We start from the raw sequence: 142,295 nt of genomic DNA on the forward strand, positions 1-142,295 counted from the left end.
GAACCAAGCAAACATGTATTACACTCATAGTACGGGGCCCCTTTTTTGGCCCCCAGACACAGTATAATGTTCCCACAGTACCACCGTCCTCAATATTATTTTTGTATTCAAGATAACAGAATGGAGAAAGTCAGCACTCACACCTTTTAGAAGATACTTCAGTTCTTCTACTGGTCCTTGTTCATAGACCAGTGAAACATGGACTAGTAGAAGCGCAAATTAAGTCTGAAACGTTCATTGTCCGTCAGGTCTTTTTTGGGGGGGGGAAACACTGAACCTGCCGCCATGCTGCTAGCAGTGTTGCACCTTTTTGTCATTGTCCTGAATCAAATGAAAATTAAAAAGGACTGAAGTATTTTCTAAAATGGGTGAGTGCTAATTTTCTTCATTCCGTTGTCTTAATTATATATAGTCTCACGTCTATGCACTACCCTGAAGATTTAGTATACTGGAGATTGTAACATAGGTTCAATGTGTCCATATAATTGGTTAAAACTTTCTATTTGGTGCCTCAACACTTCACTATAGTTATTTTTGGAATATTTTCACACTTTTTTTGGTGTTGTTCATGTAATATATGGAAGCTTACATGGAGATATTGGCATCAAATAACTCCTGTCTTGTTGTTCTTATAAAAAAGCTTTTTTAAAAGCCTCAAACTTCTGTGTGTGAATCAGAGCTGAGATCTAATGTGATAGAAGATTACAGTGCGGGGAAGACGGGAAACCTCCATATAGAGGCCGGTGGGGATGGAGTCAGTGACCGACTCTGGACAAATCTGTTTCTAGAGCAGCAGTAGAAGATGAAGATGTCGTCCTCATCATGAAGTAGTTATTTCTCCTGTCCCGTGTAATGAATATCTCCTGCAGTATTACTAATGCCGATTCCAGGGTCGGTAAATGAGGCGAGAATTAGCGTTATGGAAGATGAGTCTATGAGGAACGTATTCAGCTGCCGACTCCGAGGAAGAAACTGCTTGTTGTCTGTGGCCTAAATATATAGGTTTTATTAGTAGATGTAAAGAAGGAAACTAAATACTGTAAAATAATAAATCTCCTCATGTGTTTCCCTTATTACCTCCAGTAATTGTATTATTACACAGGATTCTTATGATGTTACATCGGCTCATCTTCTTCTTATTCAGGTCTCTACAATATCGGATCCTCAAATACCCAAAAATTGTAGACCAAAATACATCAGGTGGTATATTTCCAAAATTAATAGATACAAAGGAGAAGGGAAATACAAGACCAAAAAGTTAAATTATAAAATATTTTATTCACACATTAGTATATGTAAGTATATATGTAAGGGACTCAAAAACAGGGCAGAGTGAACTCCATATATTCCATAACATAATCCAAGTAGAAAATACAATATTCAAATGGCCACCATGCCAATAATATGTATAACAATTAAATGAAACAGCAGTTCTGGATTGTCAATGAACTACCTATAGGATCAAAGCTAATCAACTATTAAAGTGCAAGTGCGTGATCCAAGAACTATATCAGTATAAGAGGTCAAAAGGAAAAATCCTAAATAAGGGTTTTCAATAAGGGGCTAGTGCCTCATAATCAAATAGCAAGATAAAATGGTTTGCTAGTGAAATGCAAGTGCAAAATTACAAGGTAGAGGTAGGTATAAAAAAGCCATTGATAAATGCCAGGTACAGATCAAGGAGGTAGTGATACCATATTATTACCTGCGTTGATATGGACTAAGTAGCTTCTTCCTGGGGGTCGTGGTGATGGACAGAACGCGGTGCCAGCTATTTAAATGTAGCGGTGATATGGCGCTGGTGTCCATTAAGCACACAACCGGAAGCGGCGGGTCCGGCGTCCAACGTCATCAGCTGCCGCCCAACACCGACGCGTCAGGAGAAGGGCGGGAGAGGATGACGCACAAGGACACGTTACTACGGCAACCCAGTCAGGCCGACAGATGCAAGCGCACTCCGCTGCAGAAGAAAAAAGACCGGAAAAGATGTTGATATAAGGTGCGCAATGTGAACCCGATGAATAGTTATATAATGGGGAAAACAGGAGTGTGTACAGATAAAGGGGAGGCTGTTTAAACAAAGAGGAAGAAATACTTATGCAGAATAAAGTTATTATTATTATGTTGATGCAACAGTGCCAATAAGGAATACCAATTAGTGTACCCAAATATGCAAAAACATGCGGTGAACATAAAAAGTGCTCTATGCATGGAAAGCAATAAAAATACAAACAACATGAAATAAAAAAAATATATAAATATATACTACTAGATGGCAGCCCGATTCTAAAGAATCGGGAGTCTAGAATCCATATATACTTTATTTATTCAAATGTAAGAATAATACAATTAATAAATAATAGTAAGAAAGAACAAAAAATGGCTGCACTCACCAGCTCTTGACAATTCTTGACAGTACGGCACATTTCTGATTGGTCGCTCGCGGCAGGCGGCAACCAATCAGAAAAGTGCCGCGCACCACGAAGGCATATATCTTTGTCCACCCTGAGCGGGTGTAGGACGCTGGTGACGTCACTTATCTCCGGACATTATCTCCGGACAAAGCCACGGAAGTTGGCACAAATTGCCGGAAGTAGTATTCTAGGCAATTATATATTAGATTTTAATGTTATCAGTGTTTACCTTTGAACGTTTATATTGTATTGTCCTGTCACCAGCCATGTGTACGATTATCGGCCGAAAGCCTCTCTGGAACCAATAATCACCCCATGTAAAGGTATCTTTATAAGTTAAAGATTCAGAATACTATGACTTTTATCATATCCTGAACAGTCAAGTTTTTTATGAACCGTTAAGGTTTTCTGGTTGAAGTAAAAAAAACTCTGAGTGTTTACAGTTTGAAACCATAAAATGTTGAAAAATTATGTCATTCTTGAGTATATCACTCAATGGTGCTCATAAACGTGTCAAATTTGATCTATAATATACTTTAATATACGTTACTTTAATCTTTAATATACTTAAGAACAGGGCCCCAGACATCACACAGGGGGTCTGAAACACCGCACAGTGGTCCAAAATATCGCTGTGCTCTGCCTGGTGCCCCATATGATGCCTGGGGCCCCTGTGCTCTGCCTGGGGCCCCTGTGCTATGCCTGTGGCCCCATGTTCTGCCTGGGGCCCCTGTGCTCTGCCTGGGGCCACTGTGCTCTGCCTGGGGCCCCATATGCTGCCTGGGGCCCCTGTGCTCTGCCTGGGGCCCCATATGCTGCCTGGGGCCCCTGTGCTCTGCCTGGGGCCCCATAGGCTGCCTGGGGCCCCTGTGCTCTACCTGGGACCACTGTGCTCTGCCTGGGGCCCTATATGCTGCCTGGGGCCCCTGTGCTCTGCCTGGGGCCCCTGTGCTCTGCCTGGGGCCACTGTGCTCTGCCTGGGGCCCCATAGGCTGCCTGGGGCCCCTGTGCTCTGCCTGGGACCACTGTGCTCTGCCTGGGGCCCCATATGCTGCCTGGGGCCACTGTGCTTTGCCTGGGGCCCCATATGCTGCCTGGGGCCCCTGTGCTCTGCCTGGGGCCCCATATGCTGCCTGGGGCCCCTGTGCTCTGCCTGGGGCCCCTGTGCTCTGCCTGGGGCCCCATGTTCTGCCTGGGGCCCCTGTGCTCTGCCTGGGGCCACTGTGCTCTGCCTGGGGCCCCATGTTCTGCCTGGGGCCACTGTGCTCTGCCTGGGGCCCCATAAGCTGCCTGGGGCCCCTGTGCTCTGCCTGGGACCACTGTGCTCTGCCTGGGGCCCCATATGCTGCCTGGGGCCCCTGTGCTCTGCCTGGGGCCCCATATACTGCCTGGGGCCACTGTGCTCTGCCTGGGGCCCCATATGCTGCCTGGGGCCCCTGTGCTCTGCCTAGGGCCCCATATGCTGCCTGGGGCCCCTGTGCTCTGCCTGGGGCCCCTGTGCTCTGCCTGGGGCCCCATGTTCTGCCTGGGGCCCCTGTGCTCTGCCTGGGGCAACTGTGCTCTGCCTGGGGCCCCATATGCTGCCTGGGGCCCCTGTGCTCTGCCTGGGGCCCCATATGCTGCCTGGGGCAACTGTGCTCTGCCTGGGGCCCCTGTGCTCTGCCTGGGGCCCCATATGCTGCCTGGGGCCCCTGTGCTCTGCCTGGGGCCCCTGTGCTCTGCCTGGGGCCCCTGTGCTCTGCCTGGGGCCCCATATGCTGCCTGGGGCCCCTGTGCTCTGCCTGGGGCCCCATATGCTGCCTGGGGCCCCTGTGCTCTGCCTGGGGCCACTGTGCTCTGCCTGGGGCCCCATGTTCTGCCTGGGGCCCCTGTGCTCTGCCTGGGACCACTGTGCTCTGCCTGGGGCCCCATATGCTGCCTGGGGCCCCTGTGCTCTGCCTGGGGCCACTGTGCTCTGCCTGGGGCCCCATATGCTGCCTGGGGCCCCTGTGCTCTGCCTGGGTGTAGGACACTGGTGACGTCACTTATCTCCGGACATTATCTCCGGACATTAGCTCCGGACAAAGCCACGGAAGTTGGCACAAATTGCAGGAAGTAGTATTCTAGGCAATTATATATTAGATGGGCATTTCCTGAAGGAAATACATGGTGCTTGAACAGCGCTACCAGCTTTACAGCAGCACTTTTCACACACGGGACTGGGGGGCGCGCTTACTTTTGCACCCGGGGCCGGGGGCGCGCTTACTTTTGCACCCGGAGGCGCACTTACTTTTGCACCCGGGGGCGCACTTACTTTTGCACCCGGGGGCGCACTTACTTTTGCACCCGGGGGCGCACTTACTTTTGCACCCGGGGGCGCACTTACTTTTGCACACGGGGGCGCACTTACTTTTGCACCCGGGGGCGCACTTACTTTTGGTGGGCGGGGCTCCTCGGCCTCCGATTTGGTTGGTGGGTGGGGACCCTCGGCCTCCGATTTGGTGGGCGGGGACCCTCGGCCTTCGATTTGGTGGGCGGGGACCCTCGGCCTCCGATTTGGTGGGCGGGACCCCTCGGCCTCCGATGTGGTGGTCGGGACCCCTCGGCCTCCGATGTGGTGGTCGGGGCCCCTCGGCCTCCGCTTTGGTGGGCGGGGCCGGGCCCCTCGGCCTCCGCTTTGGTGGGCGGGGCCCCTCGGCCTCCGCTTTGGTGGGCGGGGCTCCTCGGCCTCCGATTTGGTTGGCGGGGCCCCTCGGCCTCCGATTTGGTGTGTGCTCTGCCTGGGGCCACTGTGCTCTGCCTGGGGCCCCATATGCTGTCTGGGGCCCCTGTGCTCTGCCTGGGGCCCCATATGCTGCCTGGGGCCCCTGTGCTCTGCCTGGGGCCCCTGTGTTCTGCCTGGGGCCCCTGTGCTCTGCCTGTGGCCACTGTGCTCTGCCTGGGTGTAGGACACTGGTGACGTCACTTATCTCCGGACATTAGCTCCGGACAAAGCCACGGAAGTTGGCACAAATTGCAGGAAGTAGTATTCTAGGCAATTATATATTAGATGTGTTATAATATAATCATAAATATAATCATAAATGTTATTCTTTTACTTGGTCTAGGATGAAGAGATAAGGTAGCAATGTGCAACAACATGAGTGAAAAAAATATTATTATGCTGTTGAAACAACAGTGCCAAAAGAAATACCAATTACGGTAATATACCCAAGTATACAATAGCATACAATGGACATAAAAGGTGCTAAGTGCATACAAAACAAAAATTACAACCAACATGATATTCAATAAAAAAGTATTATGCCAATATAATCATGAATCATAAATATAATTCTTTTGCTTGATCAAGGGTGAAGATGGGGTGGCAAAGTGCAGCAACTTGAGTGAAGTATACAGCAACCGGTCAATATTCATCAAAGCTGTAAAACTAAAGTAAGACTAAAAAGAAAAAACATACAATTAATACAAAGAATATAAAAATAATGCAAAAAAATAAATCCAATGAGGAAATTTTTTTTATCAAAAGAAAAATTAAAAAAATATACCGTATTTTTCGGACTATAAGACGCACCGGACCATAAGACGCACCCCAAATTTGGGGTGAAAATTGCAAAAAAAAAGATTTTTTATAAGATGGGGTCCGTCTTATTGTCCGAATTTAAGATCTCTTACCTGAGGGCAGGCAGTGGCAGAGCAGGGTCACAGGAGGCATGGTGGTGGCAGAGGTGAGGTGATGCTGAGGTGCGGTGGGCGGAACGGCGTGCACCTGAGCAGGGTCCCATCCTGCTTAGGTGGGCGACGCCATGGCCTGGTGTCCATGGGGAGGTTGCTGTGGCGGCGGCAGATGTGCGGTCACTTCCTCAGGTGGTTGAATATGTAGTATGCATTTTTCTTGTTAAATTCATTATTGATAACACAGGCATCTTTCACTCTGCCATCTTGGGCGACTGTACATCCTATTGGAAAGCCCGGGCTGCAGTATTTCTGGTTATCCTCAACATCGTAACACCAGGTCACCGGCATGTTATCAATGATCCAGTGATGCTGATAATTCAGCTGTATTCCTTTTCTAATAAAATCCAGATAAGTGGTATTAATATTCTTGTCATATTCCTTTCGGCACACTTCTTTGCAGGTTTCATTCTTGTTAAATGTGAACTTGTATGGGGATGATGCAATCCTTTCTCCAAAAAGCACTTGGCCAAGATTCTCAGAAGGATGTCTCTCATGCGCCTCCTGGCAGAAGTCAAAGGCGTCATACTCATATGGTAGAACAGATTCCACGGAGTCAAGGCGGTTTACAAAAAGCTCAATTTGAGACTTGCAGGTCTCCGTCTCTTTATCTTTCTCACAAACTCACAGGCGCCAGACCCGGAAGATAGAAAGCGGAGCCCCATCCCGTGCACAGGAGAAGCACCAGCACCGCCGGGACCTGGAGCCTCCTCCCTGACTGCGCCGCCATCCTGCTGCACCGGCCGGCCCGAGAACACGAACAGAACACTGGGAAAATGATGATGATGGCGTTACCCCGTATTTTCCGGTGGCGGCGTCCATCTTGCTGAGGCCGCGCGTGCACAGATTCACTACTCTGCGTCCCAGGGCTTCAGGAAAATGGCCGCCGCGATCTCCATCTGCGCACGCGTGGCCTCCCGCGGCCATTTTCCTGAAGCCCTGGGAAGCAGAGTAGTGAATCTGCGCATGCGCGGCCTCAGCAAGATGGACGCCGCCACCGGAAAATACCGTAACTCACCAGCGCTGCTGCTCTCCATCAATACCGGGCCGCGGATTCACCTCAAATGTGGACAAGACCCTGCTCACGCCATGCAGCTCAGCGCGCCACATCATCCCCGCACCTCTGTCGCCGCCACAATGCTGGTAAGCCTGCGTTCCGAATATAAGACGCACCCCCCATTTTCCTCACAATTTTTTTTGGGAAAAAGTGCGTCTTATATTCCGAAAAATACGGTACTTAAAAAAATATATTTTTATTATTAGGGACAGTAATTCAAAAAGCACCATCTAATCCCAAAATATATTTAAAGGAAAGGAGCAAAGCTCATAACCTCATTCAATCCAGTAGGTTGAAGTGAGCCTATCCTAGAGATCTATTTGGTCTCTAATTGGGCCAATTTGGTTTTAACATTACCACGCCTTGAATCTTTGATGATCCGATCAATACCAATTACCTTTAATAAGCTAGGTTCACAGTTATGGACAGACTTAAAGTGGCGGAGTATTGGTTTAAGTGATGTCAAGTCTTTAATATCACGAGCATTAGATATGTCACGGACATGTTCTCTGGTACGTATTCTAAGTTGTCTCGTAGTCATGCCAATGTATACCAACGGGCAAGGACAGCTGGCATAATATATCACATGATCTGTCCCACATGTGATATTGTGAGTGATCTGAAAGACCTTATTGCCATGCGCATTTGGGAATTCCTTAGCCCTATCCATATTCGCACATGCTAGGCACTTTCCGCAGGGAAAAAAATCCCCATTTTGATCCTTTGGAATCAAAATTATTGTCCATAGTAACACCCTTATACTGACTATGAACTAGTATGTCTTTCAAGCTCTGAGAACTCCTGTACGTAATGGTTGGTATTGTAGGGATACTCTTGGCCAAGATTGGATCATTCATGATAATGGGCCAGAACTTTGAAAGAGCTTGTCTCATGGGTTTCCACTTTTCATTATAGGTTGATATGAATCTTACTGTGGTCGAATTTGGTGGACGCGTTTTTGAGTTCAATAGTCCAGTCCTCTGTTTGTTACATGCTTTAGACCGCCCCTGGTGGATAACCCGATTGGAATATCCTCTTTGTGCAAATCGTTGAGCCAATTCAGAAGATTGTGTCTGAAGAGATGATTCAGTTGAGCAAATTCTCTTTGTTCTCAGAAACTGCCCATAAGGAATACTATCCTTTAGAGGTCTGGGATGTGATGAGGCAGCGTGTAATATTGAGTTCACTGCTGTTTCTTTCCTAAACACATCGGTGTGTACGAATCCATCCTCACCCTTGTAGATCGGTAAATGAGACGAGAATTAGCGTTATGGAAGATGAGTCTATGAGGAACGTATTCAGCTGCCGACTCCGAGGGAGAAACTGCTTGTTGTCTGTGGCCTAAATATATAGGTTTTATTAGTAGATGTAAAGAAGGAAACTAAATACTGTAGAATAATAAATCTCATATGTTTCCCTTATTATCTCCAGTAATTGTATTATTACACAGGATTCTTATGATGTTACATCGGCTCATCTTCTCATTCAGGTCTCTACAATATCGGATCCTCTCAGTGAAGATCTTCTATAGAAGAGAATTTTCCTGATTTACCCATCAAGGATGGATATGGACAGAGACAAGATGGCGGAGAGGATATTACACCTCACCCTAGAGATCCTCTTCCGGCTTACTGGAGAGGTGAGAGATTCTGAGGACGTCACATTACATCATTCTTATCTATGGGAATAACAGACAGAACAGGAGAGGTGAGGACTCTGGAAATGTCTGTAGTGAGATTTATTAATGTGTCTCTCCATAACCAGGATTACACAGCAGTGAAGAAGACCTTTAGTGAACACTGTCAGGACCCTGTGTCTGAAGGATGCAGAAGACCCCTGAGCCCAATCACGGGGCCTCAACCTCACCCCCTGATACATGAGGACATCAATGACCAGAAGATCCTAGAACTCACCTACAAGATGATTGAGCTGCTGACTGGAGAGGTGACACTGCTGGGAATGCTGGGACATTATACAGTAACACTATGAAGGGATCGGGGGGATGACGGTATCATTGTATGTGTCAGGTTCCTATAAGGTGTCAGGATGTCGCCGTCTATTTCTCCATGGAGGAGTGGGAGTATTTAGAAGGACACAAAGATCTGTACAAGGACGTCATGATGGAGGTTCCCCAGCCCCTCACATCACCAGGTAATAGACAGGACTAAATACACATGGCCTATAATTATCTGTATGTACAGAATGAATTTAGTCCCTGTATGTGTTTCCTCCAGATCTATCCAGTAAGAGGACAACACCAGAGAGATGTCCCCATCCTCTTCTTCCACAGGACTGTAAACAAGAAGATCCCAATGTGCCTCAGGATCATCAGGTAGATGGAGAGAAGGTGTCAGGAGAACTCCCCTATGATGTGTAGACGGCTGTGAAGGTCTTGTGCTCAGTCTTGTTTTATCCCCCAATATTATATGTTTTTTACTTGTGTAATGAGAACGGTGGAGATGGCAGGATTAGAGCTGATCATAGATGTGACTTCTCCATCTGTCTGTGACTTTTACAATATTTGTTTCAGGGTGAAGATCTGACCCATATTAATACTACAGAGACATATGTGAGAGATGATGAGCGGTGTAAAGAGGAGATTCCTACATATGACTACCCAGGTGAGTAGTAACCACTAAATGTACAAAACTTTATTAAATACCATTAAAATACAGAAACAAACATAACAAAAGAGTAATCACAGGAAAATGACAGTGGTCAACCAAGAGCAAGGAAGGCACCACAATAAAACAGGCAATAAAACCCAAGGCAAAAACATAATGATAGTTATGTAGGTATTCTCAAAAAGTGCATCGTGCTAACAACATGTGCGCTTGAAGATCTAATAAGTATGGAGTATGTATAAGAATGCAAATGAATAACGGCACAAGAGAGGTGCAAAAAGTCAATAACTACAGTGGTAAAAAAAGCAAGAACCATAAAGCCAAAATAAAAAGGTTATGCCTAGGGGTTTACCTGAAGAGCCGTGGTGCCTACCACCCTATTGCACGTTTCGGCGCAGTGCCTTCTTCCGGGGGTCTGGCGTCATGAAGAAATGGTGCCCTTATATATGTCAAAAGCATTAATCATGATTGGTATGGAAAGAGGATGTGACGCTTGCTCAAAAGGCGACGCATGCGCAGTCGACCGCTCGGAGGTAAGAATCACTAAGGGCATCATCGGATGAGAGAGAACACGTCACCAGGCCACACCCATGGGTGAACACGTGAGCGGGGTCGTGGATGCAACCTGCCGAGAGCCGAAATGAATACGCCGTCGGCAATGCCAATCAACGGAGCTCCGGCGCGCACAGAGCGATTTAACATGAAGAAAGGTGTCAGGATACCACAGGAGGTAAATTGTGAGTAAAATCACATCCTATGTTTTTGCCTTGGGTTTTAATGCCTGTTTTTACTGTGGTGCCTTCCTTGCTGTTGGTTGACCACTGTCATTTTCCTGTGATTACCCTTTTGTTATGTTTGTTTCTGTATTTTAATGGTACTTAATAAAGTTTCTCCTACGCCTCATTGGGGGACACAGGACCATGGGTGTTATGCTGCTGCCACTAGGAGGACACTAAGTTTACACAGAAAGATTAGCTCCTCTTCTGCAGTATACACCCCTTCACTGGCCAGGATTCAACGAGTTCTTGCTTAGTGTCTGTAGGAGGCACTTGGGTCTGTTTTCAGACGCCAAATTTCTTATTTTTCTGTAAATTTTTATTTAACGGAGTGAAGGGGGCGACGGATTCCTTTTATAGGGTCCGCTCTCCCCCGAACCACCAACAGGCGAGTATACCTCTCCGTCCCTCTCCTGCGACGTCTGGGGCACGCCAAGTTTTACTGGGGCGACGGTTCCTCCTTGGTCCCTATCTCCCCCCCCTGCAAGATGGCGAGCACATAGAGCCCGGCTCTAATGTCCCTCTCCGGGGCCCGAAGAGGAGAATGTATCACCTGAGACAAGGCCCACATCTGATGGCGTCACACAGCCCCAAGACAAAGCCCCCTTGGGGAACAGAGGAAGATGTTTCAGGGGCCTCTGCCTCCCCCATCCAGGGTGCATGGATTGAGCGCGCACCCTCACAGTGACAGGAGGACCTGCGACACTGTGAGTACATACCCTCCTCGCGCTCCCATCTGTGGCAGAGGTGCAGTCCGGGTCCCTGGAGAGAGGCGCCGTCGGCCGGGGTCAGCGGTGGTCAGCAGCGCTCCGTCGCGGCTGCTGCGCATCGCCGGCAGGGCCCAGAAATTTAGTCCCCAGCTTTTCAGCCGGACTAGGCCGCAGTGTGCAGATCCGCCCACGGCTGTAACCCCGCCCTCTATATTGGCGCTTCTCCTCTGGGACGAGAGGCGCCCTGCAGAACAGGAGGGCCATATTGGCAATCATCTCCTGCGGGGACAACAAGACCCCGAAGGTGGCTCACGCTGACTGGCACTACCAGGACCGCCGCAGCTACATTCCTTCCCGGGGACACAGGCACAGGACCGTGGGTAAGCTGCTTCAAGAAAGCTTAACCCCTTCCCTGCACCACAGTGCATATCCTGCCCCTGTCTCTAAAGACACTATGTCTCAAACTAAGGAGACCAAAAAGGGTAACAAGAAGCACACAGTGTTTTTCACTTCATGTGCCACTTGCAATACGGCCCTGCCCCGAGCTCACAATACCCCGTTATGTGCGGATTGTGACCCGGCCTCTGTGCAGTCGCCGCCGCCAATGTCGCAGCCGACCTTGCAGAGCCTAGTCCCCCTGAGTGGGCCACTTCCCTGTCACAATCTATGGCTTCCCTAGCCAAGGCAATTGACTCCCTCTGGGGTCCCTCTTTAAGTCAGACTGCGGAGGACACGGGCGACGGTACGGGTCCGTCCACCAGCAGGGGGTGCACTCTGTCACTAAGGGCTCGGAGTTCCAGAAAACGTACCCATGTCCCATCCCCTGACCACGGGCGCATTTGCTTTTCAGCATCTGCAACTTCAGTCTCCCATTCCCCTTCTCCTAAATGACTCTGAATATGAGTCCGACGATTCTTACGTCCAGGATTCCTCGACTTCCCAAGAGACACTCGATTCTCTCATTGAAGCAGTCAACAAGACCCTGAAGGTGGACGACGAATCCGTATCCACTCCGGAACATGCGGTGTCTTTTAAAAAGACTAAACGGGTCCAAAAAGTATTTGTCACTCATCCTGAGTTTAAGGAAATCGTACAAAAACACAGGGACCGTCCTGACAAACGCTTCATGGGTCAAAAGCCCATCGAGGCCAAATACCCTTTTGCTCAGGAACTAATCAAGGACTGGCTGCAGTCCCCCTCAGTGGACCCTGCTGTATCACATCTCGCTTCCAAAAGTATCCTATCTCTGTCAGATGGTTCCTCAGTCAAGAACCCCTCTGACTGTCAAATCGACTACCTGGCTCGCTCCATCTTTGAGGCCACAGGAGCCTCTCTCTTCCCATCCTTAGCCGCTTCTTTGGTGGCTAAGGCTATGGTCGCTTGGGCTGTGGTGCTTACCACGACCATCCAAGACACTAATCTCCTTCCAGAGGCGATCAACTTGACTAACCAGATAGCTCAAGCTGGGGACTTCGTGGTTAACGCCTCAATAGACACGGCCAATTGCGCTGCACAGGCAGCCGCAAATGCAATCTCCATCAGAAGAGCCTGTGGCTCAGAGATTGGCGAGCAGATTCTGCTTCCAAGCATTCTTTGATATCTCTACCCTACCAACCTGGTCGCTTATTTGGAGAAAAATTAGACCAAATAATCTCGGATGCTACCGCGGGGGAAAGTAAATTTCTCCCCCAACAAAAGCCTACCCGGCCGTTTCGTTATCAACAATCTCAATTCCGGCCTTTTCGCAGCAATCCCAACTGGTCATCTATATCCTTCTCCCTGGCATCAGGACGAGGTTCGCATGCTGACAGAGGCCCCCAGGTCTCATACAGACCTAACCACAACTGGAAACCCAGACCGAGATCTTCTGGGTCTAAAGGATCCAGATCCCTTAGATCCTCCAGTCAATGACTCGTTGCAACATCCGCAGGACATCAACAAAGTAGGAGGTCGCCTATTTTGTTCCGTCAAGCATGGCTTTCGGTCGTCCACGATGAGTTAGTCAGGGAACTGGTGTCCTCCGGATACAAAATAGAATTTTCCTCTCCCCTGACACGTTTCTTCCAGTCGTGTGCTCCCAAACCAAAGGCAACAGCTTTTCTTCAGGCCATACGGGCGCTACAAAGGGATGGAGTCATCATTCCGGTCCCTCAAGTCCAAAGGATCAAAGGGTTCTACTCGAACATATTCGTGGTCCCAAAAAAGGACGGACCGCTGCGTCCGATTCTAGACCTAAAACTTCTGAACAAATTTGTCAAAATTCGGCGCTTCAGAATGGAATCCCTCCGCTCTGTCGTCGCTTCCATGGAAAAAGGAGAGTTCCTGGCATCTACAGACATCAAAGATGCTTACCTCCACATCCCAATTTTTCCTCTTCATCAACCGTTCCTTCGCTTCGCTTTTCGCGAGGAACACTTCCAGTTTGTGGCCTTGCCTTTCGGCCTCGCCACAGCTCCCAGAGTTTTCACAAAGGTCATGGCGGCTGTCATGGCCATTCTTCATTCCAGGGGAGTGGTGGTACTTCCGTACCTGGACGACCTACTGATAAAAGGCCCATCATACCCAGCCTGCGAAGAGTCCGTCAATCTCACGGTGGATACTCTTTCTCACCTGGGTTGGAAGATAAACTTCGAAAAATCCTCTCCGATCTTGACTCAACGGATCTCCTTTCTTGTAATGATACTTTACACTTCCCGCGGTCTGGTCATTCTCCCTCCAGACAAGACCTTGGCCCTGCAGCGGGGAGCACGGAGACTTTCCCGTCCAGTCTCCCACTCTATTCATTTCAGCATGCGCATTCTCGGGCAGATGGTAGCAGCCATGGAAGCTGTTCCGTTCGGGCAATTTCACCTCTGTCCCCTACAACATGCGCTACTGTCGGCGTGGAACGGGAACCCATCCTCTTTCGACCACCGTTTCATTCTGTCCCCACAGGTCAGAAAGACCCTTAGGTGGTGGACGCTGAAGTCCTCCCTGAACCAGGGAATGTCCTTCCTCCCAGTGCGGTGGCTGGTGGTGACCACCGATGCCAGCCTCATGGGCTGGGGGGCGATTTTCAACCACCACACAGCACAAGGGCGGTGGTCCACTCGAGAGTCTCATCTCCCCATCAATATCCTGGAAATACGAGCTATCATGCTAGCATTGTTCAGGTTTCACCATCTTCTGGTGGGTCACCCTGTCAGAATCCAGTCCAACCACGCCACAGCTGTGGCGTACATGAACCGTCAAGGGGGAACCCGCAGCAAGACGGCCATGCTCGAGGTGTCCCACATTCTCCGTTGGGCCGAGTCCAACCATTCGCCCATCTCGGCGATCCACATACCACGTGTGGAGAATTGGGCGGCGGACTTCCTCAGCCGCCAGGGTCTCGCCTCAGGCAAGTGGTCCCTCCACCCGGAAGTTTTCCAGCAGATTTGTCATCGATGGGGGACCCCGGACGTGGACCTCATGGCCTCCCGGTTAAACAACAAGGTCCCACAGTTCATTGCACGATCTCTCGACCCACGTGCCGTCGGAGCAGATGCCCTGGTCCTGCCGTGGCGTCAATTCCGCCTCCCGTACATTTTTCCCTCTCTTCCTCAGCTACCGAAGGTCATCAAGAAGATCAGGGCGGAAGGGGTACCAGTTATCCTCGTGGCGCCGGACTGGCCATGCTGAGCATGGTACGCGGAACTGGTTCAGCTTGTCACCGACGTTCCTTGGCGTCTTCCAGATTGCATGGATCTTCTCTCACAAGGCCCGATTTACCATAAGAACTCAAGGGCCCTGTCTTTGACGGCCTGGCCATTGAATCCTGGATTCTAGGCCAAGTGAGTTTCATTCCCAAGGGGTCCTCCACCATACCATGATCAGGGCTAGGAAACCCGTGTCCAGGCGCAGTTACCACCGTAAGTGGCGAATCTTCTTCGCTTGGTGCGACGCACAAGGACGATCTCCTCTGGTATTTTCCATTCCTGCCATACTGGAATTTTGCCAATCAGGACTAGTCGGGTCTCGCACTTAGCTCTCTCAAAGGACAGGTGTCAGCATTGTCAGTCCTGTTCCAATGAAAAATTGCCAATAGATTACCAGTGAAGACGTTCTTTCAGGGAGTTTACCGCTTGGCACCTCCCTACAAAATGCCTTTGGAGCCGTTGGATCTTAATCTGGTCCTTGGAGCTCTTCAGGAGAACCCCTTCCGAACTGCTGCAGGACGTCTCTCTGACCTTACTTTCCTGGAAGGTAGTTTTTCTTGTGGTTATTACGTCCATTAGGCGTGTCTCGGACTTGGCGGCACTTTCCTGCCGACCCCCGTTTCTGATTTTTCACCCGGATAAGGCAGTCTTGAGGACCTCTCCTTCTTTTCTGCCCAAGGTTGTTTCCTCTTTTCACCTCAATGAAGAGATTATTCTGCCTTCATTCTGTCCAGCACCAGTCCATCGCATTGCGAAAGCTCTGCACACTCTCGATGTGGTGAGGGCCCTTCGACGATACATCTCACGGACGGCTCCCTTCCGCAAGTCGGATGTCCTATTCGTACTTCCAGAGGGACAAAGGAAGGGCTCTCCCGCTTCCAAGGCTACTCTAGCCAAATGGATCCGATCGGCTATTCAGGAATCCTATCGTGTCAAGGATGTTCCTATCCCCGCAGGGATTAAGGCCCATTCTACTCGGTCGGTGGGCGCCTCTTGGGCCATCCGGCAGCAGGCATCGGCACAACAGGTCTGCAAAGCTGCGACATGGTCCAGTTTGCATACTTTTACAAAACATTACCACATTCATTCTCTATCTTCTGCAGACGCCGCTCTTGGCAGGCGCATTCTGCAATTGGCGGTACCTTAGCTGTAAGCCAGTGGTACATGGGGTATTAGCAGCTATGTTGTTTCCCGCCCAGGGACTGCTTTAGGACGTCCCATGGTTCTGTGTCCCCCAATGAGGTGTAGGAGAAAAGGAGATTTTTGTGTACTCACCGTAAAATCTTTTTCTCCGAGCCAATCATTGGGGGACACAGCACCCACCCTGTTAGCCTTTTGGCTCGTTGTTGTTTCTTCTTGGGTTTTGACATAGTTTTTATTGTCTTTCATTTAATACTCCTACTCCTTTACTACTGAACTGGTTGAATCCTAGCCAGTGAAGGGGTGTATACTGCAGAGGAGGAGTTAATCTTTCTGTGTTAACTTAGGCTTCTGCCACTAGGAGGACACTAACACCCATGGTCCTGTGTCCCCCAATGATTGGCTCGGAGAAAAAGATTTTACGGTGAGTACACAAAAATCTCCTTTTTGTACATTTGTCTATTGGTTCGGTTTGGTGCTTTTTTTCCTTTATATGATTTTCATTAATTGAGCAGTGAGGGCCAAGTGTGAATATCTGTACAATAACAGGATGTACAATAACAAATTGTATTGTGGTAAAGTGTTAGCCAGAAAAATCAATGTGAATACTTTTCTGCCCAATGATGACAAAAGTATTCTAGGAATGATACCTTAATTGGCTAACCAGAAAATATGTTTGCAAGCTTTCAGAGTACATGTGTGAATTGTATTCATGTAGTGACTCATAAATCCAAGTGTTACCGTAAATTGAGTCCTAGTGTCAAAGAATTGAATATCTTCATTAGTTTGAATTCTCAAATTTTTCTTTCTGTGTCATCTTTAAAATGACCTTTTAGTATGAAGACTTTTAAGTCTGTCATACAACGTCCAGTTCGAGAGAAATGTTTTCCCACAGGTGTGTCCACAATATGAGCCAAGCACAGGAGAAATGCATGTTCTTTTGAAGGGGCTAACATTCTGTCCTACAAAACAGCTTGATAGGGCTCAGTTCTGTAGCGATATCAAGGAATTCTTCCACAGATTTCTACTCAAAGAATTCTTTCATAACAGATATCACATCACAAGACAATGTGAACGACACGTCAAAAAAGAAAGAGAGGACAAACTGGACCCCGGAACCTGGCCACAACCAAACTCTGGATCACTACATTGACTGTTTCCGTAAAAAAGTTAAATCTGACATTTTGGACAGACACCATAAAGTGACACAAAATATCACTATGGAGGCAAGAAAAGCCATACAATCCTTAAAAGCCAATAACAATATCATTATCAAACCAGCAGACAAAGGAGGAGCTGTAGTCATAATGAACACGACAGATTACATCCAGGAAGCAAACAGACAACTCTTGGATATAAAATGCTACTCCACTTCAGGGAGATCCAACCAAAAAATACACAGAGGAACTAACACATATCATCAATGGATTTGATTCTACTTCATCCTCAATGCTGGAACTAAGGCTGGGTTCACATTGTATTAGTGCAGTCCGTTCAACGCATGCGTTATCGCAAGTGCTTTTCAAGATCGCGTGACATATATGATTGCGCTAGCACAGATACTCCATCTGCGCTAGCGGTGACGGACCCCGAAACGCTGCACACCACGTGCGAGGGTCCATCACAGAATGCGTTATTATGATACGTGTTAGCGATGCGCTACATAATTGCAGTCAATGGGTGCGCTAACGCATCCATTACATAGCGTTAGTGGCATTATATAACAGATGCCGTCAGCGCATTGCCATTAACGCAATGTGAACCCAGCCTAAAATACATAAAGAAGGTAATCCTGGGAGGCCTATCACCTCTGGTATTGGGACTTTAACTGAGAATATCTCCGGCTGAGTGGAGAACATTTTGAAACACTTGGTGAGGCACACACCCAGCTATATCCAGGACATCACGGATACTCTTTGCAAATTGTCAGCGCTGGGCCCACTTCCAGAGGACACAATACTAGCCACCATGGATGTAGAGTCTCTCTATTCCAACATTCCTCATGAGGATGGAATTGCAGCATGGAAATTGTTCTTTTGAAGGAAATTTCAAGCTACAGAACCGGCACTTTCTTCAAAGGCACACAAAAAAAAAATCCATCATCTACAGTCAAGCTCTGAGGTATATTCGGATCTGTTCAGACAGTAAAGACAGGGAACTACAACTGCTATCACTGAGGAATACATTCCAACAACAAGGATAATATCCACTGGTAATAGATTAACAGATCCACAGGGCTACAAGGGTCCCAAGAAACAGCCTCCTGGATTACACACTGAGGGAAGACAACAGGGTGCCTCGTGGTCACATACAACCCCCACATGAGCATCCTAAGGGAAATTGGTGCTGATCTCCAACCCATATTCCAGAGACCACAAACTGAAAGACATATTCCCAGAACTACCACTTCTCTCCTACAAACAGCCCCCTAACTTAAGGAATCTGCTTGTCAGAAGTGTTCTCTCATCACCATCAGTGACGGGCACATTCCCATGTAACAATAAAAAATGCAAAACTTGTACTCACATATTACCAACAAATATAGTCCGTGTACCAAACACAAATCAGGACTATAAGGTCATGGGTTCCTTTCCTTGTACATCCTCCAACGTGGTGTACATGATACAATGTACGAGGTGCCCTGGAAGTATCTACCGTATATACTCGAGTATAAGCCGACCCGAGTATAAGCCGACCCCCCTAATTTTGCCACAAAAAACTGGGAAAACTTATTGACTCGAGTATAAGCCTAGGGTGGAAAATGCAGCAGCTACCGGTGAATTTCAAAATTAAAAATAGATGCTCCATACCCTTCATTATGGCCCCATAGATGCTCCATATAAAGCTGTGCCATATAGAATGCTCTGCACCATTCATTATGGCCCCATAGATGCTCCACATAAAGCTGTGCCCCACATAGAATGCTCTGCACCGTTTAGTATGGCCCCATAGATGCTCCACATAAATCTGTGCCCCATATAGAATGCTCTGCACCGTTCATTATTGCCCCATAGATGCTCCATATAAAGCTGTGCCATATAGAATGCTCTGCACCGTTCAGTATGGCCCCATAGACGCTCCACATAAAGCTATGCCATATATAATGCTCTGCACCGTTCAGTATGGCCCCATAGATGCTCCACATAAAGCTGCCCCATATATAATGCTCTGCACAAGTCATTATGGCCCCATAGATGCTCCATAGAATGCTGTGCCATATACAATGCTCTGCACCGTTGATTATTGCCCCATAGAAAGCTGTGCCATATACAATACTCTGCACCATTGATTATTGCCCCATAGATGCTCCATAGAAAGCTGTGCCATATACAATGCTCTGCACCGTTGATTATTGCCCCATAGAAAGCTGTGCCATATACAATGCTCTGCACCGTTGATTATTGCCCCATAGAAAGCTGTGCCATATAGAATGCTCTGCACCGTTGATTATTGCCCCATAGATGCTCCACATAAATCTGTGCAATATATAAAGCTGCTGCTGCAATAAAAAAAATGACATTCTCACCTCTCTTGCTTGCAGCTCCTCAGCGTCCCGTCTCGGCGTCTCTCCGCACTGACTGTTCAGGCAGAGGGCGGCACGCAGATTAGTACGTCATCGTGCCCTCTGACCTGAACAGTCAGAGCAAGAAGACGGAACTCGGACAGGTGACTATAAGATACTTACCAGCTCCCGGCGTCCCTGGCTCCTTATCCCGGACAGCTGGTCTCCAGGTGCCGCAGCCTCTTCCTCTGTCAGCAGTCACCGATACCGTCATTAGAGGAATGAATATGCGGCTCCACCCCTATGGGAGTGGAGTCCATATTCATAACTTTAATGAGCGGTACCATGTGACCGCTGAACAGGGGAAGAGCTGTGGCACCGAAGACCGTGGGACGGGCAGGGGGAGCGCCGGGACTAGGTGAGTATGCGACACGCTCTCTCCCCCTCACCCGCCGACCCCACCGCCGACCGTGACTCGAGTATAAGCCGAGAGGGGCAATTTCAGCCCAAAAATTTGGGCTGAAAATCTCGGCTTATACTCGAGTATATACAGTATATTGGGGAAACTATGCAAAGACTACAAACTAGGATGAATCTACACAGACACACAATCAGGAATGAAATGGACACACCTGTGGGAAAACATTTCTCTGGACCTGGACACAGTATGACAGACTTAAAAGTCTTAATACTAAAAGGTCATATTAAGGATGACAGGGAAAGATAAATTTGAGAATTTAAACTAATGAAGATGTTCAATTCTTTGACACTAGGACTCAATTTAACACCTGGATTTATGAGTCACTACATGGACACAATTCACACCTCCACCAGACGGACTCCAGATAACTAAAGGTACCTTCACACTAAACGATATCGCTAGCGATCCGTGACGTTGCTGCGTCCTGGCTAGCGATATCGTTGAGTTTGACAGGCAGCAGCGATCAGGATCCTGCTGTGATATCGCTGGTCGTTGCTGAAAGTTCAGAACTTTATTTGGTCGTCAGATCGCCGTGTATCGTTGTGTTTGACAGCAAAAGCAACGATGCCAGCGATGTTTTACAATGGTAACCAGGGTAAATATTGGGTTACTAAGCGCAGGGCCGCGCTTAGTAACCTGATGTTTACCCTGGTTACCATCGTAAAAGTAAAAAAAACAAACACTACATACTCACCTTCTGATGTCTGTCACACGTCCCTCGCCGTCCGCTTCCTGCACTGACTGAGTGCCGGCCGTAAAGTAAAAGCAGAGCACAGCGGTGACGTCACCGCTCTGCTGTTAGGGCCGGCACTCACACAGTGCAGGGAAGCGGACGCCGGGGGACGCGAATGTAAGTATATACTGTTTGTTTTTTTACATTTTACACTGGTAACCAGGGTAAACATCGGGTTACTAAGCGCGGCCCTGCGCTTAGCAACCCGATGTTTACCCTGGTTACCCGGGGACTTCGGCATCGTTGGTCGCTGGAGAGCGGTCTGTGCGACAGCTCTCCAGCGACCACACAGCGACGCTGCAGCGATCGGCATCGTTGTCTGTATCGCTGCAGCGTCGCTTAAGGCCCCGTCTCACATAGCGAGATCGCTAGCGAGATCGCTGCTGAGTCACAAGTTTTGTGACGCAACAGCGACCTCAGTAGCGATCTCGCTATGTTTGACACATACCAGCGACCCGGCCCCTGCTGTGAGATCGCTGGTCGTGTCGGAATGGCCTGGACCTTTTTTTGGTCGTTGAGGTCCCGCTGACATCGCTGAATCGGTGTGTGTGACACGGATTCAGCGATGTCTTCACTGGTAACCAGGGTAAACATCGGGTTACTAAGCGCAGGGCCGCGCTTAGTAACCCGATGTTTACCCTGCTTACCATCGTAAATGTAAAAAAAAAAAAAACAGTACATACTCACATTCCGGTGTCCGTCAGGTCCCTTGCCGTCTGCTTCCCGCTCTGACTGACTGCCGGCCGGAAAGTGAAAGCACAGCACAGCGGTGACGTCACCGCTCTGCTGTTAGGGCCGGCGCTCAGTCAGTGCAGGAAGCGGACGCCGGGGGATGCGAAGGTGAGTATGTACTGTTTGTTTTTTTTACATTTTACACTGGTAACCAGGGTAAACATCGGGTTACTAAGCGCGGCCCTGCGCTTAGCAACCCGATGTTTACCCTGGTTACCCGGGGACCTCGGCATCGTTGGTCGCTGGAGAGCGGTCTGTGTGACAGCTCTCCAGCGACCACACAGCGACTAAACAGCGACGCTGCAGCGATCAGCATCGTTGTCTGTATCGCTGCAGCGTCGCTGTGTGTGACGGGGCCTTTAGTGTGAAGGTACCTTAAGAACATCATTCCCACTGCGTCTCCATTTGAAAGAAAATACCTAATTAGATTTCCTTGGTTTATCTTTAGGAGGCATCACACCTCCCTCCCCTGAACAGATGTCCTACTGTAGTATTCCTTAAATGTTGTACTTTTTTCTTATTAACCTATTTGTAATCTTGCCTGAAGGAGCCACTGTGCTCTGAAAGCTGCAAACATATTATTTTCTGGTTAGCCAATAATGGTATCACTCCTAGAATACTTTTGTCATCATTGGGCAGATAGTATTCACATCGATTGTACAATAACAGCAGAGTTTCCTTTTATCCTGTAATTTCAATTTCTTTTAGAACCAACTAACATCAAGGAAGATTGTGATAAACTGCATAAAATCCATTACACCTGTGCCATGATATATCTCTAAGCTGTGGGTGGCTGATGGCTGTAATCTACATTTATTCTTGTCTGCAGGAGATGTGTTGGCATGGCTCGAGCCCTCGTTTCATGGCTTCACTCCATGTTATAAATGACATTATGTTTTGGATCCTAAGGAATTCAGATTACTGTACAATCTCTCCTGAAATCGGGAGCAATATTATTTTCTCTACTCTTCTGGTCAGGACTCATAGTAGCCTCAATGGTCCGCCATAAATGAGTGCAACTCCGGTTTAATGTTGAAGTTCTTCCCTCGTACATACGTTGTTGTTGAGAATGTAACATATAGTAAAAAAAAGTGGTGGGAATGATGTGCCTCTCTATGTGAGTCTGTAACTCCCTGATAGTCTTAAGGAAAAAAAGAAAAAGCTCTCCATCAGTGACCTGTCATAAGCCAATACAGCTGCATATGTAATCAGGGCACCGCATAAAGCCCCGCCCACAGTCATGCCCACAGCTCCACCCCAGAGCACGAGAATCTCATTAACTGAAAGCTACAAATACAGATTAACCCCTTCCCGACCTGTGACACAGCGTATGCGTCATGAAAGTCGGTGCCAATCCGACCTGTGACGCATATGCTGTGTCACAGAATGATCGCGTCCCTGCAGATCGGGTGAAAGGGTTAACTCCCATTTTACCCGATCTGCAGAGACAGGGGGAGTGGTACTTCACTCCCCCGTGGCTACGATCGCTCTGATTGGCAGTTTCACTTTCAACAGCCAATCAGAGCGATTTTGTAATATTTCACCTATGAAAATGGTGAAATATTACAATCCAGCCATGGCCGATGCTGCAAAAGCATCTGCCATGGCTGGAGACCCCGATCTATCACAGACCCGATAAGTTCTATCACAGCGATCAAAATTAAAAAAATAGTAAATAACTCCCCCCCCCCCCCTTTATCACCCCCATAGGTAGGGACAATAATAAAATACAGAAAATATAATTATTTTTGTTTTTCCATTAGGGGTAGGGTTAGGGGTAGGGTTAGGGGTAGGGTTGCACTTAGGGTTGCACTTAGGGTTGCACTTAGGGATGCACTTAGGGTTGCACTTAGGGATGCACTTAGGGTTGCACTTAGGGTTGCACTTAGGGATAGGGTTGCACTTAGGGATAGGGTTGCACTTAGGGATAGGGTTGCACTTAGGGATGCACTTAGGGATGCACTTAGGGTTGCACTTAGGGATGCACTTAGGGTTGCACTTAGGGATGCACTTAGGGATAGGGTTGCACTTAGGGTTGCACTTAGGGTTGCACTTAGGGATAGGGTTGCACTTAGGGATGCACTTAGGGTTGCACTTAGGGATAGGGTTGCACTTACGGTTGCACTTAGGGTTGCACTTAGGGATAGGGTTGCACTTAGGGTTGCACTTAGGGATAGGGCTGCACTTAGGGATAGGGCTGCACTTAGGGATAGGGCTGCACTTAGGGATAGGGCTGCACTTAGGGATAGGGCTGCACTTAGGGATAGGGCTGCACTTAGGGTTGCACTTAGGGATAGGGTTGCACTTAGGGCTAGGGTTGGAATTAGGGTTAGAATTAGGCTATGTGCACATGGTGCAAATTTGGCTGCGGATCCGCAGCGGATTGGTCACTGCAGATTCGTAGCAGTTTTCCATCACGTTTACAGTACCACGTAAACCTATGGAAAACCAAATCCGCTGTGCCCATGGTGCGGAAAATACAGCGCGGAAACACTGCGTTGTATTTTCCGCAGCATGTCAATTCTTTGTGCGGATTTCGCAGCGTTTTACACCTGCTCCATATTAGGAATCCGCAGGTGAAATCCACACAAAAAAACAATGGGAATCTGCGGTAAATCAGCAGGTAAAGCGCAGTGCGTTTTACCTGCAGATTTTTCAAAAACAGTGCGGAAAAATCCGCACACAAATCCGCAACGTGGGCACACAGCCTTAGGGTTAGGGTTGGAATTAGAGTTAGGGTTGGAATTAGGGTTAAGACTAGGGTTAGGGGTGTGTTGGGGTTAGGGTTGGGATTAGGGTTAGGAGTGTGTTGGGGTTAGTGTTGGAGTTAGAATTGAGGGGTTTCCACTGTTTAGGCACATCAGGGGGTCTCCAAACGCGACATGGCGCCACCATTGATTCCAGCCAATCTTGCGTTGAAAAAGTCAAATGGTGCTCTCTCCCTTCCGAACCGCGACGTGTGCCCAAACAGTGGTTTACCCCCACATACGGGGTACCAGCGTACTCAGGAGAAACTGGACAACAACTTTTGGGGTCCAATTTCTCCTGTAACCCTTGGGAAAATAAAAAATTGCAGGCTAAAAAATTATTTTTGAGGAAAGAAAAAAGATTTTTTATTTTCACGGCTCTGCGTTATAAACTTCTGTGAAGCACTTGGGGGTTCAAAGTGCTCACCACACATCTAGATTAGTTCCTTTGGGGGTCTAGTTTCCAAAATGGGGTCACTTGTGGGGAATTTCTACTGTTTAGGCACATCAGGGGCTCTGCAAACGCAACGTGACGCCCGCAGAGCTTCCATCAAAGTCTGCATTTCAAAATGTCCCTACTTCCCTTCCGAGCCCTGACGTGCGCCCAAACAGTGGTTTACCCCCACATATGGGGTATCAGCATACTCAGGAGAAACTGGACCACAACTTTTGGGGTCAAATTTCTCCTGTTACCCTTGGGAAAATAAAAAATTGGGGGCTAAAAATCATTTTTTGAGAAAAGAAAAATTATTTTTTATTTTCATTGCTCTGCGTTATAAACTTCTGTGAAGCAGCTGGGGGTTTAAAGTGCTCACTATGCATCTAGATAAGTTCATTGGGGGGTCTAGTTTCCAAAATGGGGTCACTTGTAGGGGAGCTCCAATGTTTAGGCACACAGGTGCTCTCCAAACGCGACATGGTGTCCGCTAATGATTGGAGCTAATTTTCCATTCAAAAAGCCAAATGGCGTGCCTTCCCTTCCGAGCCCTGCCGTGCGCCCAAACAGTGGTTTACCCCCACATATGAGGTATCGGCGTTACGAGTAGAAATTACCCAACAAATTTTAGGATCCATTTTATCCTGTTGCCCATGTGAAAATGAAAAAATTGAGGCTAAAAGAATTTTTTTGTGAAAAAAAAAGTACTTTTTCATTTTTTACGGATCAATTTGTGAAGCACCTGAGAGTTTAAAGTGCTCACTATGCATCTAGATAAGTTCCTTGGGGGGTCTAGTTTCCAAAATGGGGTCACTTGTGGGGGAGCTCCAATGTTTAGGCACACGGGGGCTCTCCAAACGCGACATGGTGTCCGCTAAAGATTGGAGCCAATTTTTCATTCAAAAAGTCAAATGGCGCTCCTTCGCTTCCGAGCCCTGCCGTGCCCCCAAACAGTGGTTTACCCCCGCATATGAGGTATCAGCGTACTCAGGACAAATTGGACAACAACTTTTGTGGTCCAGTTTCTCCTTTTACCCTTGGGAAAATAAAACAATTGTTGCTAAAAGATAATTTTTGTGACTAAAAAGTTAAATGTTCACTTTTTCCTTCCATGTTGCTTCTGCTGCTGTGAAACACCTGAAGGGTTAATAAACTTCTTGAATGTGGTTTTGAGCACATTGAGGGGTGCAGTTTTTAGAATGGTGTCACTTTTGGGTATTTTCAGCCATATAGAACCCTCAAACTGACTTCAAATGTGAGGTGGTCCCTAAAAAAAATGGTTTTGTAAATTTTGTTGTAAAAATGAGAAATCACTGGTCAAATTTTAACCCTTATAACTTCCTAGCAAAAAAAAATTTTGTTTCCAAAATTGTGCTGATGTAAAGTAGACATGTAGGAAATGTTATTTATTAACTATTTTGTGTTACATAACTCTCTCTGGTTTAACAGAATAAAAATTCAAAATGTGAAAATTGTAAAATTTTCAAAATTTTCGCCAAATTTGTTTTTTTCACAAATAAACGCAGAAATTATCGACCTAAATTTACCACTAACATAAAGCCCAATATGTCACGAAAAAACAATCTCAGAACCGCTAGGATCCGTTGAAGCGTTCTGGAGCAACAACCACAAGACAGATTTCATAACCTTGTATCAATGTAATCAGTATAACTGCATCAACCTGAGTGTTTTTAGGTTACTGTGCCCAATCTTGCTGATAGGTTCCCTTTAAGACACCTCAGCTCTGCACTATTATACACAGTTCTTTTTAAATGTGTAATATTTCACAAGCTGAGCACAGAGGACTGAACCAGAGGAGAACAACGTTGTTTCTGGCAGATTCCGGCCATATGCTTTGAGCTTTAGTAGGGTGTGGTACTTTCCAAATGGCTGAAGTAGGGAGCAGATTACTCCAGCTGGACAGCAGGAACAGATCCCAGAGGAGATTTGACACACCATATGCAGAAGCCCTAACTAGGGTTTATCGAATAGCTTCAGATAAGTGCTTATCCGAATAGCTATAGCGCTTCCTGAATAGCTACCTTGGTAACCTGGATACCTGTAGCGCTCCTGATAATGAACTGTTCGGTGTCGCTGCTGCATGTGTCGTGGCTGTGTGACAGTCACAACACATGCATGGATAGCCCCAAAACAGGTACAGGCTTTGTGTGTACTGTATGTGTTGTGACTGTCACACAGCCACAACACAGGCAGCTGAAGCCCTGAACAGATGATTATCGGGAGCGCTCCATGTAACAAGGTTCCCAAGGCAACTATTCTGTAAGCGCTATAGCTATTAGGATAAGGAGTTATGCAAAAGCTATTCGATCAACCCTAGCCCTAATATATCTAAATGACAGAAAACCAGAACAAATAAACAAAGGCAGTGCGCCAACTAAATAAATACTACGTAGGTGTACAAAGTGAGCGTCTACCTGGACGCAATGTGACGCACAATTTAAGTATAAGTAGTATCAATAGCAAAGTAGATGCCTGTTATGTCCAAAAGTTCCACATGAAATGCGTGGCTGCTATTAAAAAGGAGAGCACACTTACTGGCTAATGATGTAGCTGCTTGTGAGGGTGATAACACGTTCTCAGGAGGGCTGCAATAGTAGAGACAGGTTCACCAGCGGCCCATGGAAGTGCAGAGTCCAGTATCCAGAGTGGCGATGTCCAGGACAGCGGCGTGGGGCGGCACAAACACCCGAAAGTGAAGGGAGCGTCCTCCCTGGTGGGTGTGTGCCCGCCGCACGCGTCAGGAACACCGCTTGCCGGCACCCGTGAACCAGGGGAAGCTGGTGCACAGAGCGGTGAAAAAAAGGGGGCGTGGTAAAGGTGACGTCACCAAAACAAAAAACAAAGGACGGATGCCGCACAGGACCACACTTGCCTACGCGTTTCGAAGGTCTACGGACCTTCTTCGTCAGGGCTGAGGACACTGGCGGTCTCTTAGTCCTTTTAAAGCGCCATATACCCCCATAATGCACCGGCCCCTGGAACACTGCAAACCTATTGGGCCACTGACAGCGTGAAGAGGAGGAATAAATAAGAATTTAACTATACATAATACAAGCCGGGATTATCCGGAACAGAATAACCTATATTGAATATATAAAACACCTTTTATTATCTATGAAAAAATGTAAAAAACACCATATAAAAATCAAATAAATAACACCATATAAATGCACATTAAATAGTATAAAATATGCCGCTGTAAATTATAACAGGCATATAAATATTTAAAAGAGTCTAAAAGAACTACGAAAAAGGAAAACTGTAAGAGGAAGGGGGGGGGGGAGAGGGGAAGGGGGAGGGAAGAGGAGGGGGAGGGGAAGAGAATCATGAGAAAGGAGCTACTAAATGTGAGAAGTTAGCTAAAAGCGTATAGCTCAATCTCACAGTTCAGGCCTTTAGGGACTAAACTGTCTAGCGTAAAGATCCACTTGGATTCAGTACGTGACATGGACTTGATATAATCACCTCCCCTCCAATTCTTGTGTACCCTCTGAATGCCACAAAAACTTAACCCTTTACTTGACCTCCCATGGTGCTCCATAAAATGTCTAGATAGGGGGTGGCCTACAAAGCCTTTCTCTATATTATTACAATGTTCCTTGAGCCGGTCCATAAGTCTACGTTTGGTCCGGCCTATATAAATTTAGTCACATGGACATTTAATCAAGTAAATTACCCCCGTAGACCAGCAGGATATGCTATCTTTGATTAAAAATTCCCGAGAGCCATCTGAATTAAAAATTTTTAGTTGTTTACTCTTTTTAAAATTTGTACATACACAACAAGAACAGGTACCACAGGGAATAAAACCTGGATTATTTTGGTGAAATTTCTTAATAGGGCCCCTCCTAGTAGTTGGAGCTATGATATTCCCAATTGTCTGCGTTTTCCTAAAAATGAACCTTGGGTTATGGGGTAATAGACCACCTATCACCTTATCCAATTGGAGGGTTGCCCAGTGTTTACGTATTATTTTAGTAAACAATTTATGCCCCTGATGATACCGTGTAATAATGGGCAGGCGGTGGATTTGATCTACAATACCCTCTCCAATAGGTGAATTCCTAGTGGTTCTATGTATGAAGGTATCTCTCGAGGTTTCATGGACAGCCTTGTTGGCTGCCATGATAAGATCTAAAGGGTACCCTTTTTCCAGACATTTGGTCAATACCTTATCTTCCTCAATAAAAAATATTCAGGTCCAGAAAATTGACTGTTGTTTTACTGGACAAATTAAACATTTACAGAGATATACAGATTAAATTTATTATTGAGAGTATTCTTTTTATCTTGGAGCATAATTATTTTATTTATGATGGCCAGTTCTATCTTCAAACATGGGGAACAGCCATGGGTACCCGCTTCGCTCCCAGCTATGCGAACCTCTACGTAGCTAGATGGGAGGAGCTACACATAAAACTTACTAACAGCCGCAACATTGGGTTGGTCATGTGGAAACGGTTTATAGATGACGTATTGTTTATTTGGAATGGCCCCCAAGATGAGTTGGATATATTCGTTGCCAGCCTCAATTGTAATGACTTTGGGTTGGAATTTACAGCAACTACTAGTAAAACAGACAATTTCCGGGACCTGAATATTTTTATTGAGGAAGATAAGGTATTGACCAAATGTCACCGCAAGGCGGTGGACTCTAATGGTTTTATTGATATGAGTAGTTGCCACCTCCCCGTCTGGTTGACTAATATCCCTAAAAGTCAATTTACCCGACTAAGACGGAATTGCACTAAAATTCGGGACTATGAAATTGAGGCTGAGCACCTGACGGGAAAATTTCTGGAAAAAGGGTACCCTTTAGATCTTATCATGGCAGCCAACAAGGCTGTCCATGAAACCTCGAGAGATACCTTCATACATAGAACCACTAGGAATTCACCTATTGGAGAGGGTATTGTAGATCAAATCCACCGCCTGCCCATTATTACACGGTATCATCAGGGGCATAAATTGTTTACTAAAATAATACGTAAACATTGGGCAACCCTCCAATTGGATAAGGTGATAGGTGGTCTATTACCCCATAACCCAAGGTTCATTTTTAGGAAAACGCAGACAATTGGGAATATCATAGCTCCAACTACTAGGAGGGGCCCTATTAAGAAATTTCACCAAAATAATCCAGGTTTTATTCCCTGTGGTACCTGTTCTTGTTGTGTACGTACAAATTTTAAAAAGAGTAAACAACTAAAATTTTTTAATTCAGATGGCTCTCGGGAATTTTTAATCAAAGATAGCATATCCTGCTGGTCTACGGGGGTAATTTACTTGATTAAATGTCCATGTGACAAAATTTATATAGGCCGGACCAAACGTAGACTTATGGACCGGCTCAAGGAACATTGTAATAATATAGAGAAAGGCTTTGTAGGCCACCCCCTATCTAGACATTTTATGGAGCACCATGGGAGGTCAAGTAAAGGGTTAAGTTTTTGTGGCATTCAGAGGGTACACAAGAATTGGAGGGGAGGTGATTATATCAAGTCCATGTCACGTACTGAATCCAAGTGGATCTTTACGCTAGACAGTTTAGTCCCTAAAGGCCTGAACTGTGAGATTGAGCTATACGCTTTTAGCTAACTTCTCATATTTAGTAGCTCCTTTCTCATGATTCTCTTCCCCTCCCCCTCCTCTTCCCTCCCCCTTCCCCTCTCCCCCCCCCCCCCTTCCTCTTACAGTTTTCCTTTTTCGTAGTTCTTTTAGACTCTTTTAAATATTTATATGCCTGTTATAATTTACAGCGGCATATTTTATACTATTTAATGTGCATTTATATGGTGTTATTTATTTGATTTTTATATGGTGTTTTTTAAATTTTTTCATAGATAATAAAAGGTGTTTTATATATTCAATATAGGTTATTCTGTTCCGGATAATCCCGGCTTGTATTATGTATAGTTAAATTCTTATTTATTCCTCCTCTTCACGCTGTCAGTGGCCCAATAGGTTTGCAGTGTTCCAGGGGCCGGTGCATTATGGGGGTATATGGCGCTTTAAAAGGACTAAGAGACCGCCAGTGTCCTCAGCCCTGACGAAGAAGGTCCGTAGACCTTCGAAACGCGTAGGCAAGTGTGGTCCTGTGCGGCATCCGTCCTTTGTTTTTTGTTTTGGTGATGTCACCTTTACCACGCCCCCTTTTTTTCACCGCTCTGTGCACCAGCTTCCCCTGGTTCACGGGTGCCGGCAAGCGGTGTTCCTGACGCGTGCGGCGGGCACACACCCACCAGGGAGGACGCTCCCTTCACTTTCGGGTGTTTGTGCCGCCCCACGCCGCTGCCCTGGACATCGCCACTCTGGATACTGGACTCTGCACTTCCATGGGCCGCTGGTGAACCTGTCTCTACTATTGCAGCCCTCCTGAGAACGTGTTATCACCCTCACAAGCAGCTACATCATTAGCCAGTAAGTGTGCTCTCCTTTTTAATAGCAGCCACGCATTTCATGTGGAACTTTTGGACATAACAGGCATCTACTTTGCTATTGATACTACTTATACTTTCATTGTGCGTCACATTGCGTCCAGGTAGACGCTCACTTTGTACACCTACGTAGTATTTATTTAGTTGGCGCGGTGCCTTTGTTTATTTATTTAGTAATTCCCTTTGTTATTTGACAGAATTAGCACAGTCGCTGTCTAGGCACCTGCAGCCTCCTCTTTCACTCCCCTGGGAGCGCCGGTGTGTGGTTATTTCTTTGTAGAAAACCAGAACAGTCGAAATCCCAATAAAGTGATTCAATTTTATAAATTAATTCACTGAGGGTTATCATCTATACACACGTGGTCAAAATTGTTGGTACCCCTCGTTTAATGACAGAAAAACACACAATGGTCATAGAAATAACTTGACTCTAACAAAAGTAATAATAAATAAAAAAGATTGTAGACGCCTGTGATACTTAGTGGACACACATTGATTTAAAATGTCCCTTTTTTCACATTTTCAGGGGTACCATAATTTCTGGTCCAGGCTTATTTCATGAGTTTTATTCTTTCTTAATTCTGTGGATGCATGGTTGAAAAGCAATGTCTGACGCTCATTTGTTCATTTTCATAGATAATTTATCATTACTTTTGTCAGATTCAAGTTATTTTGGTGACTGTTGTGGGATTTTCTGTCATTAAACGAGGGGTAACAACAATTTTTACCACGTGTGTAGGAGGACTGAATATTTTGATTCCACAGCCACTTTCCAGAAATTAACATGCAGTGGAATTTGGAGAGTGAAAAATTACACATTTGCCATTTTATTACCCAGCACTTAGTGCCCAAATTGTGCTCACTATAATATTGCTAAATACAGGGATCCTAAATGTTGCTTGAGCACACTGCAAGACTCAGAAGTGAGAGCAGATTTTCCTGGATTGGTTTATGGAAACCCTCTTGCATTTCAACAGCCATTGAGCCACTAATAGTGTGGGAACCTCTGTTTTTCCATTGACAGATGATGGACCTGAGTGGGGACTTGTTTTTTGTGAGATGAGAATTGATATTATTTTCGCCTACATAGATATTATTTTCGCCTACATAGCATTGGTTGGTTTCTTTTTATTCAATATTTGGGAGACAGAATAAACACAGTTGAACGCACTACTGATTAATCTAATACGGTTTTCTATTAGACTGTGAACTGTCATTGTCTTGGTAAATAATTCCAGTTTTTTACATAAACTGTACATAAAAATGGCAAGCTAAGTAAAAAATGTTCAAAAATATAAAATTCAAGGATATTTTATTCAAAAATAATTGTTTTTTTCTTAGCAGATGACTGTACCCGGAGATCAGAGGGACAGCTGACATCTTCAGTTTTTAAATCAGATGATCTCAAAATCCCACAGGATGCAACTGTATTGAATGCCATGACTTCAGATATACCATCATCCCTTCACAGCAAAGATCTGTCATCTGATACTTTGAAACAGGTCCTGTCTTCTGATTTATTACTGACTACAAAGGAAAATGAAAGTCACAAAATAAGCATTAAAACACAAACTGCTCCTAAAGAAAATAAGTCATTTTCACATTCAGTATATGGAAATACCATACACCAAAGAACCCACACAAGGGAGAAGCCTTTTTCTGTTCAGAATGTAGGAAATGTTTTAACCGAAAATCAGATTTGGTTGTGCACCATAGAACTCACACAGGGGAGAAGCCTTTTTGCTGTTCAGAATGTTGGAAATGTTTTAACCTAAAATCATATTTGGTTAAGCACTAGAGAATCCACACAGGGCAGAAGCCGTATTCATGTTCAGAATGTGGGAAATGTTTTATCGAGAAATCAGATTTGGTTCAGCACCATAGAACTCACACAGGGGAGAAGCCTTTTTCCTGTTCACAATGTGGGAAATGTTTTAATCACAAATGTAGTCTTCTTGTTACACACCAGAGAACTCACACAGGGGAGAAGCCATTTTCCTGTTCAGAATGTGGGAAGTGTTTTTACCATAAAACAAATTTGTTTAAGCACCAGAGAAGTCACACAGGAGTGAAGCATTTTTTCTGTTCAGAATGTGGGAAATATTTTAACCATAAATTTATTCTTGTTACGCACCAGAGAACTCACACAGGGAAGAAGCCTTTTTCCTGTTCAGCATGTGGGAAATGTTTTAACCACAAATGTAATCTTGTTACACACCAGAGAACTCACACAGTGGAGGAGAATATAGGCCCCACAGCCTAAAAACAGCAGCCTGCAGCTGCCTAGAAAAGGTGCCTCTATTAGAGGCACCTTTTCAAGCGCTTTGCCTGGCTCTTCCCACTTGCCCTGTAGTGGTGGCAAGTGGGGTTAATATTTGTGGGGTTGATTTCACCTTTGTATTTGTCATGATCTCTTAGACGCGGCCAGCAGTTTGTCACGAAATCCACAGGGATTCCTGACCACTGCCACCAATATGTCACGGATTGGGGTGACTTTAGACCAACAGACGGCTACCACATGTGCAGGGGGATTATCTTAGTTATCCCTCCACTGGCACAATGTGATTAAAAAAAAAACACACACAAAGTTATTGACCTCTTAGTTTACAGCAGGGGATTATTTTAGGTATCCCACTGCTCTTCATTATACCATGTACTGCAGGGATTTGTGTATCCCGCTTACAGTTCCACTTAAACCTTGCAGCTCTCTGGCGCCCCCCTTACTGTCAGGTCAGATTAGGTACTGCACCTAGGGTAAATAGTCGCCAGAAAGGCTGCCTGCTTTGTACTGGCTATTGGGCACGCTGCAGCGATAAACTACTCCCGCTCAGGCAGGAACAATAATTATCAAGCCGCAGTCGCTACAGTGACACCCAAAGGCATGCACAGTACACGGTATTACTGCCACCAGCTTCGATTAAACGGGTCCGAAGCTAACCCAAAACAGTAGCGTAATTTATTCAGTCATCATGACAGCACTAACGAGAGAGGGGATCCGCCCTTCAGGGACAGGAAACCTACAGAGATAAAAGGGCGGCACCTCTCTCCCGCATCAGTTGGTTTCCTGTCCCTGACAGGGGACCCTGCAGTATGCCTTTAGGAAGAAAGGTGAAGAATGAAGATTTTGACCCAGGTCCGACTCACCGATCCTGGAGGCGGGAGGTCCCCTTCCTCGGTGTTGATCGCGATGCTGGAAGTGCCGCACCACAGAAGGCTGTGGGGGTAGGCAGCAGCAGAGCAGGAGCAGCCTTCAGGGGGAGTGCTGTCTCTTTCGGTGTCCCATCGCCGCAGGTACGGGTAAGTATTATGTGGGAGGCCCTCCTTCTGATAGCGGGTGTTGGGGGCTCCCTTTAGCTGGGGTAGTGCCCCTAGAGCTGAGTAGATTTCTTTTTTTTTTTTTTTTTTTCTTCCCCTGTGCTGCGTGACCGCACAGTGTTACAGGGGTCACCTGTGCCCTATCAGCCAGCGCTTATGGTCCGCGCTCGGGTGGGCGGCTGCGGCGCGTTGTCAGCGGTGTTGGTGTCCCCTCTGGCTTGTGCGCTGCGTGCGGCGTTTGGGAAGCTGCAGGGCGCACCGGAAGTGACGCGCGGAAAGGGGCGGGGCCTGGAGCGGCAGCAAATGATGACGTGCGGCGCATGCGCAATAGGCCGCGCCGGGGGGGAAAAAACATGGCGGCGCCCTGTCGGAGTTACCGAAAACCGCGTTCGTGGCGGTTTTTTATCAAAGGAGGGGCTGGATACGGCAGCGCTCTCCTGGGGGACAGTGTGAGTATCATTGGTAGTGGTTCTCGTGGAGGAGGGGCCTCCCACATGCTGTAATGTACCGGGCAGTTCATCAGGATTGGCCTGCTGACCCCCATCTGGGGAGGTACCTTTGGGGCCGGCTATTTAATGATTCAGCTGCGGCTTCCTCTTGCTTCGCTTCCATTTTCACAATGGAGTCTCAGGAGCAGGATCCGTTGCCTTCAGAGCAACAGTGTCAACCCCTGGAGAAGCCCCATGCAGCGAAGACCCAGCGACGTTCTAGTGGCAGTAGTCGTCCTGGAGGTAGAGCTGATCAATCTTCTAAAGCCGGAAAGTCCTCAAGCCGTATGGATGTTGCTTCGGTGGAGAGGGTCCCCCCGCAATCTTCGGTACCACTCAGACACTATAGGGGTAAGTGATCATCGTGAAAGTTCACTTAGTGATTTGTGTCTCCCCTTATTTTCCCTTTTTTTTGAATCAGGGAAAAAAACGGTCCTCTAAGTCTAAGCACAAGGAGTGTACAGAATGTGGCATTCCTCTCCCGGATGATTACTTTAAAAAACTATGTGGTCCGTGTATCCAGCGTTTAATAGCGGAGGAGACACCAGATTTCGCTGCTAGCCTAAGACAGATTGTCAGACAGGAAATTAGAAGCTCATCAAGATCTCAGTCTCATAGTAAGGGGTCTAAAAGAATAGAGCTGGGATCCCCAAGTTCACGTGAGGACAGTGACTTAGGAGATCTGAAGTCAGAAGCTTCTCAAACATCAGTATCATCCTCAGACACTGAGTACGGGCATTCTTGTTTTTCATTTGACCGGATAGACCGCCTTGTAAAGGCGGTAAATAACACAATTGGAATTGAACAAACGCCGACAGAAAAATCCATGCAAGACGTGATGTTCAAAGGGTTGGACCGTAAATCCCGCCGATGCTTTCCGGTGGTAGAGAAAGTTAGCTCCCTAATTTCCAGAGAATGGAAAAAACCGGAAAGGAAAGGTTCTCTTCCTCCATCCTTTAAACGGAAGTATCCATTCGAAGAATCCGCATCAGCGACGTGGGATAAAGCCCCGAAACTTGATGCAGCCGTAGCTAAGGCTTCCAAGAAATCCTCTCTGCCATTTGAGGATCTGGGAACTTTAAAGGATCCACTTGACAGGAGGGCTGATGTGTTTCTCAAGGGAGCTTGGGAGACTTCAGCAGGGGCTCTCAGACCGTCAATCGCAGCCACCTGTACAGCACGCTCTTTGATGGTATGGTTGGATAGCCTGGAAGATCAGCTGAAAAACAAAACCCCGAGAAACGAAATGTTATCCTCCCTCTCTATGATTCAGGGGGCTGCGGCTTATCTGGCCGATGCTTCAGCGGACTCGGTCAAGTTGGCAGCCAGGTCGGCCGCACTTTCTAATTCAGCCCGTAGAGCAATCTGGCTAAAATGTTGGCAAGGGGACATGCAGGCCAGATCCAAATTATGCAGCATTCCGTGCGAAGGGGCGCACTTATTCGGTCCGATTCTAGATGAACTGTTAGAAAAAGCGGGGGATAGTAAGAAATGCTTTCCCTACCTCGGTAGACCCACTTACAGACGAGGTACTAACAGAAGGTGGTTTGACCGAACAAGACCGAATAGAGAAAAGCCCAGATATGACGCCAATAAAAAGAGAGGTAGAGGCTACATGTTTAATTCTTTCGAGACAACAGGAAGCCACAATGACTGGCGGACCGGGTAGGAGGCAGGCTTCTAGCCTTCTATCCGGCCTTGCGTAATATTTCTAATAGCCCGTGGATCCTGAACATTGTTGAAGTTGGGCTAAAGTTTGACTTTCAGATCACTCCTGTCGATAGATTTCTAGTAACTCCGGTGCGTTCTTCTCCTGCAGAACAGCTGGCGTTAGAAACTGAGGTCCAGGAACTCCAACAGAAAGGCGTTTTGGTGGAGGTTCCTGAAGTACAAAGGGGTAAAGGATTCTATTCTCCCCTCTTTTTGATTAAAAAGCCAGATAATACTTTTCGCACCATTATAAACCTTAAGGGCCTAAACAGGTTTTTGTGGATCCCATCATTTAAAATGGAGTCGGTCAAATCCGCAATAAAGTTATTGTTTGACAGGTGTTTTATGGTCGTCTTAGATCTTAAAGACGCATATTATCATGTCCCCATACACGTAGAACACCAGCGCTATTTAAGAGTTGCAGTCCTCTTAGGGGAATCGGTTAAACACTTCCAATATAGAGCGCTCCCCTTTGGCGTTGCAGTGGCCCCTAGTGTGTTCACGAAGATAATGGTAGAGGTCATGGCACATCTCCATGAGCAGAATATTCTCATAGTTCCATATCTGGATGACCTATTAATAATAGGAAACTCTCAATCACACTGCACGTCCCAACTTCACAAAGTAATTACAGCCTTGCAGGGGTTGGGTTGGATAATTAATTTTAAAAAATCACGGTTACAGCCTTTAGAGGTTCAAGAATTCCTGGGTCTCATATTAGACTCAAAGTTACAAGAATGCCGTCTACCTGATGCTAAGCTAGAAAAAATCCAACGACAGATACTCAAAGTGACTAACAATCCATTAGTAACATTGAGGGGAGCAATGTCATTGCTAGGCTCACTCACGTCGTGTATCCCGGCGGTACTTTGGGCCCAGTACCACACCAGGGTCCTACAGTGGGAGGTTTTGTACAACACTCGTCTGTTAGAGGGTCACTTAGATAGTTCTTTTTTCTTGTCTGATTCCACTATTCAGTCCTTGCGTTGGTGGTTACACACTCCAAACCTACGTAAGGGGGTTCCCTGGGTAAACCATATATCACGTGTAGTGACCACAGATGCTAGTCCCAAAGGATGGGGGGCGCATATGGGTGATATGTGGGTCCAGGGGGTTTGGTCACGTTCCGAACAGGATTTGTCATCTAACCTTAAAGAGCTATTGGCCGTTGAACGAGCTCTGAGCCATTTCCTTATGTCCTTACAGGGCCATCACGTCAGGCTATTCTCAGACAATCAGGTAACTGTAGCTTACATTAACCACCAAGGGGGAACCCGATCCAGATCCTTAATGGAAGTGGCGGGTCGTATCTTACAGATAGCCGAAAATCATCTTCTGTCGCTCACATCACTGCATATAAAAGGGAAACACAACGTCATGGCCGACTTTCTAAGTCGCAGGAAGCTCGGGCAAGGAGATTGGGTTCTCAATCAGGCCATCTTCGATCAAATCACCCGTCGTTGGGGGTGCCCACAGATAGACCTCTTCGCCAACAAAGAAAACAAAAAATGTCGCCGGTTTTGTTCCCGAAACCCCACAGACAATCCGGATGCAGTATATGCCCTCCTAATTCCATGGCACTTCGATATAGCTTACGCCTTTCCCCCATTGAACTTGATTCCGGTTGTTCTCAGGAAGATTCGGGAGGACAGAGCTCATGTAATCCTGATAGCGCCGTTCTGGCCCAGGAGGCCGTGGTTTCCTTGGCTGAGGAAAATGTCCATTTCTCAACCGTGGATTCTCCCAGAACTCCCAGACCTCCTCTCACAGGGTCCAATCTTCCATCCACGAGTGGCCAGTTTACATCTGACGGCGTGGGATTTGAAGGGTCATTGCTAAAGAAAAAGGGGTTTTCAGATGGACTTATTAATACCCTATTAAAAAGTAGAAAAGATTCCACGACAAATATTTGTTAGAATCTGGAGAAAATTCCTGTCAGTTTCAGGATCAGTTTTGAGTCAGAAAGCTAATATTCCAAAAATCTTGGAGTTCCTGCAGAGAGGCTTAGAGATGGGGCTAGCTACAAGCACCCTTAGAGTCCAAGTTTCAGCCTTAGGCACATTGTATAATTGTGGATTAGCTAAAAATTATTGGATTGCTCGTTTTATTAAAGCGGCGGCTAGATCAAGACCCATCGTTAAGAAAAGACTAGCCCCGTGGGACTTAAACCTGGTCCTCTCAGCGTTAACGGAACCCCCCATTGAGCCTTTAGAATCTGCTTCTATAAAGATCCTGTCCTTAAAAACAGCTCTCTTGGTTGCTCTTACGTCGGCTAGGAGAGTTAGTGATTTACAGGCCCTCTCTAAACTGACTCCATATATGCAGATTAGAGAAGATAGGGTAGTATTAAGAACTGATCCCCTCTATCTTCCGAAGGTAGCGTCAAAGTTCCACAGACTTCAGGAGATAAATCTCCCCACTTTTTGTCCTAATCCTAAAAACCCAAAGGAACTCAAACTCCATACATTGGATGTCAAAAGATGCCTTCTTAAATATATTTCTTTAACAGATCCCTGGAAAAAAGATAATTCCTTGTTTATATCCTATCAGGGAGTCAGGAAAGGGTTTAGAGTATCCAAGAACACCTTAGGTAGATGGATTAGGGAGGCAATTTCTTTGGCTTATTCAGCAGGTGGCCTAGAAGTCCCGGAAGGCGTAAGAGCTCATTCCACCCGTGCCATGGCGACTTCCTGGGCGGAGAGGTCGGAGGTGTCGATTGAGGATATATGTAAGGCGGCCACATGGTCATCTCCGTCTACTTTCTTTAATCATTATAGATTAGATCTTGGTGGCTCCAGCGATCTCACATTTGGTAGAAGGGTGCTGGAAGCAGTAGTCCCGCCCTAATACTCTTTTCTCTGTAATTCTCTCGTTAGTGCTGTCATGACGACTGAATAAATACTCAAGCTACTTACCAGGTAGCGGTGTTTTTCAGGAGTCCATGACAGCACTCCTATATTCCCTCCCTTTCTACTGGTATGGCTTTCATCACGATAAATATATTCTCATATATATTAATTTTCTAAAAATTAGTCACAAGGTGAAATGTGTTAGATATTTATGTGTTATTAATCAATGGAGGTCCTCTCATGCTCTGTAATCCAACTGATGCGGGAGAGAGGTGCCGCCCTTTTATCTCTGTAGGTTTCCTGTCCCTGAAGGGCGGATCCCCTCTCTCGTTAGTGCTGTCATGGACTCCTGAAAAACACCGCTACCTGGTAAGTAGCTTGAGTATTTCCCTTCAGAAGACTTAGGGTACGTTTTTAGAGCATGGAGAAAGAACTGGCATGAAATAATATACCCCATAAAATGTAGGCAGTGCTTTATCAAAATATTTTACAAAGATGTTACAAATGAGACAATTGCAAATATGTACAAGGTAATTATAAAAAAAGGGAATAACATGAGAAATAACACTTACAGTTGTTCAAAGCATTGCAGGCAACAGGCTAGGGGAACTTTCCATCTATCCTAGTGCATCAGGGCGTGCACTCCGGGCTCTTCAGGTAAAAACTCAAATCTCACTCTCTTGGACGCCGGCCAGCACTTAAAACCTACAGCCTGTGACCTCACAGAAAGGGCTGGCTTTTCCAAACCCTCCTCTCTCTACATTCTGAGTACTTCAACCTTAAATTTATCTACTTTCTATAACTTCACTACACAACATGTCATAGTCGTAACAAACCCAGCATTCATCTCGGATTAACGTGGGCATTCTAATGAGATCAAATATGTCCTGTCTGGGATACATATTTACCGAGAAATCCCTACTTCTTTACCAGATGGAGTTAGAAACTCGTCTTTAGAGTGCTGGATAGATGCTTCGATGGAGATTAAAAATATATGTTTTTGTGGTCTTAACTTAAACGGTTTGCGTAATATCTTAGAAAAACAGAACAAAGAACTTTCATAGATTCTAGAAGTTTCTAGTCCAGTTATAGCTGGATAAGAGCTTACACGGCAGGAAATGCCGGTCGTAAATACCTTGGCTCTCATAACCCCCACACTCCCTGAGAAGGAAAGTCAGGAATTTGCAGCTACGAGCTGTTGCTCAATCACTCCAAGGAGGGGGGCTTAGCCCACAGCATGCTAGCAAGAGAACTAAACTTATGATATTTCATACCATCGTGACTGTATTGTTAGGTGACATCAATCCCAAGGCTTAGTAATGGAGAGGTGTCTATAAGACACCCATCCATTACTAATCCTATAATTGTATGGTACATAAAGACACAGCCAGACTAAAAGTCCTGTATTTGAAAAAATGACACAGACTCCTTTATTATTCTCAATTAAACCATACTTACTGCATACCCTAATCCCAGCAAAACCCTTGATCTCTTGTAGTAAAAATAAAATAAAAAACCAACAATATACCATACCTGTCTATTGTTCTGTCCGACGCTGTAATCCATGTCTGGGGGCTAAATAGTTTTAAACTTTGACGGTGCCAAGATGCAACCTTCCCGGCTGATAGCGCAACATCATTCACCAGCGGTGACATCAAGTCCGGGCTGAACTTCGGTGACCTCATGACCATGGGAAAATGCCAGTGATGATGTCACTCTGGTCAATGATGCAGCGCTCTCAGCATCTCATTTACCAGTGGCTTTCAGCCGGGGCGGTCACATCTTGGCACCTTCCAGGTTGCAAACTAGCCCCCAGCCATGGATTACGGCGTGGGAGAAGCTGACGGACAGGTATGGTATATATGTATTTTTTATTTGTATTACAGGAGATCGAGGGCTTCACTGGGATTAGGCGTATTAATAAAAATGTAAAACTGTGTTTAGTGTTATTTCATATAAAAGACTTTATTCTGATTGTACCTTTATTTAACATGTAACTATAGGATTAGTAATGGATAGGTGTCTTATAGACACTTATCCATTGCTAAGTTGTGAGCTTGATGTAACCAGACAATAGAAAGGTGACAAACCCCACAAATATGAACCCACTTGCCACCGCTACATCTAATATGTGCTTCTTTGTTGGGCACCTGCATGCTGCTGTTTTTAGGCTGGGGGGCTATATAAATGGCCCGTTACCAGCGTGAGAATATTAGCCCTCGATCCCAGTAATCCCAGTGAAGCCCTTAATCTCCTGTAATAAAAATAACATGAAAAAAAAAACAATGTACCATACCTGTCCTTCGTTTTGTCCCACGCTTTAATCTATGTCTGGGGGATAATTCGTTTTCAACCAGGACAGCGCCAATATGTAACCGTTCCGGCAGAAAACCACTGGTGAATGAGCTGCTGCCAGCACACCATCATTCACCAGCGGTGACTTCATCTTTGGCATTTTCCCACGGTTCGGAGGTCACCGCAGTTCAGCCTGGCCTCGAAGATGTCACCGTTGGTGAATGATGTGTAAGGAGAAGCACTGGACTGCAGGATCCTGCACTGCACCGGGCCCGGAACTGCTGAGGCTGCTTCCCTTGTTGTCCGGGGAAAGGCTTAAAGGGCCACTGTCACCCCCCCCCCAGGCGTTATAAACTAAAAGAGCCACCTTGTGCAGCAGTAATGCTGCAGTCTAACAAGGTGGCTCTTTTAGTTTTTGATTAAGTTATTACCGCAATAAAACGTTTTAAAAATTGGCCAAACGTACCAGCGATTGTACCGGGAGGCGGTCCGAAGCGTCCTCTATGAATCTTCAAACTGCCGTCACTCTTCTCTTCAGGGCCGATGGTACCCGCCCCCTTCGCGTTGTTGCTTCAAATCCGGCGCCTGCGCTGTGCGTGCCTGCCTGGGGCCTGCGCAGTCTTCTTTGGCCGTCATCACTCACACGCAGGGTGCCTGACTGCGTCTGTGCGGGCAGTGCGGCCGCCCTGTTACTGAATCCCCGCCCCGCACTGTGTTATTCATTATGCACACTGCGGGGCTGGCATTCCTGGGCATGCGCACTGCACTGCGCTGTTCAGGCCCTCCCCCAGCTCGGACGTTCTCCTTTGTCTGACGCTCCCCCGCCTTCCGGCATTATTTTCGGCTGCCAGATTCCAAAATCTGGTGAGGATTAGTGTATATGGCGGCAAGCTGCTGTGTGCTTTGTCTCTCTCTATGTGTTTGTATGTTTTAATGCAAATGCATATTTACACCAGCAGCAATGAAAATTTGGTACTTGTGTGGGTGGCCATAAATTACAAAGCACTGATGATCAATACTGTTTTTTGGGGAGCATTATAGGTTTACATTGCGTTCGGGCAATACGTTTTGCGAATATAGCTAGCGTATTGCACCAGCGCAATGTCTTTAGCGGGATTGCTTTTGCCGATCCCGCTATCGCAGATCCACAATCTGCGCTAGCGAGGAACGGAGCTGGGACGCTGAAAGCAGCATCTGAGGTCCGACTGAAAATAACGGCACATCGCAAGGGCGTGCCTAAAAAATGGCATGCGCTAGCGATGCGATCCAGATCCTAAACACATTGCCGTCAATGGGTGCGCTAACGGACCCGTTGCATGGCGTAACTTGCGACAATCACGCCATGCAGCGTACTCCTTTAGCGTTAACCCATTAACGCTTAGTGAACCTATTCGTAACGCATTGAACATCAGTAAAGGAGGAGGGGTCTGCATTATACCACATCAAAGAACAATAAACGTTGAGGGGTGACCATTATTACACCGTACTGCAGATCAATGCACGGTCAGGGGTCTGCATTATTATACCGCACTGATCATCAATAAACGGTGAGGGGGATCATTATTATTCCGCACTATAGATCTATAAACGGTCATGGTGGAGCATTGAGTGGAGCACTTAAATACGTGGCACTGAAATACGTGGCACTGAAATACGTGACACGTGGCACTGAAATACGTGGCACGTGGCACTGAAATACGTGGCACGTGGCACTGAAATACGTGGCACTGAAATACGTGGCACTGAAATACGTGGCACGTGGCACTGAAATACGTGGCATTGAAATACGTGACACGTGGCACTGAAATACGTGGCACGTGGCACTGAAATACGTGGCACGTGGCACTGAAATACGTGGCACGTGGCACTGAAATACGTGGCATTGAAATACGTGACACGTGGCACTGAAATACGTGGCACGTGGCACTGAAATACGTGGCACGTGGCATTGAAATACGTGACACGTGGCACTGAAATACGTGGCACGTGGCACTGAAATACGTGGCACGTGGCACTGAAATACGTGACACATGGCACTGAAATATGTGGCAATGAAATACGTGACACGTGGCACTGAAATACGTGGCACGTGGCACTGAAATACGTGGCACGTGGCACTGAAATACGTGACACTGAAATACGTGGCACTGAAATACGTGACACATGGCACTGAAATATGTGGCAATGAAATACGTGACACGTGGCACTGAAATACGTGGCACGTGGCACTGAAATACGTGGCACGTGGCACTGAAATACGTGGCACTGAAATACGTGGCACTGAAATACGTGACACGTGGCACTGAAATACGTGGCACTGACGTGGCACGTGGCACTCAGTGCCACGTATTTCAGTGCCACGTGTCACGTATTTCAGTGCCACGTATTTCAGTGCCACGTGCCACGTATTTCAGTGCCACGTGCCACGTATTTCAGTGCCACGTGTCACGTATTTCAGTGCCACGTATTTCAGTGCCACGTATTTCAGTGCCACGTGTCACGTATTTCAGTGCCACGTGCCACGTATTTCAGTGCCACGTGCCACGTATTTCAGTGCCACGTATTTCAGTGCCACGTACCACGTATTTCAGTGCCATGTGCCACGTGTTTCAGTGCCACGTGCCACGTGTTTCAGTGCCACGTATTTCAGTGCCACGTATTTCAGTGCCACGTGTCACGTATTTCAGTGCCACGTGTCACGTATTTCAGTGCCACGTGTCACGTATTTCAGTGCCACGTGTCACGTATTTCAGTGCCACGTATTTCAGTGCCACGTGTCACGTATTTCAGTGCCACGTATTTCAGTGCCACGTATTTCAGTGCCACGTGTCACGTATTTCAGTGCCACGTGTCACGTATTTCAGTGCCACGTACCACGTATTTCAGTGCCACGTGCCACGTATTTCAGTGCCACGTGTCACGTATTTCAGTGCCACGTATTTCAGTGCCACGTGTCACGTATTTCAGTGCCACGTGTCACGTATTTCAGTGCCACGTGTCACGTATTTCAGTGCCACGTGTCACGTATTTCAGTGCCACGTGTCACGTATTTCAGTGCCACGTGCCACGTATTTCAGTGCCACGTGTCACGTATTTCAGTGCCACGTATTTCAGTGCCACGTATTTCAGTGCCACGTGTCACGTATTTCAGTGCCACGTGTCACGTATTTCAGTGCCACGTGTCACGTATTTCAGTGCCACGTGCCACGTATTTCAGTGCCACGTGTCACGTATTTCAGTGCCACGTATTTCAGTGCCACGTATTTCAGTGCCACGTGTCACGTATTTCAGTGCCACGTGTCACGTATTTCAGTGCCACGTGTCACGTATTTCAGTGCCACGTGCCACGTATTTCAGTGCCACGTGTCACGTATTTCAGTGCCACGTATTTCAGTGCCACGTATTTCAGTGCCACGTGCCACGTATTTCAGTGCCACGTGTCACGTATTTCAGTGCCACGTGTCACGTATTTCAGTGCCACGTGCCACGTATTTCAGTGCCACGTGTCACGTATTTCAGTGCCACGTATTTCAGTGCCACGTATTTCAGTGCCACGTGCCACGTATTTCAGTGCCACGTGCCACGTATTTCAGTGCCACGTGTCACGTATTTCAGTGCCACGTATTTAAGTGCTCCACTCAATGCTCCACCATGACCGTTTATAGATATATAGTGCGGAATAATAATGATCCCCCCTCACCGTTTATTGATGATCAGTGCGGTATAATAATGCAGACCCCTGACCGTGCATTGATCTGCAGTACGGTGTAATAATGGTCACCCCTCAACGTTTATTGTTCTTTGATGTGGTATAATGCAGACCCCTCCTCCTTTAGTGATGTTCAGTGCGTTACGAATAGGTTCACTAAGCGTTAATGGGTTAACGCAAAAGGAGTACGCTGCATGGCGTGATTGTCGCAAGTTACGCCATGCAACGGGTCCGTTAGCGCACCCATTGACGGCAATGTGTTTAGGATCTGGATCGCATCGCTAGCGCATGCCATTTTTTAGGCACGCCCTTGCGATGTGCCGTTATTTTCAGTCGGACCTCAGATGCTGCTTTCAGCGTCCCAGCTCCGTTCCTCGCTAGCGCAGATTGTGGATCTGCGATAGCGGGATCGGCAAAAGCAATCCCGCTAAAGACATTGCGCTGGTGCAATACGCTAGCTATATTCGCAAAACGTATTGCCCGAACGCAATGTAAACCTATAATGCTCCCCAAAAAAACAGTATTGATCATCAGTGCTTTGTAATTTATGGCCACCCACACAAGTACCTAATTTTCATTGCTGCTGGTGTAAATATGCATTTGCATTAAAACATACAAACACATAGAGAGAGACAAAGCACACAGCAGCTTGCCGCCATATACACTAATCCTCACCAGATTTTGGAATCTGGCAGCCGAAAATAATGCCGGAAGGCGGGGGAGCGTCAGACAAAGGAGAACGTCCGAGCTGGGGGAGGGCCTGAACAGCGCAGTGCAGTGCGCATGCCCAGGAATGCCAGCCCCGCAGTGTGCATAATGAATAACACAGTGCGGGGCGGGGATTCAGTAACAGGGCGGCCGCACTGCCCGCACAGACGCAGTCAGGCACCCTGCGTGTGAGTGATGACGGCCAAAGAAGACTGCGCAGGCCCCAGGCAGGCACGCACAGCGCAGGCGCCGGATTTGAAGCAACAACGCGAAGGGGGCGGGTACCATCGGCCCTGAAGAGAAGAGTGACGGCAGTTTGAAGATTCATAGAGGACGCTTCGGACCGCCTCCCGGTACAATCGCTGGTACGTTTGGCCAATTTTTAAAACGTTTTATTGCGGTAATAACTTAATCAAAAACTAAAAGAGCCACCTTGTTAGACTGCAGCATTACTGCTGCACAAGGTGGCTCTTTTAGTTTATAACGCCTGGGGGGGGTGACAGTGGCCCTTTAAAAACCCTGACTGAACCCCTGACCCAGTAGCAGGGCACGTGCCCAAAGAAATGCACACTCTGAAGCAGTCAGTTTTGGCACGGGCAGAGAGCGAGCATCAGGCTGAAGAGTGTGCTCCTTCCCTTGAGCACCCACGCTGCGTTGCTCTGCGCCCACCAGTCCCTGCCATCACCCAAGTGTCCAGGAAGGACCGAGCAGTTGGGTGTCCTGCCTTCACCAGACTGGGAGCTGCCGTGTGTTCCTCATCTGTGAGCACAATGCCCGGGCTGCTGAGAGAGAGCCGTGCACCAGATAGACTTTTGTGGCCTGACCAATTAATCCTCGTGAACCACCCTACGCCGGATTCTGGAATTGCTGCGGCCCTGCTGTGGCCCGCACCAACCTATGGACTAGGGGCTCAGCGGAAGGTACCGGAGACCGACTGGTGCTGCCAGAAGAAGGACCGTTGCATGATAGATCCCAATGAAACCACACCACCTGCTGCTGGCACCATTGTCTCCAAAGCTACAGCTAAAGACTGAGAGGCCTTTGATACGATAAGTGATTTTCAGGAACTGCCATTATTATGTTTACTGCTCACTTTTGTTGCTTATCCGCCACTGTACTGTTCAACCTCCCTTTGTATCTCCCTACGAGGAGTTTAACCCCTGTTATATTAAATCTGTTCAAATTGTTAACCCTTGCTCTCCCTCTCTTGCATCACTGCATCCCACAACCTGCTCACAGATGCTGCGCTCTCAGGAGCTCATTCACCAGTAGTTTTCAGCCGGATTGGTCACATCTTGGCGTCATACTGGTTAAAAACTAATTATCCCACAGATATGGATTACTGCGTGGGACAGAAGGACGGACAGGTATGGTATATTGAACCAGAAACACATGGGCTACTTGCACACTGAACAAGTCTGTAGGAACCTGTTCAGACCACCAGAAAACTTGAAGACACAAAAAAGCACAGTGAGGTCAAAAATACTCTGTTGTAAAAAAATCACAGTAATAAGCAAGTGCTAGTCAAAAGATGTAAAGAAAACAGGGTATTTAGTTGATAAGTTTTTTTGCAAAAAAATGTATACTAAGCTGCTCCACCAAATCGCCAAGGTATACCCTTATAGAGCAGTCCTAACTAATGTATGCAATCCCTATCTGATGTATTTAAAACCTGATTATCTGTATAGTACCTGTATAAGCAGGGTTCAGAGAGAAAAAAATATACATGTGGACATGCAGGATGGAACAGCTTAAATGCTTCAAGTTTTCTGGTGGTCTGAACAGGTTCCTACAGACTTGTTCAGTGTGCAAGTAGCCCAGTACATACTCACATCCATACTCAGGTCCCTTGCAGTCTGCTTCTCGCTCTGACTGACTGCCGGCCGGAAAGTAAGAGCAGAACACAGCGGTGACCTCACCGCTGTGCTCTGCTTTCACTTTACGACGGCACTCAGTCAGAGCGGGAAGCGGACTGCAAGGGACCTGATGGACACCGGAATGTGAGTATGTACGGTTTGGTTTTTTTTACATTTACAATAGTAACCAGGGTAAACATCGGTTTACTAAGCGCGGCCCTGCGCTTAGTAACCGATGTTTACCCTGGTTACCCAGGGCCTTCGGCATCGTTGGTCGCTGGAGAGCGGTCTGTGTGACAGCTCCCCAGCGACCACACAACGACTTTCCAACGATCACGGCCAGGTCGTATCGCTGGTCGTGATCGTTGGAAAGTTGCAGAGTGTGACAGTACCCTTAAGGTACCTTCACACGAAACGACGCTGCAGCGATAGCGACAACGATGCCGATCGCTGCAGCGTCGCTGTTTGATCGCTGGAGAGCTGTCACACAGACCGCTCTCCAGCGACCAACGATGCCGAGGTCCCCGGGTAACCAGGGTAAACATCGGGTTGCTAAGCACAGGGCCGCGCTTAGTAACCCGATGTTTACCCTGGTTACCAGTGTAAAATATCGCTGGTATCGTTGCTTTTGCTGTCAAACACAACGATACACGGCGATCGGACGACCAAATAAAGTTCTGAACTTTATTCAGCAACCAGCGACATCACAGCAGGATCCTGATCGCTGCTGCGTGTCAAACTAAACGATATCGCTATCCAGGACGCTGCAACGTCACGGATCGCTATCGTTATCGTTACAAAGTCGTTTCGTGTGAAGGTACCTTTACACAGTATGTTAGATAGTATATCAGTTGGCAAGTCTGTCTTCTTGACCCACCAGCCATAAACACTTAAATTCAAAAGCCAATATACAGATAAAAAAATCAGTTCTTTTTGGTTTCCAAAAACATGGTTGTCTGGGAAACTAAGATACAATCTGTTTTCTTCACAATGACCCCTTACCAACCTGAGAATACCAGCCCCCAGCTGTGAGCTTTAGCAAGGCTGGTTGTCAAAAATGGGGGGACCCCACGCCGTTTATTTAAATTATTTATTTAAATTAAAAAACAGCATGGGGACCCTTCTATTCTTCTTATCTAGCCTTGCTGAAGCTGACAGCTGAGGGTTGCAGCCCCCAACTGTGAGTTTCGTTTGGCTTGTTAGTAAAACCTACGCTAGTTTTTTTTTTTTTAATTGTTTATTTACAGCGCAGGAGCAGCTAATGAAAACTCCCATCCGCAGCTCCTCCTCTCACTAATTAGTAGCTGCAGGTATCAGATGATGGGAGCAGTAGTCCCATCAGCTGACACCAGTGACCGGAGGTAAACTTTATACCTCCGATCACAGCTGGGAGCTCTGACCGGCGGGAAGGATTTCCCCACCGATCAGAAGTGGTGTTTGCCCCATTGTCATGCACATGACAGCGCAGCAAAAACCCGGTATTCGGACAGCCGAACCCGAACAGTAACACTGATTTTCTGGTGAAGTCCGTGTTCTGTGTCGGTGCCCGAACAGTAGGTGTTCAGTACGGACACCGAACTTTACTGTTCGGGTTTTCCCATCTCTATTTGTGATCAGATAATTTTGTTTGCGGTGTTTGTGGAAACAAAAAAGCTTTTATAAAAGCCTCAAACGTCTGTGTGTGAATCAGAGCTGAGATCTAACGTGATGGAAGATTACAGTGCGGGGAAGATGGGAAACCTTCATATAGACGGCCGGTGGTGATGGAGTCAGTGACCGACTCTGGACAAATATGTTTCTAGAGCCGTAGTAGGAGATGAAGATGTCGTCCTCATCATGAAGTCGTTATTTCTCCTGTCACGTGTAATGAATATCTCCTGCAGTATTACTAATGCCGATTCCAGTGTCGGTAAATGAGACGAGAATTAGCATTATGGAACATGTGTCTATGAGAAACGTATTCAGCTGCCGACTCCGAGGAAGAAACTGCTTGTTGTCTGTGGCCTAAAATATATCGGTTTTATTAGTAGATGTAAAAAAGAAAACTAAATACTGTTAAATAATAAATTTCATATGTTTCCCCTTATTATCTCCAGTAATTGTATTATTACACAGGATTTTTATGATGTTACATCGGCTCATCTTCTTCTCATTCAGGTCTCTACAATATCGGATCCTCTCGGTGAAGATCTACATAAGAAAATTTTCCTGATTTATCCATCAAAGATGGATATGGACAGAGAAAAGATGGCAGAGAAAATATTACACCTCACCCTAGAGATCCTCTTCCGGCTTACTGGAGAGGTGAGAGATTCTGATGACGTCACATTACATCATTCTCATCTATGGGAATAACAGATGGACAGAACTGGAGAGGTGAGGACTCTGGAAATGTCTGTAGTGAGATTTATTAATGTGTCTCTCCATAACCAGGATTACACAGTAGTGAAGAAGACCTCTAGTGAGAGTTGTCAGGACCCTGTGTCTGAGGGATGGGGAAGACCCCTGAGCCCAATCATGGGTCCTCCACCTCACCCCCTGATCCATGAGGACATCAATGACCAGAAGATCCTAGAACTCACCTACAAGATGATTCAGCTGCTGACTGGAGAGGTGACACTGCTGGGAATGCTGGGACATTATACAGTAACGCTATGAAGGGATCAGGGGATGACTGTATCATTGTATGTGTCAGGTTCCTATAAGGTGTCAGGATGTCGCTGTCTATTTCTCCATGGAGGAGTGGGAGTATTTAGAAGGACACAAAGATCTGTACAAGGACGTCATGATGGAGGTTCCCCAGCCCCTCACATCACCAGGTAATAGACAGGACTAAATACACACGGCCTATAATTATCTGTATGTAAAGAATGAATTCAGTCCCTGTATGTGTTTCCTCCAGATCTATCCAGTAAGAGGACAACACCAGAGAGATGTTCCAGTCCTCTTCTTCCACAGGACTGTAAACAAGAAGATCCTAATTTTCCTCAGGATCATCAGGTAGATGGAGAGAAGGTGTCATGAGATCTCCCCTATGATGTGTAGATGGCTGTGAAGGTCTTGTGCTCAGTCTTGTTTTATCCCCCAGTATTATATGTTTTATACTTGTGTAATGAGAATGGTGGAGATGGCAGGATTAGAGCTTATCATAGATGTGACTTCTCCATCTGTCTGTGATTTTTCTCAATATTTGTTTCAGGGTGAAGATCTGACCCATATTGATACTACAGAGACATATGTGAGGGGTGATGAGTGTTGTAAAGAGGAGATTCCCACATATGACTACCCAGGTGAGTAGTAACCACTAAATGCAGAGAAGTCACAGATTCTTCTCAGTCACCGTCTGTGGCTACTTTGTCCGTGGTGTTGTCCGGCTGTATTACCATGATCGCCATTTTGCCTCTAGACCACAACATTCTCCTCCATTCAAAACTGTTCAAATGACTTTGGGCATTAAAGCCCTTTTATATAGAGCTTACAACCTGGAGGATCCACCTACCCTCTGGGGATAGAAGACGGTGACCGTTACCTGCCCAGATCTGTAAACTACAAAGCCAAATGACAGCACACGTAGAATGTACTGACAAGTTAGAAAATCACTTGAGGAACATTATTATGATGGGCCTGTAAGAGAAAGCGGATGGTAATGATGCTGCTGGCTTCCTATAACCCTGATATCTTATTTTCTGAATCTACCTTCTCTCCCTTCTGTGCTGCTGAATGTGCTCATATGGTCCCTACAAGACCAGGTCCAGTCTTTCTGGCCAAACTTTGCTTTAACCCCTTAAGCCCCAAGGGTGGTTTGCACGTTAGTGACCAGGCCAGTTTTTACAATTCTGACCACTGTCCCTTTATGAGGTTATAACTCTGGAATGCTTCAACAGATCCTGATGATTATGACAGATCCTGATGATTATGAGATTTTTTCGTGACATATTGTACTTCATGATTGTGGTAAAATTTGTTTGATATTACCTGCTTTTATTTATGAAAAAAATGGAAATGTGGCGAAAATTTTGAAAATTTCACAATTTTCCAACTTTGACATATCTCTGTGATTTAAAGGCAAAAAAATTCAAACAAAATACTAAAGAAGTAACATTTCCCACATGTCTACTTTACATCAGCATAATCTTGGAACCATAATTTTTTTGTGTTAGGGAGTTATAAGAGTTAAAAATTGACCAGCAATTTCTCATTTTTAAAACCATTTTTTTTTTTTTTTGGGACCACATCACATTTGAAGTCATTTTGAGGGGTCTATATGATCGAAAATAACCAAGTTTGACACCGTTCTAAAAACTGCACCCCTCAAGGTGCTCAAAACCACATTCAAGAAGTTTATTAACCCTTTAAGTGTTTCACAGGAATTTTTGGAATGTTAAAAAAAAATGAAAATTTAACTTTTTCACAAAAAATTTACTTCAGCTCCAATTTCTTTTATTTTACCAATGGAAACAGGAGAAAATGGACCCCCAAAAGTTGTTGTAAAATTTGTCTTGAGTACGCTGATACCCCATATGTGGGGGTAAACCACTGTTTGGGTGCATGGCAGAGCTCGTAAAGGAAGGAGCGCTGTTTGACTTTTCAATGCAAAATTGACTGGAATTGAGATGGGACGCCATGTTGCGTTTGCAGAGCCCCTGATGTACCTAAACCTTGAAACCCCCCGCAAGTGACACCATTTTGGAAAGTAGACCCCCTAAGGAACTTATCTAGATGTGTGGTAAGCACTTTGACCCACCAAGTGCTTCACAGAAGTTTATAATGCAGAGCCGTGAAAATAAAAATTCTTTATTTTTTTCACAAAAATTATTTTTTAGCCCCCAGTTTTGTATATTCCCAAGGGTAACAGGAGAAATTGGAAGACAAAAGTTGTTGTCCAATTTATCCTGAGTACGCTGATACCCCATATCTGAGAGGGAACCACCGTTTGGGTGCATGGCAGAGCTCGCAAGGGAAGGAGCGCTGTTTGGAATGCAGACTTAGATGAATTGGTCTGCAGGTGTCACATTGCGTTTGCAGAGCCCCTAATGTACCGAAACAGTAGAAACCCCCAAAAGTGACCCCATATTGGAAACTAGACCCCCCAAGGAACTTGCCTAGATGTGCTGTGAAGTTTGAACCACCAAGTGTTTCAGTACAGTTTATAACGCAGAGCCGTGAAAATAAAAAAAATTGTTCCCACAAAAATGGTTTTTTAGCCCCCAAATTTTTATTTTCCCAAGGGTAACAGAAGAAATTGGACCCCAAAAGTTGTTGTCCAATTTGTCCTGAGTACGCTGATACCCAAATATTGGGATAAACCCCTGTTTGGGCGCACAGGAGAGCTCGGAAGGGAAGGAGCACTGTTTTTACTTTTTCAACACAGAATTGGCTGAAATTGAGATGCGTTGCCATGTCGCGTTTGGAGAGCCCCTGATGTGCCTAAACAGTGGAAACCCCCAATTATAACTGAAACCCTAACCCAAACACATCCCCTAATCCTATTGAAAAAAATAGTTTTTGCGTCTCCACATTTTGAGAGCTACAATTTTTCCATATTTTGGTCTACAGAGTCATGTGGGGTCTAGTTTTTTGCGGGACAAGTTGACATTTTTATTGGTACCATTTTCGGTACGTGACATTTTTTGATCGCTTTTTATTCCGATTTTTGTGAGGCAGAATGACCAAAAACCAGCTATTCGTGAATTTCTTTTGGGGGAGGCGTTTATACCGTTCCACGTTTGGTAAAATTGATAAAGCAGTTTTATTCTTCAGGTCAGTATGATTACAGCAATACCTCATTTATATCTTTTTTTATGTTTTGGCGCTTTTATACGATAAAAACTATTTTATAGAAAAAATAATTATTTTTGCATCGCTTTATTCTGAGTACTACAGCTTTTTTATTATTTCGCTGATGATGCTGTATGGCGGCTTGTTTTTTGCGGGACAAGATGACATTTTCAGCGGTACCATGGTTATTTATATCCGTATTTTTTATCGCGTGTTATTCCAGTTTTTGTTCGGTGGTATGATATCAAAGCGTTTTTTTGCCTCTTTTTTTTTTTTTTTTTTTTTCTATTTTACGGTGTTTACTGAAGGGGTCGTTAAGGATGCGGCGATACTAAATGTGTACTTTTATTGTTTGTTTGATTTTTTTTTTTTTAGATGAAGAAATGTATTTATGGGAACAATTATTTTTTTGGGGTAATTTTTTTTTTTCTTTACATATGTCAATTTTTTTTTTCTTAACTTTATAACATTGCTCCGGGGGGGACATCATATTATAGGATCAGATCGCTGATCTGACACTTTGCAAAGCCCTGTGTCAGATCAGCGATCTGATGTGCACTGCAGGAGGCTTGCAAGCGCTAGCTCTGAGCAGGCGCTTGCAAGCCACCTCATTGCAGGGCCCGGAAGCAGCCCCGCGGCCATATTGGATCCGGGGCCTTCAGGGAGGAGGAGGTAGGAGACCCTCTGAGCAACGCGATCACATCGCGGTGCTCCGAGGGTCTCAGGGAAGCACGCAGGGAGCCCCCTTTGCTTCCCTATGCTGCCGGAACACTGCGATCATGTTTGATCGCAGTGTTCCGGGATTAATGTGCCAGGAGCGGTCCGTGACTGCTCCTGGCACATTGTGCCGGATGTCAGCTGCGATAGTGAGCGCGGCCGATCGCATATGACGTACTATCTTGTCCCTGGGAATTAAGTCCCAGGTCACCTCGACGGGATAGTACGTCATATGGGGTTAAGGAGTTAATGATCGACAACATTAATTGAGCAGTGAGGGCCAAGTGTGAATTTCTGTACAATAACAAAAATATTTAGAATTGAGAGTCCTCAGTGGTTGATACCTTGCAATGGCTAACTGAAAAGATGGTAACAAATTGCAAGCTTTCGAGACTACGCAGGTCTCTTCATCAGGCAAAGACTAAAAGAAATTCTGAAGAATCACATATTTATGCACAACATAGCACAGAAAAAAGACAAAACCATGGATAAGACAGGTGACATGAGGCAGAATTACCATGAGTGATAAATAGTTATGTCCATAAATATTGGACCAGTTCTTAGATAAGGAATGTTTTATTGTCCTCTGGGGTCTGGTTCTGTTGTGATGATCCCACATGGTCTGAGGGGCAAGTTCCTTAGTTGATGTAGAAAGACATAAATCCATGCGACACATTCATTCCTGCACTAAGACTGTCAAAGGTCGTCATCAGTTTATATTCCCATACTCTTCTGTCTCTCTTAGATTTGAAGCTACCTTTTAAAACAAGTAATTTCATGTACATAATGTTATGATTTGAGAGACAAAAATGTATTGCCACAGGTAGATCCATTCTTTTTTCTCTATATACTGTATCCGAAACGCGTTGTATCTCTTCTATTTTAAGTTATGAAATAAAAAAATATGAAATATCATCTTTGAATGTGAGTCCTGGGAAGCGCTGCCATTCATGGGCTGGATGTGCTTTTCTTGAATCAATGTAGCGGTAGTAGGCCAGAGGCCTGATGGGACATGAGGACAAAAAGTCGCTTTCAAGCTTGGCCATGAAAAGATTTGCATACTGTGGGGCCATTTTACTTCCCATTGCTGTGTCAGTCTCCTGTAGATAGATCTTCTTGTCAAATTCAAAGTAATTGTGGGTGAGGATGAATTTTATACGTTTCACCACAGAATCCGCTTCAGTCCCTGTGTTTTCCAGGAAGAATTTGCAGGCATTTAATCCATCCTGGTGTGGGATATTGGAGTACAAAGATTCCACATCCATGGTGGCCAGGATGGTTCCTTCTGGTAAAGGACCTATTGCTGATAGTTTATTCAATAGGTCAGTTGTATCCTGAATGAACCTGCGTGTATCCTTTACCAGGGGTTTAAGAATACCCTCTACCCATCCAGATACCTGCTCAGTAAGGCTACGTTCACATTTGCGGTCAGCGCCGCAGCGTCGGGCGCCGCAGCGTCGCCGCATGCATCATGCGCCCCTATATTTAACATGGGGGCGCATGGACATGCGTCGCACTTGCGTTTTGCGCCGCATGCGTCACTGCGGCGCACGCGTCCGGGCGCAGAGGATGCAGCAAGTTGCATTTTTGCTGCGTCCAAAATCAATGAAAAAAAGGACGCATGCGGCGCAAAACGCAGCGTTGTGCATGCGTTTTGCTGCGTTTTTGTTTGCGTTGTGCGTTGCGGCGCCGACGCTGCGGCGCACAACGCAAATGTGAACGTAGCCTAAGGGTGCCCACACATGAATTGATTGCTCTTGTCTGTTTGCTTCCTTCATATAGTCTGATGTGTTCATCATGACTATTGCACCTCCCTTGTCAGCAGGTTTGATGATCATTTCTTTGTTGGTCTTCAGAGACTGTACCTTTCTCTCCTAGGCACTGATGTTGGATGCTTGTCTCCTGTTAGTATCTATGATGGTGGATTTTATCAAGTCCAAAGGTAAAAAGAGAAAAAGTAGTTCGCACTCACCAAGCCCGCTGCTGCAAACAAGTCTTTATTAGGACAAGGACAGGGAGAACATGATGTCTGAAGGATGACAGCTGTTTCGCGCTACTTGTTTGCAGCAGCGGGCTTGGTGAGTGCTAACTACTTTTTCTCTTTTTACCTTTGGACAACATGCACTTTTTTGGTTAAGCACCCCTTGTGCCCCTGCAAGGTGTAGGAGGCAGAGGTACTGGTACAGCATATTACAGCACGCAGATAGGTGATCGCGTTTTGCCAGCAGTGCGGGTATTTGCATTTTCTTCTTTTTTTGGACTTTGTGGATTTTATCAAGTGTCTGAAGGTGTCTATATATTTATCCAAATGAGGGTTGCGTCCAGGTGGAGGTGTCCAGTCTACATACAGGAAAGATATATAAATATGTGATTCTTCAGGATTTCTTTTAGTCTCGCCTGATGAAGAGACCTGAGTAGTCTCGAAAGCTTGCAATTTGTTACCATCTTTTCAGCTAGCCATTAAAAGGTATCGACCACTGAGGACTCTCAATTCTAAATATTTTTCTATCTACTGGCTTACACGGTACCAAGATATATATCTTTCCTGTATAAAAATGGAGGATACCAGAATTTACAGAAATTACAACCTTTACTACAAAAAGATGCCCGCTTACAATCCATTTTTCCAGACCCCCCACTATTGTGCTTTAGGCAGCCCCCAAATCTAAGAAGCATCATTGTCAAGAGCTCCCTGTCCTCTCCAACAGCTGCAGGTACTTTTCCTTGCAATCAGAACAAGATAAAGATCCCCAATTCACATCAGGACTACAAAATACCAGGTACTTTCAGCTGCGTCAGTTCTAATGTGGTGCACCTAATTATTTGTACTAAATGTCCAACTGGGGGTCTGAATGTGGGGAAGACAGGGCAGAAACTGAGAACAAGAATGAACTCTCATAGCCACACAATAAGAGAAAAAAAGAATGAGTCTCCCTGTGGCAAAATATTTTTGTCTCTGAAATCATAACATTATGGACATGAAATTACTTGTATTAAAAGTAGCTTCAAATCTAAGAGAGACAGAAGAGTATGGGAATATAAACTGATGACGACCTTTGACAGTCTTAGTGCAGGAATTAATGTGTCGCATGGATTTATGTCTTTTTACATCAGCTAAGGAACTTGCCCCTCAGACCATGTGGGGTCATCACAACAGAACCAGACTCCAATCAGAGGACAATAAAACATTCCTTATCTAAGAACTGGCCCAATATTTATGAACATAACTGTTTATCACTAATGGTAATTCTGCTTCATGTCACCTGTCTTATCCATGTTTTTTTTTTTTGTTCTGTGCTATGTTGTGCATCAATATGTGATTCTTCAGAATTTCTTTTAGTCTTTGCCGGATGAAGAGACCTGTGTAGTCTCGAAAGCTTGCAATTTGTTACCATCTTTTCAGTTAGCCATTAAAAGGTATCAACCACTGAAGACTCTCAATTCTAAATATTTTTCTATCTACTGGCTAACACAATACCAAGATATATATCTTTCCTGTACAATAACAGGATGTACAATAACAAATTGTATTGTGGTACCGTGTTAGCCAGAAAAATCGATGTGAATACTTTTCTGCCCAATGATGACAAAAGTATTCTAGGAGTGATACCTTTATTGGCTAACCAGAAAATAATATGTTTGCAGCTTTCAGAGCACAGTGGCTCCTTCTTCAGGCAGGATTACAAATGGGTTAATAAGAAAAAAGCACAACATTTAAGGAATACTACAGTAGGACATGGCTTCAGGAGGTGTGATGCCTCCTAAAGATAAACCAAGGAAATCTAATTACCGTATATACTCGAGTATTAGCCAAGATTTTCAGCCCATTTTTTTAGACTGAAAGTGCCCCTCTTGGCTTATACTAGAGTCGTTGTCCCAGGGGTCGGCGGGGAAGGAGGAGCGGCAGCTGTCAAATCATACTTGCCTGCTCCCGGCGCGTCTCTGCATGTTCCTGCAGCTCTGGCCCCCCACAGCTTCTTCCTGTGTTCAGCGGTCACGTGGTACCGCTCATTAAAGTAATGAATATGGACACATATTCATTACTTTAATGAGCGGTATGATGTGACCGCTGAACACAGGAAGAAGCTGGGGGGGGGGCCGGAGACCAACTGTCAGTGAGAAGCTGCCAGAGACCACGCCGGGAGCAGGAGAGTATAACGGGGAGGGTGAGCATTGCGCGATATTCACCTGTCCCCGTTCCACCGCTGTGCGCCGCTCCACTTCCACGTCCTCTGCCTGTGACGTTCAGGTCAGAGGGCGCGATGACGTGTTTAGTGCGCACTGCCCTCTGCCTGAACAGTCACTGCGGAAAACACGGAAGAGGAGCAGCGCACAGTGGTGGAACGGGGACAGGTGAATATCGTAAGTGCCGGGGGCCTGCTCCGGACAAGAGGTGAGTGTGTGTATTTTTTTTTTTTTATCGCAGCAGACGGCTATGGGGCAACTGTTTCTATGGAGCATCTTATGGGGCCATAATCAACCTTTGTGCAGCATTATATGGGGCAAATGTTTCTATGGAGTATCTTACGGGGCCATAATCAGCCTTTGTGCAGCATTGTATGGGGCATATTTTCTATGGGGCCATAATCAACCTATGCAGCTTTGTATGGGGCACATTATCTGTGGAGCATCTTATGGGGCCATAATCAACCTTTGTGCAGCATTATATGAGGCAAATGTTTCTATGGAGTATCTTATGGGGCCATAATCAGCCTTTGTGCAGCATTGTATGGGGCACATTATCTATGGAGCATCTTATGGGGCCATAATCTATTCAGCACTGTATGGGACACATTATCTATGGAGCATCTTATGGGGCCATAATCAACCTATGCAGCATTGTATAGGGCATATTTTCTATGGGGCCATAATCAACCTATGCAGCATTGTATGCAGGGCTGCCACTAGAAATTTCGGGGCCCCATACTGGCAAAATTTTCGGGGCCCCCTTGAGACTCCGCCCAGGCTCTACCCCAGCCCCGCCTCCACGCTCCACCCCTCAAACTGTCCACAGTCCCACCGCTCTCTCTTGGAAAAACTCCACTTCTCACCAATCACACATTGAGGGTACGTGTCCACCTTCAGGATGGCCGGCGGTTGCGTCGGAGCGGCAAACCCGCTCGGCGCTAAGCCCCGCCCCCTACTGTGACGCGATGATGCCGGATGTGTTCATTGCACACATCCGGGACCATCGCACCCCACACATAGGGCCCTGTGTTATAGCTTGCGGTGGCGCAGCTGCCGCAAGGAACACGGGCATGCTGCGATCTTAAAAGAAGCGCCGCATGTCCGGAGTCGCAGGGCCGCCGGGTGCGTGTTACCACGCATAGTGGAGACGGGATTTCATAAAATCCCCTTCACTATGCTGGAACATCTGGACGCTGCGTGTTTGATGCTGTGGCCCCACGCAGCGTCAAACACGCAGCGTTTACTTAACGTGGACACATACCCTAACAGTTCCCATCACCAGATCACACATATAGCCGGCAGCTTTTGTTTTGGCCAAAAGATTTTGTAAGCCGCCACCATAACACGGTAGACTCTTTTGGTGAGGCCCTACTCTGCTGTAACCTATTAAATATTTGTTAAAATATGCAATACAATTTAGGTATATTTTTATTTATTTTTCAATTTTTAAAATGACCAATAATATCACATAAAAAGAACAAATACCGCTACACCATGACCAGACCACATATTACCACCACATAGTTACTGAATACTACAATTCTGATCAGTAATAAAAAAAAAAAGCACCACACTATCACCATAAGTGCCATTATACACAGGAGATCTGTACTTAGTATGCAGTGTCTGTGTACAGATAATACAGTGATCACTAGTGAAATTATACACAGGAGCTCTGTATATAGTATACAGTGTATAGTGTCAGTGTATAGGTAACACTGACTTACCAGTGACGTCTCTAGGTGAAGTCCTTCATCTTTCATCCAGCACAGACCGCCATCATGTCTTCCAGCCAGGACTCGTCTCTGCAGGAAATAACACAGTTATCTCGAGCTCCGCTTGTAGAACACATTACTTAATTTTTCCCAACTTCTACATTACACCGCATAAAGAAAAAGAGGCGACATAGTGTCACTCTACACAGTAACAGGACCGCCCCCTCATTTAAAACAGTGTCCTCAGAAAATAAATACATCACTGCAGTAATAATATCCCTTAATTAGTCCCTATGGTAATAATATTCCCCATCCTGGCCCCCGTGTGTCTCATTCCTGGCGTCAGCCATATGTTCTCCCATCCTGCCCTCATGAGTATCCATCCTGCCCCATATGATCTCCCCATCCTGCCCCATCTGTCTCCATCGTATCCATCCTGCCCCATGATCCTGCACAATCTGTCTCCAATTCTGCCCCCAGTGTCTCCAATCATGCCCCATCTGTCTTTCATCATACCCCATATCTCCATTCTGCCCCTGTGTCCAGCATCATTCATAGCCCCTGTGTCCAGCATCATTCATAGCCCCTGTGTCCAGCATCTCTGCCCCTGTGTCCAGCATCTCTGCCCCTGTGTCCAGCATCTCTGCCCCTGTGTCCAGCATCTCTGCCCCTGTGTCCAGCATCTCTGCCCCGTGTCCAGCATCTCTGCCCCCTGTGTCCAGCATCTCTGCCCCCTGTGTCCAGCATCTCTGCCCCCTGTGTCCAGCATCTCTGCCCCCTGTGTCCAGCATCTCTGCCCCCTGTGTCCAGCATCTCTGCCCCGTGTCCAGCATCTCTGCCCCCTGTGTCCAGCATCTCTGCCCCCTGTGTCCAGCATCTCTGCCCCCTGTGTCCAGCATCTCTGCCCCCTGTGTCCAGCATCTCTGCCCCCTGTGTCCAGCATCTCTGCCCCCTGTGTCCAGCATCTCTGCCCCCTGTGTCCAGCATCTCTGCCCCCTGTGTCCAGCATTCTGCCCCCTGTGTCCAGCATCTCTGCCCCCTGTGTCCAGCATCTCTGCCCCCTGTGTCCAGCATCTCTGCCCCCTGTGTCCAGCATCTCTGCCCCCTGTGTCCAGCATCTCTGCCCCCTGTGTCCAGCATCTCTGCCCCCTGTGTCCAGCATCTCTGCCCCCTGTGTCCAGCATCTCTGCCCCCTGTGTCCAGCATCTCTGCCCCCTGTGTCCAGCATCTCTGCCCCCTGTGTCCAGCATCTCTGCCCCCTGTGTCCAGCATCTCTGCCCCCTGTGTCCAGCATCTCTGCCCCCTGTGTCCAGCATCTCTGCCCCCTGTGTCCAGCATCTCTGCCCCCTGTGTCCAGCGTTCTGCCCCCTGTGTCCAGCGTTCTGCCCCAGCGTGTCCAGCGTTCTGCCCCGGGACCCGGGACCCACCCCCCTGGGATCGCCGCTCTCAAAAAAAAAACAAAAACGAGTTCTTACCTTGCCATGCTCCTGCGGCGGGGAACCTCACTTCCTCCACGCAGGTGAAGGACGCACTCGCCGGCGGCTGATAATGACGTCAGACGCCGGCAAAGTGCGACTGCGCACTGCAGCCGCTCAAGTCAGCTGCCAGCCTCCGACTGGCTGGCGGCGGCTGTTAACTATTGACGTGCAGGCATGGGCCCCCACGTCAATAGTGTCCCGCAGGCCCGCAGCGCTGGCAAGGGGGGGCCGGTGAGCAGATTAGATGGGGCCCGATGCGGGCCCCATACGCCAGTCATGGCTGTCATGCCCTGATGGCGGCCCTGATTGTATGGGGCATATTTTCTATGAAGCATCTTATGGGGCCCATCATGAACTTTATGTAGCATTATATGGGGCATATTTTATTATGGAGCATCTTATGGGGCCCATCATGAACTGTATGGAGCATTATATGGGGCTCCTGATTCAATATGGATATTCAAAAACACAACCTACTGATGTCTCAATTAATTTTACTTTTATTAGTATCTATTTTTATTTTTGAAATTTACCAGGAGCTGCTGCATTTCCTACCCTAGGCTTATACTCGTGTCATTAAGTTTTCCCAGTTTTTTGTGGCAAAATTAGGGGTCTCTGCTTATACTCGGGTCGGCTTATACTCGAGTATATACGGTAGTCATTTTGTTACAAATGGAAAGGGAGTGAGAATGATGTTCTTAAGGTACCTTCACACGAAACGACATTATAACGATATCGCTAGCAATCCGTGACGTTGCAGCGTCCTCGCTAGCGATATCGTTTCGTTTGACACGCAGCAGCGATCAGGATCCTGCTGTGATGTCGCTGGTCGCTGAATAAAGTCCAGAACTTTATTTGGTCGTCCGATCGCTGTGTATCGTTGTGTTTGAAAGCAAAAGCAACGATACCAGCGATATTTTACACTGGTAACCAGGGTAAACATCGGGTTACTAAGCGCAGGGCCGCGCTTAGTTACCCGATGTTTACCCTGGTTACTAGCGTAAAATGTAAAAAAAACAAACAGCACATACTCACATTGCGTCCCCTGCAGTCTGCTTCCTCCTCTGACTCAGCGCCGCAAAGTGAAAGTGAAAGCAGCACAGCGGTGACGTCACCGCTCTGCTCTCACTGTACGGCGCTCAGTCAGTCAGGAAGTGGACGCAGGGGGACGTGAATGTAAGTATGTGCTGTTTGTTTTTTTTAGATTTTACGCTGGTAACCAGGGTAAACATCGGGTTACTAAGCGCGGCCCTGCGCTTAGTTACCCGATGTTTACCCTGGTTACCAGGGGACCTCGGCATAGTTGATCGCTGGAGAGCGGTCTGTGTGACAGCTCTCCAGCGACCAAACAGCGACGCTGCAGCGATCGACATCGTTGTCGCTATCGCTGCAGCGTCGCTTCGTGTGAAGGTACCTTTAGGTATCTGGAGTCCTGGCGGAGGTGTGAATTGTATCCATGTAGTGAGTCGTAAATCCAGGCGTTAAATAGAGTTCTAGTGTCAAAGAATTGAACATCTTCATTAGTTTGAATTCTGATATTTTTCTTTCTCTGTCATCCTTAAAATGACCTTTTAGTATTAAGACTTTTAAGTCTGTCATACAATGTCTAGTTCCAGAGAAATGTTTTCCCACAGGCATGTCCACAATATGAGCCAAGCACAGGAGAAATGCATGTTCTATCAAAGGGACTAACATTCTGTCCTACAAAACAGCTTGATAGGGCTCCGTTCTGTAGCGATATCAAGGAATTCTTCCACAGATTTCTACTCAAAGAATTCTTTCATAACAGATATCATATCACAAGACAATGTAAACGACACAGCAAAAAAGAAAGAGGACAAGCTGGACTCCGCAACCTGGCCACAACCAAACTCTGGATCACTACATTGACTGTTTCCGTAAAAAAGTTACATCTGACATTTTGGACAGACACCATAAAGTGCCGCAAAATATCACTATGGAGGAAAGAAAAGCCATACAATTTTAAAAGCCAATAACAATATCATCATCAAACCAGCAGACAAAGGAGGAGCTGTAGTCATAATGAACACGACAGATTACATCCAGGAAGCAAACAGACAACTCTTGGATATAAAATGCTACACTCCACTTCAGGGAGATCCGACCAAAAATACATAGAGGAACTAACACATATCATTAATGGATTTGATTCGACTTCATCCTCAACGCTGGAACTTACACCAGACAATTCCCAAACAGGTACCTTCTACATGTTGCCTAAAATACATAAAGAAGGTAATCCTAGGAGGCCTATCACCTCTGGTATTGGGACTTTAACTGAGAATATCTCAGGCTGGGTGGAGAACATTCTGAAACCCTTAGTGAAGTGCACACCCATCTATATCCAGGACATCACGGATACTCTTTGCAAATTGTCAGCGCTGGGCCCACTTCCAGAGGACACGACACTAGCCACCATGGATGTAGAGTCTCTCTATTCCAACATTCCTCATGAGGATGGAATTGCAGCATGGAAATATTTCCTTCAAATGAACAATCTAGCCACAGAATCAGCACTGTGGCAAGATCAGGTTTGTGCTTCATCACAACTATTTTTCTTTTGGGAACAATTTATACGAACAGTGTATGGGCAGCGCCATGGGAAGCAAAATGTCTGCACAATATGCTATCTTATTTATGGCGAAACTGGAGTAAGAATTTTTGTCATCTTGCTCTATTAAACCTCTTGCATACTTCCGCTACATTGATGATCTGCTAATAATCTGGACAGGCTCAAAAGATAATCTACTAACCTTCCACAATAACTTCAAGAAGTACCACCCAACCATCAAGCTTACCCTCAACTTTTGAAAGATCCAAATACATTTTCTGGACATGACCATATACATCAAGGACAACGCCATACAAACCTCAATTTACCATAAGCCCACAGGACGTCCGGCATATCTTAGATGGGACAGCTTTCATTCAAGACACACCAAAAAATCCATCATCTACAGTCAAGCTCTGAGATATATTCGGATCTGTTCAGACAGTAAAGAAAGGGAACTACAGCTGCTATCACTGAGGAACACATTCCTACAAGAAGGATACCATCCACTGGTAATAGATGAACAGATCCACAGGGCTACAAGGGTCCCAAGAAATAGCCACATGGATTACACACTGAGGGAGGACAACAACAGGGTGCCTCTTGTGGTCACATACAACCCCCACATGAGCATCCTAAGGGAAATTGGTGCTGATCTCCATCCCATATTCCAGAGACCACAAACTGAAAGACATATTCCCAGAACTTCCACTTCTCTCCTATAAATGGCCCCCTAACTTAAGGAATCTCCTTGTCAGAAGTGTCCTCTCATCACCATCAGTGACGGGCACATTCCCCTGTAACAATAAAAAATGCAAAACGTGTACCCACATATTACCAACAGATATAGTCCGTGTACCAAACACAAATCAGGACTATAAGGTCACGGGTTCCTTCTCATGTACATCCTCCAACGTGGTGTACATGATACAATGTACGAGGTGCCCTGGAAGTATCTATATTGGGGAAACCATGTAAAAACTACCAACTAGGATGAATCTACACAGACACACAATCAGGAATGAAATGGACACGCCTGTGGGAAAACATTTCTCTGGACCTGGACATTGTATGACAGACTTAAAAGTCTTAATACTAAAAGGTTATATTAAGGGTACGTTCACACAGGACTTTTTTGCTGCTTTTTTTTATGCTAATTTAGGTGCGTTATTTTGGTGCGTATTTGGTGCGTTTTTTGGGTACGTTCACACAGGACTTTTTTGCTGCAGATTTTTGCTGCAGATTTTTGCTGCTTTTTTTATGCCAATTTTCAGCTGCTAGGACACCTCACAATGGCTCTTCACACCTCACAATGGCTCTTCACACCTTACTACCAGGAACTCCCTCACAATAGATCACAATCAGGACACCTGACAATGGCTCTTCACACCTCACTAACCACACCCCTAAGCTCTTGGCTGTGAGATCCCTTCCTGCTGGCCATGATTTTCTGCACAAAAAACGCAGCAAATAATGCTACATGCGTTTTTTCACCGTTTTTGCAGCGTTTTTTTCATCACCCATTCAAGTCAATGGGTGAAAAAACGCTGCAAAAACGCTGAAAGAAGTGACATGCCCTATGTCCAAAAAAAGCAGCAAAGCAGAAAATACTGATCAAACAAAAAACCAACGTGTGTGCATGAGATTTCTGAAATCTCATAGGCTTTACTGGTACTGTAAAAAGCAGCTGAAAATTAGCATAAAAAAAAGCAGCAAAAAAAAGCAGCAAAAAAGTCCTGTGTGAACGTACCCTTAGGATGACAGAGAAAGAAAAATTTGAGAATTCAAACTAATGAAGATGTTCAATTCTTTGACACTAGGACTCAATTTAACACCTGGATTTATGAGTCACTACATGGACACAATTCACACCTCCACCAGACGGACTCCAGATAACTAAAGGTACCTTCACACGAAACGACTTTGTAACGATATCGCTAGCGATCCGTGACGTTGCAGCGTCCTCGCTAGCGATATCGTTTAGTTTGACACGCAGCAGCGATCAGGATCCTGCTGTGATGTCGCTGGTCGCTGAATAACGTCCAGAACTTTATTTGGTCGTCCGATCGCCGTGTATCGTTGTGTTTGAAAGCAAAAGCAACGATACCAGCGATATTTTACACTGGTAACCAGGGTAAACATCGGGTTACTAAGCGCAGGGCCGCACTTAGTAACCCAATGTTTACCCTGGTTACCAGCGTAAAAGTAAAAAAAACAAACAGTACATACTCACCTTCGCTTCCCCCAGCGTCCGCTTCCTGACACTTACTGAGCGCCGGCCCTAAAGTGAAAGTGAAAGCACAGCGGTGACGTCACTGCTGTGCTGTTAGGGCCGGAGCTCAGTCAGTGTCAGGAAGCAGATGCTGGGGGACGCGAAGGTGAGTATGTACTGTTTGTTTTTTTTACTTTTACGCTGGTAACCAGGGTAAACATCGGGTTACTAAGCGCGGCCCTGCGCTTAGCAACCCGATGTTTACCCTGGTTACCCGGGGACCTCGGCATCGTTGGTCGCTGGAGAGCGGTCTGTGTGACGGCTCTCCAGCGACCACACAGCGACTAAACAGCGACGCTGCAGCGATCAGCATCGTTGTCTGTATTGCTGCAGCGTCGCTGTGTGTGATGGGGCCTTAAGGAATTTAGATCACTGCACAATCTCTCCTGAAATGGGGAGCAATATTATATTCTCTAATCTTCTGGTCAGGACTCATAGTAGCCTCAATGGTCCGCCATAAATTAATGCAACGCCGGTTTAATGTTGAAGTTCTTCCCTCGTACGTACGTTGTTGGGAATGTAACATATAATAAAAATTTTTATTTTTTTTTACCTGTTCATACTGTATGATAGTTTAGTTGTGGTGGGATTCATCTGCCTGACTTATGTGAGTCTGTAACTCCATGATAGTCATAAAAAAAAAGCTCTCCGTCACCTCTTCCAAATGCTTAACCCCTTCCCGACCTGTGACACAGCATATGCGTCATGAAAGTCGGTGCCAATCCGACCTGTGACGCATATGCTGTGTCACAGAATGCTCGCGTTCCTGCAGGCCGGGTGAAAGGGTTAACTCCAATTTCACGCAACCTACAGGAACAGGGGGAGTGGTACTTCAGCACGGGGGGTGGCTTTGCCCCCCCGTGGCTATGATTGCTCTGATTGGCTGTTTCACTTTCAACAGCCAATCAGAGCAATTTGTAATATTTCACCAATGAAACTTAGTGAAATATTACAATCCAGCCATGGCCGATGCTGCAATATTGGCCACGGCTGGAGACCCCGATCTGATCCTACCACCGACTGACAGAGGCGATCTGCCGCCGCCGTCAGTCTTTCCTACCCCTCCTTTATGTTCTCCACGCCATCCTCTCCACTCCGCCCCCCTGTCCTGTCCGGTGCCACCCCTGCTCTCCGATCCCACCCCGGTAACTACAGAATCCCTCGCGGTGTCTGTCCGGCTTGTAGCTTGGGCGCCACCATCTTCCAAAATGGCGGGCGCAGTGCGCCCGACGAATCGGCCGGCAGGTTCGTTCATTCACTTTGATCACTGTGATAGGTTTTATTACAGTGATCAAAATAAAAAAAATTGTAAATAGCCCCCCCCCCTTTATCACCCCCATAGGTAGAGAGCAGCATAAAATAAAGAAAATATATTTATTTTTCCACTAGGGTTAGGGTTAGGGTTAGAACTAGGGTTAGGGTTAGGGTTGCATTTAGGGTTAGGGTTAGAATCAGGGTTAGGGTTGGAATTAGGGTATGTGCACACGGTGCAGATTTAACTGCGGATCCGCAGCGGATTGGCAGATTCGCAGCAGTTTTCCATGCATTGTACAGTACCATGTAAACCTATAGAAAACCAAATCCGCTGTGCCCATGGTGCGGAAAATACCACGCGGAATCGCTGAGTTGTATTTTCCGCAGCATGTCAATTCTTTTGTGGATTTCGCAGCGTTTTACACCTGCTCCTCAATAGGAATCTGCAGGTGTAAAACCGCAGGAAATCCGCAGGTAAAATGCAGTGTGTTTTACGTGCGGATTTTTCAAAAACGGTGCAGAAAATTCTGCACACCAATCCGCAACGTGGGCACATAGCCTTAGGGTTAGGGTTGGAATTAGGGTTAAGATTAGGGTTAGGGGTGTGTTGGGGTTAGGGTTGTGATTAGGCTTAGGGTTGGGATTAGGGTTAGGGGTGTGTTGGGGTTAGTGTTGGAGTTAGAATTGAGGGGTTTCCACTGTTTAGGCACATCAGGGGGTCCCAAACACGACATGGCGCCACCACTGATTCCAGTCAATCTTGCATTCAAAAAGTCAAATGGTGCTCCCTCCCTTCCGAGCCCCGACGTGTGCCCAAACAGTGGTTTACCCAAACATATGGGGCATAAGCATACTCAGGAAAAATTGCAGAACAACGTTGGGGGTCTAATTTCTCCTGTTACTCTTGTGAAAATAAAAAATTGGGGGCTAAAAATTTATTTTTGTGGGGGAAAAAAATGATTTTTCATTTTCACGGCTCTACGTTATAAAATTCTGTGAAGCACCTGGGAGTTCAAAGTGCTCACCACACATTTAGATAAGTTCCTTGGGGGTCTAGTTTACAAAATGGGGTCACTTGTGGGGGGTTTCTACTGTTTAGGCACATCAGGGGCTCTGTAAACGCAACGTGACACCCGCAGACCATTCCATCAAAGTCTGCATTTCAAAATGTCACTACTTCCCTTCCGAGCCCCGACGTGTTCCCAAACAGTGGTTTACCCCCACATATGGGGTATCTTCGTACTCAGGACAAACTGGACAACAACTTTTGGGGTCCAATTTCTCCTATTACCCTTGAGAAAATAAAAAAATTGCAAACTAAAAATCATTTTTGAGGAAAAAAAAAAGATTTTTTATTTTCACGGCTCTGCGTTATAAACTTCTGTGAAGCACTTGGGGGTAAATAGTGCTCACCACACATCTTGATTAGTTCCTTGGGAGGTCTAGTTTCCAAAATGGGGTCACTTGTGGGGGAGCTCCAATGTTTAGGCACACAGGGGCTCTCCAAACGTGACATGGTGTCCGCTAACGATTGGAGCTAATTTTTCATTCAAAAAGTCAAATGGCGCTCCTTCCCTTCCGAGCCTTGCATCCAAACAGTGGTTTACCCCCACATATCAGGTATTGGTGTACTCAGGAAAATTTGCCCAACAAAGTCTAGGATCTATTTTATTCTGTTGTCCATACAAAAATGAAAACATTGAGGCTAAAAGAAAATTTTTGCAAAAAAAAAGTACTTTTTCATTTTTACGATCCAATTTGTGAAGCTTCTGGGGGGTTCAAAGTGCTCACTATGCATCTAGATAAGCTCCTTGGAGGGTCTAGTTTCCAAAATGGGGTCACTTGTGGGGGAGATCCAATGTTTAGGCACACAGGGGCTCTCCAAACGAGACATGGTGTCCTCTAAAGATTGGAGCCAATTTTTCATTTAAAAAATCAAATGGCACTCCTTCCCTTCTGAACCCTGCTGTGCGCCCAAACAGTGGTTTCCCCTCCACATATGGGGTATCAGCGTACTCAGGACAAATTGGACAACAACTTTTGTGGTCCACTTTCTCCTTTTACCCTTGGGAAAATAAAAAAAATTGTTACTAAAAGATAATTTTTGTGACTAAAAAGTTAATTGTTAATTTTTTCCTTCCATGTTGCTTCTGCTGCTGTGAAACACCTGAAGGGTTAATAAACTTCTTGAATGTAGTTTTGAGCACCTTGAGGGGTGCAGTTTTTAGAATGGTGTCACTTTTGGGGATTTTCAGCCATACAGACCCATCAAACTGACTTCAACTGTGAAGTGATCCCTAAAAAAAAATAAAAAAAATGGTTTTGTAAATTTTATTGTAAAAATGAGAAATCGCTGGTCAAATTTTAACCCTTATAACTTCCTAGCCAAAAAAAACTTGTTTCCAAAATTATGCTGATGTAAAGTAGACATGTGAGAAATGTTATTTGTTAACTATGTTGTGTTACATAACTCTGGTTTAACAGAATAAAAATTCAAAATTTGAAAATTGCGAAATTTTCAAAATTTTCCCTAAATTTCACAAATAAACGCAAAAAATATCGACCTAAATTTACTACTTACATGAAGCCCACTATGTCATGAAAAAACATTCTTAGAATCGCTAGGATCCGTTGAAGCGTTCCTGAGTTATTACCTCATAAAGGGACAGTGGTCAGAATTGCAAAAAATGGCCAGGTCATTAAGGTCAAAATAGGCTGGGTCATGAAGGGGTTAAGATCTAAATTTAAAGTGAACCTGTCAGCAGGATTGTGCACAGTAACCTACACATAGTGTCAGGTCAGCGCCGTTATACTGGTTAAATTGATACCTGTTGATGAAATCCGTCTTGTGGTTGTTGTTTAATGTTTTTTTGCAGTTTTCAGTTAATGAGATTCTCATGCTCTTGGGCAGCGCTGTGGGCGGGGCTTTATGTGGTGCTCTGCTTTCATATTCATCTGTATTGGCTTATGGCAGGTCACTGATCCTTCAGTGACCTGCCCCCCATTTTTTCATAATGCATATAACAATGTTGGTATTATTGTTGATCATGCCTATAATATTGTGGCTATTGCGAGGCTTAGAATTTTTTTTTACATCCAACAAAATGACACCGATGGAGCAAGTCCAATTGCATCTTTCTCTTACTTATAGATGCTATTACACAGGCGCCGCCATTGCCGGTGACATTTTGGTGGATGTAATTTATTTTTTAAGCATCACAATAGCCACAATATTATAGGCATTATCAACAATAATATCAACGCTATTATATGCATTATGTAAAAATGGGCCAGGTCACTGAGGGATCAGTGACCTGTCATAAGCCAATACAGATGCATATGTAATCAGAGCACCACATAAAGACCCGCCCCCAGACCCACCTCAGAGCACAAGAATCTCATTAACTGAAAACTACAAATACAGATTAAACAATAACCACAAGACTGATTTCATCACCAGGTATCCATGTAATCAGTATAACGCCGCCGACCTGACAGTGTCTGTAGGTTACTGTGCACAATCCTGCTGAGAGGTTCACTTTAAGACACCTCAGCTCTGCACTATTATACACAGTTCTTTTTAAATGTGTAATATTTCTTCTTGATACTCATCTGACAGAAAATATTGGCTCTTACGATACTTTAGATTGTGAAGTCACCGAGCCCCATACTCTAATTACACCAGAGAGGTTTCATCACTAGCTACTCATTTATTACTGATGAAGACTGCTGAGGTTGGTCATTTCAGTAAATGTGTTATTGCCTATAGTCACAGTTTTTGATTACAGAAGTCAGTGTCAAAAATACTCTGATTTAAGCTCTTCCTGCAGCCAGTTTTGTGTTCCTAATCAGGCCCCATTTTTCATATCTGACGTATGTCACGTTATGTAGTCATAACTTTGGAGTTAATCACAAAGGATAATAGAAAACAAATGGATCTTACAAATTTTCCAACTTTTTACAATACCCTACATACGATTGTACTGTCTGGGCACATGACAGTGTTCAGAAGGGAAGGAGCGCCATGTAGCTATTTGAATGTAGATCTAGCTAGACTAGATTGCAGACACAATGTATTGGGTCACCTGGCAGCTCAAAAGATATCCACCATGGACATGCCTGGCACGATCTTCTCTGCTTTCCATATCCCAAGGATTGCCTTGCTCATTGCCCTTTAACACCCTTGCATGTATCTGGACTTACACTGGGACCCCTAGGCTTGGACTATGGTGTTACCTGCTATTCTGTGGTATTAGATGTCAAGAAGAATAGTCAGGTAGCTGGGTCAGAACCAGAAGGACAGAATCAGAAGACACAAAAGTAGTCAGTAAACGGGCCACGTTCACAACAGGAAGCAAATACACAAGCCACATGGTGAGCACAGAGGACTGAACCAGAGGAGAACAACGCTGTTTCTGGCAGATTCCTGTCATATGCTTTGAGCTTTAGTAGGGTGTGGTACTTTCCAAATGGCTGAAGTAGGGAGCAGATTACTCCACCTGGACAGAAGGAACAGATCCCAGAGGAGATTCGACACACCATATGCAGAAGCCCTAATTGGGGTTGATCGAATAGCTTCGGATAAGTGCTTATCCGAATAGCTATAGTGCTTCCCGAATAGCTACCTTGGTAACCTGGATACCTGTAGCGCTCCTGATAATAAGCTGTTTGGCGTCGCTGCTGCATGTGTCGTGGCTGTTTGACAGTCACAACACTTGCATAGATAGCCCAAAAATGGGCACGGGCTCTGCTTGTATGAGTTGTGACTGTCACACAGCAACACAACACTGGCAGCTGCAGCGATGAACAGATGATTATCGGGAGCGCTCCATGTAACAAGATTCCCGAGGCAACTATTCGGTAAGCGCTATAGCTATTAGGATAATGAGTTATGCAAAGCTATTCGATCAACCCTAACCCTAATATAACTAAATGACAGAAAACCAGAATAGTCGAAATCCCCATGAAGTGATTCCATTTTATAAATTAATTCACTGAGGGTTATCATCTATACACATGTGGTCAAAATTGTTGGTACCCCTCGTTTAATGACAGAAAAACACACAATGGTCACAGAAATAACTTGACTCTAAGGGTACTATCACACTCTGCAACTTTCCAACGATCACGACCAGTGATACGACCTGGCCGTGATCGTTGGAAAGTCGTTGTGTGGTCGCTGGAGAGCTGTCACACAGACCGCTTTCCAGCGATCAACGATGCCGAAGGCCCCGGGTAACCAGGGTAAACATCGGGTTACTAAGCGCAGGGCCGCGCTTAGTAACCCGATGTTTACCGTGGTTACCAGCGTAAAAGTAAAAAAAAAAAAAATCAGTACATACTCACATTCCGGTGTCCTTCAGGTCCCTTGCCGTCTGCTTCCCGCACTGACTGAGTGCCGCCGTAAAGTGAAAGCAGATCACAGCGGTGACGTCACCGCTGTGCTCTGTACTGCCTTATAGTCGTCAGTCAGTCAGTGCGGGAAGCAGACGGCAAGGGACCTGAAGGACACTGGAATGTGAGTATGTACTGTTTTTTTTTGTTTACTTTTACGCTGGTAACCAGGGTAAACATCGGGTTACTAAGCGCGGCCCTGCGCTTAGTAACCCGATGTTTACCCTGGTTACAAGCGAACGCATCGCTGGATCGCTGTCACACACAACGATCCAGCGATGACAGCGGGAGATCCAGCGACGAAATAAAGTTCCAAACGATCTGCTACGACGTACGATTCTCAGCAGGGTCCCTGATCGCTGCTGCGTGTCAGACACAGCGATATCGTATGGATATCGCTGGAACGTCACAGATCGTACCGTCGTAGCGATCAAAGTGCCACTGTGAGACAGTACCCTAACAATAGTAACAATAAATAAAAAAAGATTGTAGACGCCTGTGATGCTAATTAGTGGACAGTGACACACCTTGATTTAACATGTCCCTTTTGTCACATATTCAGGGGTATCATCATTTCTGTCCATGCCTATTTCATAAGTTTTATTTTTTTTTATTCTGTGGAAGCATGGTTAAAAAGCAATGTCTGATGATCATTTGTTCATTTTCATAGATTATTTATTATTACTTTTGTCAGATTCAAGTTATTTTTGTGACTGTTGTGGGATTTTCTGTCATTAAACGAGGGGTAACAACAATTTTGAACATGTGTGTAGTCTGTTTTTCCATTTACAAATGATGGACCTGAGTGAGGGCTTGTTTTTTGTGAGATGAGAATTGATATTATTTTCGCCTACATAACATTGATTAGTTTCTTTTTATTCAATATTTGGGAGGCAGAATGAACAAACAGTTGAACACCATGCACTACTGATTCATGTGATCCAGGAAACTAGTCTGATTGCCGTATGTGGAGTCGGGAAGGAATTTTTTTCCCCAATGTGGAGCTTACTCTTTGCCACATGGGTTTTTTTTTGCCTTCCTCTGGATCAACATGTTAGGGCATGTTAGGTTAGGCTATGGGTTGAACTTGATGGACTTAAAGTCTTCCTTCAACAACTATGTAACTATCTATTAATGTTGTCTATTAGACTGTGAACTGTCATTGTCTTGGTAAATAATTACAGTTTTTTTTACATAGCTTGCCATTTTTATGGACAGTTTAAAGGGAATTTGTCACCCCAAAAATGGCCTATAGACTAAGGCCACCGGCATCAGGGGCTTATCTACAGCATTCTGTAATGCTGTAGATGAGCCCCCGATGTAACCTGAAAGATGAGAAATAAAGGTTAGATTATACTCACCCAGGGGCGGTCCCGCTGCGGTCCGGTCCGATGGGCGTCGCGGTTCGGGTCCGGCGCCTCCCATCTTCATAGGATGACGTCCTCTTCTTGTCTTCCTGCCGCGGCTCCGGCGCAGGCGTACTTTGCCCTGTTGAGGGCAGAGCAAAGAACTACAGTGCGCGGGCGCCTCTGACCTTTCCCAGCGCCTGCGCACTGGAGTACTTTGCTCTGCCCTCAATAGGGCACCCAGACCGCGATGCTCATCGAACCGGACCGCAGTGGGACCGCCCCTGGGTGAGTATAATCTAACCTTTATTTCTCATCTTTCAGTTTACATCGAGAGCTTATCTACAGCATTACAGAATGCTGTAGAAAAGCCCCTGATGCCGGTGGCCTTAGTTTATAGGCCATTTTTGGGGTGACCGACTCCCTTTTAAGTAGAAATGTTCAAAAATATAAAATTCAATGATATTTTATTCAAAAATAATTGTTTTTTTCTTAGCAGATGACTGCACCCGGAGATCAGAGGGACAGCTGACATCTTCAATTTTTAAATCGGATGATCTTGAAATCCCACAGGATGCAACTGAATTGAATGCCATGACTTCAGATATACCATCATCCCTTCACAGCAAAGTTCTGTCATCTGATCTTTTGAAACAGGTCCTGTCTCCTGATTTATTACTGACTACAAAGGAAAATGAAAGTCACACAATAAGCATTAAAACACAATCTGCTCCTAAAGAAAAGAAGTCATTTTCACATTCAGAATATGGAAATACCATAAACCAAAGAACCCACACAGCTGTGGTTAAGCACCAGAGAACCCACACAGGGGAGAAGCCTTTTTCCTGTTCAGAATGTAGCAAATGTTTTAACGAGAAATCAGTTTTGGTTAAGCACCAGAGAACCCACACAGGGGAGAAGCCATTTTCCTGTTCAGAATGTGGGAAATGTTTTAAACAGAAATCGGCTTTGGTTAAGCACCACAGAACCCACACAGGGGAGAAGCCGTTTTCATGTTCAGAATGTAGCAAATGTTTTAACGAGAAATCAGTTTTGGTTAAGCACCAGAGAACCCACACAGGGGAGAAGCCTTTTTCCTGTTCAGCATGTGGGAAATGTTTTAACCAGAAACACAAGCTTGTTATACATCAAAGAACCCACACAGGTGAGAACGCTTTTTCTTGTTCAGAATGTGGGAAATGTTTTAACCAGAAATCATATTTGTATAAGCACCAGAGAATTCACACAGGGGAGAAGCCTTATTCATGTTCAGAATGTGGGAAATCTTTTAACGAGAAATCAGTTTTGGTTGAGCACCAGAGAACCCACACAGGGGAGAAGCCTTTTTCCTGTTCAGCATGTGGGAAATGTTTTATCGAGAAACAGAAGCTTGTTATACATCAAAGAACCCACACAGGTGAGAAGCCTTATTCATGTTCAGAATGTGAGAAATGTTTTAACCACAAATATAAACTAGTTACGCACCAGAGAACCCACACAGGGGAGAAGCCTTTTCCCTGTTCAGAATGTGGGAAATGTTTTAACGAGAAATCAGTTTTGGTTAAGCATCAGAGAACCCACACAGGGGAGAAGCCTTTTTCCTGTTCAGAATGTGGGAAATGTTTTAACCAGAAACACAAGCTTGTTATACATCAAAGAACTCACACAGGTGAGAACGCTTTCTCCTGTTCAGAATGTGGGAAATGTTTTAACCAGAAATCATATTTGCTTAAGCACCAGAGAATTCACACAGTTGAGAAGCCTTATTCGTGTTCAGAATGTGAGAAATGTTTTAACCACAAATATAAACTAGTTACACACCAGAGAACCCACACAGGGGAGAAGCCTTTTTCCTGTTCAGAATGTGGGAAGTGTTTTAAACATAAAACTATTTTGTTTAAGCACCAGAGAACTCACACAGGGGAAAATCCATTTTCCTGTTCAGAATGTGGGAAATGTTTTAACCAGAAATCGGCTTTGGTTACGCACCACAGAACCCACACAGGGGAGAAGCCGTTTTCATGTTCAGAATGTGGCAAATGTTTTAACGAGAAATCAGGTTTGGTTAAGCACCAGAGAACCCACACAGGGGAGAAGCCTTTTTCCTGTATAGCATGTGGGAAATGTTTTATCGAGAAACAGAAGCTTGTTATACATCAAAGAACCCACACAGGTGAGAACACTTTTTCCTGTTCAGAATGTGGGAAATGTTTTAACCAGAAATCATATTTGCTTAAGCACCAGAGAATTGACACAGGGGAGAAGCCTTATTCATGTTCAGAATGTGGGAAATGTTTTAACGAGAAATCATATTTGGTTGTGCACCATAGAACTCACACAGGGGAGAAGCCTTTTTCCTGTTCAGAATGTGGGAAATGTTTTAACCGAAAATCAGAGTTGGTTAAGCACCAGAGAATCCACACAGGGGAGAAGCCTTATTGCTGTTCAGAATGTGGGAAATGTTTTAACGAGAAATCAGATTTGGTTGTGCACCATAGAACGCACACAGGGGAGAAGCCTTTTTCCTGTTCAGAATGTGGGAAATGTTTTAACCACAAATATAAACTAGTTACACACCAGAGAACCCACACAGGGGAGAAGCCTTTATCCTGTTCAGAATGTGGGAAGTGTTTTAACCAGAAAACAAATTTGTTTAGGCACCAGAGAACTCACACAGGGGTGAAGTATTTTTCCTGCACAGAATGTGGGAAATATTTTAACCATAAATTTATTCTTGTTGCGCACCAGAGAACTCACACAGGGGAGAAACCTTTTTCCTGTTCAGCATGTGGGAAATGTTTTGTGAATAAATCAAATCTTCTTAGTCACCAGAGAACTCACACAGGGGAGAAGCCTTTTTCATGTTCAGAATGTGGGAAATGTTTTAACCACAAACGTAATCTTGTTGTGCACCAGAGAACTCACACAGGGGAGAAGCCTTTTTCCTGTTCAGCATGTGGGAAATGTTTTACACAGAAACCAAACTTTGTTAAGCACCAGAGAGCTCACACAGTGGAGAAACCTTTTTGCTGTTCAGAATGTGGGAAGTGTTTTAAGCATAAATCAGATTTTGTTATGCACCAGAGAACCCACACAGGGGAGAAGCCTTTTTCATGTTCAGAATGTGGGAAATGTTTTAAACAGATATCAGATTTTGTTAGTCACAAAAGAATTCATAGTCGGGAGAAGCCTCTTTCATGTTAGTAATGTGGAAAATATTTTGCACAGAAATTAACTCGTAATAAACATCAGAGCAGTCACACAGGGGAGAAGCCTTTTCCATGTTCAGAATGTTGGAAATGTTTTAACCAATAATTGCATTTTCTTAAAGTGGTTGTCCACTATTAAGGCAATCCCTTGTCATTCCTCATGTTTGGCTTTAACCCCTTTCCCACCTTGGACGTATCCATATGTCCCTGTAACCTGGGTCATATTGACATCTCGACAATTTTGCTCTCACACGGCCTGTGCAAACACGATCACCGCTGGGATTCACCTGATTCTGACTGCTGACACCCGACACTCAGTGCCAGGAGTGGTCCCACACCGGTCCTGCGGTACTTTAATCCCCTAAGTGATGTGATCGAGCTCACAGCAGACCGCCTCTTTGCCTTTGGTTCGGAGACCCTGCAACATCTTTGTGGGGTCCTGATCGTTGCCATGGTGACCCAATGTTGTGACGATGACCTGAGCTAGCAAAGTTGCTTTATCATAATCGGCAACTTTGTGTGTCAGAGCAGCGGTGACAGTTTGCATAGCATAGGGATGCTCCTGTATCCCCATGCTATACAAGTGATCAGCCTGGAAAAAATGAAAGTCCCATAGTGGGACGAAGTAAAAAAAAAGTTAAAGAAAGTAAAAAAAAAAAAAAAAAAAGAAGTTTAGAAAAAAATGTAAAAATATAAAAAAAATCAAAAATAAAAAGTAAAAATATATTGTACCCATAAATATTTGAATAAAAAAAATATAAGCAATAAAAGTACACATTTGGTATCGTCGCATCCAGAACAAACACACCTATGAAACTGTCCCACTATTTAACCCCTTTAGTGAAACCATAAAAATTAAATAAAAAACAAGACAAAAAACAATGCTTTGTCATCATACCATTGAACAGAAAGTGGAATAAAAAGCGATCAAAAAAATAAATATAAATAAACATGGTACCGCTGAAACGTCATCTTGCCTGCAAAAAAGGAGCCATCATACAGATCCATCAGTGGAAAAATAAAAAGGTTATAGCTCTCAGAATAAAGGAATGCAAAAATAATAATTTTTTCAACAGGAAAGATATATATCTTGGTACCGTGTTAGCCAGTAGATAGAATAATATTTAGAATTGAGAGTCCTCAGTGGTTGATACCTTTTAATGGCTAACTGAAAAGATGGAAACAAATTGCAAGCTTTTTTTCTATAAATTGTTTTGTGTGAAAGTGCCAAAACATTAAAAAGATAAAACTGTGATATCGCTGTAATCAAACTGTCTTATCAATTTTACCACATGCGGAGGGACATAACAACAAAATAAGAATCCTGAATTGCTGATTTTTGTTCATTCTTCCTCCCAAAAATCATAATAATAAAAACGTCAACTCGTCTCGCAAAAAACATGCCCTCACATGATATGGTGATGCGCAATAAAAAGCATTTTTTAAGTGTGTGACAGCAGCCAAACAAAAAAACAATATAAATCTGGTATCACTGAACCAAAGAGTAAAGTTGCCTAATCGCTTATACTGCATGAGGAATGATGTAGAATGTAAGTCCGCAAGGACAGGGTCCTCTCCCCTCTGCACCAGTCTGTCATTGTAAATTTGTTTACTGTAAATGTTATCTGTAACCCCTTTTCTCATGTACAGCACCATGGAATTAATGGCGCTATATAAATAAATAATAATAATGTAAAAAATAAATAAAACCAATTCTTCACCTGCTGTTTTGTTTGTTCTGTCTCACCAAAGATCGCAGTAAGGCTTGGCTCACATTTATTCTGCGCTGAGCGCTTACACCAATGTAAATCTCTGACGTATGTGATTCAGACTGAATCCCAGCAGAATATTCCCTATAGTGAGTTAGATGGAGACACTGTGGATGCCATAGGACCTGTGAACCGATGGTGTCCATCTTTTTAGGACTGCATAAAAGTTCTGTCGGCCACAGTTTTGTGCATTTCTGAATAGAAGGACAAAGCTGAACAGAGGCCAGACGAAAGTTCAGAATAACTCTGCTGCCTCATTAAAGTGAATGGATCCCGGGGGTTTCATCTGAATCTCGTCCCTTGGAGATTTAGATGGAAGCCCCAGAGTAAGTGCTCAGCGTAGAGCGCTTTATAAATGTAATCCCAAACATTATGTAAAATGTTCCCAATAAAAGCTTCAAATCAATCCACAAAAAAGCAAGTTCCCACTCAGGTCTGTCATCTGTTAACGGAAATATAGGGGGCTTCCACATTACTGGAAGCACAAAGGCTCTGGAAAAGTGAAATGGCTCCATAACTTTCCAAAGAAATTCAACAAGTTCTGCACTCTCAAATACAAATGCCTCCCCTCTCCCTTCTGAACCCCACAGTGTAACTAAACCACATATAATGTCCACATTTGGCATTTCTAAAGCAACAAGAGCCCGCCTAACTAATGGGTGTGTGTCTCCAGAAGCACGAGCTGGGCATAACGTACTGGTGCCTGCAACATACTGATTATAGCAGCATACTGGTCACTACAACGTACTGGTCACTACAACGACAGTTTGCAACTTTGACTAGGCAACATTCATTGCTGCTTGTTTCTGGAAAACACCCATGGAGTCAAAATCTCTGTATATGGAGTCCGCAAGCTATTATAGCACAATCTGCGCTCCAGGAGGCAAATAGCGCTCTGTCCCTTCCAAGTCTCTAGTATGGCCAAGCACTACTGTACAGCCACATATGGGGTATTGCCACATTCAATAGAACTTGTTGGACAAATTAAGGTGCCCTTTTTACCCACTTGTGTGAAAATGTAAAATCTGAGACTAAAACAAAATTTTGGTGTTAAAAATGTAGTTGTTTTTTCTTCACTGCCCAATGATATAAAAGTATGTGACACACCCGTGGTGTCAACATGATCACTACATAGTTACATATAGTTATTAAGGTTGAAGGAAGACTGTAAGTCCATCTAGTTCAACCCATAGCCTAACCTAACATGCCCTAACATGTTGATCCAGGGGAAGGCAAAAAAACCCCATGTGGCAAAGAGTAACTCCACCATGGGGAAAAAAATTCCTTCCCGACTCCACATACGGCAATCAGACTAGTTCCCTGGATCAACGCCTTATCAAGGAATCTAGTGTATATACCCTGTAACATTATACTTTTCCAGAAAGGTATCCAGTCCCCTCTTAAATTTAATGAATGAATCCCTCATTACAACATCATACGGCAGAGAGTTCCATAGTCTCACTGCTCTTACAGTAAAGAATCCGCGTCTGTTATTATGCTTAAACCTTCTTTCCTCCAGACGTAAAGGATGCCCCCTTGTCCCTGTCTCAGGTCTATGATTAAAAAGATCACCAGAAAGGTCTTTGTACTGTCCCCTCATATATTTATACATTAAAATAAGATCACCCCTTAGTCTTCGTTTTTCCAAACTAAATAGCCCCAAGTGTAATAACCTATCTTGGTATTGCAGACCCCCCAGTCCTCTAATAACCTTGGTCGCTCTTCTCTGCACCCGCTCCAGTTCAGCTATGTCTTTCTTATACACCGGAGACCAGAACTGTGCACAGTATTCTAAGTGTGGTCGAACTAGTGACTTGTATAGAGGTAAAATTATGTTCTCCTCATGAGCATCTATGCCTCTTTTAATGCATCCCATTATTTTATTTGCCTTTGTAGCAGCTGCCTGACACTGGCCACTGAATATGAGTTTGTCATCCACCCATACACCCAGGTCTTTTTCATTGACGGTTTTGCCCAGAGTTTTAGAATTAAGCACATAGTTATACATCTTATTACTTCTACCCAAGTGCATGACCTTACATTTATCCCCATTAAAGCTCATTTGCCATTTATCAGCCCAAGCTTCTAGTTTACATAAATCATCCTGTAATATAAAATTGTCCTCCCCTGTATTGATTACCCTGCAGAGTTTAGTGTCATCTGCAAATATTGAAATTCTACTCTGAATGCCCCCTACAAGGTCATTAATAAATATGTTAAAAAGAAGAGGGCCCAATACTGACCCCTGTGGTACCCCACTGCTAACCGTGACCCAGTCCGAGTGTGCTCCATTAATAACCACCCTTTGTTTCCTATCCCTGAGCCAGCTCTCAACCCACTTACACATATTTTCCCCTATCCCCATTACTCTCATTTTATGTAACAACCTTTTGTGTGGCACCATATCAAAAGCTTTGGAAAAGTCCATATATACTACGTCCACTGGGTTCCCTTGGTCCAGTCCGGAACTTGCCTCTTCATAGAAGCTGATCAAATTAGTCTGACATGAACGGTCCCTAGTAAACCCGTGCTGATACTGGGTCATAAGGTTATTCCTCTTCAGATACTCCAGCATAGCATCCCTTAGAATGCCCTCCAGGATTTTACCCACAGTAGAGGTTAAGCTTACTGGCCTATAATTACCGAGTTCAGTTTTTGCCCCTTTTTTGAATATTGGCACCACATTTGCTATACGCCAGTCCTGTGGTACAGACCCTGTTATTATGGAGTCTTTAAAGATTAAAAATAATGGTCTATCAATGACTGTACTTAGTTCCTGCAGTACTCGGGGGTGTATCCCATCCGGGCCCGGAGATTTGTCAATTTTAGTTATTTTTAGACGCCGCTGTACTTCCTGCTGGGTTAAGCAGGTGGCATTTGCATTTGGGGAAATCGCAGGGGTCAGCACACCCGGAGTGCAATGGATGAGCCTCACCCTGGGAGAACCACCTTAGTGATCATGGTATCTCCCCTGCCAGGTAAGTATAACTACACCCCTAGATGAATTCATTTAGAGGTGTTTTTTTATAAAATGGAGTCATTTATTGGGGGTTCTGGCAACTCAGGGGCTCTCCGAGAGGGTTAAGGCACCCGCAAACCATAACAGTAAAATCTGCACTGTAGTATGCGGTCCTTCACTAATGAGCTTTGCACTGTGCCTCAAAAATATTTCTCAATTTACATGTAGGTTATTGACGCACTCAGGAAAAAATGGACCTCAGTTTGTTTGAAAAAAATTCCTATTAGCCCTTAGAAAAATTTGGAATTTGGGGCTAAAACAAAAAAAATGTAATTAAAAATTTAATTACTCGTTTCTTCACCGCTCAATGGTATAAAATTCTGTGAGGCACACGTGGTGTCAATATGATTACTGCACGCCTAGATGAATTCATTAAGTGTAGTTTGTAATATGATGGGGGGAGTTCTGTCCTGGCACCTCAATAGTTCTGCCAATGTGACATGGCACTCTCAAACCATTCAGCAAAATCCGAACTCCCATATGGCACCTCTTCCCTTCTGAGCTGTGCACTGTGCCTCAAAAGTAGTATTCTCCCACATTTGGGGTATCCGCATAACCAGGAGAAATTGCACAACAAATTGTATGGTGCAATTTCTCCTGTTTCCCTTATGAAAATGCAAAATTTGAGGCTAAAATAATATTTTTGTGAGGAAAATGTGATTTTTTACGGCTCAATGTTATACACTTCTGTGAAGCCCTCGAGAGTTCAATGTGCTCACCACACATCTAGATCCATTCCCTGAGGGGTCTAGTTTCCAAAATGGCATCTCTTGAGGGGGATTTTCACTGTTTAGGCATATCAAGGGCTCTTCAAACGTGACATGGAATCTGCCAATTCTTCCAGCAAATTTTGCATTCAATTAGTCAAATGGCGCTCCTTCCCTACCAAGCTCTGCGGTGCACCCAAACAGTGGTTTTCCTCCACATATGCGGTATTGTCATGCTCAGTATAAATTGCACAATAAATTTTGGGGTCCATTTTCTTCTTGTAAACCTTGGGTCTAAAGTATTTTTTTTGTGGAAAAAAATGTTAAATGTTCATTTTTTTTTTGTTCATTTTTTTTCCACCTTTAAAAAATTCCTATGAAGGACCTGAAGAATCTGAAGGGTTAATAAACTTTTTGAATGTGGTTTTGAGCAGCTTGAAGGGTGCAGTTTTTAGAATGGTGTGACTTTTGGGTATTTTCTGATGTATAGGCAGCTCAGTCACTTCAAATGTTAGGTGAACCCTAAAAAAATTGTTTTGTAAATTAAAAAAAAAATTTTTTGGGAAAAAGGAGAAATCGCTGGTCAACTTTTAATCTTTATAACGTCCTAGCAAAAAAAATGTTTCAGAAAATTGTGTAAAGTAGACATGTGGGAAACGTTATGTATTAACTATTTTATGTGACATATCTCTCTAATTTTAGGGCATAAAAATTCAAACTTTGAAAATTGTAAAAAATGTTAAACACAAGCTATATAATAAAGTTTTCACTACTATGAATTACAATATGTCACGGAAAAAGTCTTTTTGCCTTATACTATTTGTATATTGTTTTGGAAAATTCAATAAAAATTCTGTTTAAAAATAAAACCTGAAAGTCTCCACTTCAATTGTACCTCAGGCTAGTTTCACATTTGCGTTTAAATCCGCAGCGTTTAAAACGCATCCGCAAGTGGTGGAAAAAACGCATATGAATGCGTACAAACGCGGCGTTTTTTTTGACACATGCGTTGACGCATGCGGTTAAAAAAACGTTGCGTTTGCACGCGTTTACATGCGTTTTTTCCTGCGTTTGCGTTTTTGGTGCGCATGATGAGAAATTTCACAAGAGAAAAATCTAGATAACCAGACACCGCCAATGGGACTACAGAGGGCGTGTATTATGGGATCTATATATATATATATATATATATATATATATATAGACACTAGGGCTACTGAAATTTTAACAGTTTGCTACTGTATCCTGTGTCATGATGGATTTTCGCATGGAGAGCTTTTATTTCAACCTGGATTTCAGCTTCAAACTGTTTCTTGCCTGTGCTTTTGCTTGGGAGCAAGACAGAAATCGCGAAAGATGGAGAAGGAGACAACGTAGGCGTTTTTGGAGGCACACCATTATCGAACTACGTGAGAGCCGTGGAGCCTACCACACGCTCTATGCCGAGCTTAATGCCAACCCGGAGAAATTCCAGGAATACACACGAATGTCGCAAGACTCGTTCCGGGATTTGCTTTCTCGTGTCCAAGGACCCATACGGCGACAGGACACCCAGCTCCGTAGAGCGATTCCACCCGAGGAACGTCTGCGGGTTACATTAAGGTACGTTCAAAATCTAAACCAATGACAGTCCAAATTTAGTGTTTTCAGACATGTATTTTTGGGGTATTTTCCTTTCTTTAGCGTAACCACACCATAAAAAGAATAGATTGTAATGTTTTGTGTTTGCTTTTCTTCCAGATTTCTGGCCACGGAGAGAGTTTATCATCCCTCCACTTCCAATACCGGCTTGGAATATCCACCCTGTCCGGAATAGTTGCGGACACCTGCCGGGCTTTGTGGAATGTACTCCGGGATGAGTTTATACCCCTACCCACCTTGGACATCTGGCTAGAAATTGCGGAGAAATTCTGGAGTGTGTGTGATTTCCCCAACTGTTTAGGAGCGGTGGATGGAAAGCACATTCGCATTATCAAACCAGCCAGAACAGGATCGGAGTACTTCAATTACAAAAAATATTTTTCTGTTGTGCTCATGGCAATTGCTGATGCGAACTGTCGCTTCATCGCCGTGGACATTGGTGCTTTTGGACGTGGCAACGATTCCCAAACTTTAAAGAACTCGGATATGGGCCGCCGTGTGTATGGCAACAATTTCAATTTTCCCCCGCCACAACCTCTCCCCAACACTCAAGGACCACCAATGCCATTTGTTATGGTTGGGGATGAGGCCTTTCAGATGTGTGAAAACCTACTGAAGCCCTATTCCAGTCGGGACTTGAACCACACTAGAAGGATCTTTAACTGCAGACTGACCAGGGCCCGAAGAACAGTAGAGTGTACCTTTGGCATTCTGGTCGCTAAATGGCGCATTCTTGCATCAGCCATAAATCTAAAAGTGGAAACAGTCGTCGAGGTGGTCAAAGCCTGTGTGGTTCTGCACAATTGTATAATGGTTAAGGAGCAACCCAACATTGAACTGGATGAACCAGTTGCACACCCACTGCCCGATTTCCAGCATCACCCGCTGCGGTCAACTGCAGCAGTTGGTCACATGCGGGACCAATTTGCTGCCTTTTTTGATTCAGATATTGGACGTTTGTCATGGCAGGACAATGTTGTGTAAATGTCCAGTTGTAATTCGATCTGTACCAGTTATTTTCTACAATGATAATATTTCTCATTAATAAACTTTATAATATTTCTCATTAATAAACTTTAGTTTTGGTTGTGTTGACCGTGTCTCCTATCTTTTTCCTCTCCAAACCAAGCCTGTACTAAACTTGCAATATTTGATCTGTATTTAATATCATTTTTTGTAATCCCAAACCAGGAGTGGGTGATAAAGGCAGAGGTGCTAGTTATTATGTTAATATCATAATGTAACTCTAATTGTTCCACTCCTTGTTTTGGCTTACAAATACTGATATAAAACACTGGCCACATACTTCTAGTGTTATGGCAGCCATGTTGCTTTATTGGTAAGTTTGTTGACGTCCTTGCGTCCTGATTCTGTTCTGCTGCATCCATTGGACACAAACTGAAGAGACAATGACTGTCACACTATCTATACTCATCAAGTCAGGTGTCAGAAATAATGAATTCATCATGCACATATTACAGCCTCATGAATTCACTATTTCTGACACCTGTGCAGGTGAGCATAGATATGTAGTGACCACCATTGTCCCCTCAATTTGTGTGGAATAGATTATGCATAAAGAAGAGAAAGTGGTGGTTATACAAGGCAGTTCTCTACTCACCAGGTCAGGTGTCCCAACTAATGAGTTTTTTGACACCTGACCTGTTCAGTAGAAGTCTGCGCTGTATTTCCACCATTTTCTCTTCAGACTGCCACACTAGGCACAGACAAAAAGAGATTATGGAGATACATGTAATATTTTTTGGCCCACCTCATACCTGTATACTAAAGACACACAAAGCTGCATTTTTTTATTTTTAAACTACTGGAGATATGATGTGGCCCAAAAAGTAGGTGTGTGTTGCCGTCGGCGGAAGACACAATAAACCAAACATAATTGTGGCAAATCAAACTTTTTTTATTTTGTAACAACCAAAAAATTGATTTACTGCGCCGGCTTGGGGTAGAGTGATGTAAACGGGGGGATGTGAAGCACTGAGGCCTGGCTAACCGTGGACGACGCAGAGGTGGCAGGAGAAGGGGCAGTGAAACTAGAAGGGTCTGGTAGTTCGGGGATAGGGCTTGACACATGAGAGGCTTGAGACGCACTGGAAGGGTGAGAGAAACCTGACATTTACAGACACATTGGGAGGTGAAGGGGGAGGAATGCTAAGAGTCCGCTGGTTTTTTTTTGTTTTTTTTCTGTGACTGCTGGGTTCTGGTAAGCCTTGATGGGCTCATATGTCGTGGCATGGTCCTGGTGGGTGACCTGTCAGGGTCCGGCTGCACTGTGTCCATAGTGCTCGTAGAGCATGCAGCCATGCCAGAGTCCATAGTGCTCGTAGAGCGTGCAGCCATGCCAGAGTCCATAGTGCTCATAGAGCGTGCAGCCATGCCAGAGTCCATAGTGCTCGTAGAGCGTGCAGCCATACCAGAGTCCATAGTGCTCGTAGAGCGTGCAGCCATACCAGAGTCCATAGTGCTCGTAGAGCGTGCAGCCATGCCAGAGTCCATAGTGCTCGTAGAGCATGCAGCCATACCAGAGTCCATAGCGCTTGTAGAGCGGAAGGCCATGCCTGGGTCCTGCTGCATCGTGGTGTCAGTGGAGGAGGTCCAAGCAGGAACAGCGGATGTCATGGTGGTGGCGGTCTGTTCTGCTTGGCTGTCCACTGTGGTCCGTCTGCTCTGCTTGGCTGTCTGCTGAGAAGTGACCTGCAACTGTCCACACCCTCCCTTTATCACCTTGATGGTGGGGGGTGGCTTATCATTGTCTAGACATGTTTTTCTCAATTGAAATGCATGCGTTCAAGAACGCAACCAAACGAATGTGCTTGTAAACGCATGCGTTCATATAGACAGCAATGTGTTTTTTTGTCGCAATACTTGCGCAATCGACCGCATGCGTTTCCAGGCGGCATATAGACGCCTCTAGAAATTACTACATGTTTTATCTCCGCGCCAAGCCGCAAACGACGAGACGACGCATGCGTCGTCAAACGCGGCAAAACGCGAACAAACAAAAACGCATGCGTCGATAATGTTAAATATAGGAATACACAACGCATGCGGATATATGCGGTACAAACGCTGCGGACACAACCGCAAATGTGAAACCAGCCTTAATAAGTCTCTTCTGGTTGATGACCACAGATCGGGGTATTTGGCAATTATGTCTCAGATTCCAGGTGGGAATGGGAGACCGTTTTCCTTGATGCCCCAGGAGGTTCAGGTAAAATATTTTTAATTAATTTGCTGCTCGCAGAAATTCCCTCAATCAATAAAAATGCTCCGGCCCCTGCATCGTCTGGGGTTGTGGCCGCTCTCTTAGATGGAGGCGCACGGCTCAGTCAGCACTAGGATTACCCCTGAATCTAGCGCTCTTGGAATCTCCCGTCTGTAATATCACTAAGGCTACTTTCACACTAGCGTTTTTTTGCATACGTCGCAATGCGTCGTTTTAGCGAAAAAACGCATCCTGCAAAGTCGTCTGCAGGATGCGTTTTTTCCCCATAGACTAACATTAGCGATGCATTGCGATGTATTGACACATGTCGCAACCGTCGTGCGACGGTTGCGTCGTGTTGTGGTGGACCGCCGGCAGCAAAAAACGCTACATGTAACTTTTTTGTGCCGACGGTCCGCCATTTCCAACCGCGCATGCGCGGCCGGAACTCCGCCCCCACCTCCCCGCACCTCACAATGGGGCAGCGGATGCGTGGAAAAACAGCATCCCTGCCCCCGTTGTGCGGCGCTTGCACAGTATGCGTCGGCCCGACACAGTGCGACGGCCCCGTACCGGCGCTAGTGTGAAAGTAGCCTATGATCTATGAAAGATCTGGGGGGATCCAATCACTTAATGGGGGGAATTGTTGTCTACTTTTAGCAACGTTACCTGTTCATAAAGGAGCAGCACCAGCAGACGAGCTGAATACTCATCAGCACAGCAGAGTCCTGCATACACTGAGGCCCCTGATCATGTGACCCCTGACTCCTCCCCTCCTGTGACCTCATCACAGGTCCTGTGCGCACAGAGCAGCCATATATGTGGAGTGCGGCTCTGCAGGTGGAGGTAGGTGCTGGAGATTCCCCATTACTTTGGAGGGGGGGGACATTAACCCCTTCAGCACTGAGACTCTTTTGGGGTCTCTGTGTGGTGTGAGCAGTGATGTGGAGCTTACTCTTTGCCACATGTTTGTTTTTTTTTTTTGCCTTCCCCTGGATCACCATGTTAGGGCCTGTTAGGTTAGGCTATGGGTTGAACTGGATGGACTTAAAGTCTTCCTTCAACCTTAATAACTATGTTACATAGGCGTAGCTAGGGTTTTGGTTCAGGAAGGGCGAAGCTTCGGAGTGGCCCCTAACCAGGTAACCTTGATTACAACTAGGTGACGCACCCTAAGGCCGGGATCACACACATGTGAGATACGGCCGAGTCTCGCACAGTAATCCCCGGCCCTGCCGTCTGCACTCCGGAGCGGCTCCATGTATTGCTATGCGGCCGCACGCTCCGCTCCGGAGTACAGGCGGCAGGGCCGGGGATTACTATGCGAGACTCGGCCATATCTCGCGTGTGTGTGTGTGATCCCGGCCTAATACTGGAGGAGAACCTCAGCAGATGAGCGCGCTGTTACTGAAGATAATCTCTATATAACGACCAACATGGATATTACCGCCATATGGTCAGTGGTAGATATCAGCCCTACAGAACATATAAGAGATCACAGCACAGTTACAGATAATGACTTACCGCTGACGTTCTTTTTGATGGAATCGTTCACTTTTCCCGTCTTTTCCATCTGGCCCAGACCGACATGACAACTTCTTCCAGCCAGGACTCGCCTGCAGAGAATACAACAAAGACATCTTTCACTTCTCATATTCCAGCCCCATCACCATCTATTCCCAACCTGCACAAACTCCTCATCCTGCTGATACCCCAATACTGAGCCGCTGCTGCCGTATGTGTCCCTATTACTGCCCCTGATACCCAATACTGAGCTGCTGCTGCCGTATGTGTCCCTATTACTGCACCTGATACCCCAATACTGAGCCGCTGCTGCCATATGTGTCCCTATTACTGCATCTGATACCCCAATACTGAGCCGCTGCAGCCGTATGTGTCCCTATTACTGCCCCTGATACCCCAATACTGAGCCGCTGCTGCCGTATGTGTCCCTATTACTGCCCCGATATCCCAATACTGAGCCGCTGCTGCCGTATGTGTCCCTATTACTGCACCTGATACCCCAATACTGAGCCGCTGCTGCCGTATGTGTCCCTATTACTGCACCTGCTGTGTGGTTCTCTGTGCCTTTTAAATTCTAAAGCACCCCTCTAGAATATAGTAACGCCAGGTGCAAGTGCCCTAGAAAACAGCACCCACATTTTTCCCCCTAGAAAGTAATAATTCCCCCTGTGTGTCCCTTTGACAGTCACAGTAACCTGAGTTCCCCTATAACAATAAGTGCCCACTTTACACTTTATAATGTCCTGGAACCCCCCCCCCCCCCCCTGTACAGCTCCCCTATGCACAGTATAATGCCCCCTCACAGTATATATACTGACCCCTTAGTATCCCCCAAATGGTTTGATAGCTCCAACCGTGTATCTCCACACTGTATGATGGCCCCCTAGATAGCCTCCACATAGTATAATGCACCAGACAATCCTCAATATAGTATAATGCACTCCCAGTAGGCAGACTCTATATAGTATAATACACTCCCCATAAGCAGACTCTATAGTATAATGCAGTCCTTAAAGGGAACCTGTCACCAGTTTTGACCTATATAAGTTACGGCCATCACCTTTCAGGGCTGACAGCATTCTATAATACTGTATATCTGCCCTCAACCCGACCTGTAAGAGAAGAAAAAGACCTTTTATTATAATCACCTGTAGGGTAGCCCAGTCTGAGGGATGTCGCAGGTCATAGAGCCCCGGCATCTGCGCACTGCAGTACTTTGCTCTGCCCTCAATAGGGCAGATAAGTACGCCTGCGCAGGAGCGCAATGTCGGGGAGCCTGTGTGGATGAAGCAGTGATGCATCATCCACATGAAGCAAGCAGGAGGACGGTGATCATAAGAAGATGGGAGGCGCTGGGCCAAGAAGAGCAACACCCATCGGACCAGACTGCCCCATAGGTGAGTATAATAAAAGTTATTTTTCTTCTCTTACAGGTCGGGTTGGGGGCTACACAGCATTATAGAATGCTGTAGATAAGCCCTGAAAGGTGATGGCCATATCTCTTATCGCCCAAACCTGGTGACAGGTTCCCCTTAATATAATGCACCCCCATAGGCCGCCTCTATAACATATTGCAGCCCCAAATATAATGCACCCCCATAGGCAACTGTTATGATCTGGTGGCTTAGGAGCAGCATGAGACGAGCTCTGGAGGAGGTGGTACTTATACTGACCGCAGACCCTGAACTTAACACAACAACTAGAAGTAGCCATGGGATGTACCTAACATGGCCTAGACACCTCGACACAGCCGGAGAACTAGATACCCCTAAAGATAGAAACAGGAAAGCTATCTTGCCTCAGAGAAAATCCCCAAAGGATAGACAGCCCCCCACAAATATTGACTGTGAGAGGAGAGGGAAATAACATACATAGCATGAAACCAGGATTTAGCAAAGGAGGCCAATCTAGCTAGATAGAAAGGACAGGACAGAGTACTGTGCGGTCAGCATTAAAATACTAGAAAATATCCACCACAGATAATACAAAATCTCCACACCTAACTAAAGGTATGGAGGGTAAATCTGCTTCCCAGAGCTTCCAGCTTGACTGAATAAATCCACACTGACAAAGCTGGACAAGAAAAAAACATAGAAATGCAATGAGCTATAAAGTCCACAGCATGTGGACAGCAAAAAACAAGCCAGGACTTATCTTTGATGACTTGGACAGAATAGCAGGAGAATCCAAGCAAAGATGTGAATCCAACAAGTAACAATGGACAACTGGCACTAAGTAAAGGATGAGCCAGACTAAATAGCCCAGTCAGAATTGGTAATAAGTGGAAGCAGCCGATGACTCCTGAAATCCAAAGGAGCAGCAGTACCACTTATAACCACCGGAGGGAGCCCAAGATCAGAACTCACAACATTACCACTTATAACCACCGGAGGGAGCCCAAGAGCAGAATTCACAACAGGCAACCTCTATACCATTTTGCACCCCCTAATATAATGCACCCCCATTGGCAGCCTCTATAGCATAATGCAGCCCCTAATGCACTCCCATAGGCAGCCTCTATAGCATAATTCAGCCCCTAATATACAGCACCCCATAGGCAACCTCTATAGCATAATTCATCCCCTAATATAATGCACCCCATAGGCAGCCTCTATAGCATAATGCAGCCTTTAATATAAAGCACCTCCCATAGACAGCCTCTATAGCATAATTCAGCCCCTAATATAATGCACCCCCATAGGTAGACTCTATAGCATAATGCAGCCCTTAATATAATACACCCGCATAGGCAGCCTCTATAGTACAAGGCAGCCCTTGTTATAGTGCACCCCGATAAGCAGCCTCTATAGCATTATACAGCCCCTAGTATAATGCACCCCCATAGGAAGCCTTTATCTATATTATAATTCTGCCCCTAATATAATGCAGCCCCCATAGGCAGCCTCTATAGCATAATGCACCCCTATATGCAGCCTCTATAGTATAAATCAGCCCCTAATATAATGCACCCCCATAGGCAGCCTCTATATCATAATTCAGCCCCCATAGACAGCCTGTATAGCATAATTCAGCCCTTATTATAATGCACCTCCATATGCAGCCTCTATAGTATAATTCAGCCCCTAATATAATGCACTCCTGTAGGCAGCCTCTATAGCATAATTCAGCCCCCAATATAAAGCACCCCCATAGGCAGCCTCTATAGTATAATGCAGCCCTTAATATAATGCACCCCTTAGGCAGCCTCTATAGCATAATTCAGCCTCTAATATAATGCACCCCTATAGGCAGCCTCTATAGTATAATGCAGCCCTTAATATAATACACCGCATAGGCAGCCTTTATAGTATAACTAGACTGTGGCCCGATTCTAATGCATCGGGTATTCTAGAATATGCATGTCCCCGTAGTATGTGATTCGCGGCAGACTGTGCCCGTCGCTGATTGGTCGAGGCAACCTTTATGACATCATCGTCGCCATGGCAACCATTATGACATCATCGTCGCCATGCTGTGCCCATCTCTGATTGGTCGAGGCCGCCCGACAAACCGTCGACCACTCCATATAAGGTATGGTCTACAAACCGCCAACCACTCCATATAAGGTATGGTCTACAAACCGCCGACCACTCCATATAAGGTATGGTCTACAAACCGCCGACCACTCCATATAAGGTATGGTCTACAAACCGCCGACCACTCCATATAAGGTATCCTGTTTGTAGACCATACCTTATATGGAGTGATTTCCAGGACAGACAGACAGACAGACAGACAGACAGACAGACAGACGGAAAAACCCTTAGACAATTATATATATAGATGCAGCCCTTAATATAATACACCCGCATAGGCAGCCTTTATAGCATAATGCAGCCCTTAATAAAATGCACCCCCATAGGCAGCCTCTAGAGTATAATGCAGCCTTTAATATAAAGCACCCCCATAGGCAGCCTCTATATAGTATAATGCAGCCCCCCATAGGCAGCCTCTATAGCATAATTTAGCCCCTAATATAGTGCACCCCATAAGCAGCCTCTGTAGTATAATTCAGCCCCTAATATAATGCACCCCCATAGGCAGCCTCTATAGTATAATGCAGCCCTTAATGTAATGCACCCCCATAGGCAGCCTCTATAACATAATGTAACCTTTAATATAATGCACCCCCATAGGCAGCCTCTAGCATAATGCAGCCATTAATATAATGCACCCCCATAGTCAGCCTCTATAGCATAAAGCAGCCCCTAATATAATGCACCCCCATAGGCAGCCTCTATAGCAGGTGTCCCCAACCTGTAGCTCGGGAGCCACATATGGCTCACGGTCCCATGAATTGTGGCTCGCGGCTGTCTTTCAGCTTGGTGCATTAGCTCCAGTTCTAGCAAACAGGTATGAAGAGCACATCTGAAAATGGTGAATTTTGTGAGCAGCCCTGCACAGAAGAGCCGATCTGGATGCACATATACTGGTCTTTGAGATGATTTAAGTATGGTATGCTGGAGACGAGATGACACCACCTGTAAGAGGAGGTGTTTAAAGCTGGATGTGACAGTGTCTTGGGAGTGCTTTATAGGAGAATACTGAATGTGGGGTATTGTAGGAACCACTGGATCTTTGTAAACTGTTTTGGGGTGATTGATTTTTGTTGAAAAGCTTTGGTTACCATTTTGCCTGTAATGGGGGCTTTGGTTGCCACTATTGTGAGGGGGTGGGAGCTGAATGTGGGTCGCGACCTTCTCAAGACTGGATGTGGCTTGCGACCCTCTCTGAGATGAATGTGGCTCTCAAGGTCAGAAGAGTTGGGGACCTATGCTCTATAGTATAATTCAGCCCCTAATATAATGCACCCCCATAGGCAGCATCTAGCATAATTCAGCCCCTAATATAATGCAACCCCATAGGTAGACTCTATAGCATAATACAGCCCCTAATATAATGCACCCCCATAGGCAGCCTCTATATAATAATTCAGCCTTTAACATAATGCACCCCCATAGGCAGCCTGTATAGTATAATGCAACCTTTAATATAATGCACCCTGTGACGCAGTGACCCCTGTTACAGCTAATGGGCACTGTGTGTGCGCTTCAGGATGCACTTGGAGGCAAAATTCTGATGGTGAATTAGGGACTGGCATTATTGTAAATGGCCGGTATGTTTCTCTGCGCTGTAAGCCCAAAATGATACGGTTATGCTGGGACTTATAGTTTCACAAATGTTTGTTGTGTTTACTTATAAGGGGGGCTTATAGGGTTAGTCAAAGAGCTGGGTGGGAATTGACTAACCACACATGCACAACCCATCCATGGGGGTGGTTACAACTAATGTTGAGCATTCCGATACCGCAAGTATCGGGTATCGGCCGATACTTGCCGTATCGGAATTCCGATACCGAGATCCGATACTTTTGTTGTATCGGGAATCGGTATCGGGACCATATTAATGTGTAAAATAAAGAATTAAAATAAAAAATATTGATATACTCACCTCTCCGACGCAGCCTGGACATCACCGCTGGTAACCGGCAGCCTGCTTTGTTTAAAATGAGCGCGTTCAGTACCTTCCATGACGTCACGGCTTCTGATTGGTCGCGTGCCGCTCATGTGACCGCCACGCGACCAATCACAAGCCGTGACGTCATTCTCAGGTCCTAAATTCCCTTCTAGGAATTTAGGACCTGAGGGATGACGTCACGGCTTCTGATTGGTCGCGTGGCGGTCACATGAGCGGCACGCGACCAATCAGAAGCCATGACGTCATGGAAGGTACTGAACGCGCTCATTTTAAACAAAGCAGGCTGCCGGTTACCAGCGGTGATGTCCTGGCTGCGTCGGAGAGGTGAGTATATCAATATTTTTTATTTTAATTCTTTATTTTACACATTAATATGGTTCCCAGGGCCTGAAGGAGAGTTTCCTCTCCTTCAGACCCTGGGAACCATCAGGGATACCTTCCAATACTTGAGTCCCATTGACTTGTATTGGTATCGGGTATCGGTATCGGATTAGATCCGATACTTTGCCGGTATCGGCCGATACTTTCCGATACCGATACTTTCAAGTATCGGACGGTATCGCTCAACACTAGTTACAACCATATAATGTGACTGAGGTCTGGTCACATTGTCAGAGTGTATGGACCTGAGTGGTCTGTGTTGTAGGTCCTGAAAGAGGTCAGGTCTGTGTTGGAAGCTCCGGTGAGTGGAGACTTCCTGAAGAGCACGTGTAGAGACCGTGGACCTGGATGGTCGGTGTTGGAAGCTCCTGTGAGTGGAGACTTCCTGGAAGCACCTGGTGAGACCATGTACCTGCAGAGTCTGGGACGGCTTCTGTGTTGGGGAAGCCAGGACTGACAAGGAGTCAGCTTGTGGAGCGGAGCTCCTGAGAGGTAACCCCGAGTATGGGGAAAGAACTATGTGCACTGACAAAGGACAGTTACTGAACTGCACGGTCACCCCGTGACTGGAGAGAGACAGGCTTGACTAGTGAATGCTTTGTAAAGCCATGTGTGATGAAGTAATGGACTATGTATAAGCCGGTGATATGCAACCTGGCTTATGGAGCGGTTTATGACATTTCAATAAACCGTGTGGACTGTTTTGTGTGAAAAAACTGCCTGACTATGTTAATCTGCTGCCAAGCGAGTGTTCCCTGCCGCCAAGCGAGTGTTCCCCAACACAAACAGTAGGCACAACGCCACATCCCCCATAGGCAGCCTCTATAGTATATTGCAGCCCTTAATATGATGCATCCCCATAGGCAGCCTCTATAGCAGTGGTCCCCAACCTTTTTGACCTAGAGAGCCACATTCAGTACTGAGAGGGTCGCGAGCTTCATTTAGCTCTGACAGCGGGTCGCGAGCAACATCGTGCTCCTGTCCCCCTCAATGTAGTGTCAAGCAAAGCCCCCATTACTGGTTCAATGCTAACCCAAGCTTTTCGACAGAAATAATTCCAAAGCAGTACACTGAGATCCAGGGGTTATCACAATGCCCCAATTCAGTATTCTCCCATCAAGGACTGACAACACACTGTCGCATCCAGCTTCAAGAACCTCCTCTAACAGGTAATATCCTCCATACCTAAAACACCTCTAAACCCCTAAGACCAGTATATGTGAATCAAGATCTGCTCTTCTGTGCAGGGCTACTCAAAAATTCACCATTTTTAGATGTACTCTTCACACCTGTTTGCTAGACCTGGAGCTAATGCATCAAGCTGGCAGACAGTCGCGAGCCACTATTCATGGGACCGCGAGCCACATGTGGCTCCCGAGCTACAGGTTGGGGACCCCTGCTCTATAGTATAATGCAGCTCTTAATATAATGAACCCCCATAGGCAGCCTTTATAGCATAATTCAGCCCCATTAAAAAATTATACCAATACTCCCCTTTTTTCCTGGTTCCTCCGCTGCTCGGAGCACCCGCACATCTCCGGACAGCGGGCGCCAGGTAGTGATGTCATTTTGACCCCCTGTCAGTGTCGGCGTTAGTGATATCAGACTCTGAGAGGGGGATATTGGGAGAGGGAGCTGTTGTGAATTTGGTTTCTGGGCTCCCCCGGTGGTTTCTGGTGGTACTGCACTTATGTGCTTCATCTCCTCTGTTCACCTGTTTCCATCAGGATGTGGGAGTTGTCTATTTAGCCTTGCTCCTCAGTCATTTCTATGCCGGCCAACAATGTTACCAGAAGCCTTTCTGTTGCATGTTCCTGCTCCTAGACTACTATCAGCTAAGTTGGACTTGTTATCCTAAGTTTGTTTTGCATTTTTGTTCCAGTTCTCTGTGATTGAATATTCTGAGGCTGGAAGCTCTTGTGAGCTGAAATTGCCACTCTGGTGTCATGAGTTGATATTAGAGTCTTAAAGTAATTTCAGGATGGTACTTTGAAAGGGTTTTCAGCTGACCGTGAAGTTCCCTTTTCTGTCTTCCTACTATCTAGTAAGCGGACCTCAATTTGCTAAACCTATCTTCATACTTCGTATGTCAATTTCCTCTAAAATCACCGCCAATATATGTGGGGGCTACTGTCTGCCTTTTGGGGAAAATTTCTCTAGAGGTAAGCCAGGTCTTTATTTTCCTCTGCTAGGGTCAGTCAGTTCTCCGGCTGGCGCTGGGCGTCTAGGGATAAAACGTAGGCACGCTACCCGGCCACTGTTAGTTGTGCGGTAGGTTTAGCTCACGGTCAGCTCGAGTTCCCATCTTCCAAGAGCTAGTCCTTTTGTATGCTTTACTACGTTCTCTTGCCATTGAGAACCATGACAGGGAGCATAACGCTCCTCTCATCAATGCGGTTAGCTGTATCGGCATCTAGCCGATACAGTTGAACTTGCGATGACGGGCATGGGGGGCCCACTGCTGGCATCGTGCCCTCCGCCTGCTCAAGGGCCCCATAGCGGCCGGGCGGCAGAGCTGGGAGATTGATTGTCCATGCACTGCCGCAGAATGTAACTGTATGGGCATGCTGTGCATGCCGATACAGTTACAGTAGTGTGGCTCCTGGTGGGCCCCCTCAGAGCACGGGGCCCAGGGTGATCAACCCCCTGCCCCCCCCGTTAGCTACACTATTGCATAACAGCTGTGGACAGAATGCGGCTTAGCTGGTTCCCAAGCCCACATTAGATCCATTCAGAAAACTGCACGATGAGAGGACAGAAGCCCAAAGAAGTTCTCACAAAATGCAATTATTTCTCTCCTGGTTCTGTTCCAGCACAATAATGTAAATACTAGTGATGAGTGAGTTGCTCTACACTACTCGATCAGGCATCGGGAGCTCGGACAAGCTTGTTACTGGAGTGAGTATCGCAGGTGATGGAGCGCCATGCTCGAGGTCCCAGCCAATAAACATGCGGGCATTGCCTGCCATAGATGGTAATACCGTAGCCATGTGGGCTACTGGCGTTACTGTGACTGTCCGACTGCATCACGTCATCTATACAATGTGCACAGCCAATTTTTGTACAATACTTTGGCTTTTCTCATGGCACTGTAGGGTTTGGGGATCTGATCTGAGAGTTCTGCACCACCCATGTACCGATTGTATTCCAAGTTACAATCTGGCTTTGGGACTTGTGTTGTGGTACCACGAACAGTGACAAGGGAGCTGTTGTCACGGCGTACGGTGGTGAAGATAAGGACATCCCTTTTGTCCTTATAATTGACCACCAGCATGTTGCTGCATTGGGCTCGGCTTTCGCCTTTTCTCTGCGTTTGCCCATTTAGTGGCTTAATCAGGTCTCTCTGATTTTTTCGCATGGCGCCGCAGGCAACTTTACCTCTCGCAGAGAGGGTCTTGAAGAGGGGGATGCTGTGAAAGTTATCAATGTAGAGGTGATAACCCTTATCCAGCAGTGGGTGCATCAATTCCCACACAATTTTCCCACTCACCCCCAGGTAATCTGGGTGTCTTTTCCCTTGTAGACCCTAAATCTGTGTGTTTACCCTAAGGTACTCTCGTACAATTTAGGCTACTTTCACACTAGCGTCGTGCACTGCACGTCGCTATGCGATGTTGCAGCGCACCGACGCATAGTGTGGAAGCGCCGCACAACGGGGGCAGCGGATGCTGTTTTTCCACACATCCGCTGCCCCATTCTGAGCTCCGGGGAGGAGGGGAGCGGAGTTCTGGCCGCGCATGCGCGGTCGGAATTGCTGCACACAACGCACAAAAGAACGTTACATGTAACTTTTTTTGTGCCGACGGTAAGACGCAACCGTCGCACGACGGTTGCAACGTGTGGCACTGCGTCGCTAATTCACGTCAATGAAGAAAAAACGCATTCTGCAAGCACTTTTGCAGGATGCGTTTTTTCTACAGAACGACGCATAGCGACGTGCAGTGCACAACGCTAGTGTGAAAGAGGCCTTATACAGTTTAATTCCATACCTGGCCCTTTTACTGGGCAGGTATTGTTGAAATTTTAGCCTCTCTTTGAAATGAACCAGAGATTCATTTATAGTGATGTCCCTTTGGAGGTTGTACGCCTCAGCAAATTTTCTACTGAAGTGTTCAACAAATAGCCTAATGTTCAGGGCCGTATTTGCCACTAGGCACTTAAGGGCACATGCCTAGGGCGGGGCCATGCGGGGGGGGGCGGCACCTGAGCAGGTGTGTGTGCTCTTTTTTTTTTTTTTTTTGTGCAAAGTCCGGTCCGGCCGGGGTCACCTTAAGGCTTAAGCCCCTCCCCCCTCGCCGCCACCTCCGCCCCCCCGCCGCTGCCTCCTTGCCCATACACACTATGATTGATGCATACTCGCCTCACCTGCTCCAGCGACGCTTGGTCTGCTCTCAGTGACTGCACCCTCGCTGTGTGAGCGGTCACATGGTACCGCTGATTAAGGTCATGACCTTAATCAGCGGTACCACCTGACCGCTCATACAGGACGACGAGGGTGCTGCGCCGGGACACAGCACAGAGGTGGAGGATCCCGTTCTTCTGCGCGCGGTGTGAGGTGACACAGCCAGGTGAGTATGATGACAGGCAGGGACGGGGGGAGCCGGGGAGGATGAAGGAGGAGGATCGGGGAGCCCGGCAGGCGGCAGCCACAAGATTGATGGGGAGCGGCGGGGAAGGCTGCCGATGAGCCACGGATGGGGGATGGGAGATGACGAGCCAGAGCCACCAATGCCACCATGCATACAGGGAGGGAGGGGGAGATGAGCCACGCACACAGGGGGGGGTGAATATGAGCCATGCATACAGGGGGGGGGGTGAATATGAGCCATGCATATAGGGGGGGGTGAATATGAGCCATGCATACAGGGGGGGGGTGAATATGAGCCATGCATACAGGGGGGGTGTATATGAGCCATGCATACAGGGGGGGTGAATATGAGCCATGCATACAGGGGGGGGGTGAATATGAGCCATGCATACAGGGGGGGTGTATATGAGCCATGTATACGGGGGGGTGTATATGAGCAATGTATACGGGGGGGTGAATATGAGCAATGTATACGAGGGGGGTGAATATGAGCAATGTATACGAGGGGGGTGAATATGAGCCATGTATACGGGGGGTGAATATGAGCCATGCATACAGGGGGGGGTGAATATGAGCCATGCATACAGGGGGGGTGAATATGAGCCATGCATACAGGGGGGGGGGTGTATATGAGCCATGCATACAGGGGGGGTGTATATGAGCCATGTATACGGGGGGGTTGAATATGAGCCATGCATACAGGGGGGGAGTGTGAGCCATGCATACAGGGGGGGAATATGAGCCATGCATACAGGAGGGGGGGTCATTATACAGTATCATGGAGAACTGTGTGGCCATTATACAGTATTGAGCATCATGTGTGGCCATTGTACAATATGGAGCATCATGTGTGGCCGTTATACAGTATGGAGCATCATGTGTGGCCGTTATACAGTATGGAGCATCATGTGTGGCCGTTATACAGTATGGAGCACTGTGGCCATATTTTTTCGTTTATAATTATTGTATATAAAACAGTGTGATCAGCAGTGCTAAATGGCTGTGGTTGGGACATGGATATGGGTGTGACTAGTTGTGAAATGGGTGTGGTCAGAGGCGTGGCCTAAAATTTGCCGCGCCGCGCTACGCGCGCCGCACACTTTCTGTCTCCTTCCCTTCTTCAAAAGTTGGGAGGTATGGTACCGCATTTGCCAGATCATAAGTGCCGCAAATCCCATAGGGAATGAATGAGGCCAAACGCAGTGTTGCCGTAAGTGATCCGTTACGCGGCACATGCAGAAAAACTGCCGGATCTGCTGCAAAAGGCGACTTTCACATCAGCGATTCTTGCCAAAGTCACTGCCGATAGTGTCATACTCACCACAGGGGGGGGGGGGGGCAGCACTAAAAGTGCCTAGGGCAGCAGAAACCCTAAATACGGCCCTGCTAATGTTATATAGATTATCAAAGTTCGGATCATCTCAGGGAGTACACTGCGCATTATCACTATAATGCAATCATTTTTGGATCTCTTCAAATTGTGTACTTGTTATGGCCATACAGAATATTGGTACTGTAGAGAATGTCAGTACTCCAGTATTGCCGAAGCTCTGGTTTTCGGATTATGCCCATATGCAGCACAATTCCCCAAAAATGTCATCATCTGTGCTGCATCTACAGGGGTCCATCTGATGTATGATGACGTGGGATTTTGGGTGAAAAATAGATGGGCATACAAGTTGGTCTGGGCCACCATAAGATTTATTATTTCCTCACTGAAAAAGAATTTAAAGAATTCAATTTCAGTGAGGCCAGTGTGTCAAACTGGATTCCTTAGCTGCTGATCAAATCCGGAATGACGGGCTGATAATTTTCGGGAGATGCAATCTATATAGGATCGATTGTTGGAGGGGTTGCCTGGGTCCTAGTATGCCTTGTTGGGGTTCATTCCTAACTAGATGAGGAGGAGGACTACAGGAATGTGGGATCTTCCTCACTGGCTGAATCCGTCTTGGAGGCAAGGAAAGCGTATGCCTCCTCTGGTGAATACCGTCTTGACGAATGGGCCATTTTTATTGGGGATGTTTGTGCAAGTGGTGCTTTACACGTTTAATATGTGGAGCTTGTGAATAGGATACTATTTATTAAAAAAACAGGTAAAGACCCCAATATCCACAGGTGCCCCTTCTAATTGGGGGAAACTGTCACCTCTAATAATCCTCGGACAGTTCTGACAAACACAGAAAAGTGCCCCTTTATGGAGGTGACAGAAAGTCTGTTTAGTCCCTTTAGCTTCATAGTATCAGCTCTAATCCAATGGTGAGAGAGCGATTTACCCTGAAGAGTCACAGATTGTGGGGTTGTTATAAGATGTTATATTTAGGGGGTTTGTGTTGCCTCCTTATAAGAATCACAATGGTTTTGTTTCTTTTCAACTGCTAGATACAAGCGACCCAACTATGAAAGATGGGAACCAAGGAAACATGTATTACTCTCATAGTACGGGGCCCCTTTTTTGGCCCCCAGACACAGTATAATGTTCCCACAGTACCACCGTCCTCAATATTATTTTTGTATTCAAGATAACGGAATGGAGAAAGTCAGCACTTACACCTTTTAGAAGATACTTCAGTTCTTCTACTGGTCCATGTTCATAGACCAGTGAAACATGGACTAGTAGAAGCGCAAATTAAGTCTGAAACGTTCATTGTCCGTCAGGTCTTTTTGTTTAAAAAAAAAAACACTGAACCTGCCGCCATGCTGCTAGCAGTGTTGCACTTTTTGTCATTGTCCTGAACCAAATGAAAATTAAAAAGGACTGAAGTATTTTCTAAAATGGGTGAGTGCTGATTTTCTTCATTCCGTTGTCTTAATTATATATAGTCTCACGTCTATGCACCACCCTGAAGATTTAGTATACTGGAGGTTGTAACATAGGTTCAATGTGTCCATATACTGGGTAAAAACTTTCTATTTGGTGCCTCAGCACTTCACTATAGTTATTTTTGGAATATTTTCACCCTTTTTTTGGTGTTGTTCATGTAATATATGGAAGCTTACATGGAGATATTGGCATCAAATAACTCCTGTCTTGTTGTTCTTATAAAAAAAGCTTTTTTAAAAGCCTCAAACTTCTGTGTGTGACTCAGAGCTGAGATCTAACGTGATAGAAGATTCCAGTGCGGGGAAGACGGGAAACCTTCATATAGAGGCCGGTGGGGATGGAGTCAGTGACCGACTCTGGACAGATCTGTTCCTAGAGCCGCAGTAGGAGATGAAGATGTCGTCCTCATCATGAAGTCGTTATTTCTCCTGTCACGTGTAATGAATATCTCCTGCAGTATTGCTAATGCCGATTCCAGTGTCGGGAAATGATGCGAGAATTAGCGTTATGGAAGATGAGTCTATGAGGAACGTATTCAGCTGCCGACTCCGAGGGAGAAACTGCTTGTTGTCTGTGGCCTAAATATATAGGTTTTATTAGTACATGTAAAGAAGGAAACTAAATACTGTAAAATAATAAATATCCTCATATGTTTCCCTTATTATCTCCAGTAATTGTATTATTACACAGGATTTTATGATGTTACATCGGCTCATCTTCTTCTCATTCAGGTCTCTACAATATCGGATCCTCAAATACCCCAAAATTGTAGACCAAAATACATCAGGTGGTATATTTCCAAAATTAATAGATACAAAGGAAAAGGGAAATACAAGACCAAAAAATTAAAATATCAAATATGTTATTCACACTGAATTAAAATTCAACAAATCATAATTAGTATATGTAAGGGACTCAAAAACAGGGCAGAGTGAACTCCATATAATCCATAACATAATCCAAGTAGAAAATACAATATTCAAATGGCCACCATGCCAATAATATGTATAACAATTAAATGAAACAGCAGTTCTGGATTGTCAATGAACTACCTATAGGATCAAAGCTAATCAACTATTAAAGTGCAAGTGCGTGATCCAAGAACTATATCAGTATAAGAGGTCAAAAGGAAAAATCCTAAATAAGGGTTTTCAATAAGGGGCTAGTGCCTCATAATCAAATAGCGAGATAAAATGGTTTGCTAGTGAAATGCAAGTGCAAAATTACAAGGTAGAGGTAGGTATAAAAAAGCCATTGATAAATGCCAGGTACAGATCAAGGAGGTAGTGATACCATATTATTACCTGTGTTGATATGGACTAATAGGAGGCCGGAAACCCTGACGCGCATTTAGCACGTAGCTTCTTCCTGGGGGTCGTGGTGATGGACAGAACACGGTGCTAGCTATTTAAATGTAGCGGTGATATGGCGCTGGTGTCCATTAAGCACACAACTGGAAGCGGCGGGTCCGGCGTCCAACGTCATCAGCTGCCGCCCAACACCGACGCGTCAGGAGAAGGGCGGGAGAGGATGACGCACAAGGACACGTTACTACGGCAACCCAGTCAGGCCGACAGATGCAAGCGCACTCCGCTGCAGAAGAAAAAACACCGGAAAAGATGTTGATATAAGGTGCGCAATGTGAACCCGATGAATAGTTATATAATGGGGAAAACAGGAGTGTGTACAGATAAAGGGGAGGCTGTTTAAACAAAGAAGAGGAAATACTTATGCAGAATAAAGTTATTATTATTATGTTGATGCAACAGTGCCAATAAGGAATACCAATTAGTGTACCCAAATTGTTGTGAATTTACCTTTTGGCTCCCTCTAGTGGCTACTAGTGATTTTACTCTGGGTATGTCTATCATCCCTTGTATGCTCACCTGGGTCGTTAGGTCAGGGGTGTTGCTATATAAGCTCCCTGGACCTTCAGTTCAATGCCTGGCAACGTTGATATCAGAGCTAATCTGTAGTGCTCTTGTCTACTGATCCTGGTTCCTGCGTGATTAAGCTAAGTCCGCTTTCTTGCTTTTTGCTATTTGTTTTTTGTTTGCATTTTTGTCCAGCTTGTTCATTATCTGTATCCTTTCCTTGCTGGAAGCTCTAGGGAGGCTGGAGTTCTCCCCCGGGCCGTTAGACGGTTCGGGGGTTCTTGAATCTCCAGTGTGGAATTTTGTTAGGGTTTTTGTTGACCATATAAGTTATCTTACTACATTCTGCTATTAGTAAGCGGGCCTCTCTTTGCTAAACCTAGTTCATCTCTGTGTTTGTCATTTCCTCTTACCTCACCGTTATTATTTGTGGGGGGCTTGTATCCTACTTTTGGGGTCTATTCTCTGGAGGCAAGAGAGGTCTTTGTTTTCCTCTTCTAGGGGTAGTTAGTCCTCCGGCTGGCGCGAGACATCTAGCGACCAACGTAGGCATGTTCCCCGGCTACTTCTAGTGTTGGCGTTAGGAGTAGATATATGGTCAACCCAGTTACCACTGCCCTATGAGCTGGATTTTTGTACTTCGCAGACTTGCTGATATCTCTGAGACCCTCGCCATTGGGGTCATAACAGTTTGCCAGGCCAGTATTAAATGTTAAATGCATTGCAGAAGCGGGATTATAAGAAAGAAAGTTCTGAGTTTTTTTTTCTCTCTCTCATTTTTTTTTCTTTTCCCCTTTAACTCTGAGTGGCTTGTGTTTGCTGCAGACATGAATGTCCAGACCTTGATTACAAGTGTGGACCAGCTTGCTGCTCGTGTGCAGGGCATTCAAGATTATGTTATCAGAAATCCTATGTCAGAACCTAAGATACCGATTCCTGAACCATTTTCCGGAGACCGATTTAAATTTAGAAATTTCAGGAATAATTGTAAATTGTTTTTGTCCCTGAGACCCTGTTCATCTGGAGACTCCGCTCAGCAAGTAAAAATTGTTATTTCTTTTTTACGGGGCGACCCTCAGGATTGGGCCTTCTCGCTGGCGCCAGGAGATCCGGCATTGGCTGACATTGATGCTTTTTTTCTGGCGCTCGGTTTGCTTTATGAGGAACCCAATCTTGAGATTCAGGCAGAAAAAGCCTTGCTGGCGATGTCTCAGGGCCAGGACGAGGCCGAAGTGTATTGCCAAAAATTTCGGAAATGGTCCGTGCTGACCCAGTGGAACGAGTGTGCATTGGCTGCAAATTTTAGAAATGGCCTTTCTGAAGCCATTAAGAATGTGATGGTGGGTTTTCCCATTCCCACAGGTCTGAATGATTCTATGGCCCTGGCTATTCAAATCGACCGGCGGTTGCGGGAGCGCAAAACCGCAAATCCTCTCATGGTGTTGTCTGAACAGGCACCTGATTTAATGCAATGTGATAGAATCCTGACTAGAAATGAGCGGAAAATTCATAGACGCCAGAATGGCTTGTGTTACTACTGTGGTGATTCTACACATGTTATCTCAGCATGCTCTAAACGTCTTACTAAGGTTGTTAGTCCGGTCGCCATTGGTAATTTGCAACCTAAATTTATTCTATCTGTAACTTTGATTTGCTCACTGTCATCGTATCCTGTCATGGCGTTTGTGGACTCAGGTGCTGCCCTGAGCCTTATGGATCTGTCATTTGCCAAGCGTTGCGGATTTGTGCTTGAGCCATTGGAAAATCCTATCCCTCTTAGGGGTATTGACTCTACGCCATTGGCAAAAAATAAACCGCAGTTTTGGACACAGGTTACCATGTGCATGACTCCCGAACATCGGGAGGTAATACGTTTTCTTGTTCTACATAAAATGCATGATTTGGTTGTTTTGGGTTTGCCATGGTTACAGACCCATAATCCAGTCTTGGACTGGAAGGCTATGTCAGTGTCAAGCTGGGGCTGCCATGGAATTCACGGAGATTCCCTGCCCTTGTCTATTGCATCTTCTACGCCTTCGGAAGTTCCGGCGTATTTGTCTGATTATCAGGATGTCTTCAGCGAGTCTAAGTCCAGTGCACTGCCTCCTCATAGGGAATGTGACTGTGCAATAGATTTGATTCCTGGCAGTAAGTTTCCTAAGGGGAGACTGTTTAATCTGTCGGTACCTGAACATACCGCGATGCGTTCATATATCAAGGAGTCTCTTGAGAAGGGGCATATCCGTCCTTCTTCTTCCCCTCTTGGTGCGGGATTCTTTTTTGTGGCCAAAAAGGACGGATCTTTGAGGCCTTGTATTGACTATCGGCTTTTAAATAAGATCACTGTCAAATTTCAGTATCCTTTGCCGCTGTTGTCAGATTTGTTTGCCCGGATTAAAGGTGCCAAGTGGTTCACCAAGATAGACCTTCGTGGTGCGTACAACCTTGTGCGCATTAGGCAGGGCGATGAATGGAAAACCGCATTCAATACGCCCGAAGGTCATTTTGAGTACTTGGTGATGCCATTTGGGCTCTCTAATGCACCTTCAGTTTTTCAGTCCTTCATGCATGACATTTTCCGGAAGTATCTGGATAAATTTTTGATTGTTTATCTGGATGATATTCTGGTTTTTTCTGATGATTGGGACTCGCATGTGGAGCAGGTCAGGATGGTTTTTGAGATTCTGCGTGAAAATTCTTTGTTTGTACAAGGCTCAAAGTGTCTCTTTGGTGTACAGAAGGTTCCCTTTTTGGGGTTCATTTTTTCCCCTTCTGCTGTGGAGATGGATCCAGTCAAGGTCCGAGCTATTCATGATTGGACTCAACCCTCGTCAGTTAAGAATCTTCAGAAGTTCTTGGGTTTTGCTAACTTCTACCGTCGTTTTATCGCAAATTTCTCTAGCGTTGTTAAACCGCTGACGGATATGACCAAGAAAGGCTCTGATGTAGCTAACTGGGCTCCTGCTGCCGTGGAGGCTTTCCAGGAGTTGAAACGCCGGTTTACTTCGGCGCCTGTTTTGTGCCAGCCTGACGTCTCACTTCCCTTTCAGGTTGAGGTGGATGCTTCGGAGATTGGGGCAGGGGCCGTTTTGTCGCAGAGAGGCCCTGGTTGCTCTACTATGAGACCTTGTGCCTTTTTCTCTAGGAAGTTTTCGCCGGCAGAGCGAAATTATGATGTGGGCAATCGGGAGTTGTTGGCCATGAAGTGGGCATTTGAGGAGTGGCGTCATTGGCTCGAGGGTGCTAAGCATCGTGTGGTGGTCTTGACTGATCACAAAAATTTGATGTATCTCGAGTCTGCTAAACGCCTGAATCCTAGACAGGCCCGCTGGTCATTGTTTTTCTCCCGTTTTGACTTTGTGGTCTCGTATTTACCAGGTTCTAAGAATGTGAAGGCCGATGCTCTGTCTAGGAGCTTTGTGCCTGATGCTCCTGGAGTCGCTGAACCTGAGGGTATTCTTAAGGAAGGAGTTATCTTGTCAGCTATTTCTCCAGATCTGCGACGTGTGTTGCAGAGATTTCAGGCTGGTAGGCCTGACTCTTGTCCACCTGACAGATTGTTTGTGCCTGCTAAATGGACCAGCAGAGTCATTTCCGAGGTTCATTCCTCAGTGTTGGCAGGGCACCCGGGAATTTTTGGCACCAGAGATCTGGTGGCCAGGTCCTTTTGGTGGCCTTCCTTGTCAAGGGATGTGCGGTCATTTGTTCAGTCCTGTGGTACTTGTGCTCGAGCTAAGCCTTGCTGTTCTCGTGCCAGCGGGTTGCTCTTGCCCTTGCCTGTCCCGAAGAGACCTTGGACACACATCTCTATGGATTTCATTTCGGATCTTCCGGTGTCTAAGGGCATGTCTGTCATCTGGGTGATATGTGATCGTTTCTCCAAGATGGTCCATCTGGTTCCTTTGCCTAAGCTGCCTTCCTCTTCTGATCTGGTTCCTGTGTTCTTCCAGAACGTGGTTCGTTTGCACGGCATTCCTGAGAATATTGTGTCGGACAGAGGATCCCAGTTTGTTTCCAGGTTCTGGCGATCCTTTTGTGGTAGGATGGGCATTGATTTGTCGTTTTCCTCCGCTTTTCATCCACAGACTAACGGACAAACGGAACGAACTAATCAGACTCTGGAGGCGTATTTGAGGTGTTTTGTCTCTTCTGATCAGGATGATTGGGTGACCTTCTTGCCGTTGGCTGAATTTGCCCTTAATAATCGGGCTAGTTCTGCCACCTTGGTTTCGCCATTTTTCTGCAACTCCGGTTTCCATCCTCGTTTTTCCTCGGGACATGTGGAGCCTTCTGACTGTCCTGGAGTGGATTCTGTGGTGGATAGGTTGCAGCGGATCTGGAATCATGTGGTGGACAACTTGAAGTTGTCACAGGAGAAGGCGCAGCGTTTTGCCAACCGCCGCCGCGGTGTGGGTCCCCGACTTCGTGTTGGGGATTTGGTATGGCTGTCTTCTCGATTTGTTCCTATGAAGGTCTCCTCTCCCAAATTTAAGCCTCGATTCATTGGTCCTTACAGGATATTGGAGATCCTTAATCCTGTGTCCTTTCGCCTGGATCTTCCGGTGTCGTTTGCCATTCACAACGTATTTCATAGGTCCTTGTTGCGGCGGTACGTTGTGCCTGTGGTTCCTTCTGCTGAGCCTCCTGCTCCGGTGTTGGTTGAGGGCGAGTTGGAGTACGTGGTGGAGAAGATCTTAGATTCTCATCTCTCCAGGCGGAGGCTTCAGTACCTGGTCAAGTGGAAGGGCTATGGTCAGGAGGATAATTCCTGGGTGGTCGCCTCTGATGTGCATGCGGCCGATTTAGTTCGTGCCTTTCACGCCGCTCATCCTGATCGCCCTGGTGGTCTTGGTGAGGGTTCGGTGACCCCTCACTAAGGGGGGGGTACTGTTGTGAATTTACCTTTTGGCTCCCTCTAGTGGCTACTAGTGATTTTACTCTGGCTATGTCTATCATCCCTTGTATGCTCACCTGGGTCGTTAGGTCAGGGGTGTTGCTATATAAGCTCCCTGGACCTTCAGTTCAATGCCTGGCAACGTTGATATCAGAGCTAATCTGTAGTGCTCTTGTCTACTGATCCTGGTTCCTGCGTGATTAAGCTAAGTCCGCTTTCTTGCTTTTTGCTATTTGTTTTTTGTTTGCATTTTTGTCCAGCTTGTTCATTATCTGTATCCTTTCCTTGCTGGAAGCTCTAGGGAGGCTGGAGTTCTCCCCCCGGGCCGTTAGACGGTTCGGGGGTTCTTGAATCTCCAGTGTGGAATTTTGTTAGGGTTTTTGTTGACCATATAAGTTATCTTACTACATTCTGCTATTAGTAAGCGGGCCTCTCTTTGCTAAACCTAGTTCATCTCTGTGTTTGTCATTTCCTCTTACCTCACCGTTATTATTTGTGGGGGGCTTGTATCCTACTTTTGGGGTCTATTCTCTGGAGGCAAGAGAGGTCTTTGTTTTCCTCTTCTAGGGGTAGTTAGTCCTCCGGCTGGCGCGAGACATCTAGCGACCAACGTAGGCATGTTCCCCGGCTACTTCTAGTGTTGGCGTTAGGAGTAGATATATGGTCAACCCAGTTACCACTGCCCTATGAGCTGGATTTTTGTACTTCGCAGACTTGCTGATATCTCTGAGACCCTCGCCATTGGGGTCATAACACCAAATATGCAAAAACATGCGGTGAACATAAAAAGTGCTCTATGCATGGAAAGCAATAAAAATACAAACAACATGAAATAAAAAAATATATAAATATATACTACTAGATGGCAGCCCGATTCTAAAGAATCGGGAGTCTAGAATCCATATATACTTTATTTATTCAAATGTAAGAATAATACAATTAATAAATAATAGTAAGAAAGAACAAAAAATGGCTGCACTCACCAGCTCTTGACAATTCTTGACAGTACGGCACATTTCTGATTGGTCGCTCGCGGCAGGCGGCAACCAATCAGAAAAGTGCCGCGCACCACAAAGGCATATATCTTTGTCCACCCTGAGCGGGTGTAGGACGCTGGTGACGTCACTTATCTCCGGACATTATCTCCGGACAAAGCCACGGAAGTTGGCACAAATTGCCGGAAGTAGTATTCTAGGCAATTATATATTAGATTTTAATGTTATCAGTGTTTACCTTTGAACGTTTATATTGTATTGTCCTGTCACCAGCCATGTGTACGATTATCGGCCGAAAGCCTCTCTGGAACCAATAATCACCCCATGTAAAGGTATCTTTATAAGTTAAAGATTCAGAATACTATGACTTTTATCATATCCTGAACAGTCAAGTTTTTTATGAACCGTTAAGGTTTTCTGGTTGAAGTAAAAAAAACTCTGAGTGTTTACAGTTTGAAACCATAAAATGTTGAAAAATTATGTCATTCTTGAGTATATCACTCAATGGTGCTCATAAACGTGTCAAATTTGATCTATAATATACTTTAATATACGTTACTTTAATCTTTAATATACTTAAGAACAGGGCCCCAGACATCACACAGGGGGTCTGAAACACCGCACAGTGGTCCAAAATATCGCTGTGCTCTGCCTGGGGCCCCATATGCTGCCTGGGGCCCCTGTGCTCTGCCTGGGGCCCCATATGCTGCCTGGGGCCCCTGTGCTATGCCTGGGGCCCCATGTTCTGCCTGGGGCCCCTGTGCCCTGCCTGGGGCCACTGTGCTCTGCCTGGGGCCCCATATGCTGCCTGGGGCCCCTGTGCTCTGCCTGGGGCCCCATATGCTGCCTGGGGCCCCTGTGCTCTGCCTGGGGCCCCATAGGCTGCCTGGGGCCCCTATGCTCTACCTGGGACCACTATGCTCTGCCTGGGGCCCCATATGCAGCCTGGGGCCCCTGTGCTCTCCCTGGGGCCCCTGTGCTCTGCCTGGGGCCCCATGTTCTGCCTGGGGCCACTGTGCTCTGCCTGGGGCCCCATAGGCTGCCTGGGGCCCCTGTGCTCTGCCTGGGACCACTGTGCTCTGCCTGGGGCCCCATATGCTGCCTGGGGCCCCTGTGCTCTGCCTGGGGCCACTGTGCTCTGCCTGGGGCCCCTGTGCTCTGCCTGGGGCCCCATATGCTGCCTGGGGCCCCTGTGCTCTGCCTGGGGCCCCTGTGCTCAGCCTGGGGCCCCATGTTCTGCCTGGGGCCCCTGTGCTCTGCCTGGGGCCACTGTGCTCTGCCTGGGGCCCCATGTTCTGCCTGGGGCCACTGTGCTCTGCCTGGGGCCCCATAAGCTGCCTGGGGCCCCTGTGCTCTGCCTGGGACCACTGTGCTCTGCCTGGGGCCCCATATGCTGCCTGGGGCCCCTGTGCTCTGCCTGGGGCCACTGTGCTCTGCCTGGGGCCCCATATGCTGCCTGGGGCCACTGTGCTCTGCCTGGGGCCCCATATGCTGCCTGGGGCCCCTGTGCTCTGCCTGGGGCCCCATATGCTGCCTGGGGCCCCTGTGCTCTGCCTGGGGCCCCATGTTCTGCCTGGGGCCCCTGTGCTCTGCCTGGGGCAACTGTGCTCTGCCTGGGGCCCCTGTGCTCTGCCTGGGGCCCCATATGCTGCCTGGGGCCCCTGTGCTCTGCCTGGGGCCCCTGTGCTCTGCCTGGGGCCCCATATGCTGCCTGGGGCTCCTGTGCTCTGCCTGGGGCCCCTGTGCTCTGCATGGGGCCCCATGTTCTGCCTGGGGCCCCTGTGCTCTGCCTGGGGCCACTGTGCTCTGCCTGGGGCCCCATATGCTGCCTGGGGCCCCTGTGCTCTGCCTGGGGCTCCATATGCTGCCTGGGGCCACTGTGCTCTGCCTGGGGCCCCATAGGCTGCCTGGGGCCCCTGTGCTCTGCCTGGGACCACTGTGCTCTGCCTGGGGCCCCATATGCTGCCTGGGGCCCCTGTGCTCTGCCTGGGGCCACTGTGCTCTGCCTGGGGCCCCATATGCTGCCTGGGGCCCCTGTGCTCTGCCTGGGTGTAGGACACTGGTGACGTCACTTATCTCCGGACATTATCTCCGGACATTAGCTCCGGACATTAGCTCTGGACAAAGCCACGGAAGTAGGCACAAATTGCAGGAAGTAGTATTCTAGGCAATTATATATTAGATGGGCATTTCCTGAAGGAAATACATGGTGCTTGAACAGCGCTACCAGCTTTACAGCAGCACTTTTCACACACGGGACTGGGGGGCATGCTTACTTTTGCACCTGGGGCCGGGGGCGCGCTTACTTTTGCACCCGGAGGCGCACTTACTTTTGCACCCGGGGGCGCACTTACTTTTGCACCCGGGGGCGCACTTACTTTTGCACACGGGGGCGCACTTACTTTTGCACCCTGGGGCGCACTTACTTTTGCACCCGGGGGCGCACTTACTTTTGGGGCCGCACTTACTTTTGGTGGGCGGGGCTCCTCGGCCTCCGATTTGGTTGGTGGGGCCCCTCGTCCTCCGATTTGGTGGGTGGGGCCCCTCGTCCTCCGATTTGGTGGGCGGGGACCCTCGGCCTCCGATTTGGTGGGCGGGGACCCTCGGCCTCCAATTTGGTGGGCGGGGACCCTCGGCCTCCGATTTGGTGGGCGGGGACCCTCGGCCTCCGATTTGGTGGGCGGGGACCCTCGGCCTCCGCTTTGGTGGGCGGGGCCGCTCGGCCTCCGATTTGGTGGGCGGGGCTCCTCGGCCTCCGATTTGGTGGGCGGGGCTCCTCGGCCTCCGATTTGGTGGGCAGGGACTCTCGGCCTCCGATTTGGTGGTCGGGGCCCCTCGGCCTCCGCTTTGGTGGGCGGGGCCAGGCCCCTCGGCCTCCGCTTTGGTGGGCGGGGCCGCTCGGCCTTCGATTTGGTGGGCGGGGCTCCTCGGCCTCCGATTTGGTTGGCGGGGCCCCTCGGCCTCCGATTTGGTGTGTGCTCTGCCTGGGGCCACTGTGCTCTGCCTGGGGCCCCATATGCTGTCTGGGGCCCCTGTGCTCTGCCTGGGGCCCCATATGCTGCCTGGGGCCCCTGCGCTCTGCCTGGGGCCCCTGTGCTCTGCCTGGGGCCCCATGTTCTGCCTGGGGCCCCTGTGCTCTGCCTGTGGCCACTGTGCTCTGCCTGGGTGTAGGACACTGGTGACGTCACTTATCTCCGGACAATAGCTCCGGACAATAGCTCCGGACAATGCCACGGAAGTTGGCACAAATTGCAGGAAGTAGTATTCTAGGCAATTATATATTAGATGTGTTATAATATAATCATAAATATAATCATAAATGTTATTCTTTTACTTGGTCTAGGATGAAGAGATAAGGTAGCAATGTGCAACAACATGAGTGAAAAAAATATTATTATGCTGTTGAAACAACAGTGCCAAAAGAAATACCAATTACGGTAATATACCCAAGTATACAATAGCATGCAATGGACATAAAAGGTGCTAAGTGCATACAAAACAAAAATTACAACCAACATGATATTCAATAAAAAGTATTATGCCAATATAATCATGAATCATAAATATAATTCTTTTGCTTGATCAAGGGTGAAGATGGGGTGGCAAAGTGCAGCAACTTGAGTGAAGTATACAGCAACCGGTCAATATTCATCAAAGCTGTAAAACTAAAGTAAGACTAAAAAGAAAAAACATACAATTAATACATAGAATATAAAAATAATGCAAAAAAATAAATCCAATGAGGAAATTTTTTTTATCAAAAGAAAAATTAAAAAAATATACCGTATTTTTCGGACTATAAGACGCACCGGACCATAAGACGCGATCTCCATCTGCGCACGCGTGGCCTCCCGCGGCCATTTTCCTGAAGCCCTGGGAAGCAGAGTAGTGAATCTGCGCACGCGTGGCCTCAGCAAGATGGACGCCGCCACCGGAAAATACCGTAACTCACCAGCGCTGCTGCTCTCCATCAATACCGGGCCGCGGATTCACCTCAAATGTGGACAAGACCCTGCTCACGCCATGCAGCTCAGCGCGCCACATCATCCCCGCACCTCTGTCGCCGCCACAATGCCGGTAAGCCTGCGTTCCGAATATAAGACGCACCCCCCATTTTCCTCACAATTTTTTGGGGGAAAAAGTGCGTCTTCTATTCCGAAAAATACGGTACTTAAAAAAATATATTTTTATTATTAGGGACAGTAATTCAAAAAGCACCATCTAATCCCAAAATATATTTAAAGGAAAGGAGCAAAGCTCATAACCTCATTCAATCCAGTAGGTTGAAGTGAGCCTATCCTAGAGATCTATTTGGTCTCTAATTGGGCCAATTTGGTTTTAACATTACCACCCCTTGAATCTTTGATGATCCGATCAATACCAATTACCTTTAATAAGCTAGGTTTACAGTTATGGACAGACTTAAAGTGGCGGAGTATTGGTTTAAGTGATGTCAAGTCTTTAATATCACGAGCATTAGATATGTCACGGACATGTTCTCTGGTACGTATTCTAAGTTGTCTCGTAGTCATGCCAATGTATACCAACGGGCAAGGACAGCTGGCATAATATATCACATGATCTGTCCCACATGTGATATTGTGAGTGATCTGAAAGACCTTATTGCCATGTGCATTTGTGAATTCCTTAGCCCTATCCATATTCGCACATGCTAGGCACTTTCCGCAGGGAAAAAAATCCCCATTTTGATCCTTTGGAATCAAAATTATTGTCCATAGTAACACCCTTATACTGACTATGAACTAGTATGTCTTTCAAGCTCTGAGATCTCCTGTACATAATGGTTGGTATTGTAGGGATACTCTTGGCCAAGATTGGATCATTCATGATAATGGGCCAGAACTTTGAAAGAGCTTGTCTCATGGGTTTCCACTTTTCATTATAGGTTGATATGAATCTTACTGTGGTCGAATTTGGTGGACGCGTTTTTGAGTTCAATAGTCCGGTCCTCTGTTTGTTACATGCTTTAGACCGCCCCTGCTGGATAACCCGATTGGAATATCCTCTTTGTGCAAATCGTTGAGCCAATTCAGAAGATTGTGTCTGAAGAGATGATTCAGTTGAGCAAATTCTCTTTGTTCTCAGAAACTGCCCATAAGGAATACTATCCTTTAGAGGTCTGGGATGTGATGAGGCAGCGTGTAATATTGAGTTCACTGCTGTTTCTTTCCTAAACACATCGGTGTGTACGAATCCATCCTCACCCTTGTAGATCGGTAAATGAGACGAGAATTAGCGTTATGGAAGATGAGTCTATGAGGAACGTATTCAGCTGCCGACTCCGAGGGAGAAACTGCTTGTTGTCTGTGGCCTAAATATATAGGTTTTATTAGTAGATGTAAAGAAGGAAACTAAATACTGTAGAATAATAAATCTCATATGTTTCCCTTATTATCTCCAGTAATTGTATTATTACACAGGATTTTTATGATGTTACATCGGCTCATCTTCTCATTCAGGTCTCTACAATATCGGATCCTCTCAGTGAAGATCTTCTATAGAAGAGAATTTTCCTGATTTACCCATCAAGGATGGATATGGACAGAGACAAGATGGCGGAGAGGATATTACACCTCACCCTAGAGATCCTCTTCCGGCTTACTGGAGAGGTGAGAGATTCTGAGGACGTCACATTACATCATTCTTATCTATGGGAATAACAGACAGAACAGGAGAGGTGAGGACTCTGGAAATGTCTGTAGTGAGATTTATTAATGTGTCTCTCCATAACCAGGATTACACAGCAGTGAAGAAGACCTTTAGTGAACACTGTCAGGACCCTGTGTCTGAAGGATGCAGAAGACCCCTGAGCCCAATCACGGGGCCTCAACCTCACCCCCTGATACATGAGGACATCAATGACCAGAAGATCCTAGAACTCACCTACAAGATGATTGAGCTGCTGACTGGAGAGGTGACACTGCTGGGAATGCTGGGACATTATACAGTAACACTATGAAGGGATCGGGGGGATGACGGTATCATTGTATGTGTCAGGTTCCTATAAGGTGTCAGGATGTCGCCGTCTATTTCTCCATGGAGGAGTGGGAGTATTTAGAAGGACACAAAGATCTGTACAAGGACGTCATGATGGAGGTTCCCCAGCCCCTCACATCACCAGGTAATAGACAGGACTAAATACACATGGCCTATAATTATCTGTATGTTCAGAATGAATTTAGTCCCTGTATGTGTTTCCTCCAGATCTATCCAGTAAGAGGACAACACCAGAGAGATGTCCCTATCCTCTTCTTCCACAGGACTGTAAACAAGAAGATCCCAATGTGCCTCAGGATCATCAGGTAGATGGAGAGAAGGTGTCAGGAGAACTCCCCTATGATGTGTAGACGGCTGTGAAGGTCTTGTGCTCAGTCTTGTTTTATCCCCCAATATTATATGTTTTTTACTTGTGTAATGAGAACGGTGGAGATGGCAGGATTAGAGCTGATCATAGATGTGACTTCTCCATCTGTCTGTGACTTTTACAATATTTGTTTCAGGGTGAAGATCTGACCCATATTAATACTACAGAGACATATGTGAGAGATGATGAGCGGTGTAAAGAGGAGATTCCTACATATGACTACCCAGGTGAGTAGTAACCACTAAATGTACAAAACTTTATTAAATACCATTAAAATACAGAAACAAACATAACAAAAGGGTAATCACAGGAAAATGACAGTGGTCAACCAAGAGCAAGGAAGGCACCACAATAAAACAGGCAATAAAACCCAAGGCAAAAACATAATGATAGTTATGTAGGTATTCTCAAAAAGTGCATCGTGCTAACAACATGTGCGCTTGAAGATCTAATAAGTATGGAGTATGTATAAGAATACAAATGAATAACGGCACAAGAGAGGTGCAAAAAGTCAATAACTACAGTGGTAAAAAAAGCAAGAACCATAAAGCCAAAATAAAAAGGTTATGCCTAGGGGTTTACCTGAAGAGCCGTGGTGCCTACCACCCTATTGCACGTTTCGGCGCAGTGCCTTCTTCCGGGGGTCTGGCGTCATGAAGAAATGGTGCCCTTATATATGTCAAAAGCATTAATCATGATTGGTATGGAAAGAGGATGTGACGCTTGCTCAAAAGGCGACGCATGCGCAGTCGACCGTTCGGAGGTAAGAATCACTAAGGGCGTCATCGGATGAGAGAGAACACGTCACCAGGCCACACCCATGGGTGAACACGTGAGCGTGGCCGTGGACGCAACCCGCCGAGAGCAGAAATGAAGACGCCGTCGGCAATGCCAAACAACGGAGCTCCGGTGCGCACAGAGCGATTTAACATGAAGAAAGGTGTCAGGATACCATAGGAGGTAAATTGTGAGTAAAATCACATCCTATGTTTTTGCCTTGGGTTTTAATGCCTGTTTTTACTGTGGTGCCTTCCTTGCTGTTGGTTGACCACTGTCATTTTCCTGTGATTACCCTTTTGTTATGTTTGTTTCTGTATTTTAATGGTACTTAATAAAGTTTCTCCTATGCCTCATTGGGGGACACAGGACCATGGGTGTTATGCTGCTGCCACTAGGAGGACACTAAGTTTACACAGAAAGATTAGCTCCTCTTCTGCAGTATACACCCCTTCACTGGCCAGGATTCAACGAGTTCTTGCTTAGTGTCTGTAGGAGGCACTTGGGTCTGTTTTCAGACCCCAAATTTCTTATTTTTCTGTAAATTTTTATTTAACGGAGTGAAGGGGGTGACGGATTCCTTTTATAGGGTCCGCTCTCCCCCGAACCACCAACAGGCGAGTATACCTCTCCGTCCCTCTCCTGCGACGTCTGGGGCACGCCAAATTTTACTGGGGCGACGGTTCCTCCTTGGTCCCGATCTCCCCCCCTGCAAGACGGCGAGCACATAGAGCCCGGCTCTAATGTCCCTCTCCAGGGCTCGAAGAGGAGAATGTATCACCTGAGACAAGGCCCACATCTGATGGCGTCACACAGCCCCAAGACAAAGCCCCCTTGGGGAACAGAGGAAGATGTTTCAGGGGCCTCTGCCTCCCCCATCCAGGGTGCATGGATTGAGCGGGCACCCTCACAGTGACAGGAGGACCTGCGACACTGTAAGTACATACCCTCCTCGCGCTCCCATCTGTGGCAGAGGTGCAGTCCGGGTCCCTGGAGAGAGGCGCCGTCAGCCGGGGTCAGCGGTGGTCAGCAGCGCTCCGTCGCGGCGGCTGCGCATCGCCGGCAGGGCCCAGAAATTTAGTCCCCGGCTTTTCAGCCGGACTAGGCCGCAGTGTGCAGATCCGCCCACGGCTGTAACCCCGCCCTCTATATTGGCGCTTCTCCTCTGGGACGAGAGGCGCCCTGCAGAACACGAGGGCCATATTGGCAATCATCTCCTGCGGGGACAACAAGACCCCGAAGGTGGCTCACGCTGACTGGCACTACCAGGACCGCCTCAGCTACATTCCTTCCCGGGGACACAGGCACAGGACCGTGGGTAAGCCGCTTCAAGAAAGCTTAACCCCTTCCCTGCACCACAGTGCATATCCTGCCCCTGTCTCTAAAGACACTGTCTCAAACTAAGGAGACCAAAAAGGGTAACAAGAAGCACACAGTGTTTTTCACTTCATGTGCCGCTTGCAATACGGCCCTGCCCCGAGCTCACAATACCCCGTTATGTGCGGATTGAGACCCGGCCTCTGTGCAGTCGCCGCCGCCAATGTCGCAGCCGACCTTGCAGAGCCTAGTCCCCCTGAGTGGGCCACTTCCCTGTCACAATCTATGGCTTCCCTAGCCAAGGCAATTGACTCCCTCTGGGGTCCCTCTTTAAGTCAGACTGCGGAGGACACGGGCGACGGTACGGATCCGTCCACCAGCAGGGGGTGCACTCTGTCACTAAGGGCTCGGAGTTCCAGAAAACGTACCCATGTCCCATCCCCTGACCACGGGTGCATTTGCTTTTCAGCATCTGCAACTTCAGTCTCCCATTCCCCTTCTCCTAAATGACTCTGAATATGAGTCCGACGATTCTTACGTCCAGGATTCCTCGACTTCCCAAGAGACACTCGATTCTCTCATTGAAGCAGTCAACAAGACCCTGAAGGTGGATGACGATTCCGTATCCACTCCGGAACATGCGGTGTCTTTTAAAAAGACTAAACGGGTCCAAAAAGTATTTGTCACTCATCCTGAGTTTAAGGAAATCGTACAAAAACACAGGGACCGTCCTGACAAACGCTTCATGGGTCAAAAGCCCATCGAGGCCAAATACCCTTTTGCTCAGGAACTAATCAAGGACTGGCTGCAGTCCCCCTCAGTGGACCCTGCTGTATCACATCTCGCTTCCAAAAGTATCCTATCTCTGTCAGATGGTTCCTCAGTCAAGAACCCCTCTGACTGTCAAATCGACTACCTGGCTCGCTCCATCTTCGAGGCCACAGGAGCCTCTCTCTTCCCATCCTTAGCCGCTTCTTTGGTGGCTAAGGCTATGGTCGCTTGGGCTGTGGTGCTTACCACGACCATCCAAGACACTAATCTCCCTCCAGAGGCGATCAACTTGACTAACCAGATAGCTCAAGCCGGGGACTTCGTGGTTAACGCCTCAATAGACACGGCCAATTGTGCTGCACAGGCAGCCGCAAATGCAGTCTCCATCAGAAGAGCCTGTGGCTCAGAGATTGGCGAGCAGATTCTGCTTCCAAGCGTTCTTTGACATCTCTACCCTACCAACCTGGTCGCTTATTTGGAGAAAAATTAGACCAAATAATCTCGGATGCTACCGGGGGGGGGGGAAATTTCTCCCCCAACAAAAGCCTACCCGGCCGTTTCGGTATCCACAATCTCGATTCCGGCCTTTTCGCAGCAATCCCAACTGGTCATCTATATCCTTCTCCCCGGCATCAGGACGAGGTTCGCATGCTGACCGAGGCCCCCAGGTCTCATACAGACCTAACCACAACTGGAAACCCAGACCGAGATCTTCTGGGTCTAAAGGATCCAGATCCCTTAGATCCTCCAGTCAATGACTCGTTGCAACATCCGCAGGACATCAACAAAGTAGGAGGTCGCCTACTTTTGTTCCGTCAAGCATGGCTCTCGGTCGTCCACAATGAGTGAGTCAGGGAACTGGTATCCTCCGGATACAAAATAGAATTTTCCTCTCCCCTGACACGTTTCTTCCAGTCGTGTGCTCCCAATCCAAAGGCAACAGCTTTTCTTCAGGCCATACGGGCGCTACAAAGGGATGGAGTCCTCATTCCGGTCCCTCAAGTCCAAAGGATCAAAGGGTTCTACTCGAACCTATTCGTGGTCCCAAAAAAGGACGAACCGCTGCGTCCGATTCTAGACCTAAAACTTCTGAACAAATTTGTCAAAATTCGGCGCTTCAGAATGGAATCCCTCCGCTCTGTCGTCGCTTCCATGGAAAAAGGAGAGTTCCTGGCATCTATAGACATCAAAGATGCTTACCTCCACATCCCAATTTTTCCTCCTCATCAACCGTTCCTTCGCTTCGCTTTTCGCGAGGAACACTTCCAGTTTGTGGCCTTGCCTTTCAGCCTCGCCACAGCTCCCAGAGTTTTCACAAAGGTCATGGCGGCTGTCATGGCCATTCTTCATTCCAGGGGAGTGGTGGTACTTCTGTACCTGGACGACCTACTGATAAAAGGCCCATCATACCCAGCCTGCGAAGAGTCCGTCAATCTCACGGTGGATACTCTTTCTCACCTGGGTTGGAAGATAAACTTCGAAAAATCCTCTCCGATCTTGACTCAACGGATCTCCTATCTTGTAATGATACTGGACACTTCCCGCGGTCTGGTCATTCTCCCTCCAGACAAGACCTTGGCCCTGCAGCGGGGAGCACGGAGCCTTTCCCGTCCAGTCTCCCACTCTATTCATTTCAGCATGCGCATTCTCGGGCAGATGGTAGCAGCCATGGAAGCTGTTCCGTTCGGGCAATTTCATCTCTGTCCCCTACAACATGCGCTACTGTCGGCGTGGAACGAGAACCCATCCTCTCTCGACCACCGTTTCATTCTGTCCCCAGAGGTCAGAAAGACCCTCAGGTGGTGGATGCTGAAGTCCTCCCTGAACCAGGGAAGGTCCTTCCTCCCAGTGCGGTGGCTGGTGGTGACCACCGATGCCAGCCTCATGGGCTGGGGGGCGATTTTCAACCACCACACAGCACAAGGGCGGTGGTCCACTCGAGTCTCGTCTCCCCATCAATATCCTGGAAATACGAGCTATCATGCTAGCATTGTTCAGGTTTCACCATCTTCTGGTGGGTCACCCTGTCAGAATCCAGTCCAACCACGCCACAGCTGTGGCGTACATGAACCGTCAAGGGGGAACCCGCAGCAAGACGGCCATGCTCGAGGTGTCCCACATTCTCCGTTGGGCCGAGTCCAACCATTCGCCCATCTCGGCGATCCACATACCAGGTGTGGAGAATTGGGCGGCGGACTTCCTCAGCCGCCAGGGTCTCGCCTCAGGCAAGTGGTCCCTCCACCCGGAAGTTTTCCAGCAGATTTGTCATCGATGGGGGACCCTGGACGTGGACCTCATGGCCTCCCGGTTAAACAACAAGGTCCCACAGTTCATTGCACGATCTCTCGACCCACGTGCCGTCGGAGCAGATGCCCTGGTCCTGCCGTGGCGTCAATTCCGCCTCCCGTACATTTTTCCCCCTCTTCCTCAGCTACCGAGGGTCATCAAGAAGATCAGGGCGGAAGGAGTACCAGTTATCCTCGTGGCGCCGGACTGGCCGCGCCGAGCATGGTACGCGGAACTGGTTCAGCTGGTCACCGACGTCCCCTGGCGTCTTCCAGATTGCATGGATCTTCTCTCACAAGGCCCGATTTACCATAAGAACTCAAGGGCCCTGTCTTTGACGGCCTGGCCATTGAATCCTGGATTTTAGGCCAAGCGAGTTTCATTCCCAAGGGGTCCTCCACTATACCATGATCAGGGCTAGGAAACCCGTGTCCAGGCGCAGTTACCACCGTAAGTGGCGAATCTTCTTCGCTTGGTGCGACGCACAAGGACGATCTCCTCTGGTATTTTCCATTCCTGCCATACTGGAATTTTGCCAATCAGGACTAGAGTCGGGTCTCGCACTTAGCTCTCTCAAAGGACAGGTGTCAGCATTGTCAGTCCTGTTCCAATGAAAAATTGCCAATAGATTACCAGTGAAGACGTTCTTTCAGGGAGTTTCCCGCTTGGCACCTCCCTACAAAATGCCTTTGGAGCCGTGGGATCTTAATCTGGTCCTTGGAGCTCTTCAGGAGAACCCCTTCGAACTGCTGCAGGACGTCTCTCTGACCTTACTTTCCTGGAAGGTAGTTTTTCTTGTGGCTATTACATCCATTAGGCGTGTCTCGGACTTGGCGGCACTTTCCTGCCGACCCCCGTTTCTGATTTTTCACCCGGATAAGGCAGTCTTGAGGACCTCTCCTTCTTTTCTGCCCAAGGTTGTTTCCTCTTTTCACCTCAATGAAGAGATTATTCTGCCTTCATTCTGTCCGGCACCAGTCCATCGCATTGCGAAAGCTCTGCACACTCTCGATGTGGTGTGGGCCCTTCGACGATACATCTCACGGACGGCTCCCTTCCGCAAGTTGGATGTCCTATTCGTACTTCCAGAGGGACAAAGGAAGGGCTCTCCCGCTTCCAAGGCTACTCTAGCCAAATGGATCCGATCGGCTATTCCGGAATCCTATCGTGTCAAGGATGTTCCTATCCCCGCAGGGATTAAGGCCCATTCTACTCGGTCGGTGGGCGCCTCTTGGGCCATCCGGCAGCAGGCATCGGCACAACAGGTCTGCAAAGCTGTGACATGGTCCAGTTTGCATACTTTTACAAAACATTACCACATTCATTCTCTATCTTCTGCAGACGCCGGTCTTGGCAGGCGCATTCTGCAATTGGCGGTACCTTAGCTGTAAGCCAGTGGTACATGGGGTATTAGCAGCTATGTTGTTTCCCGCCCAGGGACTGCTTTAGGACGTCCCATGGTTCTGTGTCCCCCAATGAGGCGTAGGAGAAAAGGAGATTTTTGTGTACTCACCATAAAATCTTTTTCTCCGAGCCAATCATTGGGGGACACAGCACCCACCCTGTTAGCCTTTTGGCTCGTTGTTGTTTCTTCTTTGGTTTTGACATAGTTTTTATTGTCTTTCATTTAATACTCCTACTCCTTTACTACTGAACTGGTTGAATCCTAGCCAGTGATGGGGTGTATACTGCAGAGGAGGAGTTAATCTTTCTGTGTTAACTTAGGCTTCTGCCACTAGGAGGACACTAACACCCATGGTCCTGTGTCCCCCAATGATTGGCTCGGAGAAAAAGATTTTACGGTGAGTACACAAAAATCTCCTTTTTGTACATTTGTCTATTGGTTCGGTTTGGTGCTTTTTTCCTTTATATGATTTTCATTAATTGAGCAGTGAGGGCCAAGTGTGAATATCTGTACAATAACAGGATGTACAATAACAAATTGTATTGTGGTAAAGTGTTAGCCAGAAAAATCAATGTGAATACTTTTCTGCCCAATGATGACAAAAGTATTCTAGGAATGATACCTTAATTGGCTAACCAGAAAATATGTTTGCAAGCTTTCAGAGTACATGTGTGAATTGTATTCATGTAGTGACTCATAAATCCAAGTGTTACCGTAAATTGAGTCCTAGTGTCAAAGAATTGAATATCTTCATTAGTTTGAATTCTCAAATTTTTCTTTCTGTGTCATCCTTAAAATGACCTTTTAGTATGAAGACTTTTAAGTCTGTCATACAACGTCCAGTTCGAGAGAAATGTTTTCCCACAGGCATGTCCACAATATGAGCCAAGCACAGGAGAAATGCATGTTCTTTTGAAGGGGCTAACATTCTGTCCTACAAAACAGCTTGATAGGGCTCAGTTCTGTAGCAATATCAAGGAATTCTTCCACAGATTTCTACTCAAAGAATTCTTTCATAACAGATATCACATCACAAGACAATGTGAACGACACAGCAAAAAAGCAAAAGAGGACAAACTGGACCCCGCAACCTGGCCATAACCAAACTCTGGATCACTACATTGACTGTTTCCGTAAAAAAGTTAAATCTGACATTTTGGACTGACACCATAAAGTGACACAAAATATCACTATGGAGGAAAGAAAAGCCATACAATCCTTAAAAGCCAATAACAATATCATTATCAAACCAGCAGACAAAGGAGGAGCTGTAGTCATAATGAACACGACAGATTACATCCAGGAAGCAAACAGACAACTCTTGGATATAAAATGCTACTCCACTTCAGGGAGATCCAACCAAAAAATACACAGAGGAACTAACACATATCATCAATGGATTTGATTCTACTTCATCCTCAATGCTGGAACTAACACCAGACAATTCCCAAACAGGTACTTTCTACATGTTGCCTAAGGCTGGGTTCACATTGTATTAGTGCAGTCCGTTCAACGCATGCATTATTGCAAGTGCTGTTCAAGATCGCGTGACATATATGATTGCTCTAGCACAGATACTCCATCTGCGCTAGCGGTGACGGACCCCGAAACGCTGCAGACCACGTGCGAGGGTCCGTCACAGAATGCGTTATTATGATACGTGTTAGCGATGCGCTACATAATTGCAGTCAATGGGTGCGCTAACGCATCCATTACATAGCGTTAGTGGCGTTATATAACAGATGCCGTCAGCGCATTGCCATTAACGCAATGTGAACCCAGCCTAAAATACATAAAGAAGGTAACCCTGGGAGGCCTATCACCTCTGGTATTGGGACTTTAACCGAGAATATCTCCGGCTGGGTGGAAAACATTTTGAAACCCTTGGTGAGGCACACACCTGTTATGACCCCAATGGCGAGGGTCTCAGAGGAACGTGGAAGTCTGCAGAATACAAAAATCCAGCTCATAGGGCAGTGGTAACTGGGTTGACCATATATCTACTCCTAACGCCAACACTAGAAGTAGCCGGGGATCATTCCTACGTTGATTCTAGATGACACGCGCCAGCCGGAGAATCTAGCTACCCCTAGTAGAGGAAAACAAAGACCTTTCTTGCCTCCAGAGAAGGGGACCCCAAAGCTGGATAGAAGCCCCCCACAAATAATGACGGTGAGGTAAGAGGAAATGACAAACACAGAAATGAATCAGGTTTAGCACAGAGAGGCCCGCTTACTGATAGCAGAATAAAGAAAGGTAACTTATATGGTCAACAAAAACCCTATCAAAATCCACACTGGAAATTCAAGAACCCCCGAACCGTCTAACGGTCCGGGGGGAGAACACCAGCCCCCTAGAGCTTCCAGCAAAGGTCAGGATATAGATTAGGAACAAGCTGGACAAAAATACAAAACCAAAACAAATAGCAAAAAGCAAAAGGCAGACTTAGCTGATATAACTGGAACCAGGATCAGTAGACAAGAGCACAGCAGACTAGCTCTGATAACTACGTTGCCAGGCATTGAACTGAAGGTCCAGGGAGCTTATATAGCAACACCCCTAACTAACGACCCAGGTGTGGATAAAAGGAATGACAGAAAAACCAGAGTCAAAAAACTAGTAACCACTAGAGGGAGCAAAAAGCAAATTCACAACACACACCCAGCTATATCCAGGACATCACGGATACTCTTTGCAAATTGTCAGCGCTGGGCCCACTTCCAGAGGACACGATACTAGCCACCATGGATGTAGAGGCTCTCTATTCCAACATTCCTCATGAAGATGGAATTGCAGCATGGATATTGTTCTTTTGAAGGAAATATCTAGCCACAGAACCGGCACTGCAATTTATCAGGTTTGTGCTCCATCACAATTATTTTTCTTTTGGGAACAATTTATACCAACAGTGTATAGGCAGCGCCATGGGAAGTAAAATGTCCGCACAATATGCTAATTTATTTATGGCGAAACTGGAGTAAGGATTTTTGTCATCTTGCTCTATTAAACCTCTTGCATACTTCTGCTACATTGATGATCTGCTAATAATCTGGACAGGCTCAAAAGATAATCTACTCACCTTCCACAATAAATTCAACAAGTGCCACCCAACCATAAAGCTCGCCCTAAACTTTTAAAAGACCCATATACATTTTCTGGACATGACCATATACATCAAGGACAACGCCATACAAACATCAATTTACCATAAGCCCACAGGACGTTCGGCTTATCTTAGATGGGACCTCTATCATCAAAGGCACACAAAAAAAAATCCATCATCTACAGTCAAGCTCTGAGGTATATTCGGATCTGTTCAGACAGTAAAGACAGGGAACTACAACTGCTATCACTGAGGAACACATTCCAACAACAAGGATACCATCCACTGCTAATAGATTAACAGATCCACAGGGCTACAAGGGTCCCAAGAAACAGCCTCCTGGATTACACACTGAGGGAAGACAACAGGGTGCTTCGTGGTCACATACAACCCCCACATGAGCATCCTAAGGGAAATTGGTGCTGATCTCCAACCCATATTCCAGAGACCACAAACTGAAAGACATATTCCCAGAACTACCACTTCTCTCCTACAAATAGCCCCCTAACTTAAGGAATCTGCTTGTCAGAAGTGTTCTCTCATCACCATCAGTGACGGGCACATTCCCATGTAACAATAAAAAATGCAAAACTTGTACTCACATATTACCAACAAATATAGTCCGTGTACCAAACACAAATCAGGACTATAAGGTCATGGATTCCTTTCCTTGTACATCCTCCAACGTGCTGTACATGATACAATGTACGAGGTGCCCTGGAAGTATCTACCGTATATACTCGAGTATAAGCCGACCCGAGTATAAGCCGACCCCCCTAATTTTGCCACAAAAAACTGGGAAAACTTATTGACTCGAGTATAAGCCTAGGGTGGAAAATGCAGCAGCTACCGGTGAATTTCAAAATTAAAAATAGATGCTCCATACCCTTCATTATGGCCCCATAGATGCTCCATATAAAGCTGTGCCATATAGAATGCTCTGCACCGTTCATTATAGCCCCATAGATGCTCCACATAAAGCTGTGCCCCACATAGAATGGTCTGCACCGTTCAGTATGGCCCCATAGATGCTCCACATAAAGCTGTGCCCCATATAGAATGCTCTGCACAAGTCATTATGGCCCCATAGATGCTCCATAGAATGCTGTGCCATATACAATGCTCTGCACCGTTGATTATTGCCCCATAGAAAGCTGTGCCATATACAATGCTCTGCACCGTTGATTATTGCCCCATAGATGCTCCATAGAAAGCTGTGCCATATACAATGCTCTGCACCGTTGATTATTGCCCCATAGAAAGCTGTGCCATATACAATGCTCTGCACCGTTGATTATTGCCCCATAGAAAGCTGTGCCATATAGAATGCTCTGCACCGTTGATTATTGCCCCATAGATGCTCCACATAAATCTGTGCAATATATAAAGCTGCTGCTGCAATAAAAAAAAATGACATTCTCAACTCTCTTGCTTGCAGCTCCTCAGCGTCCCGTCTCGGCGTCTCTCCCCACTGACTGTTCAGGCAGAGGGCGGCGCGCAGATTAGTACGTCATCGCGCCCTCTGACCTGAACAGTCAGAGCAAGAGGACGCGAAGACGGAACGCGGACAGGTGACTATAAGATACTTACCAGCTCCCGGCGTCCCTGGCTCCTTATCCCGGACAGCTGGTCTCCGGGTGCCGCAGCCTCTTCCTCTGTCAGCGGTCACCGTTACCGTCATTAGAGGAATGAATATGCGGCTCCACCCCTATGGGAGTGGAGTCCATATTCATAACTTTAATGAGCGGTACCATGTGACCGCTGAACAGGGGAAGAGCTGCGGCACCGAAGGCCGTGGGACGGGCAGGGGGAGCGCCGGGACTAGGTGAGTATGCGACACGCTCTCTCCCCCTCACCCGCCGACCCCACCGCCGACCGTGACTCGAGTATAAGCCGAGAGGGGCAATTTCAGCCCAAAAATTTGGGCTGAAAATCTCGGCTTATATTCGAGTATATACAGTATATCGGGGAAACTATGCAAAGACTACAAACTAGGATGAATCTACACAGACACACAATCAGGAATGAAATGGACACACCTGTGGGAAAACATTTCTCTGGACCTGGACACAGTATGACAGACTTAAAAGTCTTAATACTAAAAGGTCATATTAAGGATGACAGAGAAAGATAAATTTGAGAATTCAAACTAATGAAGATGTTCATTTCTTTGACACTAGGACTCAATTTAACACCTGGATTAATGAGTCACTACATGGACACAATTCACACCTCCACCAGACAGACTCCAGATAACTAAAGGTACCTTCACACTAAACGATATCGCTAGCGATCCGTGACGTTGCAGCGTCCTGGCTAGCGATATCGTTGAGTTTGACAGGCAGCAGCGATCAGGATCCTGCTGTGATATCGCTGGTCGTTGCTGAAAGTTCAGAACTTTATTTGGTCGTCAGATCGCCGTGTATCGTTGTGTTTGACAGCAAAAGCAACGATGCCAGCGATGTTTTACAATTGTAACCAGGGTAAATATTGGGTTACTAAGCGCAGGGCCGCGCTTAGTAACCCGATGTTTACCCTGGTTACCATCGTAAAAGTAAAAAAAACAAACACTACATACTCACCTTCTGATGTCTGTCACACGTCCCTTGCCGTCCGCTTCCTGCACTGACTGAGTGCCGGCCGTAAAGTAAAAGCAGAGCACAGCGGTGACGTCACCGCTCTGCTGTTAGGGCCGGCACTCACACAGTGCAGGGAAGCGGACACCGGGGGACGCGAATGTAAGTATATACTGTTTGTTTTTTTACATTTTACACTGGTAACCAGGGTAAACATCGGGTTACTAAGCGCGGCCCTGCGCTTAGCAACCCGATGTTTACCCTGGTTACCCGGGGACTTCGGCATTGTTGGTCGCTGGAGAGCGGTCTGTGTGACAGCTCTCCAGCGACCACACAGCGACGCTGCAGCGATCGGCATCGTTGTTTGTATCGCTGCAGCGTCGCTTAAGGCCCCGTCTCACATAGCGAGATCGCTAGCGAGATCGCTGCTGAGTCACAAGTTTTGTGACGCAACAGCGACCTCAGTAGCGATCTCGCTATGTTTGACACGTACCAGCGACCCGGCCCCTGCTGTGAGATCGCTGGTCGTGTCGGAATGGCCTGGACCTTTTTTGGTCATTGAGGTCCCGCTGACATCGCTGAATCGGTGTGTGTGACACGGATTCAGCGATGTCTTCACTGGTAACCAGGGTAAACATCGGGTTACTAAGCGCAGGGCCGCGCTTAGTAACCCGATGTTTACCCTGGTTACCATCGTAAATGTAAAAAAAACCAAACAGTACATACTCACATTCCGGTGTCCGTCAGGTCCCTTGCCGTCTGCTTCCCGCTCTGACTGACTGCCGACCGGAAAGTGAAAGCACAGCACAGCGGTGACGTCACCGCTCTGCTGTTAGGGCCGGCGCTCAGTCAGTGGGGGACGCGAAGGTGAGTATGTACTGTTTTTTTTTTTTTTACATTTTACACTGGTAACCAGGGTAAACATCGGGTTACTAAGCGCAGCCCTGCGCTTAGCAACCCGATGTTTACCCTGGTTACCCGGGGACCTCGGCATCGTTGGTCGCTGGAGAGCGGTCTGTGTGACAGCTCTCCAGCGACCACACAGCGACTAAACAGCGACGCTGCAGCGATCGGCATCGTTGTCTGTATCGCTGCAGCGTCGCTGTGTGTGACGGGGCCTTTAGTGTGAAGGTACCTTAAGAACATCATTCCCACTGCGTCTCCATTTGAAAGAAAATGCCTAATTAGATTTTCTTGGTTTATCTTTAGGAGGCATCACACCTCCGTCCCCTGAACAGATGTCCTCCTGTAGTATTCCTTAAGTGTTGTACTTTTTTCTTATTAACCTATTTGTAATCTTGCCTGAAGGAGCCACTGTGCTCTGAAAGCTGCAAACATATTATTTTCTGGTTAGCCAATAAAGGTATCACTCCTAGAATACTTTTGTCATCATTGGGCAGAAAGTATTCACATTGATTGTACAATAACAGCAGAGTTTCCCTTTATCCTGAAATTTCAATTTCTTTTAGAACCAACTAACATCAAGGAAGATTGTGATAAACTGCATAAAATCCATTACACCTGTGCCATGATATATCTCTAAGCTGTGGGTGGCTGATGGCTGTAATCTACATTTATTCACCCCTGCAGGAGATGTGTTGGCATGGCTCGAGCCCTCGTTTCATGGCTTCACTCCATGTTATAAATGACATTATGTTTTCGATCCTAAGGAATTCAGATTACTGTACAATCCCTCCTGAAATCGGGAGCAATATTATTTTCTCTACTCTTCTGGTCAGGACTCATATTAGCCTCAATGGTCCGCCATAAATGAGTGCAACTCCGGTTTAATGTTGAAGTTCTTCCTTCGTACATACGTTGTTGTTGAGAATGTAACATATAGTAAAAAAATGGTTTTTTTTTTACCTGTTGATTCTATGTGATAGTTTAATTGTGGTGGGAATGATGTGCCTCTCTATGTGAGTCTGTAACTCCCTGATAGTCTTAAAAAAAAAAAAAAAAAAAAAAAAAAGCTCTCCATCAGTGACCTGTCATAAGCCAATACAGCTGCATATGTAATCAGGGCACCGCATAAGGCCCCACCCACAGTCATGCCCACAGCTCCACCCCAGAGCACGAGAATCTCATTAACTGAAAGCTACAAATACAGATTAAGCAACAACCACAAGACAGATTTCATAACCTTGTATCAATGTAATCAGTATAACGGCATCAACCTGAGTGTTTTTAGGTTACTGTGCCCAATCTTGCTGATAGGTTCCCTTTAAGACACCTCAGCTCTGCACTATTATACACAGTTCTTTTTAAATGTGTAATATTTCACAAGCTGAGCACAGAGGACTGAACCAGAGGAGAACAACGTTGTTTCTGGCAGATTCCGGCCATATGCTTTGAGCTTTAGTAGGGTGTGGTACTTTCCAAATGGCTGAAGTAGGGAGCAGATTACTCCAGCTGGACAGCAGGAACAGATCCCAGAGGAGATTCAACACACCATATGCAGAAGCCCTAACTAGGGTTTATCGAATAGCTTCAGATAAGTGCTTATCCGAATAGCTATAGCGCTTCCCGAATAGCTACCTTGGTAACCTGGATACCTGTAGCGCTCCTGATAATGAACTGTTCGGTGTCGCTGCTGCATGTTTCGTGGCTGTGTGACAGTCACAACACATGCATGGATAGCCCCAAAACAGGTACAGGCTTTGTATGTACTGTATGTGTTGTGACTGTCACACAGCCACAACACAGGCAGCTGAAGCCCTGAACAGATGATTATCGGGAGCGCTCCATGTAACAAGGTTCCCAAGGCAACTATTCTGTAAGCGCTATAGCTATTAGGATAAGGAGTTATGCAAAAGCTATTCGATCAACCCTAGCCCTAATATATCTAAATGACAGAAAACCAGAACAGTCGAAATCCCAATAAAGTGATTCCATTTTATAAATTAATTCACTGAGGATTAGCATCTATACACACGTGGTCAAAATTGTTGGTACCCCTCGTTTAATGACAGAAAAACACACAATGGTCACAGAAATAACTTGACTCTAACAAAAGTAATAATAAATAAAAAAGATTGTAGACGCCTGTGATACTTAGTGGACACACCTTGATTTAAAATGTCCCTTTTGTCACATTTTCAGGGGTACCATAATTTCTGGTACAGGCCTATTTCATGAGTTTTATTCTTTCTTAATTCTGTGGATGCATGGTTGAAAAGCAATGTCTGACGCTCATTTGTTCATTTTCATAGATAATTTATCATTACTTTTGTCAGATTCAAGTAATTTTGGTGACTGTTGTGGGATTTTCTGTCATTAAACGAGGGGTAACAACAATTTTTACCACGTGTGTAGGAGGACTGAATATTTTGATTCCACAGCCACTTTCCAGAAATTAACATGCAGTGGAATTTGGAGAGTGAAAAATTACACATTTGCCATTTTATTACCCAGCACTTAGTGCCCAAATTGTGCTCACTATAATATTGCTAAATACAGGGATCCTAAATGTTGCTTTTGCACACTGCAAGACTCAGAAGTGAGAGCAGATTTTCCTGGATTGGTTTATGGAAACCCTCTTGCATTTCAACAGCCATTGAGCCACTAATAGTGTGGGAACCTCTGTTTTTCCATTGACAGATGATGGACCTGAGTGGGGACTTGTTTTTTGTGAGATGAGAATTGATATTATTTTCGCCTACATAGCATTGGTTGGTTTCTTTTTAGTCAATATTTGGGAGACAGAATAAACACAGTTGAACACCACGCACTACTGATTAATCTAATACGGTTTTCTATTAGACTGTGAACTGTCATTGTCTTGGTAAATAATTCCAGTTTTTTACATAAACTGTACATAAAAATGGCAAGCTAAGTAAAAAATGTTCAAAAATATAAAATTCAAGGATATTTTATTCAAAAATAATTGTTTTTTTTCTTAGCAGATAACTGTACCCGGAGATCAGAGGGACAGCTGACCTCTTCAGTTTTTAAATCAGATGATCTCAAAATCCCACAGGATGCAACTGTATTGAATGCCATGACTTCAGATATACCATCATCCCTTCACAGCAAAGATCTGTCATCTGATCCTTTGAAACAGGTCCTGTCTTCTGATTTATTACTGACTACAAAGGAAAATGAAAGTCACAAAATAAGCATTAAAACAAAAGCTGCTCCTAAAGAAAATAAGTCATTTTCACATTCAGTATATGGAAATACCATAAACCAAAGAACCCACACAAGGGAGAAGCCTTTTTCTGTTCAGAATGTAGGAAATGTTTTAACCGAAAATCAGATTTGGTTGTGCACCATAGAACTCACACAGGGGAGAAGCCTTTTTGCTGTTCAGAATGTTGGAAATGTTTTAACCTAAAATCAGATTTGGTTAAGCACTAGAGAATCCACACAGGGCAGAAGCCGTATTCATGTTCAGAATGTGGGAAATGTTTTATCGAGAAATCAGATTTGGTTCAGCACCATAGAACTCACACAGGGGAGAAGCCTTTTTCCTGTTCACAATGTGGGAAATGTTTTAATCACAAACGTAGTCTTCTTGTTACACACCAGAGAACTCACACAGGGGAGAAGCCATTTTCCTGTTCAGAATGTGGGAAGTGTTTTTACCATAAAACAAATTTGTTTAAGCACCAGAGAAGTCACACAGGAGTGAAGCATTTTTTCTGTTCAGAATGTGGGAAATATTTTAACCATAAATTTATTCTTGTTATGCACCAGAGAACTCACACAGGGAAGAAGCCTTTTTCCTGTTCAGCATGTGGGAAATGTTTTAACCACAAATGTAATCTTGTTACACACCAGAGAACTCACACAGTGGAGGAGGATATAGGCCCCACAGCCTAAAAACAGCAGCCTGCAGCTGCCTAGAAAAGGTGCCTCTATTAGAGGCACCTTTTCAAGCGCTTTGCCTGGCTCTTCCCACTTGCCCTGTAGTGGTGGCAAGTGGGGTTAATATTTGTGGGGTTGATTTCACCTTTGCATTTGTCATGATCTCTTAGCCGCGGCCAGCAGTTTGTCACGAAATCCACAGGGATTCCTGACCACTGCCACCAATATGTCATGGATTGGGGTGACTTTAGACCAACAGATGGCTATCACATGTGCAGGGGGCTTATCTTAGTTATCCCTCCACTGCCACAATGTGATAAAAAAACACACACACAAGGTTATTGACCTCTTAATTTACAGCAGGGGCTTATTTTAGGTATCCCACTGCTCTTCATTATACCATGTACTGCAGGGATTTGTGTATCCCGCTTACAGTTCCACTTAAACCTTGCAGCTCTCTGGCGCCCCCCTTACTGTCAGGTCAGATTAGGTACTGCACCTAGGGTAAATAGTCGCCAGAAAGGCTGCCTGCTTTGTACTGGCTATTGGGCACGCTGCAGCGACGCGATAAACTACTCCCGCTCAGGCAGGAACAATAATTATCAAGCCGCAGTCGCTACGGTGACTGTTGTGAATTAGACTTTTTTGGCTCCCTCTTGTGGTCACTGGTGATATTACTCTGGGATTGTCTTTCCCTAGTTTGGCACCCACCTGGGTCGTTAGTCCAGGGGTGTTGCTATATAAACTTCCTGAATTCTCAGTCTGGTGCCTGGCATCGTTGTAATCAGTTCCTTTCTGTTTGCTCCTGTCTGCTGGTCGTGGTTCTTGCAAAATTAAGCTAAGTCCTGCTTCCTTGTTTTTTGGTTATTTGCATTGCTCTTATTTATTTGTCCAGCTTGTACTAAATGTGATTCCTGATTTTGCTGGAATCTCTAGGGGGCTGGTATCCTCCCCCCGGGCCGTTAGACGGTTCGGGGGTTCTTGTATATCCAGCGTGGAAATTTTGATAGGGTTTTTGCTGACCGTATAAGTCATCTTACTATATTCTGCTATTAGTCAGTGGGCCTCTCTTTGCTAAATATCTAGTTCATTCTTACGTTTGTCTTTTCTTCTTACCTCACCGTTATTATTTGTTGGGGGCTTGTATCCAACTTTTGGGGTCTTTTCTCTGGAGGCAAGAAAGGTCTATCTTTTCCCTTCTAGGGTTAGTTAGTTCTCCGGCTGGCGCGAGACGTCTAGAACCAACGTAGGCACGTTCCCCGGCTGCTGCTATTTGTGGTGCTAGGATTAGTTATACGGTCAGCCCAGTTACCACTGTCCTATGAGCTGGTTTTTTGTGTTTGCAGACTTGGTAATTACTTCTGAGACCCTCTGCCATTGGGGTCATAACAGGTGACACCCAAAGGCCTTCACAGTACACGGTATTACTGCCACCAGCTTCGATTAAACGGGTCCGAAGCTAACCCAAAACAGTAGCGTAATTTCCCTTCAGAAGACTTAGGGTACGCTTTTAGAGCATGGAGAAAGAACTGGCATGAAATAATATACCCCACAAAATGTAGGCAGTGCTTTATCAAAATATTTTACAAAGATGTTACAAATGAGACAATTGCAAATATGTACAAGGCAATTATAAAAAAAACAGGAAATAACATGAGAAATAACACTTACAGTTGTTCAAAGCATTGCAGGCAACAGGCTAGGGGAACTTTCCATCTATCCCAGTGCATCAGGGCGTGCACTCTGGGCTCTTCAGGTAAAAACTCAAATCTCACTCTCTTGGACGCCGGCCAGCACTTAAAACCTACAGCCTGTGACCTCACAGAAAGGGCTGGCTTTTCCAAACCCTCCTCTCTCTACATTCTGAGTACTTCAACCTTAAATTTATCTACTTTCTATAACTTCGCTACACAACATGTCATAGTCGTAACAAACCCAGCATTCATCTCGGATTAACGTGGGCATTCTAATGAGATCAAATATGTCCTTTCTGGGATACATATTTACCGAGAAATCCCTACTTCTTTACCAGATGGAGTTAGAAACTCGTCTTTAGAGTGCTGGATAGATGCTTCGATGGAGATTAAAAATATATGTTTTTGTGGTCTTAACTTAAACGGTTTGCGTAATATCTTAGAAAAACAGAACAAAGAACTTTCATAGATTCTAGAAGTTTCTAGTCCAGTTATAGCTGGATAAGAGCTTACACGGCAGGAAATGCCGGTCGTAAATACCTTGGCTCTCATAACCCCCACACTCTCTGAGAAGGAAAGTCAGGAATTTGCAGCTACGAGCTGTTGCTGAATCACTCCAAGGAGGGGGGCTTAGCCCACAGCATGCTAGCAAGAGAACTAAACTTATGATATTTCATACCATCGTGACAGTATTGTTAGGTGACATCAATCCCAAGGCTTAGTAATGGAGAGGTGTCTATAAGACACCCATCCATTACTAATCCTATAATTGTATGGTACATAAAGACACAGCCAGACTAAAGTCCTGTATTTGAAAAAATGACACAGACTCCTTTATTATTCTCAATTAAACCATACTTACTGCATACCCTAATCCCAGCAAAGCCCTTGATCTCTTGTAGTAAAAATAAAATAAAAAACCAACAATATACCATACCTGTCTATTGTTGTGTCCGACGCTGTAATCCATGTCTGGGGGCTAAATAGTTTTAAACTTTGACGGTGCCAAGATGCAACCGTCCCGGCTGATAGCGCAACATCATTCACCAGCGGTGACATCAAGTCCGGGCTGAACTTCGGTGACCTCATGACCATGGGAAAATGCCAGTGATGATGCGCTCTCAGCATCTCATTTACCAGTGGCTTTCAGCCGGGGCGGTCACATCTTGGCACCTTCCAGGTTGCAAACTAGCCCCCAGCCATGGATTACGGCGTGGGAGAAGCTGACGGACAGGTATGGTATATATGTATTTTTTATTTGTATTACAGGAGATCGAGGGCTTCACTGGGATTAGGCGTATTAATAAAAATGTAAAACTGTGTTTAGTGTTATTTCATATAAAAGACTTTATTCTGATTGTACCTTTATTTAACATGTAACTATAGGATTAGTAATGGATAGGTGTCTTATAGACACTTATCCATTGCTAAGTTGTGAGCTTGATGTAACCAGACAATAGAAAGGTGACAAACCCCACAAATATGAACCCACTTGCCACCGCTACATCTAATATGTGCTTCTTTGTTGGGCACCTGCATGCTGCTGTTTTTAGGCTGGGGGGCTATATAAATGGCCCGTTACCAGCGTGAGAATACCAGCCCTCGATCCCAGTTATCCCAGTGAAGCCCTTGATCTCCTGTAATAAAAATAACATGAAAAAAAAAACAATGTACCATACCTGTCCTTCGTTTTGTCCCACGCTTTAATCTATGTCTGGGGGATAATTAGTTTTCAACCAGGACCGCGCCAATATGTAACCGTTCCGGCAGAAAACCACTGGTGAATGAGCTGCTGCCAGCACACCATCATTCACCAGCGGTGACTTCATCTTTGGCATTTTCCCACGGTTCGGAGGTCACCGCAGTTCAGCCTGGCCTCGATTATGTCACCGTTGGTGAATGATGTGTAAGGAGAAGCACTGGACTGCCGGATCCTGCACTGCACCGGGCCCGGAACTGCTGAGGCTGCTTCCATTGTTGTCCGGGGAAAGGCTTAAAAGCCCTGACTGAACCCCTGACCCAGTAGCAGGGCACGTGCCCAAAGAAATGCGCACTCTGAAGCAGTCAGTTTTGGTACGGGCAGAGAGCGAGCATCAGGCTGAAGAGTGTGCTCCTTCCCTTGAGCACCCACGCTGCGTTGCTCTGCGCCCACCAGTCCCTGCTATCACCCAAGTGTCCAGGAAGGACCGAGCAGTTGGGTGTCCTGCCTTCACCAGACTGGGAGCTACCGTGTGTTCCTCATCTGTGAGCACAATGCCCGGGCTGCTGAGAGAGAGCCGTGCAGCAGATAGACTTTTGTGGCCTGACCAATTAATCCTCGTGGACCACCCTACGCCGGATTCTGGAATTGCTGCGGCCCTGCTGTGGCCCGCACCAACCTATGGACTAGGGGCTCAGCGGAAGGTACCAGAGACCGACTGGTGCTGCCAGAAGAAGGACCGTTGCATGATAGATCCCAATGGAACCACACCACCTGCTGCTGGCACCATTGTCTCCAAAGCTACAGCTAAAGACTGAGAGGCCTTTGATACGATAAGTGATTTTCAGGAACTGCCATTATTATGTTTACTGCTCACTTTTGTTGCTTATCCGCCACTGTACTGTTCAACCTCCCTTTGTATCTCCCTACGAGGAGTTTAACCCCTGTTATATTAAATCTGTTCAAATTGTTAACCCTTGCTCTGCCTCTCTTGCATCACTGCATCCCACAACCTGCTCACAGATGCTGCGCTCTCAGGAGCTCATTCACCAGTAGTTTTCAGCCGGATTGGTCACATCTTGGCGTCATACTGGTTGAAAACTAATTATCCCACAGATATGGATTACTGCGTGGGACAGAACGACGGACAGGTATGGTATATTGTTGGATTTTTATTTTATTCGCTGGGATTAGGCGATGCAGTAAGTATGGTTTAATTGAGATTAATAAAGGAGTCCGTGTCATTTTTTCAAATAAAGGATTTTAGTCTGGCTGTGTCTTTTACCATACAACTATAGGATTAGTAATGGATGGGTGTCTTATAGACACCTCTCCATTACTAAGCCGTGAGCTTGATGTCACCTAACAATACAAAGGTGACATCAACCTCACAAATATTAACTCCACTTGCCACCACTACAGGGCAAGTGGGAAGAGCCGGGTAAAGCTCCAGTAATGGTGCATCTAATAGATAGGCCTGTCTCTCTCTCTTTATCTATGGTGCTGGTCAGGCAGTGTGGAGGTCAGATATGAAATGTCTATGTTTGGACCTGGTCGACCTTTATTTGCGCATAACCTTTCTGGCGCCATGGGATTGATTCAGAAATGCTGCAGGTATGGTTTTTATTCAATATGGTCCTGCTTTTAATACATTTAGGAGGCCGTAATGGCACAGCGAATATAATAAAAAAACGTAGAGTGGGATTAATGTGGTCTTGCTTCTAACATATTAAGGAGGCCGTAATGGCACAGCGAATATAAAAATCGTAGAGTAGGACTGCCCCATGAGAATGCCTTGACGTGGCGGGGTGGCTCAAACAATTGTTTGCTATATGTCTCATTTTGATATACAGTTAGAAATTAATATGTGCATGTGCACTTTTTGTATTGCTTTCTGACCACAAACAGCGCTGGCTTCTCCCCTTTTGATCTAATAGATGCGCCTTTTCTGGATGGCTACGGGCTCCTGTTTTAAGGTTGGGGGGACTATATCAATGACTGTGGAGAAACGGGGTCAGTGGGTGCTCTCGTCCGCTGGCCCGGCTGTCTTTAGCAAGACTGCATGGACCAGGGCTCATACCACTGAACGCCCGCTCTATCTCCCGGTGGGCAATACACTACACAGACAACACAGGGTTAAGGTAAAACAGTGTGGCAATACTTTATTGAACTAAAACACACCATAGCAAACAGAACGATCCCACCATTTACCCCAAGATGGTGCACATTACAGGCCAAAAAGTATATATTGAACAGCGCTCCATCCAGGTGTAAAAGTCTTCAATACAAACTTTATTTAAGCCATAGTAAAACAGCGACGTTTCGACCACTACATGGTCTTTATCAAGCATGCTTGATAAAGACCATGTAGTGGTCGAAACGTCGCTGTTTTACTATGGCTTAAATAAAGTTTGTATTGAAGACTTTTACACCTGGATGGAGCGCTGTTCAATATATACTTTTTGGTCTGATGATATCCAAGACGGTTCCCTGGATGTGGAACGAGCGCCCCAGTCAACAGTGAGTGCTGTCAGCCTGTTTTGTTTTTTTGGTGCACATTACAGGGTCTCACCCTTCCGCTGACTCACCGAGATAATGGTAGATGTTACATCCGAGCTCCCAGGGTCGCTACTCCATCTGTGGTATGCACACAGAGAGGAGGTAACAACAAGCGTAGGGAGATATCCGAGAGCAGTCCTGTATTCTTCAGCCGGGTCCGACAGACCCTCGGCTAAGATCCTGAAGAGTTCCTTACCAGAAGAAAAGAAGTCTCTTTTATACTAGAGGCCTGTAAGCTCTTTTTAGAATTACCCAGGGTCCTTCAGTCCAACATCAAAATAAGGTAAACAATGGTGATGGGATTACGTAGCACTATTAGCATATCAGCACACATGAATAAACAAAGCTTAACACACCCTATGCACAGTCACTATTACAGACTTAGGGTACTGTCTCACAGTGGCACTTTTGTCGCTACGACGGTACGATACCGCTGTGTCTGACACGCAGCAGCGATCAGGGACCCTGCTGAGAATCGTACGTCATAGCAGATCGTTTGGAACTTTCTTTCGTCGCTGGATCTCCCGCTGTCATCGTTGGATCGGTGTGTGTGACACCGATCCAACGATGCGTTCGCTTGTAACCATGGTAAACATCGGGTTACTAAGCGCAGGGCCGCGCTTAGTAACCCGATGTTTACCCTGGTTACCATCGTAAAAGTAAAAAAAAACAAACAGTACATACTCACATTCCGGTGTCCGTCAGGTCCCTTGCAGTCTGCTTCCGAGATGTTTACCCTGGTTACCCGGGGCCTTCGGCATCGTTGGTCGCTGTAGAGCGGTCTGTGTGACAGCTCTCCAGCGACCACACAACGACTTTCCAACGATCACGGCCAGGTCGTATCGCTGGTCGTGATTGTTGGAAAGTTGCAGAGTGTGAGAGTACCCTTACACAGTATGTTAGATAGTATATCAGTTGGCAAGTCTGTCTTCTTGACCCACCAGCCATAAACACTTAAATTCAAAAGCCAATATACAGATAAAAAATCAGTTCTTTTTGGTTTCCAAAAACATGATTGTCTGGGAAATTAAGATACAATCTGTTTTCTTCACAATGACCCCTTACCAACCTGAGAATACCAGCCCCCAGCTGTGAGCTTTAGCAAGGCTGGTTGTCAAAAATGGGGGGACCCCATGCCATTTATTTAAATTATTTAAATAAAAAAACAGCATGGGGACCCTTCTATTCTTCTTATCTAGCCTTGCTGAAGCTGACAGCTGAGGGTTGCAGCCCCCAACTGTGAGTTTCGTTTGGCTTGTTAGTAAAACCTACGCTAGTTTTTTTTTTTTTTTAATTGTTTATTTACAGCGCAGGAGCAGCTAATGAAAACTCTCATCCGCAGCTCCTCCTCTCACTAATTAGTAGCTGCAGGTATCAGATGATGGGAGCAGTAGTCCCATCAGCTGACACCAGTGACCGGAGGTAAACTTTATACCTCCGATCACAGCTGGGAGCTCTGACCGGCGGGAAGGATTTCCCCACCGATCAGAAGTGGTGTTTGCCCCATTGTCATGCACATGACAGCGCAGCAAACACCCAGTATTCGGACAGCCGAACCCGAACAGTAACACTGATTTTCTGGTGAAGTCCGTGTTCTGTGTCGGTGCCCGAACAGTAGGTGTTCAGTACGGATGCCGAACTTTACTGTTCGGGTTTTCCCATCTCTATTTGTGATCAGATAATTTTGTTTGCGGTGTTTGTGGAAACAAAAAAGCTTTTATAAAAGCCTCAAACGTCTGTGTGTGAATCAGAGCTGAGATCTAACGTGATAGAAGATTACAGTGCGGGGAAGACGGGAAACCTTCATATAGACGGCCGGTGGTGATGGAGTCAGTGACCGACTCTGGACAAATATGTTTCTAGAGCCGTAGTAGGAGATGAAGATGTCGTCCTCATCATGAAGTCGTTATTTCTCCTGTCACGTGTAATGAATATCTCCTGCA

The 142,295-nt window shown here is 46.1% G+C and overlaps 1 protein-coding gene, 1 long non-coding RNA gene and 2 pseudogenes across 2 annotated transcripts; 2 read left to right on the forward strand and 2 right to left on the reverse strand.

Annotated features, from left to right (window-relative positions):
* Positions 1–5,370: 5,370 nt before the first annotated feature.
* Positions 5,371–80,271, forward strand: LOC143767925 (uncharacterized). Its single transcript, XM_077256444.1, has 13 exons — positions 5,371–5,828; positions 8,675–8,824; positions 8,950–9,129; positions 9,213–9,336; positions 9,420–9,517; positions 9,716–9,806; positions 32,546–32,703; positions 50,289–50,435; positions 50,565–50,744; positions 50,827–50,950; positions 51,034–51,131; positions 51,331–51,421; positions 75,342–80,271. The coding sequence occupies exons 2-13, from the start codon at positions 8,747–8,749 to the stop codon at positions 78,047–78,049; spliced, it is 4,077 nt and encodes a 1,358-aa protein (XP_077112559.1). The 5' UTR covers positions 5,371–5,828; positions 8,675–8,746; the 3' UTR covers positions 78,050–80,271.
* Positions 5,894–6,922, reverse strand: LOC143767976 (transmembrane 9 superfamily member 2 pseudogene; annotated as a pseudogene).
* Positions 80,272–82,683: 2,412 nt separating the features above from the next.
* LOC143771332 (U1 spliceosomal RNA) lies at positions 82,684–82,809 on the reverse strand (annotated as a pseudogene).
* Positions 82,810–114,322: 31,513 nt separating this feature from the next.
* On the forward strand, positions 114,323–116,870 carry LOC143767979 (uncharacterized). Its single transcript, XR_013213777.1, has 4 exons — positions 114,323–114,408; positions 114,559–114,641; positions 116,452–116,601; positions 116,727–116,870. It is a non-coding gene; the product is annotated as an uncharacterized LOC143767979 (long non-coding RNA).
* The last annotated feature ends 25,425 nt before the right edge of the window (positions 116,871–142,295 follow it).

The sequence above is a fragment of the Ranitomeya variabilis genome, chromosome 4, assembly GCF_051348905.1.
Source record: "Ranitomeya variabilis isolate aRanVar5 chromosome 4, aRanVar5.hap1, whole genome shotgun sequence".
Classification (NCBI taxonomy): domain Eukaryota; kingdom Metazoa; phylum Chordata; class Amphibia; order Anura; family Dendrobatidae; genus Ranitomeya; species Ranitomeya variabilis.

Excerpts from the sequence above, each read along its gene's own strand:
- LOC143767925 (XM_077256444.1), top strand. The coding sequence starts at position 8,747 with ATGGATATGGACAGAGACAAGATGGCGGAGAGGATATTACACCTCACC. Across the intron at positions 50,436-50,564 it reads TCTTCCGGCTTACTGGAGAG|GATTACACAGTAGTGAAGAA; the intron begins GTGAGAGATTCT and ends CTCCATAACCAG. Across the intron at positions 51,132-51,330 it reads ATTTTCCTCAGGATCATCAG|GGTGAAGATCTGACCCATAT; the intron begins GTAGATGGAGAG and ends TATTTGTTTCAG.